Raw genomic sequence first — 144179 nt, 5'->3', positions numbered from 1 at the left:
CAGCTTAGATTGTAGGATGGCCGGGGTGTTAAGCATGTCCCAGTTTAGGTCACCTAGCAGCACGAGCTCAGAAGATAGATGGGGGGCAATCAAATCACATATGGTGTCGAGGGCACAGCTGGGGGCAGAGGGTGGTCTATAGCAAGCGGCAACGGTGAGAGACTTGTTTCTGGAAAGGTGAATTTTTAGAACTAGAAGCTCAAATTGTTTGGGTACAGACCTGGATAGTAAGACAGAACTCTGCAGGTTATCTTTGCAGTAAATTGCAACACCGCCCCCTTTGGCAGTTCTATCTTGTCGGAAAATGTAATAGGGAACTCTGCAGCTATTACCCCAACTCTAACAAGACATTTTATACGTTTTTCCTCTTATTAGCAGCAGGGTCAGAGGGAATTAGAACTGTGTGGTCTGTTTAAAAAACATGATTAGTCAATCCCTGGTCTGACTGCATGGCGCTCATGACAGTACATTTAAACAAACCGTTAGCCATTCTCTGGCTATGACCCGTCTCTAATTGCTCCATCATATGAGAGGCGCATCCTGGGAGCATAACAAGGTCTCGCTTAACGAGGCCTTGCCAAACGAGCCCTTAAATGTATTCCTGTCTTTGTGATAATTGTCTGAACTCTGGGTGGTTAGGGTGCTGTCACGGAGTATCGCATTAGTGTATACTCGCACTGCTCTCAGGGCAGGTCTGCTGGTTTTGAATTTTCGTAGCAGGTTTAGGAGAATTTACACAGCAGTTTAGAAGAATTAAAATGGCCGTTTAGGAGAATTAGTGTGGCAGGATAGAAGAATTCGGTTAAGGATAGAAAATGAGGTTATGGTTAGATAAAATGCAGAAATTATCCCGACATGACGCGAACACATCTAGCTACAACCAGGCCTGCCCTGAGAACAGTCTTGGTTTCCACTAATGTGATTCTGCTACCGTCACACTGATCCCCTGATCTCACCTCCCTGGTCTTAGTACGGCCCACTTTACATAGGATTCACAGCTATTACTCGGCTTAATTCACAACTGTATGTCGCCGTGAATGCCAATTGCCATCCAAGGCTATGTTTTCATGTTTCAATGTGCTACATAAATATGAATGCTCACTCTATCTTTCTCTCATACACAGACACACGCACATGAACCCAGAGATGAAAAGTCTCCTATTCCCTGGTTGGGTGTCTTTTATTCTAAGCTGCTACATACAGTGTGTATCATAGGTATTCACCCCTCTTGTAATTGTTCCACATTTTGTTGCGTTACAAAGTGGGATTGAAATAGATTGAATTTTTTTTTTGTTTTTGTCATTGATCTACCCCAAACACTCCATGATGTCAAAGTGAAAATAACATTTTTACAAATTAATACATTTTTTATAACAAAAATATAGTTTTTGCATAAGTATTCACCCCTTTGTTTAGGCAAGCCTAAATTAGTACAGGAGTAAAATTTGGCTCAACAAATCACATAAGTTACATGGACACACTCTGTGTGAAGTATTAGGGGTTCACATGATTTTTTAATGACTACCTCTTCCTCTGTCCCCCATACATACAGTGCAATCGGAACGTATCAGACCCCTTACATTTTTACACATTTTGTTACGTTACAGCCTTATTCTAAAATGGATTAAGTTGTTTTTTCCCCTCGTCAATCTACACACAATATCCCAAAATGACAAAGCAAAAAAAGTTTAGAAATGTTGTAAAATGTATTAAAAACAACAAAAACTGAAATATAACATTTACATAAGTATTCAGACCCTTTACTCAGTACTTTGTTGAAGCACCCTTTACTCCGTTCGTCTGGTGGTCTGATGGTGCCTGATTTGAAAGCAAGTTGAGAGCTTCAAGTTCATTGGTGTCCATATCACCAACAAACTATGATGGTCCAAGCACACCAAGACAGTCGTGAAGAGGGCATGACAACACCTATTCCCCCTCAGGAGACAGAAAAGATTTTGCATTGATCCTTAGATCCTGAAAAAGTTCTACAGCTGCACCATCGATAGCATCCTGACTGGTTGCATCCCCGCCTGGTGTAGCAACTGCTCGGCCTCCGACTGCAAGGCACTACAGAGGGAATTGTGTACGGCCCAGTACATCACTGGAGCCAAGCTTCCTGCCATCCAGGACCTATATACTGTTCTCTCTGCTACCGCATGGGAAGTGGTACCGGAGCACCAAGTCTAGGTCCAATAGGCTTCTTAACAGCTTCTACCTTCAAGCCATAAGACTCCTGAACAGCTAATCAAATGGCAACACAGACTATTTGCATTGTCCCCCCACCCCCATTTTTACGCTGCCGCTACTCTGTTTATCTACGCATAGTCACTTTACCCCTACCTACATGTACAATATGCATCAAATACCTTGACTAACCTGTGCCCCAGCACATTGACTCTGTACTGGTATATAGTCTCGCTACTGTTATTTTACTGTTGCTCTTAAATTATTTGTTATTTAGAATAAGGCTGTAACGTAACAAAATGCGGAAAAAGAGGTCAGAATACTTTCCGAATGCACGGTACATCTGTAAGGTCCCTCAGTCAAGTATTGAATTTCAAGGAGAGCAGTGGTTCCCAAACCTTTTATAGTTCCGTACCCCTTCAAACATTCAACCTCCAGCTGTGTACCCCCTCTAGCACCAGGGTCAGCGCACTCTCAAATGTTGTTTTTTGACATCATTGTAAGCCTGCCACACACTCACTATACGATACATTTATTAAACATAAGAATGAATGTGAGTTTTTGTCACAACCCGGTTCATGGGAAGTGACAAAGATCCCTTATAGGACCAGGTCACAAATAATAATACAATAATAAATTATTTTGCTCTTTATTTAACCGTCTTACATATAAAACCTTATTTGTTCATCAAACATGGTGAACAACTCACCACAGGTTAATGAGAAGGGTGTGCTTGAAAGGATGCACATAACTCTGCAATGTTGGGATGTATTGTAGAGAGTCTCCATCTTAAATCATTTTCCACACACAGTCTGTGCCTGTATTTAGTTTTCATGCTACTGAGGGACGAGAATCCACTTTCACATAGGTAGGTGGTTGCAAAGGGCATCAGTGTCTTAACAGCGAGATTTGCCAAGGCAAAAAACTCTGAGCGCAGCCCTATCCAGATATCTGGCAGTGGATTCGGATTAAATTCAATTTTCACAGAACCGCTTGTTGCAATTTTGATGAGGCTCTCTTGTTCAGATATCGGTAAATGGACTGGAGGCAAGGCATGGAAGGGAAACAAATCCAGTTGTTTGTGTTGTCTGTTTCAGGAAAGTACCTAAGTAATTGCGCACCCAGCTCACTCAGGTGCTTCGCTATATCCTCATCTGACATTGTCCATAAGCTTGAGTTCATTTGCACACAAAAAAATCATACAATGATGGAAATACCTGTGTGTTGTCCTTGTTATTGCAGACAGAGAAGAGCTCCAACTTTTTAATCATCGTCTCAATTTTGTCCCGCACATTGAATATACAGTGGTGCAAAAAAGTATTTAGTCAGCCACCAATTGTGCAAGTTCTCCCACTTAAAAAGATGAGGCCTGTAATTTTCATCATAGGTACACTTCAACAATGACAGAAAATTAGAAAAAAAAATCCAGAAAATCACATTGTAGGATTTTTAATGAATTTATTTGCAAATTATGGTGGAAAATAAGTATTTGGTCACCTACAAACAAGCAAGATTTCTGGCTCTCACAGAACTTCTTCTTTAAGAGGCTCCTCTGTCCTCCACTCGTTACCTGTATTAATGGCACCTGTTTGAACTTGTAATCAGTATAAAAGACACCTGTCCACAACCTCAAACAGTCACACTCCAAACTCCACTATGGCCAAGACCAAAGAGCTGTCAAAGGACACCAGAAACAAAATTGTAGACCTGCACCAGGCTGGGAAGACTGAATCTGCAATAAGTAAGCAGCTTGGTTTGAAGAAATCAACTGTGGGAGCAATTATTAGGAAATGGAAGACATACAAGACCACTGATAATCTCCCTCGATCTGGGGCTCCACGCAAGATCTCACCCTGTGGGGTCAAAATGATCACAAGAACGGTGAGCAAAAATCCCAGAACCACACGGGGGGACCTAGTGAATGACCTGCAGAGAGCTGGGACCAAAGTAACAAAGCCTACTATCAGTAACACACTACGCCGCCAGGAACTCAAATCCTGCAGTACCAGACGTGTCCCCCTGCTTAAGCCAGTACATGTCCAGGCCCGTCTGAAGTTTGCTAGAGAGCATTTGGATGATCTAGAAGATTGGGAGAATGTCATATGGTCAGATGAAACCAAAATATAACTTTTTGGTAAAAACTCAACTCAGCATTCTTTGTCCTCCAAACACGACGAGTTGCATCCAAAGAACACCATACCTACTGTGAAGCATGGGGGTGGAAACATCATGCTTTGGGGCTGTTTTTCTGCAAAGGGACCAGGACGACTGATCCGTGTAAAGGAAAGAATGAATGGGGCCATGTATCGTGAGATTTTGAGTGAAAACCTCCTTCCATCAGCAAGGGCATTGAAGATGAAACGTGGCTGGGTCTTTCAGCATGACAATGATCCCAAACACACCGCCCGGGCAACGAAGGAGTGGCTTCGTAAGAAGCATTTCAAGTGCCTGGAGTGGCCTAGCCAGTCTCCAGATCTCAACCCCATAGAAAATCTTTGGAGGGAGTTGAAAGTCCGTGTTGCCCAGCAACAGCCCCAAAACATCACTGCTCTAGAGGAGATCTGCATGGAGGAATGGGCCAAAATACCAGCAACAGTGTGTGAACCTTGTGAAGACTTACAGAAAACGTTTGACCTCTGTCATTGCCAACAAAGGGTATAAAACAAAGTATTGAGATAAACTTTTGTTGTTGACCAAATACTTATTTTCCACCATAATTTGCAAATAAATTAATTAAAAATCCTACAATGTGATTTTCTGGATTTTTTTTCTAATTTTGTCTATCATAGTTGAAGTGTACCTATGATGAAAATTACAGGCCTCTCATCTTAAGTGGGAGAACTTGCACAATTGGTGGCTGACTAAATACTTTTTTGCCCCACTGTAGTTGCGGAGAGTCCCTGTTATCCTAGATTCAGATCATTCATATAATTCACTGGATTGTATGCAAAGCAGTAATTGTTTCAAAACATCTCCTGCCATGTCACTGATGCATTGTGAAAGAGCAGTTTGATGAAGACATTTATAGCCCCTTCTGAAAGGTATATTGCTTTTATACATGTCTTACTACTCAAAAGTCGTCTTTGTTCTTTTCAAATGGTCATGTTTCATTTCTAAATGTCTGCGCAAGAGTGAAGATTTCTCGCAAGAGTAACAGTTGTGATTGGATGTTTGACTCAGCTACCTGTATTTAAAATTGTGTTATTTTTCTGAATACTAGATGGTAAAATTGTATTTTTGGCAGTGAAACGAGGCTACTCAGGTGAGAATAAAAACTCACCCTAATGTATAGTCCTGTTGGAAAATATAAAATGTACTGTTTGAAAAAATATTTTAAATGTGAAACACTTTTATTTGGCATACCCCTGATGGCATCGGTATGCGTACCCCAGTTTGGGAACACCTATACTAGAGAGACCAGGGCGCTTTTAGAAACCTTCCAGAAGGGCATTGACTGGTAAATGGGTAGCAATAACAAATTAGATATAGAATATTTAATTTGGTGAAGTTCATAATAGTGATGTATTCAAACCACCCAGACAAAGATAATCGTCCTTCTGGACAGGAGGGAAACTGCCAATGGCTGTGATAGAGTTCAATGGCTGTGATAGAAAAACACTGGAGGATGGAGCAACAACATTGTAGTGAAGCGACTATGACCGCCATGAAAATATTCCAAAACATGCATCCTGTCGGCAACAAGGCACACTGCAAAAAAAAACCACTTTGGTTAAACTGAGTAAATTATTTTTACTTTACCAGCGTCTCCTTATTTTCAAGCATGGTGGAGATTTCATCATGGCATCGGTAAAGACGGTGTAATTTATCACTGAGAGTCAAGAAGCAGCTGCCGGTGGAAGTTAAATATAGCAAATAACATGGAACGGTACAACGTAGGAGTAGCGTCTAGACATAAACAGAAACAATACATCCTTGGCAAGGAACCTAAGGGAGTCCCAGATAAAGGAGAGGTTATGGAGTCCAGATGTGCTTAATGATGAAGCGCAGATGCACGTGATGCTTCCCAGGACCGGTGGTTAGTAAACCGGCGACATCGAACACTGGAGGGGAGGAGCGGGAGTAGACGTGACAGTACCCGACTCACAGCTCCAGCCACAGGAACGACCCGAGGAGTGGGCCGGTCAGCATAGATGAAAATCACGGATGATGTTGGGATCCAGAATGTCCTCCACCGGAACACATGGCTCCTCTGGGCCATACCCCTGCCAGTCCACCAGGTACTGGAGCCAACCCCCATGACTTTGGGAGATCTGACGGCATAGGCGGGAGCTCCCTCGAGGTCCGGGGGGACAGCATCAGCCAAGGGACCAGACACCACTGGCCTGAGAAGGGAGACATGAAAAGGTGAGCTACGGTAGTCACTGGGAAGCTGTAACCTATGCGTCACCTCATTGACCCGCCGGAGAACCTTGAATGGCACCACAAACAGGGGGCTCAGGCTCTTGCAGGCAGAGTGGGAGGTTCCTGGTAGAGAGCCAAATGCAATCCCCAGGATGGAACACAGGAGTCTCACTGCGGTGTCAGTCTGCCTGACAGTGGACGGCGTGCTGAAGTCTCACGTGAGCCTCGCGCCACATTTCTGCGCACCTGAACCACTCAACAACCGCAGGAGCGTCTGTCTAGCCCAGGGTCCACGAAGCCAGAGCCGCATGAAAACACAGAACACACTGGTAGGCAGTCAGCCCGGTGGAGGAGTGATGTAACGTATCGGGCCCACTCTCCCTGCCGGTCCTGACAGTGACTCCTCAGGAACCTCCCCAGCTCCTGGTTCATCCTCTCCATCGGCCCGTTGGACTGAGGCCTATACCCGGAAGTGAGGCGGACCGTGACGCCGAGTTTCTCCATAAAGGCTCTCCATACCCGTGATGTGAATTGGGGCCCACGGTTGGAGATGTCCTCCGCCATAATTCCATAAGACCTGCTGGAATAGTGCCTCAGCGACCTGTAGAGCAGTAGGGAGACCAGAGAGGAATGAAACTGTCATAGGGGAGATCAGTGACAAAGTCACTGGATAAGATGAGACCAGGGATGCTGAGGCATGGGAAGGGGCATCGGTTTCCCTGCTGGCGCATACTGGGTGAGATCCAATACCTGATGGACTCCATGGTGAGGGTGAGTGGTTTTGTGATGCGTGTGATGGTCTCTGAACCTAATGACCGATTTATCCAGGGCGTCAACCGGGAGAAGAAAGCGGGTATGAGGACTATGTTGAAAGAGGCGGCAAGGGTCTGGTCAATAAAGTTCCCCGCAGCACCGGAATCCACTAATGCTGTAGAAACAGTAAATGGACAGTCAACTAGTGCGAGCGACACCAAAAAGGGTTTGGCAGAAAGTGATGAAGATACTGGTGATACTCACACCTGCCCCAGGAGGTGTAAGCTCACGTGACTGTCCCTCTGCTCTAGTGGATCCCGAGTTGGGACGTACCGGACATCACTGGAGTAGGCACTCACCCCCGGTGAATTTCTTAAATTCATCTAAACTTCAACTAGGTAAGTGAATTAAGAACAAATTCTTATTTACAATGACGGCCAACCGGAAAACAGTTGGTTTACTGCCTTGTTCAGGGGCAGAACGACAGATTTTTACCTTGTCAGCTTGGGGATTCGAGCCAGCAACCGGTTACTGGCCCAACGCTCTAGCCACTAGGCTACCTACCGCCCGTGGATGATCGAAGACACCTCTGAATCAAGCCATGAACCCCTCACCCGAATTCAGCTCCTTTCTCCCGGATGGCAGAGGCCCATACCAATGCCCGCCCAGTCAGCAGAGAAATAACCGTGGCAACCTTGGACCTCTGTTGTAGGAGTTCCCATCTGGTGCAAAAAGTAGAAGAGGGAGAACTGCAGTAGATGGGGTGCTTTTCCAGGAGGGACAGATGGGCGTCGCTGACCAGGACAGGTTGCTGAATGGGCTTGGTCGACTGGTGATAGAGTGTCCTCCGTTAGTTGAAGGCAGCACCGCTCAAGTATGTTTTAGATGTTGAATCTCTTCCATAGCCGTCCCCAGTTGTGCCAGCTGGTCGTGGTGTTAACAAAGTAGGTATTCTTGCTCATCAACTGATTTCCTGCTGCTTCCATTTTGGGAGGCAGTATTCTGTACCGGACACACTGGGAGTCGAGAAGCAGGTGGTATGTTTAATATAGCAAATACCATGGCATGCTACAACATAAGTGTAGCATCTAGACATGACCAACAGAAACAATACCGCCTAGGGAAGGAACCTAAGGGAGTGCCAGATATAGGGGAGGTAATGAGTGAGGTAATGGAGTCCAGGTGTAATTAATAATGAAGCGCAGGTGAACGTAATTATGAAAGCCAGGTGCGCATAATGATGGTTCCCAGGACCTGCGGTTAGTAAACCGGCAACATCAAACACTGGAGGGGAGGAGCGGGAGTAGACGTGACAGACGGGAGTTTTTCAGGATAAAAAGAAATGGGATGGAGCTAAGCACATGCAAAATCCTAGAGGAAAACCTATTTCAGTCTGCTTTCCACCAGACTCTGGGAGTGGAATTCACCTTTCAGCAGGACAATAACCTACATCACATGGCCAAATCTACATTGGAGTTGCTTACCAAGAAGACAGTGAATGGTCCTGTGTGGCCAAGTTACATTTTTGACTTAAATCTGCCTGAAAATCTATGGCATGACTTGAAAATGTAATAATGGGCAAATATTACACAAGAGAGGTGTACAGAGCTCTTGTGAAACTTACCCAATAAAACACACTTGTAATTGCTCCCAAAGGTGTTGCTAACATATTTTGACTCAGGAGTGAATGCTTATCTAAACAAGATATATTAGTGTTTATTTTTCATTAATCTTAAAAAAGACTTGTAACACATTAAAATGTGATGAAATACAAAAGGGGTGAAGACTTACGATAGGTATTGCACTCCCTAGAGTGCTTTCACAATACACAACCACTTACACACACCACCAACAACAGCTTTTACCCTCATAGAAGCACACGTGACACTATGTGTGTCCTGAGTCTTCCCCTCCCCCATTGGTCTGGGGTTGATATATTTCAGTCTGCAATTCTGTTTCATAATGCGTGTACAAAACATTAAGAACACCTGTTCTTTCCATGACATAGACTGACCAGGTTAATCTAGTTGAAAGCTATGATTCCTTATTGATGTCACTTGATAAAACCACTTAGATCAGTGTAGATGAAGAGGAAGAGACAGGTTAAAGAAGGTTTTTTAAGCCTTGACACAATTGAGACATGGATTGTGTATGTGTGCCATTCAGATGGTGAATGGGAAAGAAAACTATTTAAGTGCCTTTGAACGCGGTATGGTAATAGGTGCCACACTGCTTTGTGTCAAGAACTGCAACGCTGCTGGGTTTTTCAGGCTCAACAGTTTCCCATGTGTGTCAAGAATTGCCCACCACCCAAAGGATATCCAGCCAACTTAAATCAACAGCATTCTTTCAGCTCTCTTTCATTTCATGTGTGAGTAGAGAACTTCTCAAATACTATGGTACTGTATCATTCATTAGGAGTATGTCACGGGCCAAGAGGGCCATGGCACATGTCCAGACATGCCTCTCCTCTCTGTCTGCGTGGAGAGAGTGTCAAAGGTCAGTGAACACAGGTAGCAGGGAACATTCATTTGGCAGGAGACCCTCATCATCTCTCTCCCTCTCGCTGATTTATCTCCCTTCTCATCTCTCAAATCTCTCTCTCTCGCTAGCTCTAATGACTTTCTGTTCATGGCCAAAACCAAAGTATGACGATGCACAGGGCTCCACAAACAAAGAAGACTATGAATCACAGATGCACACACATGCGTCTGGACCACCTCCATCTGTACAAAGTATATTTTTTACCTATATATATATATATATATATATAAATATCTCTTCCTCCTCCTGTCCTTGGTGAATAATGAAGATGTCTAACACTGTTGAGGCAGAGAAATGATTCAAACCATAAATGCGTCACAGCAGGTTACTCACACATGGGGGCGATGAGGTCTGTGAAGGTTACAGATATATGTGAATGCGCACTGGGCACACCACATCATTTCAACATGGATAATTGGGTAATATTTGGTTGAGATGTTGATCAATGAGATTACAACCTACTGTATATTCACCCTCTCAAAATGAGTTAGTTGAATTTCCAATGTCTTATCATTATGCTTTCAACCATCTAAAAGCACAACCAAATTTCAATGGAAAAACAATGTCATATTTTTTGTTTAGTTGTCACCAAATGTCAATTACTTTCAACAATTAAAAGCACAGACATTTTGTTTATTTTTTTCTTTCATTTTTCTTTCACCTTTATTTAACCAGGTAGGCTAGTTGAGAACAAGTTCTCATTTATAACTGCGACCTGGCCAAGATAAAGCAAAGCAGTGAGACACAAACAACAACACAGTGTTACACATGGAATAAACAAACATACAGTCAAATTACAATAGAAAAAAGTCTATATACAGTGTGTGCAAATGAGGTAGGATAAGGGAGGTAAGGCAATAAATAGGCCATACTGGCGAAATAACTACAATAATTACAAAATCTATTCAACAGATGAATGTGTTATCACTGTGCGTCATCTAATAGCAGAACCAAATGGCCTGGATTGCAGTTTAGATTACATTAAAAAGACATGGTGCAAGTCAATAACCTAAAAATGTGGCCATGGGATTGTACAATCATTTTAAGGTTGAATGTTAGGGCCTTTATGCCTGTATACCCGGGCGCGAACCAGGGACCCTCTGCACACATCAACAACAGTCACCCACGAAGCATTGTTACCCATCGCTCCACAAAAGCCGTGGCCCTTGCAGAGCAAGGGGAACCACTACTTCAAGGTCTCAGAGCAAGTGACTTCACCGGTTGAAACGCTATTTAGCGCGCACCACCGCTAACTAGCTAGCCGTTTCACATCCGTTACATCAGGTAACACAACCAAATACCAACATTTAAAGGATCTTCTATAGTTCCATCTGAGCCACTGGCTGAAATCCCATTCTTTAACTTTTATTTTTGGTTGAGGTGGAGACATGAATCCAACATATTATTTGTTAACTTATCGATAATCGAATAGGCTAAATGTATTGAAAGAAAGAAACAAAGAAATAAACAATATAAGCCATTACTTTTTGGGGGTTTGAACCAGTTTAGAACTTTATTTTGCTGGTCGGAACAGTGAAACGGAACAACAAAAAAATAGTAGTTCTGTTGCAAAATAATTTATGTTCCAACCCCTGGTGTGTATGTCTCTTCACAGTCCGTGTTGTTCCATAAGGTGTCCAGACGGATTACCAGGACATGTACTCAAAGCATACGCGGACTTCACTGACATTTTCAACCTCTCCCTGACCGAGTCTGAAATACCTGCATGTTTCAACCAAACCACCATATTCTCTGTGTCCAAGAAAGCTAAGGTAACCTGCCAAAATTATTACCACACCGTAGCACTCACGTTGGTGTTTGAAAGGCTGATCATGGATCACATCAACACCATGATGCCTGAAAGCCTAGACCCATTACAATTTGTATATAGCCCCAACAGATCCACAGATAAAGCAATCTCAATCACACTCCACACTGCCCTTTCCCACCTGGACAAAAGGAACACCTATGTGAGAATGCTGTTCATTGACTATAGCTCAGCGTTCAACACCATAGTGCCCACAAAGCTCATCACTAAGCAAAGGATTCTGGGACTAAACACCTCCCTCTGCATCTGGATCCTGGACTTCCTGACGGGCTGCCCCCAGGTGGTAAGGGTAGGCAAAAACACATCTACCACGCTGATCCTTAACACTGGGGCCCCTCAGGGGTGCATGCTTTGTCCCCTCCTGTACTCCCTATTCACTCATGACTGCGTACCAAGCACGACTCCAACACCATCATTAGGTTTGCTGACAACACAACAGTGGTAGGCCTGATCACTGACAACGACGAGACAACAGGGAGGAGGTCGAAGACCTGGCAGTGTGGTGCCAGGACAACAACCTCTCCCTCAATGTGATCAAGACAAAGGAGCTGATCGTGGACTATAGGAAAAGGAGGGCTGAACAGGCTCCCATTAGCATTGACGGGGCTGAGGTGGAGCGGGTCAAGATTTTCAAGTTCCTTGGTGTCTACATCACCAGAGTGCTAAGTCTAGGACCAAAAGGCTCCTTAACAGCTTCTACCCCCAAGCCATGAGGCTGCTAATCAATTAATCAAATGGCAACCCGGACTATTTACATTGACCCCCCCAACCTCTGTTTTTACACTGCTGCTACTTGCTGTTTATTATCTATGCATAGTCACCTGTTGTATTCGGCGCATGTGACAAATACATTTTGATTTGATCTGTAGTTTTATCAGTTTTTAAAATTGGATTTGACTATTTACATGAGTTACTTGATGTGGAATAGTGTTCCATGTAGTCATTCATGGCTCTGTGTAGTACTCTGTGTTTCCCGGAGTCTGTTCTGGACTTGGGGACTGTGAAGGGACCCCTTGTGGTATGTCTTTTGGGGTATGCATGGGTGTCTGAGCTGTGTGCTAGTTGTTTGAACAGACAACTCTGTGCTTTCAACATGTCAATACCTCTCACAAAAACAAGTATTGATGCAGTCAATCTCTCCTCTACTTTAAGCCAAGAGAGATTGACATGCATGTCATTGATGCCCTCCGTGTACATTGACGGGCCAGCCATGCTGCTCTGTTCTGGGCCAACTGTAATTTGCCTATGTACCTCTTTGTGGCACTTGACCATGTGACTGGGCAGTAGTCCAGTTATGATAAAACTAGGGCCTGTAGGACTTATTTTGTTGATAGCAAAGTCAAGAAAGCAGAGCAGACCTCTTCTCATTTTAGTTACCGTTTCATCAATATGTTTTGACCAAGACGGGTTATAATCCAGGGTTACACCAAGCAGTTTAGGCTCCTAAACTTGCTCAATTTCCACATTTGTTTATAACAAGTGTTTAGTCTCAAACTGAACTCAAACTGCTATATATAGGTTAGTCTGCACACAACATGGTCAACATGGTCATGGTCTTGTTGTCGGGTAATCATTCAGAGTTTATCTCCTTCTTCATTCTGTCCTCGCCCCATGTTCCTCTGGTTCTTGGTTACCCCTGGCTGAAGGAACACAATCCCTCGTTTGATTGGGTGACGGGTAAGGTAACTAGTTGGAGCATTGATTGTCATGCTAACTGTCTTAGGACTGCCTGTTCTCCTGCCATTTCCAGTCAGGTCAGTGACTCTGCTCCTCCTGATTTGTCCCTGGTTCCAGAAACATATCACGAGTTGGGTGAAGTATTCAGTAAACAGAAGGCTCAGTCTCTTCCTCCCCACCGACCTTATGACTGTGCGATTAATCTGTTTCCTGGAGCCGCCTTTCCCAAAGGACGGTTATACAGTATCTCTCGACCTGAACTTGAGGCCTTGGAGACCTACATCAAGGAGTCTCTAGCTGCAAGTCTCATTCGGCCCTCGTCATCACCTCTGGGAGCAGGATTTTTTTTTGTGAGCAAGAAGGATGGCACTCTTCGACCGTGTATTGATTATCGGGGTTTGAATGATATTACGGTCAAGAACAAGTATCCCCTGCCCTTGATGAGCTCGGCTTTCGATTCTTTACAGGGTGCTACGGTTTTTACGAAGCTTGATTTACGTAATGCTTATCATTTGGTTCGGATCAAAGAGGGGGACGAGTGGTTGACTGGGTTCAATACTCCGATGGGACATTTCGAGTACCAGGTGATGCCGTTTGGACTGACCAACGCTCCTGCTGTGTTCCAAAGTATGGTGAATGACGTTCTGAGAGATATGATTGGTATTTTTGTGTTAAACTCCATCCCTGCGCCTTCTACTCTTGTCGTCTTTCTCCAGCTGAAAGAAACTACGATGTGGGTAACCGGGAGCTTCTCGCTGTGAAGCTTGCCTTGGAGGAGTGGCGTCACTGGTTGGAGGGAGCGGAGCAACCGTTTGTGGTCTGGACTGACCACAAGAATCTGGCTTACGTGCAATCGGCTAAACGTCTCAACTCTCGTCAGGCCCGGTGGGCTTTGTTTTTTGGACGCTTCAATGTTTCCCTGACGTTCCGACCTGGGTCGAAGAACGGGAAGGCGGACGCCCTGTCCCGGATGTTCTCCAAGACGGAGGAGAGTGAGGCCAAGACTGAGACGATTCTTCCCCAGAACGTTGTCGTGGGAGCCGTTACATGGAGGATTGAGGAGGAGGTGATGGCGGCTCTTCGGACACAGCCCGGGCCCGGTAACGGTCCACCCGGTCGGTTGTTCGTGCCTGAGTCGGTTCGTTCTGCTGTCCTTCAGTGGTCCCACGCCAGCAAGATAGCTTGTCACCCTGGTGTTGCTCGGACTATGGCGCTACTGCGCAGACGATTTTGGTGGCCTGCCATGGGAGAAGATACCCGGAGGTTTGTTGCCGCTTGTCCTGTTTGTGCGCAGAATAAGAGTACCAATCGGGCCAGCTCTGGGCTTCTTCACCCCCTACCTATTCACCGACGACCTTGGTCGCATCTGGCCTTGGATTTTGTCACGGGGTTGCCCTCTTCTGTTGGTAACACGGTTATTCTGACCATTGTGGATAGATTCAGCAAGTTTGCCCACTTTGTTCCCCTCTCCAAGCTGCCTTCTGCCACTGAGACGTCCGAGATCTTGGTTAGGGAGGTGTTCAGGGTCCACGGGTTGCCCTGTGACATTGTTTCTGACCGTGGTCCTCAGTTTACCTCTGCTGTCTGGAAATCCTTCTGTTTAGCCATTGGAGCTACAGTCAGTCTCACATCTGGATTTCACCCCCAATCTAATGGTCAGGCGGAGAGAGCCAACCAGAAGATGGAGTGCACGCTGCGTTGTCTTGTCTCCTCTGATCCCACCTCTTGGTCATCTCAATTACCCTGGATCGAGTATGCCCATAATACCCTTCCTTCATCTGCCACTGGGATGTCCCCCTTCCAATGCCTGTACGGATACCAACCTCCCTTGTTTCCTTCTCAGGAGAGGGATCTTTCGGTCCCTTCTGTCCAGGCCCACATTCGTCGTTGCCACCGGACCTGGCATCGGGCCAGGAAGGTTCTCCTTAGAGTTTCTGACCGGTATCAGATCCAGGCGAATCGTCGCCGTATTCCTGCTCCCACTTATACCATCGGAGATAAGGTGTGGTTGGCTACACGGGATCTTCCTCTACGGACTGAGTCGAGGAAACTGTCACCAAAGTTCATTGGTCCGTTCGTGGTGGAGAGAATCATTAACCCTGCTGTGGTCCGACTCAAATTGCCGGCAACGCTTCGAGTACACCCCACCTTTCATGTCTCCTGCCTCAAGCCGGTTCACCTCCTGCCTCAAGTCCTCTGTTGCCCCCTCCTCCTCCTCCTCCTCGGATGATCGGAGGTGGTCCTGTCTACACGGTGCGCCGCATCATGGACTCCAGACGGCGGGGTCGAGGGTTCCAATATCTCGTGGATTGGGAAGGATATGTTCCAGAGGAGAGGAGTTGGATTCCTCAGCGTCAGATCCTTGATGACGACCTGCTTCGTGACTTCTACCGCCTGCACCCTGGCGCTCCAGGTAGTCCGCCCGGTGGCGTTCGTCGGAGGGGGGGTACTGTCACGAATCCCGCTTCCTGAGTCTGTGTTTGCCTGTGTTTCTGTCCTGGAGTGTGTTTCCGGTGTCCTGGAACGCACCCTGTCTGGTTGCCGGGCGAATTAGCTTGTTGGGAGATCGATGTTCACCCGCACCTGTATCCCATCAGTAATCTGCACACCTGTCCTGATCATCACCTCTCCCCTTCAAAAGCTCTGACCTGACATCCATTCCCTGACGGATCGTTAGCCATGAACAGTATGTTGTGCCAGAGTATCAGCCTCAAGTTGGATAGAATTTGTTTTGTTGTTTGTTATGTATTGCTTGCCTTGAACTTACCTCTGTTTGTTCTGTCTTCAGTTACTCACCCGGATCATTTAACCCATTCCCGCCTGATCGTCAGAGGATTCCGCTTCCCCATTGGATCCACCTATTTACTCCCATCAACTCACCACCGCTACCCGCTACACCACCTGGATATATCTACCCATTCACATTCACTTGTAAATAAATACTCACCTTCTTCCTACTCTCCTTGTCCTGGTCTGCTTCTGGGATCGATTTTGAAGAATCGTGACAACAAATGTATGTGGACACCCCTTCAAATTAGTGGATTCGGCTATTTCAGCCACACCCGTTGCTGAGAGGTTTATAAAATTGAGCACACCGCCATGCAATCTCCATAGACAAACATTGGCAGTAAAATGGCCTTACGGAAAAGCTCAGTGACTTTCAATTTGGCACCGTCATAGGATTCCATCTTCCCATCAAGTCAGTTCGACAAATTTCTGCCCTGCTAGAGCTGCCCTGGTCAACAGTAAGTGCTGTTATTGTGAAGTGGAAACATCTAGAAGCAACAACGGCTCAGCCGCAAAGTGGTAGGCCACACAAACTTGGTTGCAACACTCACTACCGAGTTCCAAACTGCCTCTGGAAGCAACTTCAGCGCAATAATCGTTCGTCGGGAGCTTCATGAAATGGGTTTCCATGGCCGAGCAGCCGAGCAGCCGCACACAAGCCTAAGATCACCATACGCAATGCCAAGCGCCGGCTGGCGTGGTGTCCAGCTCGCCGCCATTGGACTCTGGAGCAGTCAAAACGCGTTCTCTGGAGTGATGAATCACACTTCACCATCTGGCAGTTCGATGGACGAATCTGGATTTGGTGGACACCAGGAGAACGCTATCTGCCCGAATGCATAGTGCCAACTGTTAAGTTTGCTGGAGGAGGAATAATGGTCCTGGCTGTTTTTCATGGTTCCGGCTAGGCCCCTTAGTTCCAGTGAAGGGAAGTCTTAGAGCTTCAGCGTACAATGACATTCTAGACGATTCTGTGCTTCCAACTTTGTGGCAACAGTTTGGGGAAGGCCCTTTCCTGTTTCAGCGTGACAATACCCCTGTGCACAAAGCGAGGTCCATACAGAAATGGGTTGTCGAGATCGGTGTGGAAGAACTTGACTGGAGTGCACAGAGTCCTGACCTCAACCCCAACAAAAACCTTGGGATGAATTGGACCGCCAACTGTGAGCCAGGCCTAATCCCCCAACATCAGTGCCCTAATGTTGTTGTGGCTGAATGGAAGCAAGTCCCCACAGTAATGTTCAAACATCTACTGGAAAGCCTTCCCAGAAGGGTGGAGGCTGTTATAGCAGCTAAGGGGGGACAAACTCCATATTAATACCCATGATTTTGGAATGAGATGTTCGACCTGCAGGTGTCCACATACTTTTGGTCATGTAGTGTATTTTAAGCCATCCATTTAAATACGGTGTACATTTTGTCGACAGACTCAACAGAATACACTGAGAGAACGTGGTCAGAACATAGGGATCAATGAAAGAAAGCCATCTATGCATATTTATCTCCGTTTCTGCACCAACTGGTACTCTTATGTTGGATTATTTAGGCACATTTTAGGGTTAGGAAAGTATGAATGAATAATAAAAAACACCTGCTTGGAGAGCCTTAACACACAAAATATGTTGAATAAAATATACAGGGGTTTGATTCATATACGTAACTGTATGACAATGGTCCAGTTGTCGTGAACCCTGCACCAGACTCCAGGTTTAACCTGCAACATGTGGTCTGAGCTCCGCAATGATTCAAATAGGCAACGTGTCCCAAATTATTGCACAACGTTAGCCTAATATGATCCACTAACGCTAACGGCCCTCAGGAACAACGTACAAGGATGTGTCAGGAGAAAAAGGTAAAAGGAGTGGAATTTAATGATGCAAAAATATATGCATGTGAGTATTAGTCATGTTTAACATGATACAAATTGTAAAATAAATCAGAGAAAAGCCCTGGCACATAATAAAAACATTCTAAAGCACATAGGCTACATCAACTTGCAGGTTTAGTCCTACAGAAGCCAACAGCTTGTCTCTCCAAATTTCATCCTCGCAACTTATACAGGCACACAATTAAAATTCTGAATAATGGCACAACTATTTACAGTCGATCCTATTTTACTGTGGAATATGATTTTCAATTTACCTCCATATGGCTGGTTTCACATTCGTCTCCAGGGGTCATAAGGAAAAATCATCTGAAACAATTGTGAATTTGCAATCCCCTTCTCCAAACAGATTGCTCGTTTACCTAGCTATTATTGATAGTTCTTATCAATTTATAGATTACAGTGCATAGAGAATACTGTTATTTCTATTGGAAAACAATTAAGTATATGCTTTTTCCACTTGGAACCAGCAGGTTCGCTCGACCTTATTCACCCATAAAGGTGGGGAATTATGGCAGAGGCACCTGTAGAGGCACCTCTGCCACACCTACATTTATTCAAACTCCACCTCAAATGAATAGTTGGTGAATAGCAAGCTATTTTCATGCTTAAATTCAAGGTCAGAATAAGCATAGTGAGAAAAGCAATTATATTCCCACTTGACTCGGGTCGGGAATCGGGGGCCTGTTCCAAGAGCATAGCAGGCCGGGCCTCAGGGTTGGAATATCCATTGCAGTGTGTAATGCAGCGTAGTTCTATTTACACCATCCCAGCAGCTATCTTAGAAATATGACTTTACTCTGTGCTTCTCAGAGCATGCACTTCGTAGCCTTTAGGGTATGAATCATTTGATTGAGACCACAATAAATAGCCTACAGGCACACTTGATATTGCGGGCCCAGTGGAGAATCAGAGATCAAATCAAATAAAATGTATTTATATAGCCCTTCGTACATCAGCTGATATCTCAAAGTGCTGTACAGAAACCCAGCCTAAAACCCCAAACAGCAAGCAATGCAGGTGTAGAAGCACGGTGGCTAGGAAAAACTCCCTAGAAAGGCCAAAACCTAGGAAGAAACCTAGAGAGAAACCAGGCTATGTGGGGTGGCCCGTCCTCTTCTGGCTGTGCCGGGTGGAGATTATAACAGAACATGGCCAAGATGTTCAAATGTTCATAAATGACCAGCATGGTCCAATAATAATAAGGCAGAACAGTTGAAACTGGAGCAGCAGCACGGCCAGGTGGACTGGGGACAGCAAGGAGTCATCATGTCAGGTAGTCCTGAGGCATGGTCCTAGGGCTCAGGTCCTCCGAGAGAGAGAAAGAAAGAGAGAAAGAGAGAATTAGAGAGAGCACACTTAAATTCACACAGGACACCGAATAGGACAGGAGAAGTACTCCAGATATAACAAACTGACCCTAGCCCCCCGACACATAAACTACTGCAGCATAAATACTGGAGGCTGAGACAGGAGGGGTCAGGAGACACTGTGGCCCCATCCGAGGACACCCCCGGACAGGGCCAAACAGGAAGGATATAACCCCACCCAATTTGCCAAAGCACAGCCCCCACACCACTAGAGGGATATCTTCAACCACCAACTTACCATCCTGAGACAAGGCTGAGTATTGCCCACAAAGATCTCCGCCACGGCAGAACCCAAGGGGGGGGGGGGGGGGGGAACCCAGACAGGATGATCACATCAATGACTCAACCCACTCAGGTGACGCACCCCTCCCAGGGACGGTATGAGAGAGCCCCAATAAGCCAGTGACTCAGCCTCTGTAATAGGGTTAGAGGCAGAGAATCCCAGTGGAAAGAGGGGAACCGGCCAGGCAGAGACAGCAAGGGCGGTTCGTTGCTCCAGAGCCTTTCCGTTCACCTTCCCACTCCTGGGCCAGACTACACTCAATCATATGACCCACTGAAGAGATGAGTCTTCAGTAAAGACTTAAAGGTTGAGACCGAGTTTGCGTTTCTGACATGGGTAGGCAGACCGTTCCATAAAAATGGAGCTCTATAGGAGAAAGCCCTGCCTCCAGCTGTTTGCTTAGAAATTCTAGGGACAATTAGGAGGCCTGCGTCTTGTGACCGTAGCGTACGTGTAGGTATGTACGGCAGGACCAAATCAGAGATGAGGGGCGGCATCCGGCACACGTCAATAAATAGCCTTATAAGCAACTCATTTTTTTTTAACAGAGAAATCTTTAAATTTCATCTATTATAAATGACATGACCTTCCCCTGGACTAGATAAAAAAAAAAAAGACTAAACCCTCCCCTGGAATGAAATTTCCTCCAGGTACCCATTATGTACATTTCGATCCATCCCTAATTGGAATAAGCAATTTCATAAATGCATCAAGTGCAGCGTCTGGTTGCTCCTCACTACACATCACAGACCAGCAAATATTCTTCACATCTTCAACATAGGAATTAGTACAAAACCTCTTGTACAATATGATATCTTATAAAATTAGCAATATTAGGCCCAGCCTTTGGAACTTTGGTTTTCCCAGAAATGGCTTCTATATTGTGATCACTACATGTGATGGATGTGGATACTGCTTTAGAGCAGATTTCTGCAGCATTAGATATGATCAAAACATGTGGATGATCATTCCTGTGGTGTTTGTAAATACATTTCCGGTCACAACTTGCAGACTTGTTTACGTGTTGCTGTGTGCTTTGTTGCCAACCTTACTTTGCTACCTGACAACTTTACGGTTTTTACTTTTTAATTACCGTTTATATTTTTAGTTTTTCCCTCACTCAACTTTTTTTTTTCATTCAACTTTTTCACTCCGGACGCTTTATCTGGACGTGGTTTGTCAGGACCTCCAACAGCCGAAGCTAAGTAGTAACATTAATATGATGCCTTCTAATTGCAGTCGCTGTACTCATAATATACAGGAGAACGATCGCCTTACGGCGAGGATAGCTGTGCTGCAAGGCCAGCTTCAGACGCAATCATTAGGCAAGGGCCATTTCAGTGTAGGAAAGGACGAAACAGTGTCTGTGCCACCAGTAAGTACAGATAGTAACGTTAGTACGAGTCCCCTCGCACGGTCCCCGCAGCCGGACAACTTTCTCATGGCTTCTGGAAGGAAATGCTGTAGGAATGCTCAACCGGTGTCGCTCATTCAGCCGAAAGAAACTTTCAACCGGTTTTCCCCATTAAGTAGCAAGTCGGAGTCTGAGGCCGAGCCTTCTCTGGTCTCTACTCCTCCTGTTACGGGGTCTGAGATGCCAAAGCCTCCCACCATTAGCTCAGAGAAATTGAAAACCCTAGTCATTGGCGACTCCATTACCCGCAGTATTAGACTTCAAACGAATCATCCAGCGATCATACACTGTTTACCAGGGGGCAGGGCTACCAACGTTAAGGCTAATCTGAAGATGGTGCTGGCTAAAGCTAAAACTGGCGAGTGTAGAGAGTATAGAGAGATATTGTTATCCACGTCGACACCAACGATGTTAGGATGAAACAGTCAGAGATCACCAAGCGCAACATAGCTTCAGCGTGTAAATCAGCTAGAAAGATGTGTCGACATCAGGTAATTGTCTCTGGCCCCCTCCCAGTTAGGGGGGAGTGATGAGCTCTACAGCAGTCTCACAACTCAATTGCTGGTTGAAAACTGTTTTCTGCCCCTCCCAAAAGATAGAATTTGTAGATAATTGGCCCTCTTTCTAGGACTCACCCACAAACAGGACCAAGCCTGGCCTGCTGAGGAGTGACGGACTCCATCATAGCTGGAGGGGTGCTCTCATCTTATCTACCAACATAGACAGGGCTCTAACTCCTCTAGCTTCACAATGAAATAGGGTGCAGGCCAGGCAGCAGGCTGTTAGCCAGCCTGCCAGTTTAGTGGAGTCTGCCACTAGCACAGTCAGTGCAGTCAGCTCAGCTATCCCCATTGAGACCGTGTCTGTGCCTCGACCTAGGTTGGGCAAAACTAAACATGGCGGTGTTCGCCTTAGCAATGTTACTAGAATAAAGACCTCCTCCATTCCTGCCATTATTGAAAGAGATTGTGATACTTCACATCTCAAAGTAGGGCTACTTAATGTTAGATCCCTCACTTCAAAGGCAGTTATAGTCAATGAACTAATCACTGATCATAATCTTGATGTGATTGGCCTGACTGAAACATGGCGTAAGCCTGATGAATTTACTGTGTTAAATGAGGCCTCACCTCCTGGTTACACTAGTGACCATATCCCCCGTGCATCCCGCAAAGGCGGAGGTGTTGCTAACATTTACGATAGAAAAAATCAATTTACAAAAAAAATAATGATGTTTTCATCCTTTGAGCTTCTAGTAATGAAATCTATGCAGCCTACTCAATCACTTTTTATAGCTACTGTTTACAGGTCTCCTGGGCCATATATAGCGTTCCTCACGGAGTTCCCTGAATTCCTATCGGACCTTGTAGTCATAGCAGATAATATTCTAATTTTTGGTGATTTTAATATAAACATGGAAAAGTCCACAGACCCACTCCAAAAGGCTTTCGGAGCCATCATCGACTCAGTGGGTTTTGTCCAACATGTCTCTGGACCTACTCACTGTCACAGTCATACTCTGAACCTACAGTAGTTGTGTCCCATGGAATAAATGTAGTGGATCTTAATGTTTTTCCTCATAATCCTGGACTATCGGACCACCATTTTATTACGTTTGCAATCGCAACACATAATCTGCTCAGACTCCAACCAAGGAGCATCAAAAATTGTGCTATAAACAATCCAAAGACTCCTTGTTGCTCTTCCAGACTCCCTCTGCCTACCCAAGGACATCAGAGGACAAAAATCAGTTACCCACCTAACTGAGGAACTCAATTTAACCTTTCGCAATACCCTAGATGCAGTTGCACCCCTAAAAACAAAAAACATTTGTCATAAGAAACTAGCTCCCCGGTATACAGAAAATACCGGAGCTCTGAAGCAGGCTTCCAGAAAATTGGGACGGAAATGGCGCCACACCAAACTGGAAGTCTTCCGACTAGCTTGGAAAGACATTACCGTGCAGTATCGAAGAGCCCTCACTGCTGCTCGATCATCTTTTTCCAACTTAATTGAGGAAAAAAAAAACAATCCGAAATGTCTTTTTGATACTGCCGCAAAGCTAACTAAAAAGCAGCATTCCCCAAGAGAAGATTCCTTTCACTTCAGCAGTAATAAGTTCATGAACTTCTTTGAGGAAAAGATCATGATCATTAGAAAGCAAATTACGGACTCCTCTTTAAATCTGCGTATTCCTCCAAAACTCAGTTGTCCTGAGTCTGCACAACTCTGCCAGGACCTAGGATCAAGAGAGACACTCAAGTGTTTTAGTACTATATCTCTTGAATCAATGATGAAAATAATCATGGCCTCTAAAACTTAAAGCTGCATACTGCACCCTATTCCAACTAAACTACTGAAAGAGCTGTTCCCTGTGCTTGGCCCTTCTATGTTGAATATACAGTAATAAACGTCTCTCTATCCACCGGATGTGTACCAAACTCACTAAAAGTGGCATTAATAAAGCCTCTCTTGAAAAAGCCAACCTTGACCCAGAAAATATTAAAAAATATTGGCCTATATCGAATCTTCCATTCCTCTCATAAATTTTAGAAAAAGCTGTTGCGCAGCAACTGACTGCCTTCCTGAAGACAAACAATGTATACGAAATGCTTCAGTCTGGTTTTAGACCCCATCATAGCACTGAGACTGCACATGTGAAGGTGGTAAATGGCGTCAGACCGAGGCTCTGCATCTGTTCTCGTGCTCCTAGACCTTAGTGCTGCTTTTGATACCATCGATCACCACATTCTTTTGGAGAGATTGGAAACCCAAATTGGTCTACACGGACAAGTTCTGGCCTGGTTTAGATCTTATCTGTCAGAAAGATATCAGTTTGTCTCTGTGGATGGTTTGTCCTCTGACAAATCAACTGTAAATGACGGTGTTCCTCAAGGTTCCGTTTTAGGACCACTATTGTTTTCACTATATATTTTACCTCTTGGGTAGTCATTCGAAAACATAATGTTAACTTTCACTGCTATGTGGATGACACACAGCTGTACATTTCAATGAAACATGGCGAAGCCCCCAAATTGCCCTCGCTAGAAGCCTGTGTTTCAGATATAAGGAAGTGGATGGCTGCAAACGTTCTACTTTTAAACTCGGACAAAACAGAGATGCTTGTTCTAGGTCCCAAGAAACAAAGAGATATTCTGTTGAATCTGACAATAAATATTGATGGTTGTACAGTCATCTCAAATAAAAATGTGAAGGACCTCGGCCACAGGGTTCAATTCTCGGGCCGACTCTTTTCTCTGTATATATCAATGATGTTGCGATTCCCTGATCCACCTCTACGCAGACGACACCATTCTGTATACTTCCGACCCTTCCTTGGACACTGTGCTATCTAACCTCCAAACGAGCTTCAATGCCATACTTCCGTGGCCTCCAACTGCTCTTAAATGCTAGTAAAACCAAATGCATGCTTTTCAACCGTTCGCTGCCTGACGCCCGACTAGCATCACCACCCTGGATGGTTCCGACCTAGAATATGTGGACATCTATAAGTACCTAGGTGTCTGGCTAGACTGTAAACTCTCCTTCCAGACTCATATCAAACATCTCCAATCTAAAATCAAATCTAGAGTCGGCTTTCTATTCCGCAACAAAGCCTCCTTCACTCACGTCGCCAAACTTACCCTAGTAAAACTGACTATCCTACCGATCCTCAACTTCGGCGATGTCATCTACAAAATAGCTTCCAATACTCTTCTCAGCAAACTGGATGCAGTTTATCACAGTGCCATCCGTTTTGTTACTAAAGCACCTTATACCACCCACCACTGCGACCTGTATGCTCTAGTCGGCTGGCCCTCGCTACATATTTGTCGCCAGACCCACTGGCTCCAGGTCATCTACAAGTCTCTGCTAGGTAAAGCTACGCCTTATCTCAGTTCACTGGTCACGATGACAACACCCACCCGTAGCACATGCTCCAGCAGGTGTATCTCACTGATCATCCCTAAAGCCAACACCTCATTTGGTCGCCTTTCGTTCCAGTTCTCTGCTGCCTGTGACTGGAATGAATTGCAAAAATTGCTGAAGTTGGAGACTTTTATCTCCCTCACCAACTTCAAACATCTGCTATCTGAGCAGCTAACCAATCGCTGCAGCTGTACATAGTCTATCGGTAAATAACCCACCCAATTTTACCTACCTCATCCCCATACTGTTTATATTTATTTACTTTTCTGCTATTTTGCACACCAATATCTCTACCTGTACATGACCATCTGATCATTTATCACTCCAGTGTTAATCTGCAAAATTGTAATTATTCGCCTACCTCCTCATGCCTTTTGCACACAATGTATATAGACTCTCTTTTTTTTCTACTGTGTTATTGACTTGTTAATTGTTTACTCCATGTGTAACTCTGTGTTGTCTGTTCACACTGCTATGCTTTATCTTGGCCAGGTCGCAGTTGCAAATGAGAACTTGTTCTCAACCAGCCTACCTGGTTAAATAAAGGTGAAATAAAAAATACAAATAAAATACTCTGGACCCTGATCTCTCTTCTGACGAACATATCAAGACTGTTTCAAGGACAGCTTTTTTCCCATCTATGTCACATTGCAAAAATCCGAAACTTTCTGTCCAAAAATGATGCAAAAAAAATGAATCCATTATTTTGTTACATCAAGGTTAGACTACTGCAATGCTCTACTTTCCGGCTACCCGGATGAAGCAATAAATAAACTTCAGTTAGTGCTAAATACGGCTGCTAGAATCATGACTAGAACCAAAAAATGTGATCATATTACTCCAGTGCTAGCCTCCCTACACTGGCTTCCTGTTAAGGCAAGGGCTGATTTCAAGGTTTTACTGCTAACAAAGCATTACATGGGCTTGCTCCTACCTATCTTTCTGATCTGGTCCTGCCGTACATATCTACACGTACGCTACGGTCACAAGGCGCAGGCCTCCTAATTGTCCCTAGAATTTCTAAGCAAACAGCTGGAGGCAGGGCTTTCTCCTATAGAGCTCCATTTTTATGGAATGGTCTGCCTATCCATGTGAGAGATGCAGACTCGGTCTCAACCTTTAAGTCTTTACTGAAGACTCATCTCTTCAGTAGGTCTTATGATTGAGTGTAGTCTGGCCCAGGAGTGTGAAGGTGAACGGAAAGGCTCTGGAGCAACGAACCGCCCTTGCTGTCTCTGCCTGGGCTCTAACCCTATTACAGGGGCTGAGTCACTGGCTTACTGGTGCTCTTCCATGCTGTCCCTAGGAGGGGTGCGTCACTTGAGTGGGTTGAGTCACTGACGTGATCTTCCTGTCTGGGTTGGCGCCACCCCTTGGGTTGTGCCGTGGTGGAGATCTTTGTGGGCTATACTCGGCCTTGTCTCAGGATGGTAAGTTGGTGGTTGAAGGTATCCCTCTAGTGGTGTGGGCGCTGTGCTTTGGCAAAGTGTGTGAGGTTATATCCTACCTGTTTGGTCCGGGGGTATCATCGGATGGTGCCACATTGTCTCCTGACACCTCCTGTCTCAGCCTCCGGTATTTATGCTGCAGTAGTTGCTGCAGTATTTATGCTGCAGGGGGCTAGGGTCAGCCTGTTATATCTGGAGTACTTCTCCTGTCTTATCCGGTGTCCTGTGTGAATTTAAGTATGCTCTCTCTAATTCTCTTTTTCTCTCTTTCTTTCTCTCTCTCAGAGGACCTGGGCCCTAGGGTCATGCCTCAGGACTACCTGTCATGATGACTCCTTGCTGTCCCCAGTCCACCTGGCCGTGCTGCTGCTCCAGTTTCAACTGTTCTGCCTGCGGCTATTGAACCCTGACCTGTTCACCGGACGTGCTACCTGTCCCAGACCTGCTGTTTTCAACTCTCTAGAGACAGCAGGAGCGGTAGAGATACTCTTAATGATCGGCTATGAAAAGCCAACTGACTATGATTATTGTTTGACCATGCTGGTCATTTATAAACATTTGAACATCTTGGCCATGCTCTGTTATAATCTCCACCCGGCACAGCCAGAAGAGGACGGGCCACCCCTCATAGCCTGGTTTCTCTCTAGGTTTCTTCTTAGGTTTTGGCCTTTCTAGGGAGTTTTTCCTAGCCACCATGCTTTCACACATGGATTGCTTGCTGTTTGGGGTTTTAGGCTGGGTTTCTGTTCAGCACTTTGAGATATCAGCTGATGTAAGAAGGGCTATATAAATGAATTTGATTTGATAACCTGAACCAGGTTGAAGGCAATGGTTATAATTTGATGCTTTTTCTTGAGAGGACAGCCTGCTGAAAGCAAGTCAATATTTCAGTCAAGAATATGATTATGATTATAAACAGCAACACCTCCCCAATGACATTCCTGTCTCTTCTGTAGATGTTATAACCATAGACAGTTGAAGTCGGAAGTTTATATACACTTAGGTTGGAGTCATTAAAACTCGTTTTTCAACCACTCCACAAATTTCTTGTTAACAAACTATAATTTTGGCAAGTCGGTTAGAACATCTACTTTGTGCATGACACAAGTCATTTTTTCAACAATTGTTTACAGACAGATTATTTCACTTGTAATTTCACTGTATGACAATTCCAGTGGGTCAGAAGTTTACATACCATAAGTTGACTGTGCCTTTAAACAGATTGGAAAATTCCAGAAAATGATGTCATGGCTTTAGAAGCTTCAGATAGGCTAATTGACATAATTTGAGACCATTGGCGGTATACCTGTGGATGTATTTCAAGGCCTACCTTCAATCTCAGTGCCTCTTCGCTTGACATCATGGGAAAATCAAAATAAATCAGCCAAGACCAGAAGGATAGCTAAATATTTACCAGGACAAATTCTTCAGCAAATAACACAAGCATTAATTGAGAGTCAGGTGAACTACTGTTCTGTGGTCTGGGGAAATGCATCATCAAGTGAAGTTAGGAGGCTGCAGAATGCACAGAACAAAGCAGCAAGGATTATTTTAAGGTGGAGATATGGTTCTTCTGTTGCAGTCATGCGCAATGTTCTTGGTTGGTCATCAATCGATAAGATAATTGAAAGGAACATGCTTATTTTATTTCATAATATACATAATTTAAAACGGCCAAGTTCTATTCACAACGGTATTCAGTTGGTAAGAGACAGACATTCCATAAATACTAGGAATAGATTGTCCACCATCTATGCGTTGTCCAGACAGAAAATATAAATAGGCAAAATAACATTTCGATTTAGAGCGATAAAGAAATGGAATAAATTAACTGAGCAAACCAGAAACCTTTCAATATATACATTTAAACATTATTTTAAACCGATTTAAATATCATACATAGACATGTTGTGGGACTATAGTAGATGAAGAATCAATATTTTTTAGATCGAGATTTTATTAGGTCATTATATTAGTATATTATGCATGTTTGTAATAGTGTGTTATATGTGGAAATGTGTTCGTATTATAAATGGTATTTTAATGTTTAAGGACTCTTGGAAGATTAGTCCAAATGGGGACTAAAAGAGATCCAAATAAAATCAAAATCAATCAAATCAAGACCTCAGAAAACAATTGTAGACCTCCACAAGTCTGGTTCATCCTTGGGTGCAATTTCCAAATGCCTGAAAGTACTACGTTCATCTGTACAAACAATAGTATGCAAGTATAAACACCATGGGACCCCTCAGCCGTCATACCACTCAGGAAGGAGACACCTTCTGTCTCCAAGAGATTAACGTACTTTAGTGAAAAAAGTGCAAATCAATCCCAGAACAACAGCAGAGGACCTTGTGAAGATGCTGGAGGAAACCGGTACATAAGCATCAATATCCACAGTAAAATGAGTCCTATATCGACGTAACCTGAAAGGCCTCTCAGCAAGGAAGAAGCCACTGCTCCAAGACCGCCACAAAAAAGCCAGACCACGGTTTGCAACTGCACATGGGGACAAAGATCAGACTTTTGGAGAAATGTCCTCTGGTCTGATGAAACAAATATAGAACTGTTTGGCCATAATGACCATTGTTATGTTTGGAGGGAAAAGGGAGAGGCTTGCAAGCCGAAGAACACCATCCCAACCATGAAGCACAGGGGTGGCAGCATCATGTTGTGGGGGTGCTTTGTTGCAGGAGGGACTGGTACACTTCACAAAATAGATGGCATCATGAGGTAGGACAATGATGTGGATATATTGAAGCAACATCTCAAGACATCAGTCAGGAAGTTAAAGCTTGGTCGCAAATGGATCTTCCAAATGGACAATGACCACAAGTGTCCTTCCAAAGTTGTGGCAAAATGGCTTTAAGGACAACACAGTCAAGGTATTGGAGTGGACATCACAAAGCCCTGACCTCAGTCCTATAGAAAATGTGTGGGCAGAACTGAAAAGCGTGTGTGAGCAAGGAGACCTACAAACCTGACTCAGTTACACCAGCTCTGTCAGGAGGAATGGGCGAAAATTCAACTCCAACTTATTGTGGGAAGCTTGTGGAAGGCTACCCGAAACATTTGATCCAAGTTAAACAATTTAAAGGCAATGCTACCAAATACTAATTATCTCTACTATTATTCAGACATTTCACATTCTTAAAATAAAATGGTGATCCTAACTGACCTAAGACAGGGAATTTTTACTAGGATTACATGTCAGGAATTGTGAAAAACTGAATTTAAATGTATTTGGCTCAGGTTTATGTAAACTTCCGACTTCAACTGTATTCTTACCACTGTATCATCAAATGAATGATCTAAGTGGTTTTCAGAGATAGTCAGTATATGAATGCTTTCTGTTTCTAGCAAGCTATCGATTTATTGAACCCTATTTCTTACGCTACATATGTTAATGTGGGCTATTTTTGCACTTTTCTTGTTTCCTTAATAGTTTTTATTGCTTTATTGGGAGGTTTATCAGAGGTAGACATGACAGTGATATTTATACTTGAGTTGATAATGCAGAGATGAACTGCTCAGTGGGATTCCTAGTAGGGCAAACCGTCTCAGTGCTAACAGTATAATTCATGTTCAGAGGAACATGACTACTGCTGACAGTAGCTGTCGGATTGACAGAGGAACATAAATTGGGTTACTTACATTGACTGACAACCCCCCTGGGAAAATATACATTTGCAGCAGCACTACAACAGCTCAGCGGCACAATGGTATGGATTATCTGAGCAGGGCTTGGGTCACAGATAAGTCATTGTCTCAATGCGGCCGTGAAATGCGAGGACAGGGTCCAGGCACCAAGATGATTTGGATGGACTATTATTCCTGTTGAGCATCTTCTGTTTCCAAAAGTTGTCAAAGTTAACTACAAAAGCTATGCCAACAGAGCTACAGTAGTCTTTTAGCCAGATGCTTGATGCCAGTAACTGGGGAAACTGAATGACCCCAGTTACTCTTCACTTCAGCTCTAAGATAGCTTAAGATATCTCACTCAGCGGGAGCACTGACTGGAGCACCAGAGCATCATCATTAAAAATAACAATTCGAGGAGAAGGCATATTGATTAATGTTAACGTTTCAACCCCCTCAGCCCCCACCCTTCTTTCCTCTTCACCTAACAGCAGAATCATGGTGTGATTTGAACTTATTAGAGCTTTCTTCAGTGACCCTTATGACTCCAAATGTGAATCAAATGATCTATCCATGGCTTTTTTTTTGTAACATTCCACTTCTCTCATGTCTCTCCATTTCTGCTCATCTTCCCTCCTCCAGCCAGTGGAGAGGAACATGCTGTCGTCTGGTCATTACTGATGATGTTCAGAGGTGTCATCAGAGATGTGGGTACTTTTACTTTCATCCAGAATGAATTGCAAGATGGCAGAGTTATATAATGAGTTGTTCAATGGCCTCCTTTACAACTTGACCTCAGAAATGGTTTTCTTTTACATCTTGACTTCTGCGCTGCCCACTCTCTGTCACATGGGAGATGGCTAGTATCCAAACATAGCAATGAGAGAATGAAGGATAGGTAACAGTGCAGTACTGAATTGAGTCAATGTGAAACACCTTCAATCAGACACAGGTTCATTATCAACCTTTTGATAAAACCTTTTGGAGATCTGCCTTTCCATTGGACTTTGATTCTCCCTCTATCACCCCAGATTCCCTGTGACTGAAAGCACAGTGGGAACATCCTTAGGAAATGATAGAGACACTGGCGCATTGAACACCGCCACAGCCCCTGCAAGGCAGGGTCCCACAAGCTCTGGGGGCCATTAGTCCATCATCAATGTCTATTTTAAAAAAATGTAATAAATCATGTTGACAGTAACCCACCAAAAAGTCATTCCTTCATGAACCTTTTAAATTTCCATAAGTACTCGGCAGCCTCGTGTTTGTTTCTTGGGTTTTATTGAATATGACTGAAAAAGTGCCCCAAGTCTTGAAAAATAACAAATTAAACTGATTGAAAGTATAAGGGGGATATCGGCAAACAAATGCCGTGGTCAAGGCTATGACGGCGCCAGTGCAATGAGTGGAGGTTACTCAGGTGTTCAAAAGGTTGTATCAGACCGAGAGCCTAATGCTTCATACGTAGTTCTTTATGAAAACGATGTCTCCACAGAAGCGACAGTTACAGGGATGGTAAAAACAACTTGATTGCCGTAGCAACATCAGGGAAACTGGGCAGAAGGGAGGAGTGCTTAAAATACAATAGTTCTAAAACATCAACAATTGAGCCTCATTCTCCTTAATTGCCAGCTTCAACATGTTAAGGAAAGCGATTAACTCAACAGGAAGTTCTGTGTAAAGGTCGTTTGGATACTGGACAGACAATATATTGGCAGATGAAATCAGATTTAGCAGTTCTTTAGGGCTTGAACAAAATGCTTATTTTTTAAATATTTTTTTATTTAAATGATGGCCTACACCGGCCAAATTTACAATGACGGCCTACACCAGCCAACCTATGGGACTCCCAATCACGGCCGGTTGTGATACAGCCTGGATTCGAACTAGGTTGTCTGTAGTGACACCTCAAGCACTGAGATGCAGTGCCTTAGACCGCTGCGCCACTCGGGAGCTCAAATAAACAAAAAAAACGGGTAGTGATTTTTTGTTCAAATCAAACTTTATTTGTCACATGCGCCAAATACAACAAGTGTAGACCTTACCATGTAATGCTTACTTACAGCCCTTAACCAACAGAGCAGTTCAAGAATAGTTAAGAAAATATTTACCAAGTAGACTAAAAATAAAAAGTAACACAATAAGAATAACAATAATGATGCTATATACAGGGGGCACCGGTACCGAGTCAGTGTGCGGGGGTACAGGCTAGTTGAAGTAATTTGTACATGTAGGTGAGGGCCAGCATGAGGGCCTACAAGTGAATGCGCATAGATAACAAACAGCGAGTAGCAGCAGTGTACAAAAGGTAGGGGGTTCAATGTAAATTATCCGGTGGTGATTTTATTAATTGTTCAGCAGTCTTATGGATTGGGGGTAGAAGCTATCAAGGAACCTACATGGTACAACCCTAAATCCGTAACCATGGGCACCCGCTTAAATATAATTTTCCCTTTAAATACACCTCTGCTGAGCAATCACTGCCTTATTGCCTGCGTGCGTATAGGGTCCGCGGTCAAACGACCACTCGTCATCACTGTCAAACGCTCCCTAAAACACTTCAGCGAGCAGGCCTTTCTAAACGACCTGGCCCGGGTATCCTGGAAGGTTATTGACCTCATCCTGTCAGTAGAGGATACCTGGTTGCTCTTCAAAAGTGCTTTCCTCTCCATCTTAAATAAGCATGCCCCGGCGATATGCACCTTTTCAGGGAAGTCAGAAACCAATTTACTCAGTCAGTTAGGAAAGCTAAGGCTTCCTGTAGGACTAATTACAAAATGTTTTGGGACACTGTAAAGTCCACGGAGAATAAGAGCACCTCCTCCCTGCTGCTCACCGCACTGAGGATAGGAAACACTGTCACCACCAATAAATCTACGATAATCGATAATCTCAATAAAAAATGTTCCACCTGGCCATGCTTTCCACCATGCTTTCCACCTGGCTACCCCATACCCTGGCCAAAATCTCAGTACCTCTACGCAGACGACAACATTCTGTATACATCTGGCCCTTCTTTGGACACTGTGCTAACAAACCTCCAAACGAGCTTCAACGCCATACAACACTCCTTCCGTGGCCTCCAACTGCTTTTAAATGCTAGTAAAACTAAGTGCATGTTCTTCAACCAATTGCTGCCCGCACCCTCCCGCCCGACTAGCATCTCCAATCCAAAATGAAATTTAGTATTGGCTTCCTATTTCGCAAACAAAGCCTCCTTCACTCATGCTGCTAAACATACCCTCGTAAAACTGACTATCCTTGACATTGGCGATGTCATTTACAAAATAGCCCCCAACACTCTACACAGCAAACTGGATGTAGTCTATCACAGTGCCATCCATTTTGTCACCAAAGCCCCCGATACTACCCACCAATCTATTCTTGACATAGCTAATTCTAATAGTTCTACTACAATTTTTTATTTATTTTTTAAATGTTATTTATTTTCTGGATTCTTGACATAGCTTACAGTGCATTTGGAAAGTATTCAGACCCCTTCCCTTTCTCCACATTTTGATACGTTGCAGCCTGCCTTATTCTAAAATGGATTAAATAATTTATTTTTTCATCAATCTACACACAATACCCCCTAATGACATTTTTTTTAATGTTTGCAAATGTATTAAACATAAACAGAAAGACCTTTACATAACTATTCAAACCTTTTGCTATGAGACTCAGGTGCATCCTGTTTCCATTGATCATCCTTGAGATGTTTCTACAACGTGATTGGAGTCCACCTGTGGTAAAACCAAATTGATTGGACATGATTTGGAAAGGCACACACCTGTCTATATAAGGTCCCACAGCTGACAGTGCATGTCAGAGCTAAAATCAAGCCATGAAGTCGAAGGAAGAGTCTGTAGAGCTCAGAGACAGGATTGTGTCGAGGGGAAGGGTACCAAAACATTTCTGCAGCATTGAAGGTCCCCAAGAACACAGTGGCCTTTATCATTCTTAAATTGAATAAGTTTGGAACCACCAATACTCTTGTTAGAGCTGGCTGCCCAGCCAAACTGAGCTTTCGGGGGAGAAGGGCCTTGGTCAGGGAGGTAACCAAGAACCCAATGGTCATTCTGACATAGCTCCAGAGTTCCTCTGTGGAGAAGGGAGAACCTTCCAGAAGGACAACTATCTCTGCAGCACTCCACCAATCAGACATATCAGGCCTTTATGGTAGAGTGGCCAGATGGAAGCCTCTCCTTAGTAAAAAGGCACATGACAACCCGCTTGGAGTTTGCCAAAAGGCATCAAAGGACCCTGCTCATGAGAAACACGATTCTCTGGTCTGATGAAACCAAGATTTAACTCTTTGGCCTGAATGCCAAGTGTCATGTCTGGAGGAAACCAGGCACCTTCCCTACTGTGAAACATGGTGGTGGTGGCAGCATCATGATGTGGGGATGTTTTTCAGCGGAAGGGACTGGGAGACTAGTCAGGATCGAGGGAAAGACGAACTAAGCAAAGCGCAGAGAGATCCTTGATGAAAACCTGCTCCAGAGCGCTCAGGACCTCAGACTGGGGCGAAGGTTCACATTCCAACAGGACGACTCTAAGCACACAGCCAAGACAACGCAGGAGTGGCTTCGGAACAAGTCTCAATGTCCTTGAGTGGCCCAGCCAGAGCCCGGACTTAAATCCGATCAAACATCTCTGGGGAGACCTGACAATAGATGTGCAGCAATGATCCCCATCCAAACAGAGCTTGAGAAGATCTGCAGAGAAGAATGGGAGAAACTCCCCAAATGCAGGTGTGCCAAGCTTGTAGCGTCATACCCAATAAGACTCAAGGCTATAATCGCTGCCAAAGGTGCTTCAACAAAGTACTGAGTAAATGGTCTGAATACTTATGTAAATGTGATATTTTAGTTTTTCATTTTTAATACATTTGCAAAACATTTCTAAAAACCTGTTTTGTTTTGTCATTATGGGGTATTGTGTGTAGATTGACGAGAGAAAAATATGAATACATTTTAGAATAAGGCTGTAACAAAATGTGTTAATTGTTTGCATTCTGACATTTTTGGTGGGGGGGGGGGGGGGGGGGGGGGGGTGAGTCATTTGTGTACTTGTTTGACATTTTACTGCATTGTTAGGAGCTAGTAACATAAGCATTTCGCTGTACCCGCTATAACACCTACTAAACTGTGTACACAACCAATCAACTTTGATTTGAGCCAGAAGCAGAGGTAGCTACATTCCTCACAAGTCATAACAACATTTCTCCACAATACTACATCACTGAAATGTACAACATATTTAGCTTGCAGAGTCTATCAAACACGCAAAAGCAGATATTGACTAAATCATTTCCCCTGGATTCCACTTCGACGTCTACATAACTTTGTCCCAAGGCTACCTCTTATAGACAGAGAGAGAGAGAGGTTAACGTCTACATAACTTTGTCCCAAGGCTACCTCTTATAGATAGAGAGAGAGAGAGGTTTGACAAAGAGAGGGGACGAGATTAACGTCTGCATCACTTTACATCCACAGAAAAATCCACAATGGGTCTGTCTAATATCTGTCCTCTATCACAAGTGCCCAGAAGGGGGCAGTATAGAATTTGAGTCACATACCAGTCCCTTTCTTTTCAATGTTTTGTGAAAAAACTGTTTTATTTTTATCCTGCCTGTCTTGACGTGGAGCTAGTCAGACAGCGAAGTGAGGTGAGGATGTGGGCCAGAGCTGGAGGGGAGGTGACCTGTAAGCAAAAGGCTGAAACACTGGCTGAGGGGCGCTGAGGTGTGGACTGTGGGGTGTTAAAAGGACTTTGCGAAATAAAAGTCAGTAACCCTACCACCAAACCACTCACTCAGGATGAGACAAGCCAAGGGGGAGGAGTAGTGGGTCACTTTCCTCCACTGATGCTGCATTTCGACTAAGGACACCAGTGGGTCACCAGTGTTTTATGTTAATGTTAGCTCTAGTGCAATTGTGTTTCCATCAGGAGTGTGAAACTAAAGACTTGGAGCGAGCAGAATTCACAACCTCTCCATCATCAAGAATGCTGCTTCTTGAGAAGATTTTAAAGTTCATAGCTATCCATTTGTTATGTAAAGGCTAGTTGAAAAATAACAGTGGCCTCCCAGATGTCAATTCAATGCCTATTCCACATAGGTTCAACTTATTTGGAAACAACATTGATTCAACCAGTGTGCCTCGTGGGCTGGCTTTGGTCCCAAGTCAGACTTCAATACAAAATCTAGGAGGCTCATTCATGGTTCTCACCCCCTTCTATAGACTTAAACAGTAATTATAATGACTTCCGGAGGACATCCTCCAACCTATCAGAGCTCTTGCAGCATGAATTGACATGTAGTCCATCCAATCAAAGGATCAGTCAATTCATCTAGTTGTCACACCCTGATCTGTTTCACCTGTCTTTGTGCTTGTCTCCACCCCCCTTCAGGTGTCACCCATCTTCCCCAGTATATTTATACCTGTGCTCTCTGTTTTTCTGTTGCCAGTTCGTTTTGTTTGTCAAGCCTACAGAACCAGCAATTTTCCCCTTGCTCCTGTTGGTTTCTAGTTCCTGGTTTCCCGGTTTTGACCATTCTGCCTGCCCTGAGCCTACCTGCCGTCTGTACCTATTGGACTCTGATCTGGATTACTGACCGCTGCCTGCCCTTGACCTGTCATTTTGCCTGCCCCATGTTCTAGTAATAAGCATTTGTTACTTTGACACCGTCTGCATCTGGGTCTTCCCTAAAACGTGATACTTGTATTGAAAGCATAAGCTACAGCTAACCAACACTGCAGTGCATAAGGTGTGGTGAGTAGTTGACTCAAAGAGAGATAAAAACAATAGTTGAACAGTTTAACAGAGAGCGAGAGAGAACTAGCTATATATTTTTTATTCTTCTTAGTTTACCCTTCACTTACTTTAGCTAGCTAGCTAATTTAGCCTACTCAACAACCTGACTCAACAGAGAGGAATTAGATTTATGTTAGCTAGCTGGCTAAGGCTATCCAACGCGGCAACTGGAAGGTTCGGTTTTATAAATGTATTACCACCAGGGCCCGCTGGTGTAACTGCTAAACTGTTTGCTGTGCACTCTACTGTGTGATTGTACACATGGATTGAATTGTGGGTTTACTAACACGATAATTCTAGAAGTTAGCTATGTTGACTAGCTATGATGTTAGCTAATATGGTGACGACGAACGATGTAGTGGTTAGCGGTTATGGTATGAAGGTTTGGCTTGGAGATTTTTTTTACGCCTGGTCACAGACAGCTGTTGTGTTATGAGGTGAGAGGAGGAGAGCACGTAGATGCAAGAAGGAATTATACAACGAGCAAAGTGACAATGCTGTATGCGGTTGCTGTGAAAGTAAACTCTGTGTGCAGGTAATAAGGGAGTTTTCATTCCACCAATTGTTGCAAAACGTTTCTTAAACAGAAGCAATCAGAACTAAATGGGAATGGACCTACCTGCATTTGTTTTAGTTGCAAAACTGAATATTTTGCACCAGATGGGACTAATGATTGTGCCCCAGATCAGCTACTGTAGATGCAGGCAAGAGTGTGCAAGGCGGTATTAAATGTATCACTGTCTGTCACCTTGATTACTCCAATTTGTCTCTCGACCTGTGCACCTACGTTATAAACGTTAATTTGTAGGCTAGGTTGTAGCTCTCTCATGATGGGTATAGGGAAAATTTGAGTATCATATAGTAGACTAAACCTCTCGGTGTTACATTGAGCTGGCTGACTGGAATATGAATAAAAGCAATCCAATATGCTGTAATAGAAATAAGGTCTTACAAATAAAAAAATAACATCCCCCCTAATCTTAAATGGCACCGACCGCCACTGACACACTCACAAAATCACGTTCCACAAACACACTAACATGCACCCACAGAGTCATAGACCGGTGTCCACAAAAACACATGTGCATGCATGCACAAAAGAATGTGCTTCATAATGAATACTGTCATTTATATCATAACCATGCTAACAAAAATAGAACAAGTAGTCCAAATACAGAAATTACCATGGCAATAGTCCAGCCTGGTCTCATAGACTAGACGTAACATAGTCAATGTAAATCTGGGATGCTGAAATTAGTATGATATGTTACTGATATGATGATATGGTATGGTTACATAAGACAGAACAAAAGTAGAGTGGTTGGTCAGGGTGGGCGTTTTGGTTTTTGCCCTAGCACTACAAAACTTATTCAAATAGTCAACTAATCATCAAACTTTGAAAATTTGAATCAGCTGTGTAGTGTTAGGGCAAAAACCAAAATGTAAAGCACTTGGGATCCTGAGGAAAGTTTGGGAAATGTTGCTTTAACCTAACTCCTAAACTTAACCCTAATCTTAACCCTTACCCGTAGCCTAGCTAATGTTAACCACCTAGCTAGAATTTGTAACATATCAAATTCGTAATATATTGTACATTTTTGCAAATTCTGAATATATTGTATGTTTTGAAAATTCGTAACACACATATATATATATCTATATATATATATTGTATTATCTTTATTTAACTAGCCAAGTCCGTTAAGAACAAATTCTTATTTTCAATGACGGCCTAGGAACAGGGGCAGAACGACAGATTTTTACCATGTCAGCTCGGGGATTCGATCTTGCAACCTTTCGGTTACATATCAAACAAATTGTAATTCGTAACATATAATACAAAAAGGGTGATCGACATCCACAAATGAATACGTACCAAATGAAATGTGGAATATCATACTAAATTGAGTTTCTCGGATTTACATACAGAATAATACTTAATGCTCTGAGACCAGGTTGAATAGTCATGACAGTGTGTTAAGAACTTTCAAAGCAGTGAGCACAGGTGTAAACATTCAGTCTAAGAGCTTGATTATAGACCAATTCAGAGATACAGAACTACTTGGTCTGATTGCTTAGAATCAGTCAACAATATGAAGCAATCACTCTAAAGAGTGTGTGTACTGTGATAAGTGGTCATTGCTTCACTCCATGGTATTGGGAACTGTCAAACAAGAGTTTTTACCCAGAAAAAATAACATAATAATACAGGCTCTGAGTGTGGCATTTGGCTTTAAAAGGTCAATAAGACAGAATTAGATTCACACAAGAGTGCCGCTCACCTAATAACACTGGTGATTCATGCTGCTAACAATTGACTTGCACAATCTATCCATCTGATGTGACAATGTTTAGCAAATAGCCCATCTTGTTGCTTATAGGATTGGCCATCAATACTGACTGTAGTCGATACTGACCCCAGGAATCGACAAGCTTTCTGAAAAATTATATGGATGCTGCTCTGGATGTTAATGTTCTTTTTCCATAATTTAGAGTAAACATTTGTCGTGGTGAAAATTTTCAATTTCAACATATTTCAAACTCACTGTGGGAAATGGATAAGTAGAGAGACAAATTCAATGAAAGATTTCAGTATGTCCACAACCTATGTTCTGTTGGTTATAAAAGAAGAATAGTAGAGCCTGAATGCATCGTTAGTACTAAATAGGCATAGCCTTGAGACTTTGGGGATAATACATTTCTTCAACAGGAAATATAATTAAATCATTCCGTGAGAAAAAGCATGTCGGCACTGTGGAGATGATTCATCGAGTCCTGAGGCTCACATATTCACAGAAATGCACACAATAATGTATATAAAAAGATAAATGATTTGTGTGACCTGAAATCTATTGTGGAAAGCATTATAAAAGCCAAGAGAGATAAAAGGAGAAGAGGTAAATTGTGGGTGGACCAGGTCAATGTGAAAGAAGATAGAAGTTTGAAACTGTTTAATGTCTCTCAGGACGTTTATTTCCCATGCATAGTTTGGACAAGTGTGTAGTGGAACTGACAAAAGAAAGAAGAGAAGTCTGACATTCATTATTACTTTCCATTATTGACATTTGTAATCATTCACAAAATGTTTTAATTCATGTTAGTTCACGTGAAAAGGTTGAAATTGATCAGCAAGTCCTTCAAGGGATTAGTTTAGAAGAGGAAAAGTGCTGTAAAAACATAAATACCTTACAAAAAAGCCTCTAAAACGAAAACATTCAGCACATTTGAACAACACAGTGCAATATAAATGGGATTCAAAATGGTTTTCAGCACTGATTTCCTCGATTTGTGACTTGTTGAAAATGCTCATCTCTTTGAGAAAAGAGGAAGCAATGCAATTGTAAACACTCTTGGGTAAGATATGACTGATACAGCACTGTTCAAAACCACAACAGAGCAAAAATACTCAACTTTCAATTTCACCACCATTTTGTTTTCCAGTTTTTAGAGCAGAGAAACATCTGCCTGTGTAACACAGGGAAGGAAAGGGGACATCACAAGTAACATACAGATCCATTCAAATCATCATTAGAGGTGAGGATAGTGGCGCACAGAACAAACTAACTCAGTCCTACGGTAAGGCTGTGCCAGTATAGCAAGTTCTGACAGAGGAAAGATTGCATTTCGCAGGTCTATTCAACACCACATTGTAAACCAAGGATGCATGTGTGTTTGTGTTTTACACATGACAGTTTTAGGAGCCATCTACTGTGTACGTCTCTCAACAATCTGTGAAATATGTCTGCTGTCCTTGTCTATCTCTCTCTTACACCTCCCGTTTTTAACTTTTTTTAAACTTCATTACTGGAAAAACAAACAGAATGAGCACACACTCCAAGACAGTGGTATTCAGACTTTTTCAACAAGGTCCCAAATCTTTCTGCCAGAATTCTTGCGACCCCACCCCAAATCTAATGACACAGCCTTAAAATCTGGAAAATGTTATCTTTACATCAACAAACAACAGCCTTCAATTCATTGCATTTTCATCTCTTCATCTCTCAAAATGAAAAGAAACCAATAAAATACATTTAATCAACAGTTTTATTTTCCTAATTGTCGTTCTCAAAAATATTTGTATATTGTCCCATACAATACTCTTAATTTTTGTCGTCCCCCCCCCCAAACAATGCCAATTCCCCCGACTTTGAATACCACTGCTCTAAGAGGTGTAAATAAATCCACATTGATTTAAACTGATCCCATGTCTAATTCAAGCATCACATAAGTCAGATGGTGGTAAAGCAGCAGCTGCAAAGTATGGATATAATGATACAGTAGGGGGTTGGTGGGTTAAGGGTCAGGTCTGATGGGAGGGGGGGGGGGGGGGGCATAGAGGAAGAGAAAGTGCTGTGTCTTCATCCTGGTACTCAGGTCCAATCACCTTCCTTCTACCCAATAATAATACCAGTTTAAAACTTACATCAAATCGTTTATCTGGCAAAATAGGCTGTACCTAATGACCAAATACTGGAGGAAAACAGAAAAGTTCAAACTTTTCCCGATGAATAAAGAGCAGAAGAAAGAAATGCTGACAATAAGGAACATAAGGTTCAATGTCATCCCAGTGATTACTGTGAAAGATATTACATATCTACACTTACAAAAACACCTTTACACGCCGAGATTGAAACAGTTCCTTTGAACAGTATGAAAAATATAAATATTTTCAGACGCTAGGTAGATTTCTGTTGACTTTAAATCAGTGAGGACTCAAAGATAAATAGTTCACATGTTTTCCTTCCATTAAGAGAATGTAATTGTGGTGTAGGAAAACCAAATCTATCCATTTGCAAATATTTCCTCTGTAATTGGTAGGCTAACCATGTGATACTCATTTCTGTAATTCAGCTAAAATGCTTTAGCTTTCTAGTTAGCAAAACAGCCAGTGTTCAAACAAAAGCATAAAGAATTATTTTAAAACATCATACACTATGCACAGGTAAGTAGAAATAAAAGAGTGGAGATAGTCAGCTCCACTAGAGGGCCCTGGGGGACAACAGTTGTCCCCACTCACTGACTGATCTAGAGCATCAACAGCTCAGGAAAAATGAGTTTCATCATCAGCAAGAAATGCTCCAAACAATCATAATCAAATAAAGATGACTGTAATACAAACAATTCAATTAAACTTGCTCAGGAGACTAAATGTTGACTCTAAAGTCACATTTTCAACATTCTGTGGACCCTGGAGGTGAGAAAGAGGGCTGGGTTTCAGTTATTGAGGTGGGTAGGAAGGGATACGTGGGCACAACTGTGTGTGCAGGTAGCGCATCTCAGCTCTTAGTGTAATAGAAACTTTGACCCATAAGGAGAAATAGTAACAATACCGGAAGCGGGAAGCGACCCAGTTCCTGGCGAGTAACAGTCACACTTTCAAACACATACAGTCCAGAGATGGTGCCATGCCTTGGTGGCACTGACAAGAATGGATAGCTGGGTTTGGGCCTTGGAGGGGACACAGACTGGGGCTCCATTCACTTGACGTGCTCAGCGCTGTGGGAGGAACAGTAGTACTTTTTGTGGGCTATGAACGTGGACAGGCTGCTGAACTTGATATTGCACAGCCGGCAGAAGCGGGTGTTACCGTTCTGCACAGGGGGGATCAGGAGGGTCTTGGGTGTGGGAGGGGCCGGAACAGGGAGTGGGAGACCCAGTGTGAGGGACGCCTTGTCTGGGAGCAGGGTGACAGCAACCTGGTGATTCAGAACCCCCACCTCTCTCAGCACCTCAGGCACAGGGGAAACAGTCAGGGGGAGGGACCTGGTGGGAGACACAGCTGGAGGGGCTGCCTTGGGGGAGCTGCCACCCCCGGCATGGTGTCCCAGGGGGCTACCGTTCACCAGGGGAGAGGATGGGGAGACAGTGTCCCTTCTGATCCGGCCATTGATGCTGTCCCTGCAGGCTCGGAGGACCAGCTTGGGCGGAGTGGCAGGGGTCCCATCCCTAGGGCTCAGGCTGGGGCTGATGACGGCTGGCTGGCCCTCCAGGCTCAGGACCAGGCCATGCATGGATCTGAAGTGCTCCACCAGGTCACAGGTCACCGCCCTATTGGGAGGGCAGTAGGGGCAGACCACAGAGGGAGAGCCTGGGCCTTTGGCTGCAGGGACACTGTAAGGTGATGTAGCCTCAGAGCCAGAGCCAGGTAAGGCAGAGAGGTGAGGGCTGAGCGAGGCCCCCCGAGGAGCCTTCTCTGTGAGCAGCCCTTTGGCCTCAGAGTGGACATCTGATCGCTCCAGGGCCCTGCTCTTGGGGGAGATGGATGCTGGTCTCTTCAGCCTATGGAGCGTCTCCAGAGTGTGGGGCTGCAGGGTGGTGGCTGGGCAGTAGTAGGTCTTGTGGGCCAGGTAGTTCTCAATGCTGTTGAAGCTAATGCTGCAGGCGGTACACTTGTGGTAGTCAGTGAGGGGCAGAGAAGGGATGCTGCTGCCCCGCGGGGCCTCCCTTAGACGGGGCCTCTTGCTCAGGTCAATGGGGCCGTCTCTGTCAGGGCTGGTACTACGGGAGGTGGCTGGACGCAGGCCCAGAGCTAGGGCTGGGACTGGGGACTCCAGGACCCGCTCCACTGAGGCAGCAGCCTCCTGCTTCACAGCCAGGCTCAGGCCAGGGGCAGAGAGAGAGGCAGCAGCAGCGTTGGCCAGGGCCTCAGTCCGAGCCATGTGGATCTCATACATCTTCTTCCTCTTGCGTGTTCGGATGGGCTGAGGCAGAAAGGTAGCTTTGCCGGCGGTTGACCGCTGGTTGGACGGATCGTGGCGCGATGCGCAGTAGAAGCGTTTGTGGACTGTGTAATTCTCATGGCGGCTAAAGTGGATGTTGCAGGCCTGACAGAAGGTTCTGGTGGGGTCGTCCTCCTGGTCCTCTGCTGAGCCGCTGGGACTCTGGCTGCACTCGCTGGCCCGGCCTCCTCCTCCTCCACCCTCCCCCTCAGAGGAAGAGGAGGACACAGCCTCCTTCACCCCAGGGTTCTCACTCTTCACCTCCACCAGCTTGCCCTGCGTGGCGGTGCTGCCTGGAACAGGATCTGAGTCACTGGGGGAGGCTGAGGCTGCCCGACTACCTGATCCAGCCTGAGGGGATGAACCGTGTCCAACTGAGGGGACTGTGGCCCCCGACGCCCCCTCCTTCACTGGGCCAGCCACGTCTCCGTGCTGGTGCCTGCTGGAGCAGTACAGCCTCTTGTGAACATAGAAGTTGTTGATGTTGTTGAAGTTGATATCACATTCGAAGCAGGTGGCCCCCTTCTGGACAGTGGTTGTAGTGCCAGCGGGGTAGAAGGCTGGCGCTGCCCCAGGGGGGACCTGGCCCTGCTTCAGCCGGCTGTGGACCATCTCAGACATCTTAGCCAGTATCTCTGAGGCCTGGGGTAGGATGGCTGGTTCCTGGCTGAACATGTACTGGGGTAGGAACACGTCTTCTCCAGGGAGCACTGAGCCAGCTCCTCCCAGATGGGCAGGGCTGGAGCCAGGGGTGGGGCTGGTTGGCTCTGCCTTCACAGCCACAGCAGAGGGACTCCTAGGGGAGGTGGAGGTCTGAGAGGAGCCTGTATCTCTGTGTCCACGGCTCTTCTCCACCCGCTCCTCCTCCATCTCCTCCTCCTGCCCCTCATTCTCAGAGTCCGAATGCGGCTCCTCTTTAATCCTGATGTCTGTGGGGAGCTGCTCAGGTGGGCTGCAGCCTCGCGGGGTGGCTGAGCTCCCATTGGCCCCAGGGCTGGAGGATTCAGGGTGGGGTACGCAGGCGGGGGGCTCCCTGTCAAGGTGCTCAGGGTGGTCGGCCGAGGAGGGGGTGGTCTGGCGGGGTGTGGGGCTCCTCTCGGCCGGGACCCTCACCTCCAGGTGTGTGCGAACGTGCTGCTGGAGCTGAGCAGGCGAGTCTGTGATGTGACCACATACCTGACATTTCAACACAACACCGGAGTCTCCAGGACTTAGACCTGCCACAGAGAGTGACAGAGACATATTATTAGAAATGTGTTTCCTACTATTAAACATGACATGAAATCACTGGTGGTTATGCACTATAGCCTATAGGACCAAATCTTCATATACATACACTCCCAAATGTATTTATTTGGACAGTGAAGCTACAACTTTTAATTTGGCTCTATACTCCAGCATTTTGAATTTGAGATCAAATCTTTTATAAGGTGACTGTACAGAAAGTCCCCTTTTATTTGAGGGTATTTTCATATCTGTTTTACTTTTAGAAATGAATGCACTTTATGTATCAAGTCCCCCATCTGAAGGTGTTATAAGTATTTGGACAAATTCACTTATAGCGTATTACATTTAGTTAAAAGTGTAGTATTTGGTCCCATATTCCTAGCACTCAATGACAACATCTAGCGTGTGAGTCTACAAATGTGTTGGATGTAATAGAATAATAATGATAGATGCCATTTAACAGACGCTTTTATCCAAAAAGACTTAGTAATGTGTGCATGCATTTTACAAATGGGTGCCCTCGGGAATCAAACCCACAACCCCGGGGGTGTAATCACCATGCTCTACCAAATGAGCCGTACAGGACCACAAGAATAAGAATACAGCTGTATATATATATATATATATATATATGAATACATTAATGTGGATCCCTACCATGAGTACAGAAAATCATGAATGAGAAAGTTACAGATACACAAATATCATAACCCCAAAACATGCTAACATCCCACCGTTACCAATAACAGGGGTGGTTAGCATTTTGTGGGGGGTATGAGCTTTGTGCATCTGTAACTTTCTCAATCATGATTATTCACAATTCATTTTTGATTATCTGCAATCAAAGTGGGCACCCACATGTTCAGAAACATATTCTATTTTTATTTACAATAAAAGTGACTCCAAACGGGCACAATACATTATTTACCATTCATTTCTATTGGGCACAAAATCATCTGAAACACAACCAAAACAACCTGCAAACGCATCCAACAAGCTTGTAGAGTCACAAGCTTGATGTAGTCATCTATGTAGTTGCTGTTCTGAAGTAAAGGCAGGGCTATTATCCTCTCACTGGGATAGTAAACAACATGATCCAGTCTGTCTGTGTGTTTACCTGTGGACAGAGGCAGTTTGGGCAGGCCGGGGCCGGGGGAGTACACTTCACTGCATGAGCCGGGCTGACACACCATGTGACTTGTGACCAGGTGGCTATAGAGAATGTCCCTCGTGGTGGAGACGAAGCCACAGCCGTGACAGACTCCATTCTGCGTGTCCGTGTGTACCTTCAGGTGACGCTCACAGTTGGCTTTAGTGGTGAAGGCTGACAGGCAGATCAGACACACGAAAGGACGCTCACCTACAGGCACAGGACATGTATATCTTTAATATTTTAACTAAATTGACTGTCTTCCCCTAATAACAGCTGAAGAAAGAGGTCTGTTACAAGCTATTATTAAAAGAGGAATATTCACGCATATTCTCACTCGATCCTTGGTCTGCTATGAGTAAGAGCTAAAGGAATGTATTGTGACAGGTCTCACCACTATGTGTCCGCATGTGGATCTCCAGGGAGCTGGCGCTCGGGCAGCTCTTGTTGCATTGTGGGAAGGGACAGACACGTTCGTTGGGGTAGGACTCCTTGGCTTTGTCCAGTGGGGGGGAGGAGGAGGCCTGCTGCTTCTGCCGGCTGGCACAGTAGTACATGAGGTGGGCCTGGAGGTTCCTCTCACTGCGGTACCAGATCCCACAGTCCTTACACGGGAAGATGTCCTCTGGACCAATCAAACACAAACACAACTGTAAACTCTATCCCTACAACAACCAATCATTTATCAAATCTGTCATACATAATTAAAAACAATGCAAGAAAGAGAGCAGCGTATGTTCATTCTTTAAAAAAATTGCATGTTTAACGTTTCACTGCTTACGCGTTAAAATGTTACATTCATTACATACACTTTCATGTACACATGATGTTCATCCATGTGTATACACACATCACCACACACACCTGTTTCACACCAGTCACATGATCGATTCAGTGGCGGAACGAGCAAGCACTCGATATTGCTCCGGGGTCTCCAAGGCAACGAGAGCACAGAGGTTGTGGGAGCGAGCGCCCACCCGTGCGGGGTAATCATACTGATCTGGTGTCAGGGCTGGTGTTACAGGCTATTTTTGATAACATCCATAATTACCAACAGTCCTCAGGAGAGTGCTCCTACAGCAGGAAGCGGGGATACGGATGATCATGTTTTACCCTTTAGCTTGATATGGTGATTAATCATGCACTCATCACAGAATGTCCATGCCTGCTCCTGCTGCCGACAACACTACACTGCCAATAAGGGACTTAATGAAGGAGCGTGAACGCAATTACCATGTAGTCTACCTCTGAGACAAGGCAGTGCAGAGGAGTTACACTGCCACCTTCTGGTGTACTGGATGAATGAGGAAATGTGGCATGGTGAACTGTTGGTCTTCATTGAGTCCCTCAGTGTCTGTTGTTTACATGGAAAGTGTTGTAACTGTACATGTGTAGGGTTTGTCTACGCATCTAATGACTAAACGGCACGAAGAACACTAATACATGCATGCACATTCGCATGCAGTGCGCACACACATACACACCCACATTATTCTTGGCAAGCTGACACTCACTGTTGACAACTGCCGTGGCCAAGATGGCTGCCATCCCAGCCTGCTGGGGGAGGAGCTGTATCTCAGAGTGGAGAGAAGCTGGGTAGACACCTGTAGGCTCCTCCTTCACCACCACATCCTGGGTCTGAGACGAGGACAGCTGCTTCACGGAGGAGAGAGACAGTGTGGCCAACAGACTGTCACCTGTGGAGATGTCCTGGGTCACCTTACAATACAGCTCCTCACCTGGAGAAAAGAGAGAGAGAGAGAGCCGCACAACACAAATTAAACCTGGGGCCTGTACAAGAACTACACACATCACACCTGGGGCGTGTACTCGAACTACACACATGGTATCGTACAGTATGATATCTATGGAATGTATACTAATCTATAGTAGGTGAAAAAGATCTCTGAATGGTGTCTTTATGGGGTCACTCTGATAAGAGATCTCTGATTGTAAGTTGCTTCGTTTAAGAGTGTCTGCTAAATGACTAGAATGTAACAGTGTAAATGGTGCATTATATGTGAGTGGGCTGTGTTGATGGTTTGGCATTTCTGGGATCAGGTCTGTTGGTTAACTACCTTGACTGTAGATGGTACAGTTGGCAGCTGTGGCATCGGAGGTTAGCGGGACTCTACTGAGCCAGCCGTTATCGTCTTCACACACCAGCGTCAGCCTGGAGATCTGCTGACATACAAATAAACATACAGAGGCTGTCAGACTTGTTCTGGAAACACAGGGTCAAATGACAATTATCATCTAACATTGCATATCTTCTGATTCTCACATTCACTGCCAAGTCTATTCAGACAAACCTTTTATATATAGAAATATACTCCTCTTTACATTTGATGGCAAAGACCTACTGTACTGAACAGTGAGGTTTAACAATGAATTAATCCTGACATGGTCCTCTGATTTTACTGTTTTAAAGCACATTGACCATAGCGTGCAATAAAAGGACTCATCTTTTTCAGTGGGAAGGGGAAGCCCCTTAACACGGGCAATCAGAAGCATAGAGGGACAGGAAGGGTCACAGGCTGAACAAAGACTCACAGAAAAGAGCTATAAATAGCAGCAGTGAGAAAGAGGGAAGGAACAGAGAGACCCCAGGAGAAAGGAGAAGAAAAGGTAAGGAAGGAGATCCGATGAGGTCGTAGTGCTCCTATTCACCCGGACGCCCTCTCAGGAACTTCTCTCAATACATGATGTGACAAAAGGATTGTGAATAGAGGGAGGTCATCATCTCGCGGTGTGTGTGTGTGTATGAGTGTGTGTGCTGAAGAATGTGTGTCAGTGGTTGCACATGTGTAAGTGAGGCTGTAGCCAGAATAGGGCAGACCAGAGAGAAACACACACCTGTGCCATCCTCTGCACAATCTTGTCTTTGTTCAGCTGAAGTTCACAGAGCATTCCACCTGACAATCACTCCCACAGACATCGTGTGTCTACATGAGACACTTACCCACACGCATCTACGTACTTCTGTGTGTTATGGCACAGATAAGCATTGTGCATTCATAACCAAATAACTTACAGCAGTCCCAGTAAAATGTAGTCTTTGTGAGGTTCAATAATACATTTATGAGAGTATGGAATAAAACACAGTAGCATTAGGTTGAGCTTCACAACTTCAGTATAGTTGCACAAGGCCTATCTATAGGTGCTACCACTGCCTGGAGGCCTGAGGACATACAGAACACTATGGCTCCACTAGGTGGAAGCAGTCATGCATCAGCAGCAGCCCTGACAGACTGCTTCAGGAGAACTACGGCCAGTTAGTCAGTCAGTCAATCTGCTTGCTACAGGGGTACACATATTCCAACATGGTACCACATTGACTGGAACATTTAGAGAGAATATGAGGGGAACGTTTTTGTGTAAAGGAAATGTTTTTGTGTAAAGGAGTGTATACTGTATGGGGCAAGTTGGGAGGCGAGGGAGGAAAGTGTAGATTATTTCTGAATCAGTCTGTTCTAGCCTAAAGACGCTGCGTATTGTATTTCATGGGGAACTTGCGCTGATGTAGAGATACGGCTTCTTTTGTTTTAATTTGGAACCCAATGCTGGAGCCGTCTGAGCTATAAGTGCTGCTAATTTGTTTCAGACTAATTTATCACAAATCTATTTATCATGATGCTTTGGTATTCACTGAAGAAAAGGCCAGTGTGGTCCGACTTTGAAGGAAAGTGTATGAGACAGAAAAATAGAGCCATACAACAGATTGAAGAGGGTCTTTGGACAGTATGAACAAATGCACAAAAATAATAATAATAATCTCTATCCAAGCATCTTTATCTACCTCTATCTCTCTCTGAGATATTCTCAGAGACGACCAGAGCGAAGATGAGGTGGAGATGATGATTTAGCTGACTCTGATCAGGCTTTGGGCCCTGGCTGCACTGGGACTTTAAATGCTGTCTGGAACCAACACAGATAATGAAAACTAAAAGGCATGCGGCAAGATTACAGTTTGATTAGGATGTGTAATTAACAAAGCCAACAGAGGCCATGGCCGCTAAAGATGGTTGAGTTAAGAGGAGCAGAGAAGCCTCTAGTATCACATTTCTCTGGCCTGGAGGACATTTTCAACAAGCACAGTATCATATTAAACATCATCAAATGGCAAGTTCTTACCTCTGAACACAACACATCCACCTACTAGGCAGCCCACTCCACCACTACTGCCGTAAACTATCCCACAATTCATAGTGGCCAGCCCCACTGATTGAAACACATTTCCCAAGGAGCAGGGAGAGAGCGAGGGAGGGGTATTAGGAGGAGAACTAAAAGACTACGAGGAGAAGTTAATGTTGCTTAGCACTGCCTGTGTTCACCCTGGCGGTCTCCCTAGGACCCAGGCACTTTGAGAGCACTTTAAGCCCCTCAGTGAGGGAGTCTTTGAGGCGCAGTCTAAGCCCCCTCGTCCGGACCCTCGTCCCTCATGAATATTAATCAGCCCAGCCGGGCTTTAATCTGCCTGATCCCCGCACTGCTGCCGCCGAGACGATAGCGAATCTAATTATTTGGTCTGATATTAACCCACCCCCACACACACCCTCCAGCCTCCCCATATCCACCTTCAACACACACACACACAAAGCCTACGTGCACATGCACCTCACCCCCCACCCCCAACGCAGTCTGCGACGCCCTCTCCTTATCACTCCCAAAAACGCCCTCCTCTCACGCCGATAAAACTTGAATGCAAATGATGCTCGACTGATTTCATTTCTCTATTCGTTCATTCCGTAGCCTGGTCATTGCTGAGTATAAAATGAAAATATAATTTTCTCTCTCCCCAAACGCTCTCCTCTGGAGGTGGAAATGAAGGGAGAAACCTTTCCATGCACTAACCCCAAGTCTAACCCCGACTCAGATCAATTCAGCTTTATATATGGTTCAATTAAAGCAGAGGAAATAATAAAATGCCTACCCATCCTCCAGTAGATTTAGCCTTCATCCCACTATCAAACAGTGTGTGTACTACGTAGATTTTTACAGTTTACATACATACATACATACATACATACATACAGTGGGGCTAAAAAGTATTTAGTCAGCCACCAATTGTGCAAGTTCTACCACTTAAAAAGATGAGAGAGGCCTGTAATTTTCATCATAGGTACACTTCAACTATGACAGACAAAATTAGAAAAAATAAAAATAAAAAAAAATCCAGAAAATCACATTGTAGGATTTTTAATGAATTTATTTGCAAATTATGGTGGAAAATAAGTATTTGGTCACCTACAAACAAGCAAGACTTCTGGCTCTCACAGACCTGTAACTTCTTGTTTAAGAGGCTCCTCTGTCCTCCACTCGTTACCTGTATTAATGGCACCTGTTTGAACTTGTTATCAGTATAAAAGACACCTGTCCACAACCTCAAACAGTCACACTCCAAACTCCACTATGGCCAAGACCAAAGAGCTGTCAAAGGACACCAGAAACAAAATTGTAGACCAGCACCAGGCTGGGAAGACTGAATCTGCAATAGGTAAGCAGCTTGGTTTGAAGAAATCAACTGTGGGAGCAATTATTAGGAAATGGAAGACATACAAGACCACTGATAATCTCCCTCGATCTGGGGCTCCACGCAAGATCTCACCCCGTGGGGTCAAAATGATCACAAGAACGGTGAGCAAACATCCTAGAACCTAGTGAATGACCTGCAGAGAGCTGGGACCAAAGTAACAAAGCCTACCATCAGTAACACACTACGCCGCCAGGGACTCAAATCCTGCAGTGCCAGACGTGTCCCCTTGCTTAAGCCAGTACATGTCCAGGCCCGTCTGAAGTTTGCTAGAGAGCATTTGGATGATCCAGAAGAAGATTGGGAGAATGTCATATGGTCAGATGAAACCAAAATATAACTTTTTGGTAAAAACTCAACTCGTCGTGTTTGGAGGACAAAAAATGCTGAGTTGCATCCAAAGAACACCATACCTACTGTGAAGCATGGGGGTGGAAACATCATGCTTTGGGGCTGTTTTTCTGTAAAGGGACCAGGACGACTGATCCGTGTAAAGGAAAGAATGAATGGGGCCATGTATCATGAGATTTTGAGTGAAAACCTCCTTCCATCAGCAAGGGCATTGAAGATGAAACGTGGCTGGGTCTTTCAGCATGACAATGATCCCAAACACACCGCCCGGGCAACGAAGGAGTGGCTTCGTAAGAAGCATTTCAAGGTCCTGGAGTGGCCTAGCCAGTCTCCAGATCTCAACCCCATAGAAAATCTTTGGAGGGAGTTGAAAGTCTGTGTTGCCCAGCAACAGCCCCAAAACATCACTGCTCTAGAGGAGATCTGCATGGAGGAATGGGCCAAAATACCAGCAACAGTGAGCGAAAACCTTGTGAAGACTTACAGAAAACGTTTGACCTCTGTCATTGCCAACAAAGGGTATGTAACAAAGTATTGAGATAAACTTTTGTTATTGACCAAATACTTATTTTCCACCATAATTTGCTAATAAATTCATTAAAAATCCTACAATGTGATTTTCTGGATTTTTTTCTTCTCATTTTGTCTGTCATAGTTGAAGTATACCTATGATGAAAATTACAGGCCTCTCTCTTCTTTTTAAGTGGGAGAACTTGCACAATTGGTGGCTGACTAAATACTTTTTTGCCCCACTGTACATACATACATACATACATACATACATACATCATTGCTACCATAATTTGATTAATATTCCCTGTTGATTAAAGCAACTTTAGAATACTGTTCTCTGAGGACCCATGAGAAACTGAGAAAACCAATGGATTGATTGGTCAATCTTCAATTTCAATATGTGCATCCTGGATAATGATGTCATCCAAGGGTTTTTGAATGTACTGTATGAAGCAGAAACAGCTGGACAGACTGAGAAGAAAAGAACAGGAAGGTAGAATAGTGTATCTTCTTTCCTGGCCTGTTCAATTGACTTCCACTGAGTTCCATCATAGGCCTTTTGACCATTGCGGTTGGCTTGGTCTTCATTCATACTCTTTCTTCCTCTTGCTCTCTTTCACCCCCTCCTCCCATTTACCTCTTAATCTTCCCATCCTTCCCTCTCTACAGTACTGTATGGCTAATCAAGCTCTCTCTCATCCCTCTCTCTTTCTCATTCCTACCCCTCTGTCTGCCCTTCTCTGTCAATCTCTCCCTTACAGGAAATGTTTTCTTTCCCAAACGGGGGGAATGGAGGGGGTACTCACTGTCCCAAACAAAGAGGTCACTGTGAATCCTCCAAAAATACAGAGAAGAAAAGGAAGAAAGATAAACATCAGAAACCTACTCTCATCCGCCTCTCACACACACTCTCTCTCAACACACACACGCACACTAATTAACACACACACGGGTACGAACACACACGCACCACACACACACACACTAGATTTCTCTACACAAATACACGTGTGTATTAATACATGAGCTTAGTGTACTAAAAACATGTATCATATACAACAAGCTAACATAGAAAAACACACCGCTCACACAGCCACACATATCTGCAGACACCTCTAAGAAAAGGTTGATGAGCAGCATGCAAATGACATGTAAAAATATAAAACTTGCGATACTTAAAACGGGCGAGATAAGAGATTTGAAAATGAGGCACTCTTGGAAAGCGGGCTCCTGAACTGCCGGAGATAAGCCTCAGAGATAGAGGAAGGTTTTCCCTCTCTCCTCTCTCCTCTACTCTCCACCCCGCAGAAGCCAACGCAGATGACAGCGAGATGCAGATACCATCCCAGTCACAGGGACTGAGTGATGAGAATGAGCACCCCTCCTCATCACCTCCATCTCTCCATTCCCACCTCTTTCCATTCCCTCTCTCTTCCACTCTGGCACTGCCTTCTTTCTTTTGCTGGCTTTTTCCAATGCTCATTCCTATCATTTCTCTTTCTCCCCTTTGCCTCTCCATTTGCCTCTACTCAGTCCACTTCTTTGGTCACCTGGTCCCTACCTCTCACTATTGCACAACTTCTCAGAGAATGTCAGAGGCAGGAAGACATAGGAACAGACATTTAGATTGGTGAGGAAGTGTCTGATGATGGGTTTAGTATCAAGTTTCCCTGGTCCTCCTGTGAGCTCTATGTGAACTCTCAGGCCTGTAGCACAACCTTAGGGCCTTGTTGCCAATTAAATCAAACATGGAAATGCTCTCAACAAGTCTGCCATCAAGAATCAAGATAGTTCAGTGCACTTTATTATCAGAGACATTCAGGGGCGATCAACAGGGCGACAAGTGCTAAATTACAGATTTTGGGTCTTCTGGAGCGATCGTTTCATTCAGATCTAATTTGAGGGGGTGGAGTGCAGTAGGGTGCTGTAGACGGTCCTCTGTTGATCATTTCAGATCAACTGGAGAGATTTACCAAGAGGTAAACAAACACTGTTAGAGAGAGAGAAAGAGAGAGATTGAGAGGGTGGTCACCTTCACTTGTCCTTCCTATGGAACGACAGAGCAGTGAGGGGGAGATAGAGACTCCCCAAAAGTGTGTTTGAAAGCTGTGGGTGGGTGGCGCGCCTTATCGCTGGAGTTCTCCTGGAGAGATTATTGGGGGATTAGTGCGAACGCTTGTTTCTAAAACATGATGAAAAGACGTTCCACGCGTGATAACGCTTTGAACTCTACACTCCTTCTAGGATCCTGCCTCTAGGCTTCATTTCCGCGAAAGACAGGAGGGGGAAGAGAGGGGAACGAAAGCAATATGTAAGTTAAGTTGCTCTTGCGGTAGCTGGTTTGGGCATTGTTTAAGCATTGTTATTCTGAAGTTATTGTAACTTGTTTGCTACCAACAAATCATCACTACATAACGGGGGGGTTTGTTATGCGTATCATGATGTATCTTTTGCCTTCAGTCAGAATAAAAAAACTTCCTAATCTGATCGATTTGTGATCCAATCATAAGAAACTTATTATTATCAGATCTGTGTGTGATCCAATCAGGAGGGAGGTGACACATTTGACCTCAGTTGCCATGAGATCAGGACATGTTCACTGAACTAAAAACTCCCAGGAATCTAAAGCAACCTGATTAGATTCAGATCAACTTTATTATCCCATCAGGGGGAAATTAATTTGGTCATGTGCTTAAAAAAGGAAAACACAGAAACTACACAAAATAATTCAAAGTGCTATAGCTACACATTTAAAGTGAAAGTGCAATATACTGTATACTCGTGGGATCAACAGACTATCTTTTATACAGTCTAATGGCTGTTGGAATAAAAGAGTCCCCATATCAATCTATTTGAATTTTATTTTGAAGAGATCTCTTTCCCCTTGTCTGGGTGCTGCTGTAACTGAATTTTGAGTGAAGTGGGTGAGTACTGTCCTCTAAAATGCTTTCAAGTTTTAGGAGGATGAGTTTTGTGTACAAGTTGGTGGCTGATTCTTGGTTTATACGAATTTTCCTTCCCGCCGTCTTGATAAAGTGCAGATGATTGACTTGCTCCTGCACTCGCATGTTTCCAAAGGACAGCACACTCTAATGGACAGATTTATAGAACATTTGTAAGATATGGCGTTCAACATTAAAATGGTTCAGCTTGCCTAAAAAAACATTCTCTGTTGCAATTTCTTTATCTTTGCAAAGGCACAGTCATTGAATATCCGTTTATTGTCTATTTCGATTCCCAGGTACTTTTATGTGGTCACTCTATCGACTGATTCCCCATTGATCTTCGTAGGGTATAGTGGAGTTTTGTTCCTTCTGAAATCAATTTCCATCTCTTTTGTTTTCTTAACATTTATTTCAAGAAAATTATCTGCACACCACTGGATACATTCTGCAGTTTCTCTGTCAAAACCTTGAAGAGAGACTTGGTCTGGGTGGAGGAAACCCACAACAGCAGTGTCATCTGCATATTTAAAGAATTTGTGGGCTGAGTCAGAGGCTAGACAATCGTTTGTGTACAGTGTGTACAGTATCGGTGAAAGTACGCAACCTTGAGGGGCTACCGTATTCACCATTCTAGATGTAGAGATGGCGGAGTTAAACTTCACTTGTTGAGTACGGTTCACAAGGAAACTATTTATTCACCTGATCAGTAGAGAGTTGACACCCATATTCACCAGCTTATCCAACAGTAGGATCAGTAGAGAGTTGACAGCCAAATTCACCAGCTTATCTAACAGTAGGTGGGTTTGGATTGTGTTAAACGCGCTACTGAAGTCAATGAATACAATTTCCATTAGACTATTTTCTAAATGTTCGTCATCAACACCCCTGGAGGCACGGTAGGTGAACTGGTTTGAGTCTAATTGGGATGAGAGACCAGAGAGAATTTGTTTTTGAATAATTTTTTATAAGCATTTCATAGGTACAGATGTCATGGCTACAGGGCGTAAATCGTCAGTAAACATTATTATGCACCGTACAAAAGTCAAACATCCATATCAGGCATGTTTTATGCCTCTTTCTCAAGAGATGAAAAAAAAAGACTACATCAAGCATGAAATCTATATCGGATCAAAAAATAAAAGGCCTAATATTAGCTAGGATCTATGTTTGTTGTGTGAGAGTGCGCTAGTGTTTTGCTCTGTGTGTTGGTGTTCAAAGTGAACACTTGTCTCCATGTGTTAAAGGGTATGCCCCGTATTAAACTGATAGCTTATCTGGCCAGACCAAATAAGAAGCAAATTTACTCAGAGAAGGCAGAGCAGAGCAGGCAGGTTTGGCATGGATCTGAAGGCCTGCAAGGACAGGCGAGGCCAAGCGGGTGGTGCCAAATCACCCTGTGATGTGATGAGAGGCAGAGCCCCAGGGCTCCAGAGACACCACGGCCACCACCATGGCCGCCGCCGGCTGCATGACACCACCACTGGGACAGGTCTGAGGTGGGAGGGGACAGGGAGGAGGTGACACTTTGAAATTGGTAACCCTTTGTTTAATTCCTTACACACAATGTTTCATACTATGGCTAACCAAGCAGATTGGTTGGTAACACATCTATTTCAATGACAGCAAAGGAAACCAAACGTTAGCTGTGTAAATTGGGTATTTAGAATTTTGTTCAGGTTGTCAATGTTGAATCTTCACACAGTAGATGGCAACAATCAGGCACAGACATATTAATTGTGCCTCTACTACACATATAGGGAGAGAAGAGAACTTAGCAGAAAACAATCGTGGACAAGCAGATATAGAGATGAAAGGCTGCGTGGCGGTGGATCTACTGTACTGAGGGTAACCCTCACCCCTACTGAATCCTGAGTTGGCGGCCTGTCGGGGAACTGTGGGAGGAGGAGAGTGAAGTGACAGTGGGAGACACAGGAGGAATGTGAGATTAAACCCACTATCTCCTCCTGATACTGAGGGTCTGTCTCCTCACTCCTTAAACTCACAGATAGCAGGGGTGAGGGAGGTGAGACAGAGGGTGAGAACTCAAAAGAGATGGTCAAAGCCGAGAATCATCGAAAAACTCCATTGAGATGTAGTCTTCTTGAACACAATAGAATAGAGAAAATGAGAAAGAGATGAGCAGGGCAAGGGAGGAAGTGACAGATATATGTGATGGGTGTGTTTGGACTCAGCAATTCAGATAATAAACTAAATCTTAGAAATGAGAGCCTATCAACCAGAAATCAATCATTGGCGTTTGTTGTCCAGGAGGATGGCGCCATGCAGAGATAAAAGACAAGCGGACGTCTAGGGAGAAGAAAGGACAGGGGCGGGCTGGCTGGGCTGCAGCTGGGAGAGGAAAGGAGAAGCTGCAGGACCAATGCGTCAGTCAGGCTCATGGATACATGAGGATGAGACAAGGCAGGAGAGGAGCAGTCCCTCAGAGAATCATGAATGGTAATTCAGGTATAACAAAATAGCAATAGTGATAGTAATGTCTTCCTATATTTATTATCCCTTTGAGGAGTACATACATGGATAGGATAGGTCTCCAACCGCCGGTCCGTTTGTATGATAGTCACAAGCGATATCTCAGACAGCACTGGCCCGATTTTGACGAAACTTGAGTGAATGATTGAATGCCATAGAGATCCGTCATTTACAAAATTACAATGATTGGTCCAAGGCGGGAGCTATAGTAATTAACTGAAACGTGTGTGTCACATCAGAGACGAAGAGGCAAATAAGAGGGATAACTGTCTTCTACAGCAGGTGGCGGTTTTTTCCCCTCACCAAGAGAGGAGATTTTATATGGAGGTCAATGAGAGTGTCGAATTTGGTTAACAAAACATTGAATGGCTTATTTGCTACGTGTGGCTTATTTGATCAATTATCATTTTCATAGCGCGTTGGTTGTTACGAGTGTACTGATATGTAGGACACGTGATATCCTGCCAACTTTGAGAAAAAAACACTTTATATCGGAGTTGTGCCTATTGTTCACACACAATACTGCCCTTGGGTTTGTGCCCATAAGCGATGTTATTGCCGGTGATGTCTGGTGAAGAATGTGGATCTCAGTTCATCTTTCAATCACCCACGTGGGCATATACTCCTAAAAACCAATGAGGAGATGGAATAGGCGGGACTTGCAGCACGTCAGGCATAAAAAAATGAAACACCGTTTTATTTTGTCATTGACGCGCGCAAGCAGTTTGGATGAAATTACTGAATAACAGTGTCTTCGGAAAGACCCCTTGACTTTTCCCACATTTTGTTACGTTACAGCCTTATTCTAAAATGGATACAAAGAAATACTCAGGAATCTACACACGATACCCCATAACGACAAAACAAAAACGTTTTTTTTAATACATTTTTGCTCATTTAAAAACAGAAATACCGTATTTACAAACTATTCAGACCCTTTGCTATGTGACTCGAAATTGATCTCAGGTACATCCTGTTTCTATTGATCATCCTTGAGATGTTTCTACAACTTGATTGAAGTCCACCTGTGGTAAATTCAATTGATTGGACATGATTTAGAAAGGCACAAACCTGTCTATATAAGTTCTCACAGCTGACAGTGCATGTCAGAGTAAAAACCAAGGCATGAGTTTGAAGGAATTGTCCGTAGAGCTCCGAGACAGCATTGTGTTGAGGCACAGATCTGGAGAAAGGTACCAGCATTTCTGCAGCATTGAAGGTCCCAAAGAACACAGCGCCTCCATCATACTTAAATGGAAGAAGTTTGGAACCACCAAGACTCTTCCTATAGAGCTGGTCGCCCAGCCAAACTGAGCAATCGGTGGAGAAGGGCCTTGGTCAGGGAGATGACCAAGAACTCGATAGTCACTCTGACAGAGCTCCAGAGTTCCTCTGTGGAGATGGGAGAACATTTCAGAAGGACAACCATCCCTGCAGCACTCCACAAATCAGGCCTTTATGGTAGAGTGGACATAGGGAAGCCACTTCTTCGTAAACGCACGACAGCCCGTTTGGAGTCTGCCAAAAGGCACCTAAAGACTCTCAGACCATAAGAAACAAGATTCTCTGGTCTGATGAAACCAATATTGGCCTGAATGCCAAGCGTCACATCTGGAGGAAACCTGGCACCATTCCTACGGTGAAGCATGGTGGTGGCAGCATCATGATGTGGGGATGTTTTTCAGCAGCAGGGACTGGGAGACAGGATCGAGGCAGGATCGAGGCAAAGATCAGAACAGAGCAAAGTACAGAGAGATCATTAATGAAAACCTGCTCCAGAGCACTCAGGACCTCAGACTGGGGCAAAGATTCACCTTCCAACAGGACAACAACCCTAGGCACACACTGCCAAGACAATGCAGGAGTGGCTTTGGGACGAGTCTCTGAATGTCCTTGAGTGGCCCAGCCAGATCCCAAACTTGAACTTGATCGAACATCTCTGGAGAGACCTGAAAATAGCTTTGCAGCAACGTTCCCCATCCAACCTGACAGAGCTTGAGAAGATCTGCAGAGAAGAATGGGAGAAACTCCCCAAATACAGGTGTGCCAAGCTCGTAGCGTCATACCCAATAAGACTCGAGGCTGTAATCGCTGCCAAAGGTGCTTCATCAAAGTACTGTAAAGGGTCTGAATACTTATGTAAAATATTTCAGTTTTTCATTTTTAATAAATTAGCAAAAATGTCTAAAAACCTGTTTTTGCTTTGTCATTATGGGGTATTGTGTGTAGATTGACGAGAGAAAAATATGAATACATTTTAGAATAAGGCTGTAAAAAAATTTGGAAAAAGTCAAGGTGTCTGAATACTTTCTGAATGCACTGTACATGTTAAATAAATAAATAAAACATATACTGCTGTACATATCATATATCTTGTGAACTGTAAATTATTCCGGTGTATATAAGTATAGATGGCATTTGGATGACTGTTACAGTGCTATTTGAGTTGTTAATTGTTTTCATTCTGACATTTCAGTGGGTCATTTGTGTACTTGTCTGACATTTTACTGCATTGTTAGGAGCTAGTAACATAAGCATTCCACGCATTTTCATTTTTAATAAATTAGCAAAAATGTCTAAAAACCTGTTTGCTTTGTCATTATGTGGTATTGTGTGTAGATTAATGAGGACATTTTTTTTAAAAGTTCATTTTAGAATAAGGCTGTAACCTAACAAAATGTGGAAAAAGTCAAGGGGTCTGAATACTTTCCAACGGTACTGTACGTGTACATTTATTTTGTAATGTTCACACACACAACGCGGTCTGTGTGGTCAGCATTGAAGATTTTGTGGTTGGAATTGCAGTATGTATTTAGTTTCAGAATTTAGACATGAGCTAGCAACTTTTGACAGACCGGTTACATCTGGACAAACAAACTGTTGCTTAACAACTAATGTGTTCTGTGGAGACCAAGAGTTCTAATATTTGCATAATCGCTGTGATTGGTAGTGTCTCACGTTAGATGACGTCACTTCTCTGCGATGCTCTTAAGTATTAACACCCCATGGCTTTTCCACATTTTGTTGTATTACAGCCTGAATTTAAAATTGATTAAATATAGATTTTTTGGTCCATGGCCTACACACAATACCCAATAATGTCAAAGTGGAATTAATACAAAATTAAAAGCTGAAATGTCTTGAGTCAATAAGTATTCAACCCCTTTGTTATGGCAATCCTAAATAACAAAATGTGCTTAACAAGTCACATAATAAGTGGCATGGACAATAATAGTGTTTAACATGATTTTTTGAATGACTACCTCATCTCTTTACCCAACACATACAATTATCTGTAAGGTCACTCAGTCACGCAGTGAATTTCAAACACAGAATCAACCAGAAAGACTAGGGAGGTTTTCTAATGCCTCGCGAAGAAGGGCACCCATTGGTAGATTGGTATACATAAAAAAAGCAGACACTGAACATCCCTTTGAGGATGGTGAAGTTATTAATTACACTTTGGATGGTGTATCAATATACCCCGCCACTACAAAGATGCAGGCGTCCATCCTAACTCAGTGAGCAGAGAGGCAGGTGAAAACTGGGGATGGATCAACAACATTGTAGTTACTCCACAATACTAACCTAATTGAAAGAGTGAAAAGAAGGAAGCCTGTATAGAATACAAATATTCCAAAAAATGTATTCTGTTTGCAACAAGGCACTGAAGTAATACTGCAAAAGAAATGTGGCAAAGCAATTAACATTTTGTTCTGAATACAACATGTTTTGTTTGAGGCAAATCCAATACAAGCCATTACTGAGTACCATTCTCCATTTTCAAGAATAGTGGTGGCTGCATCATGTTATGGGTATGCTTGTAATTGTTACGGACTGGGGAGTTTTTCAGGAAAAATAAGAAACGGAATGGAGCTAAGCGCATGCAAAATCTTAGGAAAACATGGTTCAGTCTGCTTTCCACCAGACACTGGGAGATCAATTCACCTTTCAGCAGGACAATAACCTAAAACACAAGGCTACACTGGAGTTGTTTACCAAGTAGACAGTGAATGTTCCTTTGTGGCCGAGTTACAGTTTTGACTTAAATCTACTTGAAAATCTATGTCAAGACTTGAAAATGTCTGTCTAGCAATGATCAACAACCAACTTCAATAATGTGCAAATTGTACAATCCAGGTGTGCAAAGCTCTTCAAGAAATATTCAGAAAAACTCACAGCTATAATCGCTGCTAAAGGTGATTCTTACATGTATTTGAGATATTTCTGTATTTCATTTTCAATAAGTTTGCTACAAAATCAAAAAAATGTTTTCACTTTGTCATTATGGGGTATTGTGTGTAGATGGGTGAGAAAAATATATATTTAATACATTTTGAATTCAGGCTGTAACACAACAAAATGTGGAATAAGTCAAGGGTTATAAATACTTTCTGAAGGCAGCTAGTTTCATGCCCTGATCTGTTTCACCTGTCCTTGTGATCGTCTCCACCCCCTCCAGGTGTCACTTATTAACCCTGTGTTTCCTATCTCTCTGTGCCAGTTCATCTTGTATGTTCAAGTCAACCAGCGTGGTTTTCAACCAGCGTGGTTTTCCTGTGCCTCTACTTTTCTATTCTTGTTTACTAGTCCTCCCAGTTTTTACCTCCACCTGTTTTTCTGGACTCCATTCCCGCCTGCCTGACCATTCTGCCTGCGTTGACCTCAAGCCTACCTGCCATTCTGTACCTCTGAACTGGTTTTAACCTTTTGCCTGTCCACGACCATTCTCTTGCCACCCCCTTTTGGATTGTTAATAAACATCTTGAACTCTAACCATCTGTCTCTAGTGTCTGCATCTGGGTCTCGCCTTGTGGCCTTATAGTACGAACTGGCCTTGACAGACCCAGCAGATCTGGACCAGCTCCGCCACTCTGTCTCCCTGCAGGGAGCCACCATTCGGAGGCATGAGGGGCTACGTCAGGACCTTCTGGAAGGGCTTCGTTCCCTGACGGAACGCCACGACCAGGGGTTCAAGGCTGTTATGGAGCAAATCAGGGAGTTAGCTCATAGGCAGCCTACCACCTCTGAGAACCCCCAACCACTCAGAAACTTTTTCCCTGAGAGTGGTGAGGTTGTACAGCCTTCCCCCGAGAACCCTGCTTACCTCCTCCGGAGCGATACTCTAGGGATCCTGGTATCTGCTGGGGTTTTCTTTCTCAATGCTCCCTTATTTTTGAGCTACAGCCATCTTCGTTTCCTTCGGACCGATCTAAGATAGCATATATTATTACGCTAATGTCGAGAAGGGAGCTCTCCTGGGCGACGGCTGTTTGGGAGCAACAATCTGCCAATTGTCATCATCTGGAAGATTTTATGGTAGAGGCGAGAAAGGCTTTTGATTCTCCAGTATCTGGGAGCGAGGCGGCCCATAAACTGCTGGATTTACGTAAAAATTCTCAAAGTGTGGCAGACTACGCTGTTGACTTTCGCACGCTGGCCGCCGAGAGTACCTGGAATCCGGAGTCCCTTTTTGATACTTTCCTTTATGGACTATCTGAGGAGATAAAGGATGAGCTAGCTGCTCGGGAATTGCCGGTGGATCTCAAATCCCTCATCGCCCTCACCATTAAAATTGATGGGCAGCTAAGGGAACGCAGGAGTGAGAGGAGGTCTGACCTGGGTCACACTTGTTCATCCGCAGTGGCTCGCTCATCTTCGAAGTAATCCGGAAGTCCTCGAAGGCAATTTTTCAGAGAGGATCCGAAGCCACCTGAGCTCCCTCGAGAATCATCAGCGACGGGTGAGTTAGATACTCCAGAACCTATGCAACTGGGCAGAGCTAGATTATCGCCTAAGAAACGTTCACATAGGCTGAGTTCCAACAGTTGTCTGTACTGTGGGGCTGCACAACATTATATAGCCACCTGCCCAGTTAAGCTTTATTTTGATGTATGACATTTGTATTTTCATGAATGTTAAATATTTATATTTCTGTCATTTGAATTTCGCACTCTGCAATTTCACCGGATGTTGTCGAGGTGGGTCGCTAGCGAAACGCCTGCGCCAGAAAGGTTAAGAGACCCATCTCTATAGTAGGCACAAGTACTCTGGTGAGCCAGACTGGGAATCTTCTTAATCCCATTAACCGGACTCCCTCCTTTGTTATACTGCTGTGGGGAGACCAGTCTAAATCTCTACGGGTGCTCATTGACTCTTGGGCAGATGAGAGTTTTATGGATGCTACTCTAGTTTCTGAATTAGGTATTCCTACTCAACTTTTCTCCGTGTTCCATGGATGCTAGAGCACTGGACGGACGCTCTATTGGTAGAGTTACCCACTGCACTGTTCCTGTTAATCTTCTTATTTCAGGAAATCACAGTGAGGCTATACAGCTGCTTCTCATTGAGTCTCCCCTTGTTCCAGTTGTTTTGGGATTTTCTTGGCTTAAAAAAACACAACCCCGTTATTGATTGGACCTCATGTTCAATCTTGGGTTGGAGTCTGTTTTGCCATTCCCATTGCCTCAAAGCAGCACAGCCTTCCCCGAGACAGGCTCCTCAGGGCTTATGTCAAGTCTCGGATTTCTCTGCCGGCCCACAGATTACCACAACCTCCTGGAAGTTTTCAGCAAGGCATGGGCTACTTCTCTTCCCCCACATCGTCCTCATGATTGTGCCATTGATCTCCCCCCAGGCACCACACCACCTCGGGGTAGGCTATATTCTCTATCTGGGCCGGAGACCAAGGCCATGGGGGAGTACATAGAGGAGTCTCTCCTGCCGGCGCAGGGCTTTTGACTACTGGGGTCTTAATGATATTACGATTAAGAATTGTTACTCCCTACCACTCCTCTCCTCGGCTTTTGAACCTCTCCAGGAAGCCACCATTTGTTTTACAAGCTGGATCTTTGGAATGCCTACCACCTGGTTCGGATACGCGAAGGAGATGTGGAAGACAGCATTCAGCACAGCCAAGCGCATTAATTCCAGGCAGGCCCGGTGGGCTCTGTTATTTACTAGGTTCAAATTCACCATCTCCTACCGCCCAGTGTCCAAAAAGCTGAAGCAGGATGCTCTCTCCCGTCTATACAGTTCCACTGCCACTCCCTCTGAATCTGAGACCATCCTCCCTGCCTCTTGCTTTGCGGCTTCTGTTGTTTGGGGAATTGAGGCTCTGGTCCGCAAGGTTCAGCGTTCCCAATCGGCTAACCGTCTACTTGTGCCTGATGAGGTCTGGGCTCACTCCTCCAGGCTTACCTGTCATCCTGGTACTCATCGGACCCTGGCTTTCCTCCGTCAACGCTTCTGCTGGCCTACCATGGTCCCTGAAGTATCGACCTTCGTCGCCGCATGCATGGTATGCGCGCAAAGCAAGACTCCGTGGCAAGCTCCGTCTGGCCTCCTACAGCCATTTCCTGTCCCTCATCACCCCTGGTCCCATATTCCTCTGGAATTCGTCACTGGGCTTCCTCCGTCAGACGGCAACACCACCATTCTGACGGTGGTGGACAGAATCTCCAAGGCCTCCCATTTCATCCCTCTTCCTAAGTTACCTTCAGCCAAGGAGACGGCCCAGCTTATGGTGCAGCATGTCTTCCATATCCATGGACTCCCGGTTGACGTTGTCTCAGACCGGGGTCCTCGGTTCTCATCCCAATTCTGGAAGGCACTCTTATTGGGTGCAAAACGTCAGCCAGTCTGTCCTCTGGGTTTCATCCCCACTGTAACGGCCAGTCGCAACGAGCCAATCAAGATATGGAGACGGCACTCCAGTGTCTGGTTGCCAGTAACCCCACCACCTGGAGACAGCAATTGGTCTGGGTGGAATATGCCAGGAACACTCTCCCTTGCTCGGCTACTACTATCCCCTTTTGAATGCTCCATGGGGTATCAGCCCCCGCTCTTCCCAGAGCAAGAAGTTGAGGTCAACGTACCTTCAGCCAAGATGTTCATCCACTGCTGTCGGCGTACCTGGAAAAGAGCTAGGGCGGCTCTTCTCAAGACCACCGCTTGTCGACAATACCTGGAGGACCGCCACCGGACTCTGGCTCCTCGCTGTCGGGCAGAGCGTATGGCTGTCCATTTGGGACCTACCCCTCCGGGTAGACTCCCGTAAACTTTCCCCTCCGTTTCATTGGTCCTTTCCCCATTTTTAGAGGCATTAGTCCCACTGCTGTCCGTCTGCTGTTGCCCCATACCCTCCGTGTTCCCCCTACTTTTCATGTTTCCAGGATTAAACCCTTGTCTCACTGCCCTCTGTCTTCTGCTTCTAGGCCCCTCCCTCCCCCGTGTCAATGATGGCCAGGCAGCGTAAAGGTGAGACGCCTCCTGAGGGTTCGACCACGGGGTGGGGTTTCCAGTACCTGTTTGACTGAGAGGGTTATGGCCCGAAGGAGAGGTGCTGGGTTCCGGCTAAAGTCATCCTGGACCCGACCCTCATTGCTGATTTTCACCGCCGACACCTCGGTCAGCCAGGTATGCACTCAGGTAGGACGCCAGGTGGCGTCCCTAGAGAGGGGGGGGGTACTGTCACGCCCTGATCTGTTTCACCTGTCCTTGTGATTGTCTTCACCCCCTCCAGGTGTTGCTTATTTTCCCTGGTGTATTTATCCCGCTGTTTCCTGTCTCTCTGTGCCAGTTCGTCTTGTATGGTCAAGTCAACCAGCGCCTACTTTTCTATTCTCTTTTACTAGTCCTCCCAGTTTTGACCTTTGCCTGTTTTTCTGGACTCCATTCCTATCTGCACTGACCTCGAGCCTGCCTGCCATTCTGTACCTCTGGAACTGGTTTTGACCTTTTGCCTGTCCACAACCATTTTTGTATTTTTAATAAACATCTTGGACTCTAACCATCTGCATCTGGGTCTCGCTTAAAGCCCTTATAGCTAGCCCTTCCTTCACTGACATAAAAAGCTTGCTTAGCCTGTTTAAATTACACTGAAGCTGTAGACATGCAGCCCCACAATTAAGAGGAACTGGCTGTTTTTAGAAATCACACCGTAGATCAGCATGTTTCTCCAAGATCGTAATTGTTGGATCAGCTGAACACAGCAGCTGACTCAGGCTACTGCAATGACTCGTGGCTGTCACGCCCTGACCATAGAGAGCCCTCAGGGTTCCGAGCGTGACTAGGTTTTTTTTCTGGTTATTTTAATTCTATGTTGGTGTGTGAGTATGGTTCCCAATGGAGGCAGCTGAATATCGTTGCCTCTAATTGGGGATCATACTTAGTGTGTCCCTTTTCCCACCTGCGTGGTGGGATATTGGTTTGTTTAGTGCCTATGTGCGCTACGTACTGGACGTTTGTTAATTCTTTGTTGTTTTTTAAGTTTCACTGTAATAAATATGTGGAACTCTACACACTGCGACTTGGTCCGATTATTTATATAACGATCGTGACAGTGGCAGAAGAACAGTTGCTTCATGAAAACTCATAATAAGTTAAGCATTAGTACTACAAGCTACAGTAGCTTGCTAGCTTTTGTTGAAAGATTAAACATTATGTGTGCAGCACTAAGTAGGTAGCTGGTTAGTTAACAACATTGTTACAGTCAAAGATGACTTCAGTGACTGACTCAGCTGTTGAACAACTTTATGCTAGCTTTTCATACCCATAGTCAAACTCCAGATATACTGCTCATTGAAGCACACAAATCTACATAGTGATTGTTAATGTGGTAATAGAATCATGCACACACACACACACACACTGACCGATCTATGGTTGATAAGGCATTTTATTAATTTACTGATCCATTGACCAACGTCCTTCCCGACCCTTGACCTTTAATCTCTACCTCCATGCACTTTGAACCCTCACCTCTGGCACCTGGTCATCTCCAGCCTCTCCTGATTGGACGATCCCAGTGTATGGTCCCCATAGTGTGTCAGTGGTGAGGTCTCTGCGGGCCAGAACCTTGGGGCCAGCAGTATCATCACTTAGCTCCAGGTCATCTACAGAGAGAATGAGAGAAGAAAGAGCGACTAAGTCTCCCAGGTCCCACAAGCAAACAAGATACAAAGCCATACAAAACCAACTCAGTTGTGTCTCAATTTACTGTTGAGAGTTATAATAGTAGAATAGACAAGGTGCATCAGCAGTTTTCTATTGTTATATCAGTTACTGACAGTTGTTCAATTAGCCATGTGCAGCTAACCATTTTTTAATTGGTAAGTTGTCTAGCCAGCTATCTAAACTTAAGTAATCACAGCCAAATACTGACCAAGTATGCAAGGCAAGTGCCCAGGGACCCTGACCTCCAGGGAGCCCCCATTCATTTTGTTAGTCACTTTCAGATATCATATGTGACTTGTTTCAGAAATCTAGGCGTATGTCACGCGTCACTACTTCACAGGGAAGCCATTTGAATGTAAACTTTTATTTTTTTTATCAAAATGCATTTTTTGGGGCAGAAATGCCTTCTGGAAAATGTGAACTTTCATGTGCCTTAATAACAAACATGTATGTTATCTGTAAATATAAATACAAATATTAAATTATGAGCCTAGTTGGTTTAGCCACGTAAAAGACAGCACAAGCCATGATTGGCTGAGATAATGAGTGGGCTGGACATGCCGAGAGATGAGTTCGGATTGGTCTGCCATGTTGCACGCAATCTGTCTATAATATGAGCTGGTCAGTATGTGTAGGCAACCCTTTCTAATGAGGCTTTTTTGAAAGATATCACGTAGTAGAACTGCATAAGTGTTACTCTCCACTTTCTGGAGGACCGAGTTTTGAAATCAGTGGAATGCACGGCGGAATTAGAGTATGACAGCTAAGGAGATGGAGCAAACTTTGGCATTTGATTGCAAATATGCAGACATAGTCAAAAAGAGAACACACAGAAGGCTGTGTTGTATAAAACACCTGTCTCCGGATTACATCTTCAAACTAAGGGCAACCATGGCCTCCGTGACAGAGAGGGTGAAGTGTCCATCCATGTATATGGGCAAGAGAGTCTAGCTAGCTACATTTTCAGATATTACAAGTTTCTAATTTTGTCAAGTTAAAGTGTACTGTTAGCTAGCTAGCTAACATTAGCTGGCTGGCTTGCTAGCTAACGTTACATGTATGATCTGTGTAGTAATATTATTCATATCTCAGAGCCATTTGCATTGCTAGTTATAGCCTAATGTTAGCTAGCGAACATTGGACCTGGTTGGTTAGCTACCTGCAGATTTACGCAGGCTAGTAATGTTATGAGTTTGGATTTAGGTTCATTGTTTAGCTAGCTAGCTACATGTCTAAACAAAAGACACCCCTATGCAAGTAGCCATTTCAATAGAATGTTCATGATGTCACTGCGACAACTGTCGATAGACGTAGCTGGTAGAGCGCAGACACATTTACAAATGCTCAACACCCATTGAATATGGCCAGTGTCAGTAAACGTTGGCAAAAAAGCGTAATTAAATTGTGGCCAGCAGCACAGCAGTCACCAATGTTTTGGATAACATAAAAACAGCCTAACCAGCTCTGCTGGGCAAGTAAAATGGTCAGAGTTAACTGTTCTCTCATTTGTGTCTGGAAGTAGCTAGCAAGCTAGCCAATGTTAGCCAACTAGCTTGGGTGCTTGACTGCTGTTAGAACAGAACGCTCGAATCAATCCTACTCCTCGGCCAGAGCGCGCCCAGTGTGCGCTCTGAACGCTCTGAGAGTGAAACGCTCTCAATTTACGAACGGACAACGTGACAACGCTCTTGAGTTTACGAACGCCCAGAAAATCTCTCTACGCCTTATAGCAAAATGTGTACAATTACAGGAAATGAACTTTACATTTTAAAAATATATATCTGCCGTCAAGACCGGGGCCAGTATAATGTTTTGCCTGCGAGGTGGGGGGAGTCCAAAACAAATCTCGCTTAGGGCCCCCAAAAGGTTACTGCCGGCCCTGACTACTGGTATAATGCTTGTAGTTAAAGGTCCAATGCAGACGTTTCTGAGTGTTCTGAGTGGGGAGGAGAAAACTGAAAACTAGCTGTTATTGGCTGAGAGGTTTGGAATTCTTTCTTATTTGTCTATTAACTAAGTTCAATCCCACCAAAAAAGGCAGACATTTCAGGAGATCTTTTCAAACAGCTCTTACACTAAAAGGGCATTATCCGCATTTCCACAATTATCAGCATTCCCCCGCCCCCCCCCCCCCCCCTCCCTTTACCCTCAGAACAGCCTCAATTCCCAAAGTTGTGTCAAGTTGGCTGCATGTCCTTTGGATGGTGGACCATTCTTTATACACACGGGAAACTGTTGAGCGTGTAAAACCTTTAAGTGGGTAAAGTAGTTTAACTGCAAAAAAATAGATTGATTGCACAAATCAGTTGACTGCATGTGTGGGGATGGATGTGGGTACACAGACCTGCGAGGTACTGCGGCCCCCTCATAATGAGTACAGATTTTTTGGTGTCCCATCAAAGTTGCCCATCCCTAATCTATGTCATGTCATGGCCAGAGCTCTGATGATTCCAACACTAGGGGGAGTGTGGTGTTGCCTTGAGCACAGAGTGGACTGAGCAGGAGCAGCAAACTTTTGTACTTCCTCTTAGGAGATAACTGAGAAAAAGACATGGGAGTCAAGGCATTAGTGTGAGACTTGGACAGAGGGAGCCTCAGGCCACTGAGGAGGAGAGTCCTTCACTATCACACTCATATCCCTTACAATCCCACAGTGCAGAATCTCAAAAGTAGGATCACAAAGGTAGGATCTCAAAAGCTTAAACAAAAACACATCTCTCAAAAAGGAATGATTAGGAAAGGAATCTTGAAATTCACTTAGTCCAGTACCTACAGTAAGCTGTCCTATGACATAGCCATGGTGCTCTACAGTGCAGTACCATTGGAACCTGCTGTTTACCACCACGTTCAGCTGTCCCTCTCCCTCCATGTTGATTCTGTTGCTCTGTGTGTGTCCCCCCCCCCCCCCTCCTCCTCCTCCATGGTTCAGCTTCTCTTTCGGGGGTCGGGCTAAAGTGCCAGGCTGATAAGAGTGTTTGTCTAACACTCTCTATGTCAAAACACTCATCTATCTTCTCTGTATCTATCCCCACCAGAGAACAACAGACAGATGCTGATAAAAATGGCTTTCCCACAGCCAAGAGTGGGAGAAAGAGAAGGGGAGGAAAGGAGAGGGGGGGAAGGGAGAGAGGGAGGGGTGGACGAGAGAGAGGGGGAGATAGAGACAGAGGGAGGAGTAGAGGAGGGGAAAAAATGAAGGAGCAGTAGTGAGAAGGAGATTGGAACAAATCAAGCTTATGAGTGTGTTACTAAGTGGAGGCTGGTGGAAGGAGCTATAGGAGGACGGACTCATTGTAATGTGGGGAATGGAATTCATGGAACGGAGTCAAACATGTGGTTCCCATACGTTTGATGTGCTTGTGTAAGTCTCCTGTCCACATCAGCGAGGCTGAAGTCCAGTGTCCAGGCCTATCTCCCAGCACCCCTGGCCAGATCACACTCTGACCAACTAATCTCAACACTCCATCAATGTCCAGTCTGCTGCCCTGATATTGGCTGGCCTCGGTCACATGATGCCTTATCAGCATGAACACCACCATTAACCTAATTGTGAAATTGTCTGCTGGGATTTTACCTTTGTGAAAAAATACAGAGACCACACTGAGTGTCGGTGTTTAGAACCTAAAAATATTCCATCATCCTTCCATGATCAGCCACGCCCCATTTCCCGCTCTCTGCCAACTGTACCACAGGGAGGTAACCTGGATGGGAGGTCCCAGCTCTATGTTGCCGACGCACGGTCAGCCGCGTCGGCACACCATCCAACAGGTGGCTTAAAAATCTAGATCAGTTTCATCCTCCCACTGAGGAGTGATCATGAGGCCCATTTTAATCACTGCACATGGGTAATCCCTACAGGTTAGCACGGTGCTACGCTACGCAGGGCCTCCTATCGTTCTAATCCCTGCTAATTACCACTACCGCACACCACAAACCCCCATAATGACCTGGGGTTCTTATCAATACTGCTCAATGCCCTGTGCTCGCCTCTCAGCCTGATACTGGCCCCTCTGTAGAGGCTCTACACCATCTCTAAAGCCCCACAGCCCTGTTCATTGCCCTGCCGCTTGGCCACTCCGCTTGATATGCTGGCCCCTCTCCTTGCCTCTAAACCATCTCTATGCCCCCACACAGCAGACCTCAAGAATATCCACGGCCCTGACCACAGACAGTGCCCACAAAACACAGGCAGGACCAGGCTTAATCAATAGGGATCCTGCACCACAGTCCACACAGACCTATCAGCCAGCCTTATCAATAGAGCTCCACTCTGGCAGTGTCCACACAAAGCCTTATCAATATGGCTGCTTCACCAGCCACTGGGGCGTCCTGTCCGTTTTACAACAGCAGACAATAAAACAATCACCCTATCGTTAATGAAATGACTAATGCAATTACCCGATGAGTAGACAGAGGGGGATAGAGGGAGTTTAGGAGGAAGAGGGAGTACTGGAGGGAGAATACTGCAAAAGTGAGGCCATACATTTGTATAAAAAATCTGTTTGTTTCACATGTTTAGATGTGTTATTGTGACCTCATGGCACATGGGCCATTTAACAGATTCACGCAAATCCACTTCCTCTCTGAATCCTTCAAGAGGAACAAAGAAACCTTCAGGTAACGCTGCGTTCGTAACCAAGCAAGAGGTGGGAATGAAGTCGTAAATACAAGTTGTATGCATTCACGTGCTTTGACCTCGTTGAGAAATGCCAATTGGCTAAGGGCCAGGAAGCTGCATAAACCATAAAGTAAAGGTACAGCTATCGTGATTGTAAACAGATTATTGTGTTCAAAACCCATATTAATAGATTGCTTTTTCATAAATAATGTTTTGTTGTTGCATTTAACTGCCGAAAAGGGTTGTTAGTTATACCATGTTAACATAATACCTACAACTGTAGTTTACAGTACAGTCCTGTAGGGGCACTGGGGCTCAGCCTTGATAACCCAAACAATGTTATGAGAAAGAGATACAGTAGCACTTCCTGATCATATACATAGCTTACACTTATCTATTCATTCTCAACATATCATGAGACTACTGGACACACCTGTCTTTGTGCAGTAGTTCATTGTCTATGAAATTGTTCAGGTGGACAAGAACTTTGTGGTATTGGGAAATGAATGACATCACCAACCTTACATCAACGTTACAACAGGCCAACCTAACCTAGCGTTGTGCTGGTCGTCACGTTTGCAAAACAACACGCATGATCATCTGCACCATCCTATGGGAGTCGAGCATGCTCAAAAGGACTCAGTCATCTGATTGGATCTCAATGCGTAAAAAATAGTTACACAACCCTCTGTAGCAGGATCTCCCCTATTCCCCAACATCATCGTCTCCTCTATCAGGGCTAATTGATTTTTTAAAAGGCTATTGTTGATATCAAATTAGCACATCGCTGCGTAGCCATTGATTTTTTGACACAGTACAACAGGAAGTCTTTATCAGGGCCGCACTCCGACCCCTCACTAATAGCTGGGGTTTAACCTCTGCTGAATGACAAATCCCTGAGCTTTCTCCCCTACTCACTCAGCATGGAGGCTCCCCCTCTCTGCTCTGCACCTCACAACTGAGGAAAAGAGATGGGCCGCTACCGGTACACAGGAGCCCTACGGTGCAGGCTTGGAGAGACCATCAGAGCTAACAGTCACAATATGAGTGTCTGTGAGAAAGTGAGAGAGAGATAGAGAGAAAGAAAGCGAACCCACTACTCCAGTCAGGATATAGAAACGTAATGGTCTAACACAGTCCCTTGGGTCCTGCATCGGTTCAGTTGAAAAAATACAAATTTCTCATGCTCAGGACGCAATAATTTCCATTTTACACTCTGTTGCACAGCAAAGATAAGACACCTGCGACGCCAAGCTAATCAGATGAGCTTCAACAGAACTTTATCATTGACATTTACAACTGTTTACCCAACTAATTTCTCTTAACTGCACTGCTGAACTTTTATCTGCAAAATACATACACTAGGAAAGAGCAGATGCCGAACATGCAAAATCCAAATATGTTAAATAAGATCAAGTAATTTAAAACAAAATGGGGAAAAATATGTGTAAGCCCAAAGTTGGCAAGGCAGTGTTGACAAAATGTAACCCTGGGAATACAGACAGAAATGTGAAGAATGCTGACATTCACATGCAAAACTTCATTTTGAGTTCAGAAGCCCAGTGGTTGAATAAGTTTATTTGTGATAAGAGCCTGTGATAGAGATACACGACTAGTACTGTAGCGTTCTCTTATGCAGTGCTTATGCTTTAAGTATAGGCTACTTTATCACTCTAAAAACACAGCCAGCAGGGAGCCCAAGGTAATGTAAAGAATACCATGTCATCATAAATAGTGGCTCGGTGAAAGTTACTACTCTTAGAAAAAAAGGTGCTATCTAGATCCAAACAAATGGTCATTCAGCTGTCCCCATAGGATTTTTGCAGAACCCTTTTTGGTTCCAGGTAGAACACTTTCCACAGAGGGTTCTACTTGGAAGCCAAAAGGGTTCTACCTGGAACCAAAAATGGTTCCCCCTGGAACCAAAAAGGGTTCTCCTATGGGGACAGGCAAATAAGTATTTTAAAACCCTTTATTTCTAAGTGTACCCATGCCTCTCTGTCTCCAGGAGGCTGTACTGTACCAACAGAGAGAGCTGTGAAACAGAGCAACATTGTTAGGGCCGAGGGCAGCAGTATGACTGGAGGGTCACAGACAGGGGAGAAGGGTTAGATCTGATCAAGACTCCACTGCTACCCCTGAGCTGCACCAAAACTCCCCTTTAAAGAGAGAGAGAGAAAGAGAGAATGTGTGTGCAAGTGAGTGAGTGTGCGTGTGTGTGTGTTTGCCTCCATCTCTTCCAGCCTCCCCTAACTCCACTGCTACCCTTTCATAAATTGAAAGTGGAGACCTTCAAGAAACTCTCCTGATAATCACACATAAATTAATTAGAAAATGTTTCTCGACATTCTCTCCGCATAGATGGAGGAAAAAAAGACTCGGGCAAAGCCACAAAATTAATTGTACGGTATGTGACTTCGATAATTAATTCAATCATTAACTCTACTTCAACAACTCCTTCTGGCTTCATGAAGGACATTTCAATCATAGCTGTGTCAGGATGTAGACTTGGAAAGAAACCTGAAAAGTTGATATTAGAGAATGAAGCTTTACAGTCAGGTCCATGTTCAGATTCACTAGCTAAAGTTAGAAGGCCTAAGGTGCTATATAATGATGGTGCAGGTTTGTGTCTGTCTAAAAACAGACAACAATGTTTAAACATAATAGTGGCTTCCTGTAATATACAGTAATCATGGGTAAGCAAAAGGATGTACCAGTAACGGAGGAGAGACAATTGAGTCCTCTCCTGTTCCACTTCCTAAAATGGCTACTTTGCTCCTACAGTATTAACAGCCATGTGAGAGAAACCTACTGTATGAGGAAATTGAGCTTTTGTGAGAGGAGAACATGAAAAAAGTGTCAGAAATGCCCATTTCCTGGTGCTAATTCATCGACTCACAGTGGAGGAGGTTCTGTATGGACATTCAGTCATTCCAGAGATACTTCCATTTGGGCACACCAAGCCAACAATCCATATCAGAACATACTGAGATGAGAAATAGCTACACCACAATCCAAGATGGCCAGTCAGTCACCCTCTCCAAGCTCACCACAGTACATGTGACAGGGTCACCACATATATCAGATCTAAAAACCTACACTACATAATGGAGCAGTGAGCTGGAGTGGGAAGCTGGTGTGAGTCTGGCAGGGGAGAGATAGAGGACAGGAGGGGGAAAGAACAAACTGAAACGCGTGGTACGAAGGACAGGATGTGGGCTAGCACTGCAGAGAAGCCAGGCGTCTGATAGGGTCGTAATCACCATGGCACTGTCTCGGGCAGCAGGCACTAACACATCGGCGATGGGAGCAGCTGGGCTGATAGGGCCGGGACAGCAGTGAGAAATGTTCCTTTAGATTATACCCCTCGCCTATCAATCATCACGAGGGGAACAGAGTGACACAGAGACAAGGCAGAGAGAGAGAGAGAGAGAGAGAGAGAGAGAGAGAGAAGAGGGAACATAGATAGAGGGGGGAGTTGAGGATTAGCTAGCTCCTTCATTATAGATAAATAAACTAAAGCAGGTCCATCATTAAATAGTGAGCTCATTATACCACAGTGAGACATGTAATGGCTACCATATTTATTCACAGGAACAGATTAAAGAGGGAGCTCATTTGCCTTTGATGGCAGAGTGACAGTCAGCCTCACACAAACACAAGCAGCCTAGAATGGTTTATGTGACACACATTGGGTTGCCGTTGCAGTTTCTTTTCAACCACAGCAGTCCCACGGTCCACCGCACCAACCAAGGTTACAGTAGAGACAGAGCAGGTGTGGAACCTCTATAATATGTACACAGGCCTACAGGAGGCCAGGCAACCAACACAGTTACTGTACACTTCTACAGCATCAACAGGTCCAATTGGCATAGAGAAAGGGGACACAATCCTATGAGAATGTGAGTGAGATAATGAGTGAGAAAATCATCTACTACAATAGAAATGTTACAAGAAACAATAACCAAAATACAAGGAGTGATTAGCTTTCTGTACATCATTCTACTGTGGATGCTTGAGAACATATCAAGAGATCAATATTCTCCTCATATCTACATTCCTGAACTTACCCCATAGGGTGAAACACACTCCCTCACCCCATCCCCTCAAGCCTAGTCCAAAGCCCTACCCCTGGAGATCCAGTACAGACAAGCAGTAGAGACGGGAGTTAACCGTCTAATGCTGGGCACCTCTGCTCCCCCCCAGATAACAGGCTGTCTGTACACAACCGCAGTCGCTGCCAACCAGATCAGAGGGAAAATAAAAAAGGCAATTTTCTTTCTTCAAAAAGTAAATATCACAGCCACACACTGAGTTAAAATGTACAGGATACGAACATTCCATTCCAGCTAAACAATGGATATATAAAGTTTTGCAAAAAAAAAAATATATATATATATATTTCATACACATCTAAGGCGAAGTCGAGGGCCAGCAAACCGTGCCAATATATCCTCCAAACACCTGCTTCGAGGACAATTTCACTTTTATACAATGGGTTAAACATATTCAAATAATGATTGACAAAAAAAAACATTTTTTATCTATTCGTTTGTTTTAAATATTCCATTGCAATACTGGCTGGCAATGTTCTTATCCTTTGCGGCTAACTTACAGTCACGTCAAACAGTGCAGCCAGAATAACAGCAAGTAGCTGCTTTTGCTTTTGTTTAAGCGGTTTTCTAGTGAGATTTATTTGGATACATCCATTTCGCCTGGCATATGTGCTCTCTAGTCAGGACACTGTTGTTCCAAGGAGCTGGCCAACAACACAGCTGCCACAATCACTTCAAACTGAAGCTGGAAAGACTGCAAACTAGCTGCCTTTCGTTTAATTTTAACTGTTTTTATTGACATTTCTTTGTACATATCCTTAAAAATGATGCTGATTTATGATTTCGACTGGCTGAAAAAAGCTGCCTGCCTGTCTGTCTCATCCCGACTGCTAACCCCACACATTCATTATTATGAGGCAGCTGGAGATATAATTTCAATACTGAAACAATGTTGTAAATGTCAGAGCGAAAGACCGCAAGGTTTATACAATTCTCCGCTATTGAAAAACAATTGCTAGTTTAAAAGAAATGGGAGATAATGTAGATAATGTAGGTAATGCTTTTTGTAGTGGAAATCTAGTTTATAAATTGTCTGGCTGGGCTGATGAGACAGTGGATTACGCAGTGAGTTGGAACAGAGTAAATAGGCATTTCAACATCATAGCTTTTGCTGGTGGTAACTTGTGGAATAGACACCGGCTGGAATGCAGTTTTAATTGTCCAGGATTAGACCCACCCGTTGTACAAGAAGTAACAATCTGAGAACAGTAATATTTCACACACACACGAAGGTACCCATAAACAATAATTTCTGATGAAAAAACACAAATTAAAAAAATTGGTGAATATACAGTTTTGGAAATAAACTCTTCATATACACCCACACCTTTGCAGAAATGTGCAGAAATTCAAACTGTAGCACCACAATCAGTACTCTTCTTCCATGAAATAATCACTTTGGTGGGTCCCGAAACAAACATGTGTTCTTGTTCTGAGAATCAGCCTCTAGATCAAAGACACAAAGTATTATTGTCCTAAAAAATAATCGATATTGTGATTGGTATTTTTGTTGATGTCCATGAAGCAGACTGTCACGTTCTGACCTTAGTTCTTTTGTTATGTCTTTGTTTTAGTATGGTCAGGGCGTGAGTTGGGTGGGTTGTCTATGTTATTTTTTCTATGATTTGCTATTTCTGTGTTTGGCCTGGTATGGTTCTCAATGAGAGGCAGCTGTCAATCGTTGTCCCTGATTGAGAACCATATTTAGGGAGCCTGTTTTCTATTGTGTTTCGTGGGTGATTTTTTTCTGTATTCTGTCTACACCAGACAGGACTGTTTTGTTTCTCGTGATAATAAATTATCAATATGGACACTTACCACGCTGCGCATTGGTCCTCCTCTTCTCCTTCATACGACACAGACCATAAGGTTAAATGCTATTAGTTTTATTCTTTTGAAAAACAATATGCAAATGTCTTATCACAACACTTGATACCTTCACTGCCTTCTGCAAGCAACAGTAAAACTGTTATTTACTGCAGCCTGTTACAAGACTAATTTGAATAAGATCCACTTTGATGAATATCTTTCCACAGGAAAAAAAAAGTCGCGCAATGCAAATTTTCCAAATAACGTTACTGACTTTAATATTCTGAATGGTGGTGGAAAAAGCTCTCTGTCACAGGAAAATATTGTCTCCAAAACTCTTACCTCCAAAACATAAGGCATGTTACAAACCTTCCTGTTAGGTACATGAATTTGCTTTATGATTCACATATTCACATTCACATCCAGATTAAAAAACAAGACTTCATAATAATAATTGTCATCATTTTTAATGAAGTAACGATTAAAATGAGTCAACTATATTCAATACTTTGGTTTTGATATTCCTCTCAGGAGCCATCTGAGTTCAACCTCTGCCTTTTCCACGACAGTTCAGCTCATCCCTCTTCTGTCTAATTCCCTCTGCAGAGATCTCCTATAGAGGGACATGCAGATTCAGCCCCTCTGCTGACAGAGAACCTAACCTACTATACACACCTTCCTATCAGAGCCCCACCTCCACCACCTGCTCCCCCAAATAAATTCTCATCATTTTTATGCCATTGATGATATGCATATTCTATGCCTCTCCATGTTCCCCTATAATAAAAAATCCACCCTGTCTGATAATTATTAATAATCATAATGTTTTATTGGTGATCATTTGAATAACTCTGGAGGATAAGGATAGTGTAAAATGCTAGCATGGCAGGAATGCTTTTGCCAGTCTGCTAGGTTCTCCGGGTCTGATTCTGCAGCTCAGTGACACTCGGTCTGTTCTGTTCTGTATGTAGAGGATAGACAGGAGTGATGGTCCGGGAGCCACAAGGGATTACTGTGACGGCGATTTGCATATCAAGAATTTGAAGCAGAGAGGAAAATATCAAACCCTCCAGCCAGCAAGGTCATTGAAAATATATATATTTTTTTATCTTCATAATTTATTTTGCATATCATGCAGCGGGACACATTCTAGATGAAAAAGCAGCTTTACCGTATCACACTATTCCTGCCTGACACTGGGTCCCAGCCACTGTCTTTTATTCTGCACCACCACACCCTCATCAAACTCCTTATGTTGCACACACCAACTCCATTACACGAAAATAGCACCACACACACACACGCACACCTCATCTTCACGATTCCTTTCAGAATAAAGACAATGGTCTGCAAAATATAGCAATAATATCATTCATTAAAGAGATATTTGAGCTACACTCAGTTCCAAAAGGGTTCTGTCCTCATAGAATAACCCTTTTTGGTTCCAGAAAGAACCCTTTTGGGTTCCATGTAGAACCCCTTGGAACCCAAAATGGTACTAACTGCAACCAAGTTCTTCAAATGTTTCTCCTATGAGGACAGCTGAAGAACCCCAAGGTTCTAGAAAGCACCTTTAAAAAAAAATATTGCTTATAATCAAAGCATCTTTTTGATTTTCATGATTTTCACTATAAATAAATGCCACAAAGGCAATGTTTTGATAGACAGTGAACGTAAATAATAAATTCAAAACACTTCTTGATAACTATTGTCTATACTCATATCAATCAGTTGGGTGAAAGTGTAGATTACAACCATACGATAACCACTTATCGTATGGTCGTACCAGGATAAATACTCTAATCACACTATATTTTACCAGGTAAGCTGACTGAGAACACATTCTCGTTTACAGCAATGACCTGGAGAATAGTTACAGGGGAGAGGTGAGGGGATGAATGAGCCAATTGGAAGCTGGGGAATATTAGGTGGCCATGATGGAATGGGGCCAGGCTGGGAATTTAGCCAGGACACCGGGGTTAACACCCCTACTCTTAAGATAAGTGCCATGGGATCTTTAATGACCACAGAGAGTCAGGAAACCCGTTCAACGTCCCATCCGAAAGACGGCACCCTACACAGGGCAATGTCCCATCCGAAAGACGGCACCCTACACAGGGCAATGTCCCATCCGAAAGACGGCACCCTACACAGGGCAATGTCCCATCCGAAAGACGGCACCCTACACAGGGCAATGTCCCTATATATAAAGCAGCTAAATAGGTTTAAGAAAATAGAAATACAATTTCTATAAAGAATTGCTGAAATAATAATGTGTAAACAGATACATTCTAATTCACACTCTAATTCTAATTCACACTAATTCTAATTCACATTCTAATTTTGGCCAGGATTGGAAATTACATGGAAAATATTTCTACACTGTAAATGTATGAAAAATATGAATGATTGTGTTCATCACTGACTCATTATGACAGAGAGAGAGAGAGATGAGAGGGTCTGAAGACAGAATATATCAAATTTCCCACATGAGGCGTGGCTGCCATGACATAAACATCTAGAAAGCAGATAAATTGAGGGCAAGCACCAATCTCTGGCAGACATGAGCATGACAGTCTGCATTTGTGAGGAGGAAAATTGTTAAGTTGGACAGCTTAGGGGAGCAAGAGAGAGAGAGAGAGAGAGAGAGAAGCAGAGAGGGAGGAAGAAAGAGCGAGGAAGAAGGAGATGAAGATGGGTGTGATGAAGCTTGGGATGTCTGTGGTGAGGATCTGACCAGACCCTGCTCTCTAGTCTAAACCACCTGAAACCCCTGTACCCAGATGGACAGACAGGTGGACAGACAGGTGGACAGACAGATGGACAGACAGATGGACAGCCAGGGGACAAAAACAGATATCAGTCTGAACCAAAAACAGGGCTAAACTAAGTGACAGTAAGGAATGAGCGGAATGCTAAGACTCATAAAGAAGACGGAGATAAAAGCCTTTTCCATACAAGAAAATGTTCCTCTCCCAGAGGCTTGTGGGAAATAGCTGATAGAGCCTAAACGAATGTATGAACAAGACCACGTTCACCATGACTCCACTCCTAACATTCAGAAAAAAAGAGAGGGAGAGAAAAAAACAAGAGGGAATGAGTGCATGTCTGTGTTGGGGGGGTTGTTAGTGGTGATGGAGAGACCAGTGGTGGGGGTGGATGGAAGAGAGAGGTTGGGGGGGGGGGGGGGGGGTTCTTAACGATAAGAGAAAAATTCAGACTGGTCAAAGTTTCCCTTTTGCCAATCGTGCTCCTGATAAAGACAGCGCCTGCTTCAGTACTGATAGAAGGGCTATCTCTCACTCGCTCCCCCTCTCTCGCTCTCCCGGCAGTTAGTTTGTGAGGAAAAAGCCTATCACACTAACATCACTGTGCTGCCATCAACCAGCAACCACACAGCAATTAATATCGCTTCAATTACTGTTAAAGGGACAGGCTGGGACATGACGATAATGAAAACATCCTCAACTAGAAGAATTAAAACACGGACACATGCACACTGATGGGCACACACAAGCACACATGCACAGCTTGAAAAGAAATATGAAAGATAGATCCTGTGGATCCTTACATTATTGAACCCATTGTAGACAACACAAGAGAAGAAAAATAAATAACAAAACAGCTATGATAAGAGAGAGGAAAAAAATAAAATTATGGCAATTGCTTGTTATCTTCTCTGGTCCATGTTTGTGCTCTAAGACATGTTTTTGTAACAAGTTGAATCAAATCCCATTGTCACGTTAATGGCTGCTTCTCCCAAACAACAGCCTGGACACAACACACCATCTACACAATAACACAGCAGCTTAAACACACTCACACTTACTTTACAAAATAGTAAAGTGTTGGGGGGTGTAACGGTACACGCATTCGTACTGAACCGTTCGGTACGGGGACCTCGCGTTTTGTCTGCACTGTGAACCTGAATGAATATATCAAAAATAAACAAGTAAAAAGCACTAGGCATATAGGCTATGCCTTCGCTGCGTTGCATGCCTCTTGAGTAAATCTGAGCAGACATTTTTTTCAGGCTCTTCCATTAAAACAACTAGAGCCTGTGCGCACGCTGTAATCAAAATTCTCATCTTAATTGCCGCATTTCAAACTGTCCTTTTGTAAGGCGCAGCCGGGAACTAGCTCTGTACGATGGAGAGTGGTGGGGTCGATAAACCTGGAGGAAGATTCTCCATCATCGTTTAAATCTTCAGTTTGGGAACATTTTGTCTTCCCAGTAGATTACAAAGGGGATGGACAGAGAGAGTATGTCGCCACTGCTCAACGAGAATAGCCTATACAGCTGCCAACACCTCAAACATGCTGACGAATTTACGCCGACATCACCCCAGTATTCCTACCTGCGGACCAAGACAGAAACTCAAAGAAACAACACAACTTCGTCTCCCCTCTGCATTCAAGCAGCCCTTCGCAGCTGACTGGGCCAGAGAAATGACTAGAGCGATAGGTATGTTTATAGCCATGGATATGCACCAATTCTCGGTGGTTGAGAAGAATAGGGAGTTTCAGCACCTCATGAAAGTGCTCGACCCACATTACAAACTTTCTCCTTACACCCATTTCAGCAAACAGCTAGTACCCGCTCTATATAAGCAAAGCTGAAGTTTTCAAAGAATTGGTTAACGCACCCTGTGTTGTGCTTACTACAGATGGATGAACCTCCAGGGCTACAGGGCTACTTCACAGTGACAGCCCATCACATTACCCTGGAGTGGGAAATGACAAGTACCATGCTACAGACACGCCCCCTTTATGAGTCACAGGTGCTCATATTTTTCTCTTTGTAAGAAAACGTAGCATAGGCCTATACAATGTCTGAGCCATGTTTACATATTGATTTCACACGCATATTGCACTTTATTGAGTAATGATGAGTAATCGTGTGTTTTCATTTAAGGCATTTCATCAGGCATTATGACTCATGATCATATATGGAATCAGGAATACCAATATTTTTCTCTATAAATGAAAATTAACTACAGTAACTGCTGGCATTTCATTTTCCCGCTGTATAGAAACCCAACCCAACCGTAACCCCAAAACAGCCATATGTACCGAACCATGGGTTGGTGAACCGTTACACCTCTAACCCTTAGTTAAGACGATATTATGACACAAAAACACATAGCACATGCTCTAAACAACAAACAAGACAAAATAGTGAGCAAAACTAGACATGGATTCACAGTCTCAGACCAGTCGGACAGACAGACAAACTGACTCACCTGGACCTCTCCAATGTGGCCCGTCTTCCTCCTCTTCCATCTCCTCCCCCTCTTCTTCAGTGTGAGTTGGACCTTTCTGTTCCTCATCCTCATCATCAGGTGCACCAAGGCAGTCATGTGTCCTTGGCTCTGTTTAAAGAAGAGGTCATTAGAATAATGAGACATCCACACAAACAACAGGGTTGGTGTATATTATCATACTAGAGACATTATAAAAATGAAGACAATTCATAAGAGGCTAGATGTCCATCCAGAGGCTACAGTATTTATACATTTTCCTCTTCATTTATTTAATCTCTGTGTGTGTGTGTGTGTGTGTGTGTGTGTGTGTGTGTGTGTATATGGAATGTCACTTCATCACAAGTGAGTGTGTGCGTGTGTACATTGCATCTACCCCATACAGACTTTCCTCGTCAGTAGCGGTTCCTGTCTGTTGATCAAAGCCCTCAGAATAAAGCCTCCATAGCTGTGTAACACAACACCTCAGTATGGAGATGGACCACAGAGAGAAAACCTCATTAGAGACCATGTCTAGTGATCTCTCCCTCTCTTTCTCTGTTTCTCTCTGTCTCATAAAGGCAAATCACCTTCAACAAAGACACAGACAGACACAATATACACTCTAATCACTGCCATCAATATCCCTGTCTGTCTTTGATGAAGGTGACTACTGAATCGCTCCCTCTGATCGAAGTGATCACTGTATGGGGAGAACTCAACCTCCTCTTTGACTTTGGTATCATACACTTTACTTCCAGAGTGTTCCTACCTGGCCGAATGGGTTGATTATTAGCCAATAGCTTAATCAGAGGGACTCTCCCTCCCTCCCGCCCCTGCCCCCTCCCCATCACCCCACCCCGATAACACCTCAGTCGTGTGCACAAAGGGCATGTTTACCATTGCATTCCCGCTCAGATAAACAGCGATAGCTCTCGATCGATACCAGCCATAAACGTCAGCCCACGTGACGCCGAGGTGCTGTTATTAATGTAACAGTTGGAGATTAGATCTGCATCGTCAAATAAATCAACCATCAACACCCACCACACACACTCAGCCTTTCCCAGCACATCAGACCCCCCCCCCCCCCCCCCCCCCCCCCCACACACACACACACACACTACCAATCCTCCCTCCCTGCCTAAACAGTCCCGTTATTTTCAGCTATAAATCACATTGAATGGCACATTGATTTTATCCTGCAGCGCTCAGCTGGGGGAGTGGAGCTGGAACCACAGTTATTGCGTTTAATATTATCAATATTATCTCCCATATCATCTGAGTCGAGGAGGAGTCAACAGAGACTTTTCTGCCGCCCCCTCTCTCCCTCACTCTCTACCACTACCCCCCTCCCTTCTCTGCCCCCCACCCCCCCTCCTCTCCTCCACCCCCACCCAACCGAGACAGCCTCCATCAATCTGATAAGCAGAACTTCCCGTCACACCTGCAGGGCAAAGTCACCCAACAACCTGAACTTCTACACACAGACTCCTCTTTGTCCTCCCCAACTTCTTATTCATTCTGCATCTCCCTCCCTACTGCGTTGTTGTCCGCTCTGAACTCCACCAGTTCCCTTAGAGACAAAAACAGGGATGCTACTTGAGCGCAAAGGCCCTAAGAAAAGAGAGAGATATTTGGAGCAGTAGTGTTGGCCTCTCTCACTCACCACTTTTTGACTACCATATTTTGATAAGCCTAATGTCTCTGACAAGGGTTCTTGTTTCACTTAGTTTCTGCATTCACCTGTAGACCATAGACCACATCAGACGCAGAGATTAAAGGAACATTGAAAGGAAGCAAAGTCACACCATGACAGAGAGAGATGGATTGAGCAGATGAGTGGTGTGTGTGTGTGTGTGTGTTCAATTTACTGTGTGAATTAATATATTTGTTTTCTGGCTAGAAGATGAACACAGAACGGGTCCTGTTACTGGTAGAATGTGTTTTTCTCTCAAAGTTATCAGGCGGTTATCGCCTCTGTTTCTCTCTCCCAGATGGTAGATAAGGGACCTTGCCTTTATTAGCCAGTGCTGGCCTGATAAAGACCTGGTATTGATCCCAGGTTGAAAGAGCAGGTTCGTCAAACACGGTTGATTTACAGAGAGATGATAATGGCAGCACTGGGCAACTGAGGAACCCCAGGGAGAGAGAGTTAAATCAACAAGGTGACGTGTCGCTTTTCTCCATTCAGTTGCGGGGAAGAAGACAAAGACGAGAAAAAAACAGAAACACACAAAATTACACACTATTTGCCTCTGAAATATAATCAACATTTTATTCTTAGCCCACACACACAATCACATTTAATTCTCTCATCCTCACCTGCAGTATACAAGCTGAAGGCGACACACACACACACACACACACGCGCGCGCGCGCGCACACACACACACGCACACACACACACACACACACACACACACACACACACACACACACACACACACACACACACACACACACACACACACACACACACACACACACACACACACACACACACACACACAAATGGGTAATCTCTAATGTAGTCTTGATTAACACCTGACAGAATGTACATGGGTTTATCAAACCAAGCCAACGAACAGACGCTTATCACTCCAGCCCCAAATTTCACAAGAGCAGGAATTTTTATGATTGAAATAAGAAATACAGAAATCTTGAATAACTCAAAATAATATTTCTCCAAACTCCACTATCACAGGATAAGTGGAAAATCTGAGGAAAAGATGTGGGGCCAAGCAGTGATGGCAAGATCTGATCAAAAGGAAACCTTGGTCGATGCTTTAGACATAAGGAAAATGTGAAATAATATTTTTTAACATTCATTTATGGTGTGTACCTATTCTGTACAGTTTAAGTTAACAATTAACAAGTAGTGAGATATTGAGATATGATGAATTTATGAGTTTAGTGGTTACATAGGACTGGCAGTTGATTTGAGAGAGTTTATAACTTATAACCCAGGAACCACAGAATGTATATTTTACCGTACAACTAATCAAGAAATTATAAATAGGGTGAATCATTGAAATCATCAATCCAAATCTAAAATAATCCTTGAGTCAACATAACAATTAGGCCTCAGTCTTACCTACAGTAGTGAAGAAAGACAAGTATAAAATGAATTACTAGTACAAAATGACTGACAACGAGACTGAGACGATGCTATCAATCTCCAAGATCATGGTGCCATAACAGAAGTCTAACTGTTGTATTAACCAACTGACATGACGAGCTCACCACAGAAAGCTCCACAGAATGAAACAGGGCACTTTCCAAAAAACGTTGATGCCCTGGAGGAGAATGGAAAGCGGTATTTAAGAGGGGAACCAGGGAGCTGGCACTGGCACTAGAATTTGAGGGGCATATGTTTGGGAACACTGGCACAGAGCCATGACGTTCACAGCATCTGAGCTTACCAGCTCAGAGATATGAGCTAAGACGACACCAGGCACTCCCTGAGTTATGTTGCATGGTTAGGCCATCATTGTAAATAAGAATGTGTTCTTAACTGACAAGCCTAGTTAAATAAAGTTAAATAAATGTAAAAAATTCAAATGAATTAGGGTATGGATTCCTTCACCTGATGTTATTGGGCTGTGGGTTAGTGGTTGATGCCTTCACATAAATGAGTAAAGATTTTCAAGAGAACAACTGTATGTTTCTCAGTGCTACCCCAGGCTGAGAGAGCGCATATTCATTGTACAGGGGGGTAAACATAGATGGGAGAGCTCACCTTCATTGAACAGGGGGGTGAACAGAGGTGTGAGAGCTCACCTTCAATGTACAGGGGGGTATATGGTGGTGGACTGGAGCTGTCACATTCTGCTGAGTCCTCTGGGTCCGAGGCTCCACCCTCATCGCCTGATAGGCTGACGTCATCAGGTGTGTTGTCCTCATCACCTTCCAGGTCCCCAGTAGAACCTTCCAGAAGAATCAAGAGGGAGCATTTAATTAAATTGAACATTTTTACTCATTTATGTGAAGGCATCAACCACTAACCCACAGCATAATAACATCAGGTGAAGAAATCCATACCCTAATTCATTTTTTAATTTTTAATTTAACCTCTATTTAACTAGGCTAGTCAGTTAATTTTTAATTTAACCTCTATTTAACTAGGCTAGTCAGTTAATTTTTAATTTAACCTCTATTTAACTAGGCTAGTCAGTTAATTTTTAATTTAACCTCTATTTAACTAGGCTAGTCAGTTAAGAACAAATTCTTATTTACAATGATGGCCTACCCCAGCCAATGCTGGGCCAATTGTGCGCTGCCCTATGGGACCCCCAATCACGGCCGGATGTGATACAGCCTGGATTCAAACCAGGGACTGTAGTGACGCCTCCTGCACTGAGATGCAGTGCCTTAGACCGCTGTGCCACTCAGGAGCCCGAAATTCATGACGATATATTTATCAATTTGAATTGAATAAAATTACAATAGAATATTGTGCTGTCACTATCCAGTAGAGATTACTGAACAGAAAGCTCTGAAGTTATTTCATTTTACATTTCATGTCCCTTGTAAAATTGGTATCGTAGAATTAGGTGTGGCCCCAGAAAAATTAAGGATATCAAATTCTGCGCAATAGATTGAATGTGTGGGGAAAATGTTGCCATTCCCTGAACACAACACTGATAATACATTTTATATTTGGTACATTAAAGGGGTTTTAATACTGTCATAAAATGATTAACTCACATCACACCTGACATTGCATTTCTATAATCCCTGCTGACTACTCACGATTACACTGCTGGGCTATTTTAGACCGGTGAGGATAGCCTAAATTAACGCATGATAATAGAGATTTTGAATATTATGTTTTAAAATAATAAAAATGAATTCATATGCATTATATTAATTGTCATTCAGACTAAATAAAACAAAGGATGAAAATACAAAACCTCAGACCCTGTCCCCTTCATCACTTTGCTGTTCTTCATTGTCTCGTTCTATTGGTACGGGTCGGGAAAATACATAGAAAGACATTCTCATTCTTATTTCTAATGGGTGCAGCTCTCTCCTCAGTGTTTGAGAAACACACAGAAAAGGTTCTACATGAGACCCCTCTAATATAAAAAAAGCCCACCAGTATTTCAAATCACATTGGATGACACAACTCTCTGTAGACAGAACTTCACAGCCTATTCCCATGAGAACACTGAGAGACAGATTATAAATTAATCCACGGACCTATTCCATAAAGAGGATTAGGAACTGTCAAGTCAGTGTAAATGGTTAACATTCTACTGATTACCATGGGAGAAGAAACCAAACAAATGCATACACAAGGCATTACAATTAAGTATTGGGGCACAACGCATCATTTTAAACAAGTATATTTTAGTCAAATTAATGCTGCATATTAAAATGGGATTTTACCCCATAGTTTGTAAATTAATTTCCATGAGGTTGTGATGAGCGAAGTGGGATTGTTCCAAGCTAAAGCCGTGACCGGGGGCGTATATATTTACACTCATAGAACAAAGAGCCCTATAATCTATACAAAGCACACAACAATACCCGTGAATAAAGAGTCTTGTAGAAAAAGGAAAAAGCTATTTTTCTAATTCTGTTAATTTCACTTCCAAGCAATTAAAACGAGGCGGAGATAATGCTTGGAAACAATTGCTGCCTGACAAAAGTGTTTCTGTCTTTGTAAATGAAACATCTTTAGGCTAATTTCACTGTAATGGTTCACTGTAATTTCAGATAAAATTAACACAGTTAGATTTGAACCTTAACAAATAAAATAGAGGAAAGAAAAAAGATCGATCCCGAACACAATATTTTTTGAATTATGTGGCTCGAGCTTTGGTTGATATAATTTTCAGTATCTGTGAGAACATTTTCATACAATTAATTTTCCTTTAATCATAATTGTACAAAGAGACTTCTCTGTATAAAATTCCAATTATATTTCGTGTTTAAAATGTAAGTTTGAATTATGATTTCTTTCCTCATTAGTGTTCTGGTTTAATGAATCAATCGCCGCATCACTGCTTTCAGACATCAAATGGTGTGGAAAAAGTTTTAACTTTTGCCTCTTTTATCTACTAAGAAATATTATATTTTTCTCTCTTCAGGATAGTTGGAAGAAAGGATAGTACAGGCTACTTGATAAGCATTGTACCATCCAACTTTATTTGCACTTTTCAAAGTTATAACCACTAATTATAACTTTAAAACTCGTTAAATAAATGGATATCAGAATTTGACTGAACAAATCAAAGAATGGGATAAATAAATGACTTTGCTAACCAATCTAATTAGGTACATTACCTATCTGAAAAACAACCCAGGAATGTATCACACAGAGTTGTTCACAGAGTTGTATGTTAGTGTGATTTGAGGAGCAAGTGTCCGGAATATCAATCCAAAAAGTATTGAACCATTGAATACCTGCATGTGAGAGACAGGTAGTATGACCTGCACTGATGCCATAAGCCAGATTCTGAAATAAGTCTCAAGCCAGTCATATGTGTTCTTTCTCACAGAGACACACACAAATACTAGCCTGCATGCATCTGTGACACAGAAGTTGGTAATCTTAAGGACATGAGTGAAAAAGAGAGAGAGAAGGGGAAAGAACTCAGAGCAGCCTCTAACTCTATCTGACACTCTAAGGCAGCACAGAACAAAGTGTTGAGCTGATGAAGGCAGAGGAGATACTGCTTTATTAACTCGCCGTCCACATCAAACCAGTGTGCTCAGCAGCGGTGATTAAACACAGAGACAACACATCAAACCTGCATGCTCAACAAGCCTGATTAAACAGCCGCCACCCCTCGCCAGCTCTTACATTAATAACCATCTTACAAAACAGTAAAACTAGAAGAGAAGCGCTACTTGTATCAGACAATCAGAGATTTGTGAGAAAGAAGAACGTCTTAAAGGAGGATATTTAGAGTAAGAGAGGCCCCTTTGGTATGTACTCTTGAGGAGGGAACTGGGCTACCTGACTGAGTCACATGCTGAAGAGGAGCCTCTTATTGATCAGATTAAAGGGAATAACGAACCAAACATTATGTGAACTTCTGTTCTATAATGTCTTCCCAGCTGAACCCGTTCAAAGCCCATTTCAATGATCAGAATTCAGCTTTTGTTATACTGTGCAAAGAATTCAGTCCATGCGATCAGATTGATTTCTCTAATTTGATGTCTAGCAACAACAACAAAAAATTGTCTATGATCCGAGGCAATGATGACTTCATTGATTACTCAGAAAATGTTCAAAAATCTAGCAAAACATATCAATTTTTCAACACCTGTGAAATCCTGGTGACGTTATTGATCCCTCTGCAGATCTCCAAATCTCCTGCAATGATGGTTAAGTACTCCACTGACCGACAGATGACAGACCAGGGTGCAGTGAAGTGACGGGTGCCAGAGGTGCCACGTGACTGATGTCACCACAGTCCCTGACATAGCCGATAAGCCTGAGGACTCTCACTGCCCTGCCAGCTGATGAGTGGCAGGGACTCACTGTGGTCTGGCTGCAGACAGACAGGTGTAGAGAGTTAGAGCAATGGATAGGGGCCGGCACACCACTCTAACTGGGTTCAGAATGATCATACCACTCCTTGGCTCCCTCGACAGCCATCAGTGAAGACCCAGGCCCACATAGAGGCTGGAGAGAATCCACAGGCCAGTGGGCAGTCACACACTCTACAATGCTTGTACATGGGCATAAATGGGAAATAAGTATGGTTGGTACACTACCTACCTTTCTTTCATAAACACACATTTTATGTAGAATGTTGGGGTTGTGGAACAGAAAATAAGTCATCCACATTTTAGTGGCTGAATCTCATGTCATAGAAGACATAGCTGCTAGACTAATAAAGTAAATATGAAAAGAACAGAAAGGCCCGCACACTGAATATGCTAGTGGGCATAGTGGGTGTGAATACAATACAAAACATGGCTATAGAAAAGCACTTTAAGGCATATTCAATCATCAGAGGTACATGTAGGTATCAAGGATTAAATATACAAATCGGGCCGAGTTGTAACCTAGACAACAGTAAGATAACATTACATTGAAAACTGTTAGAATATCCGCCCACAAGACCATCACGCGCAGGACGTGTGGTGTCGTAGATACAATTACACATGACCTACTTCAAAACAACTTGTGTACCTCTGATATTCTGGTATCCATGATTAGGGCACATAGCCATTATAGAAAATATATAAAAAGTGTACTGATATACAATATGACCAGACCTGGATGGCAAGACATATCACAACACAATATATTTATGTAAGAATTGGTCTGATGTCAAACTCTTGGTTAAGACATTTTGGTGGCATAGTGGAGGAACTGTGAATCAAATACAACTCTGTTTTCAATAATAAATTATCAGTCTTAACATGTTCAATACCAATGTATCTCAGAGAGCTAATGTTGTGACGAGCCTCATTTTATTCCCTCACTTTATAAATCAGTAGCATATCTGTGAGCAGTACTCTGTCACACAACTGTTAAATACAACCAGACTAAAAACAGCCAGACAGTCATAAAATATATGCAGACAGATATGAGAGTTATAGCCTGCAACTAAATAGAAAAATATATCTGCATAAAACGTCTCAACACCATCAGTGAAATCATATGAATGAGCGATTACAATATTTATGATAATGAGTGTGATTATAATATGATGATAATGTGTGGTAATGATATTTATATGCACAGGGCATTGGAGCACTTCAAACAGGGCCCGCCTGATCCCGAATTTGGACGTGACAGCAGGACGTCAAACATCAAACAGTCAAATCCCCGGACAGAGCAATGAGGTACAGAAGCTTTGACAAACCCTCCCCCATTTTCCTTTACACCGCCCTAAACTAAATCTCTCGCCCACTTTCTCTCTATTCCTCACTCTCTTTTCCCTTTACTACATCCCTCTCTTCGTCCTATAATCATCATCCCTCTATTTATCCCATTTTCACCCTGCCATCTCCCTTTTATAGTCTTGCTCTCCCTCTTTCTTCCTCTCCCTTCCTCCCTCTCTACCCCCCCCCCCCCCCTTCCCTCTCGCTCTGAAAAAAACACTGTGACTGGGAGCGTCACTCTGTGCGGATAGCTGGGAGCCGTTCTCGGTTATCGGCTCCTGCAGACTCTCTCTGCTGGTCTGATCTGTCTCCTCTTCATTAAGCAAATACGCCGACGTGGAAATGAAAACATAATAGCTATTTGATTTCCAGCGAGATATTTTGCATATTGGTTCGGAGCTGATAGTGGAATTTCATCAAGTCTGGTTTTTTTCATGCTTTAAAAACTGAATTACTGAGCTGGGCGGCTTCAGCAGGATTTCTTTACATTGCTGGGAAGAGCAAAAAAAAAAGAGTCCCCAGGAAGACTACTTAAACGATTAAATATCCCCCATTCCCCTTTTGATAACACAGAAGAAATTTTAAGAATTCACAGTGCTTTAGGTTCACTATACAAATCAGAGATAGGACAGAGAAAATTAACTCCTTAATGAGCAGGAGCTGTCTCCCTGATAATGGTCCAGGGGAGATGACAGGGTGGGACACGATGGGAAGAATGAACCCACAGAAAGAGAAGGGGAAGAGGGAAGGAAAATAGGAAGTAGTCAATAACATGGAGGAGGGGGGATCAGCTTCCCCCTGCCTGGATATTGCTCTGTGGGCCATGAGAGGGCAGGTGTGATGGTAGATAGCGATAGCACCATAGTTACCCACTGCCCAGCATCGCCATAGTGATGGATGGTCCAGTGCAGGTGTATCCTTCATAGCCCCATGAGAGAAAAACTACCCTTGCAAGGGGAGATCAGCAAAACCTCTTCACACCAATCTATCAGATAACCCCACCTCTCAAGAGGATATTTCTGCTGGACAAAAATATATCTTCCTCTTGTTTTCCATGTTGGAACATGGTGTTTTTAGCCCTGATAGAGTCAAACTGTCTATGAACTTAACACAGACACTGATACACACTATACAGCATTACATTCACAATGGCATTCTGACTTTTTCATCGAGCTACACTACACACTAACACAGAATTTTCGGCAAGATTCTTTGAGTCGATATTGTGTGACACTTTATGGGCAGCAGGGGGGGAAGCAAGTTGTTTAAGACACTCATTATACCAACTACCCCTTAAACCTTGAGATATATTCCCCCACATCAATGGCATCAAACTGGCATTATGTGCACCAAGGCACAATGACAAAATATCCTGTGATGGCAAGGAAATTACATAAGATTTGATCACCTATGTTTGGGTGTAGAATACAGATCATTATCAGAGGATTTGCATTTGTCAATCAACTTCACACGGCTTCAATTCAACAGGTTCCTGGAATGTAACATATTCAAGAGCATAGCAACATCTAGTTTTGTGACCTAGCAATGAGCTGGTGACCTCAACTAGAGGTCGATCGGAATGGCCGATTAATTAGGACCGATTTCAAGTTTTCATAACAATCGGAAATCGATGTTTTTGGGCGCCGTTTAAAAAAAAACACCTTTATTTCATCTTTATTTAACTAGGCAAGTCAGTTAAGAACACATTCTTATTTTCAATGACAGCCTAGGAACAGTGGGTTAACTGCCTTGTTCAGGGGCAGAACGACAGATTTTCACCTTGTCAGCTCGGGGGACCCAATCATGCTAGTCCAACGCAATAACGACCTGTCTCTCTCTCATTGCACTCCACAAGTTACGTAAATGCAGTAAACCAAGATAAGTTGCTAGCTAGCTAGCATTAAACTTATCTTATAAAAAACAATCAATCATAATCACTAGTTAACTACACATGGTTGATGATATTACTAGATATTATCTAGCGTGTCCTGCGTTGCATATAATCTGACTGAGCATACAAGTATCTGACTGAGCGGTGGTAGGCAGAAGCAGGCACGTAAACATTCATTCAAACAGCACTTCCGTGCGTTTTGCCAGCAGCTCTTCGTTGTGCGTCAAGCATTGCGCTGTTTATGACTTCAAGCCTATCAACTCCCGAGATGAGGCTCGTGTAACCGATGTGAAATGGCTAGATAGTTAGCGCGCGCTAATTGCTGTTGTGTTGCTGGTTCGAGCCCAGCTAGGAGCGAGGAGAGGGACGGAAGCTACACTGTTACACTGGCAATACTAAAGTGCCTATAAGAACATCCAATAGTCAAAGGTTAATGAAATACAAATGGTATAGAGGGAAATAGTCCTATAATTCCTATAATAACTACAACCTAAAACTTCTTACTTGGGAATATTGAAGACTCATGTTAAAAGGAACCACCAGCTTTCATATGTTGTCATGTTCTGAGCAAGGAGCTGAAACATTAGCTTTCTTACATGGCACATATTTTACATGGAACATTTTGCATTTTTACTTTCTTCTCCAACACTTTGTTTTTGCATTATTTAAACCAAATGGAACATGTTTCATTATTTACTTGAGGCTAAATTGATTTCATTTATGTATTATATTAAGTTAAAATAAGTGTTCATTCAGTATTGTTGTAATTGTCATTATTACAAATAAATAAATAAATACAAATTTATGGTCCTCCAATAATATGGTCCTCCAATAATCGGTATCGGTATTGAAAAATCATAATCGGTCGACCTCTAAACTCAACCATACAGGGTTTTCATTTCTTTGACTGTCCTTGTTCATCTACTTATAATAACAATAACTGTTGAAACTATAACAGTCATCTAAACAGCAACATTTAACAGTAATGTTCAACAGGTTTAAATGTGGATTAGAAATGACATTGTATTATCATAATGAGGTTTTTATATTGCCAGTACAGCATATGCTCCCTCTCTAGGACATGTTGAATAATGTCCCTTCCCTCCCTAGACACACATCACAACGGTTCCTACTTGGCACCTCATCAAACACTCTCCTGGTGAAATATGGTCATTATTATCAAGACCATGATCAAATCAAATTAAATGTATTTGTCACATGCGCCGAATACAACAGGTGTCGACTTTACCGTGAAATGCTTACATACGAGCCCTTTCCCAACAATGTTGGTACTCTCTGAGGTCATTAAAGATTCCATGGCACTTATCGTAAGAGTAGGGGTGTTAACCCCAGTGTCCTGGCTAAATTCCCAATCTGGACCTCAAACCATCACGGTCACCTAATAATCCCCAGTTTACAATTGGCTTATTCATCCCCCTCCTCTCCCCTGTAACTATTCCCCAGGTCGTTGCTGCAAATGAGAACGTGTTCTCAGTCAACTTACCTGGTAAAATAAAGGATAAATAAATGTAGAGTTAAAAAGTCATAAAAAATTTGCTAATTAAAAAGGAAATAGTAACACAATCAAATAACAATAACGAGGCTATATACATGGAGTATAAGTACCAAGTCAATGTGCAGGGGTACAAAATAGTTGAGGCAATATGTACATGGAGGTAGGGGTAAAAGTGACTGGGCAATCAGTATAGATAATAAACAGAGTAGCAGCAGTGTATGTGAAGAGTGTGAGAATGTGTGTGTGTGTGTGTGTGTGTGTGTGTGTGTGTGTGTGTGTGTGTGTGTGTGTGTGTGTGTGTGTGTGTGTGTGTGTGTGTGTGTGTGTGTGTGTGTGTGTGTGTGTGTGTGTGTGTGTGTGTGTGTGTGTGTGTGATACTATCCCATAGAGGTTATATGCGCAGGACCCTATAGGTCTGAGCCTATTGTTCACTCATTATCAGATGTACATTGTGTCAGAATGTGTGTGTTGTCAAAAGGAGACATCCTCAATGTACAATATGTGCGCCTATTTTCTTGTGTTTAAAATGTAATTGCATTTTAAGAGACGGTTTTGCGTCATTTTTTCTGTATGTGGGAGGGCTATTTTGGATACCTATCTCTCCCAATAATACATAGACACACACACACACACACAACACAATACACACGGAGACATAAACACAACCACCACTAACAACATTGACAATAATTTCACCTAACGAGGAAAAAAGGCAGCTGCAACTGTGTCTATCTCCTCTTCATAGTCGTATTTGCTCTTGGGCGGAAAGTACAGCCGGAGCAGAGCACATGAGGGGAGAACCAGGGGGAGTTGAGTTGCCAGGCGGCTAGAGCCGAGACCCTGGACTATTGAAGCCAGGCAGGCAGACAAGAGCCAGGCGATAGGCACCCTGATAAAAGATAGAAAATAGCAACAAATCTTAACTTTCCAACCATCCCAAGATCCATGGGGAGGTGGGTTGAATCAACTACATATTGCATCGCTCCCTATCCATCTCTTCCCCCCTGACGAACTCACACACACATCCCTCCAATTCACTTTTTCACAATTGAGTGTGTGTGTACAGAAACTGGATAGTGGGACCTTATGCAATAACATTCTCTGTATGCAAATCAAATCAAATACAATGTTATTGGTCGCATTACACATGTTTAGCAGATGTTATTGCGTGTATAGCGAAATGCTTGTGTTCCTAGCTCCAACAGTGCAGTGGTATTTAACAATACACAACAATACACACAAATCTACTTAGGAAGCAACACTGATAAATTTCACATGCTGTTGTGCAAATGGAATAGACAACAGGTGGAAATTATAGGCAATTAGCAAGACACCAACAATAAAGGAGTGGTTCTGCAGGTGGTGACCACAGACCACTTCTCAGTTCCTATACTTCCTGGCTGATGTTTTGGTCACTTTTGAATGCTGGCGGTGCTTTCACTCTAGTGGTAGCATGAGACGGAGTCTACAACCCACACAAGTGGCTCAGGTAGTGCAGCTCATCCAGGATGGAACATCAATGTGAGCTGTGGAAAGAAGGTTTGCTGTGTCTGTCAGCGTAGTGTCCAGAGCATGGAGGCGTTACCAAGAGACAGGCCAGTAAGGAGACGTGGAGGAGGCCGTAGGAGGGCAACAACCCAGCAGCAGGACCGCTACCTCCGCCTTTGTGCAGGGAGGAGCAGGAGGAGCACTGCCAGAGCCCTGCAAAATGACCTCCAGCAGGCCACATATGTGCATGTGTCTGCTCAAACGTCCACAGGTGGGGGTTGTGCTTACAGCCCAACACCGTGCAGGACGTTTGGCATTTGCCAGAGAACACCAAGATTGGCAAATTCGCCACTGGCGCCCTGTGCTCTTCACAGATGGAAGCAAGTTCACACTGAGCACATGTGACAGACGTGACAGAGTCTGGAGACGCCGTGGAGAATGTTCTGCTGCCTGAAACATCCTCCAGCATGACCGGTTTGGCGGTGGGTCAGTCATGGTGTGGGGTGGCATTTCTTTGGGGGGCAGCACAGCCCTCCATGTGCTCGCCAGAGGTAGCCTGACTGCCAATAGGTACCGAGATGAGATCCTCAGACCCCTTGTGAGACCATATGCTGGTGCGGTTGGCCCTGGGTTCCTCCTAATGCAAGACAATGCTAGACCTCATGTGGCTGGAGTGTGTCAGCAGTTCCTGCAAGAGGAAGGCATTGATGCTATGGACTGGCCCGCCCGTTCCCCAGACCTGAATCCAATTGAGCACATCTGGGACATCATGTCTCGCTCCATCCACCAACGCCACGTTACACCACAGACTGTCCAGGAGTTGGCGGATGCTTTAGTCCAGGTCTGGGAAGAGATCCCTCAGGACACCATCCGCCACCTCATCAGGAGCATGCCCAGGCGTTGTAGGGAGGTCATACAGGCACGTGGAGGCCACACACACTACTGAGCCTCATTTTGACTTGTTTTAAGGACATTACATCAAAGTTGGATCAGCCTGTAGTGTGGTTTTCCACTTTAATTTTGAGTGTGACTCCAAATCCAGACCTCCATGGGTTGATAAATTTTATTTCCATTGATAATTTTTGTGTGATTTTGTTGTCAGCACATTCAACAATGTAAAGAAAAAAGTATTTCATAAGAATATTTAATTTATTCAGATCTAGGATGTGTTATTTTAGTGTTCCCTTTATTTTTTTGAGCAGTGTATATACACAGTACCAGTCAAAAGTTTTAGAACACCTACTCATTCAAGGGTTTTGCTTTATTTTTTACTATTTTCTACATTGTAGAATAATAGTGAAGCAATAACACATATGGAATCATGTAGTAACCAAAAAAGTGTTAAACAAATCAAAATATATTTGAGATTCTTTAACCAGCTTCATGAGGTTGTCACCTGTAATGCATTTCAATTAACAGGTGTGCCTTGTTAAAAAGTTAATTTGTGGAATTTCTTTCCTTCTTAATGCATTTGAGCCAATCAGTTGTGTTGTGACAAGGTAGGGGAGGTATACGAAAGATATCCCTATTTAATAAATCCATATTATGGCAAGAACAGCTCAAATAAGCAAAGAGAAACGATAGTCCATCACTAATTTAAGACATGAAGGTCAGTCAACGCGGAACGTTTCAAGAACTTTGAAAGTTTCTTCAAGTGCAGTCGCAAAAACCAACAAGCACTATGATGAAACTGACTCTCATGAGGACCGCCACAGGAAAGGAAGACCCAGAGTTACCTCTGATGCAGAGGATAAGTTCATTAAAGTTACCAGCCTTAGAAATTGCAGCCCAAATAAATGCAACAGACACATCTCAACATCAACTGTTCAGACAAAACTGCGTGAATCAGGAATTGCTGCAAAGAAACCACTACTAAAGGACACCAATAATAATAAGAGACTTGCTAGAGCCATAAAACACAAGCAATAGACATTAGACCGGTGGAAATCTGTCCTTTGAGATTTTTGGTCAAAATCACCGTGTCTTTGTGAGACGCAGAGTAGGTGAACAGATGATCTCCGCATGTTTGGTTCCCACAGTGAAGCATGGAGGAGGAGGTGTGATGGTGCTTTGCTGGTGACACTGTCTGTGATTTGTTTAGAATTCAAGGCAAACTTAACCAGCATGGCTACTACAACATTCTGCAGTGATACACCATCTCATCTTGTTTGCGCTTCATGGGACTATCATTTGTTTTTCAACAGGACAATGTCCCAACACACCTCCAGGCTGTGTAAGGGCTATTTGACCAAGAAGGAGAGTGATGACGTGCTGCATCAGATGTCCTGGCCTCCACAATCACCCGACCTCAACCCAATTGAGATGGTTTTGGATGAGTTGGACCGCAGACTGTAGGAAAAGCAGCCAACAAGTGCTCAGCATATGTGGGAACTCCTTCAAGACTGTTGGAAAAGCATTCCAGGTGAAGCTTGTTGAGAAACTGCGAATGCAAAGGGTGGCTACTTTGAAGAATCTCAAATATAAAATATATTTAGATTTGTTTAACACATATAGAATTACTACATGACTCCATATGTGTTATTTCATAGTTTCGATGTCTTCAGTATTCTACAATGTAGAAAACAGTCAAAATAAAGAAAAACCCTTGAATGAGTAGGTGTGTCCAATAGATATGTGATGGGATATATAGACATTATGGACATAAATCTAATGTGAGCTTCCAACATACACACCTACAGTACAATAGGTTTGAGAAAATGGTTCAACTTGTTAGTGAGGTAGGTAGTGATTCTGGGGTCTATAGCGTCCAGCTGAGGGTCTGTATGTTGAAGCCAAGATAACAGCTTGCTGAGCCGTGCGCAAAGAGCAAAGAGATGTGTATATTAGAATCAGAATGGGCATTATTATTGGCATCACTTGGGGGTCCCTATCCTCTCACTCACACACACAAGGTCAGTTGATCTCAAGTTTGACTGTTATTTTCCAAAACCAAAACCACATTACAACAATCTTACACTAGGCTGGAAGGATAAATATCATGACATTGTTGCATATTCTTTATCAGACTCTCACGTGATATATATAGGAAGTGTCCTTGAGCACTGATGAGAATTTTCACACACATTTTCATAGAATTTTGTGTCAAGTGGTTGTAAAGGGAATTTATTCACAAAGGGATGTACGATCTTAGGACCAAATTCCTAACTTGGATCCTAAAATGGCCTTTTACACTAATTACGCACATGCTTAAGTGAATCTACACAGGTCTGAGTGGTTCATATCCTAACTTTTAGCTTGGTGCCAGTCTTTCTCTGTGAGATTTACAGTGCAACACCACTACAAGCATGGAACTTTTGACCGATTAGATTTTTTTTCTTCTTTTGTTTATTTAGTAAATATTTTATTAACTCTATTTCTTGAACTGAATTGTTGGTTAAGGGCTTGTAAGTAAGCATTTCACGGTAAGGTCTACTACACCTGTTGCATTCAGCGCATATGACAAATACAATTTAATTTGATTTGATTAGGAGGTGCAAACAATGAAATACATCAGAGTGAGTCAAGTAGGGTTGAGAATGTCACTATAATATTTTAAATAAACACAAATGGCACAGTCTGGAATGATTTAGTCATTAATGGTACAAAATTATTCTATTGGATATTGTGATATTTGGAGTAGCATATCGTAGAAGAAGTCTCCCCAAATATGGCCCAATCCTAGAGTCAAGTTAGAATCATCCCCTAAGCATGTGAGAGATTTGATAAAAGGAGGATGATTACAATCCCTTCACTGCTCTCCTCCTTGATCTTAAGCCTGAATGAAGATGGGAGGAGGAGTGATTATGATGGTATGCAGAGAGGAAAAGAGAGGAGAGAAGCCTCAACCCCTCCCCCCTTTTCTCTTCCAACACCAAGGCTCTCAGAACGCTGACAGAAACCAGCAGGAGATCCAGGCACCTACTCCTCCTCCTGAGTCTCTCTCTCCTCCTCTCTCTTTGTCTGAAGTGCTGCGGCCTTCGGTCAGGCCGTCTTATCCGAGCGTTGACCCTGAGGCCTCGGCTTAACTCTCCAACCAGAGGGCCCTACAACCACCGCCACTGCTCCGATAGACAAACACTTCCACAGATGTTTCTGCTAGCGCAAGAGACTAAACACATCCCCGATTCAGAGAAAACAGACAACACAGCCCAGATCTGGATCACCAAAACAAGTAAAAATGCAGTGGCTGCTATGAAGCTAGAGAGAAAGTGACCCCCAGTGAACGTGATGGGGGATAGGGTTTAGACTAGACTGATACAGCCCTGATAGGAGATGATTAGAGGCCTCGACTCATGGCCTAGCTGCTTATACCCACTAAACACTACCCAAGCCATTGGATCACTGTGATCTATCTATACTTGGATATCCAAATGGTTTGGGCTTGTATCTACAGTGTTTGTGTAGTTAACACCATTTTAAATGTAGTATACTCAATGTACTTGCTTAAAAACCACCATAGTACCACAGCATAGTGTTGCTGAGAAATCCCCCTACTTTATAACCCACTCCATATGTAGAAGTCATAACTCTGTATTTCTGAGATGTCTATCTTTTATTTTATTTTTTTTATATTTTTTAAATATTTTTTTAACCTTTATTTAACTAGGCAAGTCAGTTAAGAACAATTTCTCATTTACAATGATGGCCTACCCAGGCCAAATCCCAACCCTCCCAATCACAGCCTGGAATCGAATCGTCTGTAGTGACGCCTCTAGCACTGAGATGCAGTGCCTTAGACCGCTGCGCCACTTAGGAGCCCCGAGTGTTAATCCACAACACTCATTTATGGCTCTCCTGTAATTGTTATGACTTAATTGTGCATCCTAAAAGGACATAAAGCAGTGGACACAGTGGCAACTACTGCTAGCTACACAACTGAAGAAAACCCTGGAAATAGAGGTGCTGCATATAACCAGGATATACAGTAACACTAGTATTCACACCCCTAAATCCAACTGTAACTTGATCCTAGGACCATGTCGGTATATATCTGACTAACAACAATTTCCGATTTAGAGATCAACAATAAAGAAATTGAAAGGGCAACAAAAAGAAGGTAAGAGAGAGAGGGGGAAATGGAAAGAGAGAGTAAAAGAATGGGAGCAGAGGGGCAGATGGCAGTTGAAACGTTATCTATCAATTCTGTCACATGGCTTAAAATAAAATCAAAATCAACTGAGATCCTGTAAGTGTGAGTGTGATAACTCTGTGGAGCATGTAGAGGAGATGTAGAGGAGATAGCATGGGGTTAGCTTGTTAAATACAACCCACTGCACGGCTGGCAGCAGCAAAGAAAGGGGGTATTTTCAAGAGGCAGGGCATCACTGTAGCCCTCACTGCTCTGATAACATCCATGTTAAGAGAGGGAAGGGGGAGAGGGAATACAGCCCAGAGAAGATGGACTCACATCTATGCATCTTCCCTGGTTGTGAAAGGAAGTATCAGCACCCCTCAAACGCAAAAAGTCACAACGGGATTTCTGATGGAGAAAATGTGTTCTTCTCAGATGATGGGAAGATAGGGGGGAGTACAGCCAAATGTCAAAGATGATAAATGGAAGAGTGCAGAGAAACACAAGCATACATACAGAGTACACACACACACGCAACCAGAAACACATGACATTTGAATATATTTTATATGATTTACTAAATAACCTCAATGGATAACTAGCTGTAGAAACTAGCTGAATAATAGGCTCACACCTGGTGGTTCCAACACATGTTAATTACACAAATGTTTCTTACATACAGATGTGGCTATTAGTACAAAATACAATAAAGCTAAATACTATACATTTAAAAATAACAAGGCGGGTTATTATTAGCTTACAGCTGAAACAAAAATACTATTAGAGTGTTTTATTTTCTCTAGCTATATAAATTCCTCTCTAATATAGCAATATGATTGGTGACCTTTCAGAAAGCTAGGTTTCATCATTAATTATGGGCACTATGACTCCTCTATTGTTGCAATTAGTCATAAATATACTTATACATTTTAATAGGATAGACATCACCCTTAGCTGAGAGCATAACCTAGAAAAAGGCATGTTTCATCAGTCACGGGCTGAGCTGAGTACCTCAGCTCATTAAACAGGGCTTTTTCATTAGTTTGGAGTATTAGTTAGCGCTGATAAAGTCTGGTTCTGTCTTGTCTGGTCTGCCGTGGTGTGCAGTGCCAGGGCGAGGTGTGTCTGTCTGGATGACTGTAGATCATTTTAATATCAGGCCGGTGTGGATTGCTGATAGTGTTTTAAGGCAGGGCCCAGTGGACTGAATACTGGTAGTACCTATCTGTAATTAGTAACCATTCTCTATCACTGATAAGATAAACTCACCCTGACCTTTTCCATTTGGTCGCCATGACAACGGGCCCTCTAACCCCCCATATTATTTTAGTGATTAAACAGCAAATAAATGGGAGATGTGAGAAACTGATACAGATGATTAATAATACTGTGTGTGTGTGTGTGTGTGTGTGTGTGTGTGTGTGTGTGTGTAGAGGAGGGGCTGTCAGTGTCACAGAGTCATATGAATAGACTTGGCTTGTCTTTTTGTGGTGAATAATGGAAATTTAAGATGAACTGAACGGGAAATAAAAGCACAGGGATGAGAGCGATAGATGTCTCCTTTTTTTTGAGAAGCGCTCTCAGAGGAAAGGGAATATTAACGTTCCCTCCCCCTTCCTTCTCCCAGCCAAGCCCATTTCTCACCACTCTCCAGGTTCATCACTGTAAGTGTTATCTTTTGATTAATAATAAATGCTGGATTCCAGTATTACACTCACTTAAACAGTGTGGTTTTAGAGTGGGGAAAAACACCTTAACCTGAGGAGCTGCGGGAAATTCAGAATATGAAACTTTACCCTGGTGAAGCTCGCTTATAAATGTATACATTTATACTACTATCATACTGCTATAACCAAGTTACAGCCCCAAGATTTTTGACATGTAGAGTCAGCACATACCTAAACCTATACCTTCCTGTATGTGCAATATTGTAGAGAATAGTTTAATCTAATGGGACTGAGGGGTAAAAGTAACCCAAAGATGTCAAGACCTTACTGTACAAACCATGACCCCTGCCCATCCACGTTCTAGCCAGCACAGTCAACTCAAACTATCAACCAGTCCCATCCACTAATATCGGCAAGCAGACCAACACCCCATAAACTGCACCTGGGCCCCAAAATCTCCCTTTATTTATACCAGTGAGGCCATAAGTCCCACTCCCTGGAACCCATCTGTCCCCATTTGCATGAAAAGGAAATAGCGGGAATACATGCAAAGTCTGACCAGTTGACTGAAAGGTCACTGTGGCTTTGTACAGCACGAGGGCAAACAAGCCCAGGCCCTGACAGTGTTTATCGGTTAGATCGCTGCATTGATACAGGGAGAGACTCCTTCCCTAAACTAAGGGGAGATCTCCATGTATCTCTACAACTGCCGTCTCCATTTTGCCGCTATTGGGCAGGAGGGTCAGTGAAATGAGGTATCATGAAGGATTTGGCCAATCAGATAAACGTCAATCATTCTGAGATATTTGTGAGATAAACCATTCCACAATATCTCTAGAAACATGCCAAGCCTTTCAGTTGACTAGATAATGGATCACATATGGTGGTGAGTGACGTGATCACAGGGAGGATCAGACACAAACACACCTACTGAACAGTCTACATACACTATTTTGGAAGCCATTTTTGGGATAACACAGTGCTGGGATAAGAGCTTACAGTAACACTTAGAAGACCAAGGGGCTGTGGGACACACACACACACACTGAGAGAAAGTCAGGGCATGTCCACACGATTGCTTGAGTAAGCAAATTAACCAGAGTGATGGCTGAGAAGGCAATTAGACGACAGAAAATCTTTCACCCTGCCAAATTATTTCTTAAAGTCTGTATCACTTCCCTGACAGTTGATGTTCCACTTTCTTTTTCATTATTTATCTATTTTTGCTTTGTGTAAATTCAGCTAAAATACTTCTGAAGTGCTTAATGGTGTTATCGAGAGCCCAGATCTGCTGCCACATGCTGCCTGGTGGTTTCATTTGAGATATTCACGGGCCGGCCCCAAAGAACCGGCGCATTATCAAACGTCTAACGAGACTGACACGGCCAATTATTGACAAATTATTCCTTTAGAGCGCACCCGGCTCCCTTGATGAGCACAGAGTTCCTTGATGAGCACTAGTCCCCCCTTCGTCCTCTGGGCCCGAGGACTCGTGTCTATCAGATTCTATTAAACGCTCAACACTTTGGCGAACAAAGCTGCCCGCGCCTTGCATCGCATTAACTGCTATTATATGCTCATGAACTTTGTTACAATCATTATGGTTCCCCCTTTTATGCTCTTAACAACTCCAACCATTTTTTTGCCACTTGTTATAGGCAGATGAAGGTAAAAAGATGGCTTCGAACCCTCAGAGAACAATATATGTTAAGAAGACAGTTTTCTGAATATGTCAGAAGACTGAAGGGACACCAACTGTGCTGGTTTTACACATATCCTTATCAAATATCACAGCTCTAGGAATTATAAGTTAAAGAATGGGACCCATTTCAATACCCAGAAGCTAATATCTGTAAAGGAACTCATGCTTTATCGGCAATTTGTACTGTGCACTTTTGAGTCTCCAGCCTCCTTATCAATTGCATTGTAATCGGGGGACGTTGAGACATGACACGATGGCTCAGGTGATAGATAGAAGCTGCTGATGAGCTCAGGTGGACAGAGAGGACAAAGGGATCAGGGGATTGAGGGCAAAAGCATGTCTGAGACACATGAGATGAGAACTTTGATACAGATGCAACTGAATAAGAAAATTAGGGAATAGGCCATAAGGGAAAAGGATAGATTTAAAGAGTGAGAGGGGGTAAGAGAGAGAGGGGGGATAGGAACGTGAGCCCTGTGTAGAAAAAACTGTAAATGAGGACAGGAGTGAGGAAAGGGTCAGGACAGAGTGTGTTTCTGGAAAAACAAGGGCTTGACCCACAACCCATGGCTAGTGTCGAGGCTTTTTGTTTTCCAGCCCAGGTTCCTTACTCCCTCTACCAAGTCCACATCCTCTCTAACTAGGGTGTAGTTTCTTAACATTCATCATCGCTGAACTCTGAAACTTTATCAGCTCGGGAGCACGGCGCCACGGACCCGGCCCCGGCTTTCTCAGCTCTCAGATAGGCCTGATAAACACACTGATAGATTACAGTAGATTGTTTTACTTCAGGGGACACTGCTGCTGCTGCTAATACTTAGACAAGACTCACTGGGGAGGGGACCTATGGTGTGTGTGTGTGGGGGGGGGGGGGGGGGGCAAGAGGACAAAGAGGAAAGGGCAAAGAAACAAGACGAGTTGGAGAAAGGGAAAGTGTGTGTGACTTTATTTTGTTTTACCATTTAAAATACCACACAATGCAACAAATACATGTACCAAAATTGTTGAGGATTATATACACAAAATGTCAAAAGACATGTTTCCATTGTGGTCCTGTGTGTGTGTGTGTGTGTGTGTGTGTGTGTGTGTGTGTGTGTGTGTGTGTGTGTGTGTGTGTGTGTGTGTGTGTGTGTGTGTGTGTGTGTGTGTGTGTGTGTGTGTGTGTGTGTGTGTGCATGTGCGTGCGTGTGTGTTTCTGCGTGTCAGGATTTCCATAAGGAAAAGTGGACATTTGACCGCCAGTATTTCAATTTACTGGACATTTGAGACATTTACCAGACCCATATGCACTGGGTGTGTAACCTGATTAAGGAATCCACCCACGGAGCTCAGAATAACAGAAATCACATTTAGATTTTGGTAATTCATCTTAACGGAACATGCAACGAGAATACAACAGTACGCGTCCTTCTTACCGAATTCCGATGCGGATGTTGAAGATGTTGAATAACTCTCCACATGTACTTTTTCTCAGCCAACAAGACGAGTAACAAACAGCTAATTCACTAGCCTATGTCAATCTATTCTTCCCCATAGTACAAAAGTTGACCTATTCTATTGGTCAGTTTGTCGTTCTGTGCGAGAAAGAAATAGCCTATTCCAAAGCATTGAGGCTGATGCAACAGATCAGGACGTTTAGCTTAAAATTTTAAATAAACTATTATTGATTCACATTATAAGCGCAGCAATGCGCACACGACAATAAGGCTACACATGGCAATAAGGCTACACACGGCAATAAGGCTACGCACGGCAATAAGGCTACGCACGACAATAAGGCTACGCACGGCAATAAGGCTACGCACGGCAATAAGGCTACGCACGGCAATAAGGCTATTTACGGCAATAAGGCTACGCACGGCAATAAGGCTACGCTCGGCAATAAGCGCACTGCACATGCTAGAAGTTCCATGTGACAGAGATGAAAATATCAGTTTGAAATGTAAAAAGATGGGAGATCTAAAGATGCAACAACTAGCATGGGTTGCTAACATGACTAGGATTGTGCCTTTCACTAGTGGACAATTAAATAAAGTTGATTGGCCCTGTCCGGGGGTGTCCTCGGAGTGGGCCACAGTGTCTCCTGACCCCTCCTGTCTCAGCCTCCAGTATTTATGCTGCAGTAGTTTATGTGTCGGGGGGCTAGGGTCAGTTTGTTATATCTGGAGTACTTCTCCTGTCCTATTTGGTGTCCTGTGTGAATCTAAGTGTGCGTTCTCTAATTCTCTCCTTCTCTCTTTCTCTCTCTCGGAGGACCTGAGCCCTAGGACCATGCCCCAGGACTACCTGACATGATGACTCCTTGCTGTCCTCAGTCCACCTGGCTGTGCTGCTGCTCCAGTTTCAACTGTTCTGCCTTATTATTATTCGACCATGCTGGTCATTTATGAACATTTGAACATCTTGGCCATGTTCTGTTATAATCTCCACCCGGCACAGCCAGAAGAGGACTGGCCATCCCACATATGCTCTCTCTAATTCTCTCTTTCTTTCTTTCTCTCGGAGGACCTGAGCCCTAGGACTATGCCCCAGGACTACCTGACATGATGACTCCTTGCTGTCCCCAGTCCACCTGACTGTGCTGCTGCTCCAGTTTCAACTATTCTGCCTTATTATTATTCGACCATGCTGGTCATTTATGAACATTTGAACATCTTGACCATGTTTTGTTATAATCTCCACCCGGCACAGCCAGAAGAGGACTGGCCACCCCACATAGCCTGGTTCCTCTCTAGGTTTCTTCCTAGGTTTTGGCCTTTCTAGGGAGTTTTTCCTAGCCACCGTGCTTCTACACCTGCATTGCTTGCTGTTTGGGGTTTTAGGCTGGGTTTCTGTACAGCACTTTGAGATATCAGCTGATGTACGAAGGGCTATATAAATAAATTTGATTTGATTTGATTTTAAAACCAATAGAACATGAGAGAATTAGAGTTTAATTAATTAATTTAACCTTTATTTAAGGCTAGGGAGTAACGGATTACAAAATAAATCTGTTACGTTACCAGAAAAATATTGTAATCAGATTACAGACACTTTTGAAAAGCTAGATTACTTCGTGGATTACTTTTAAATTTAGAAAGGATGTTTGCGAGAAAAAACATATTTCACATTTCTCTGTTTTCTCAATGACATTCAGCATTGAAAAAAGGAGTAAAGTTAAGTTTGTTCCACCTGAGTGAGTCTGACTACAAGTCAGAGACAACTATGATGACACACCAAATGTGTTTGATGGATCGTGGGAAAAGAGCAGGAATAGGTTATTGTGGGCTACAGTCCACGCTATGTCTTCCAATGGTGCGACTGCTGTTGGCATCCAAAGATTATCCAACTTGAATAAACACTTGGAGGTAAGGATGACAGCAGTGGTGTAGTTTACAGCGATACAGATATCACTTACTATTGATATCTTCAAATGCACTGATGTGAATCACACTGCTGCTCTCTCAACTAGCTATTTGCGCCTTACGGATTGGCTGTTCACAAATCTAAATGTGTATTTGAACCCAATAATGGTTGAATTCAAGAAGTTTAAGCTGCCTATCATTAATTGTTTTTGAAACCAGTGAACAGCTAGTGAAAAATGTGCTCTAGCAACAGCTGCACAGTGCGGATCCCAGCCTATGGAGAAAAAAGTTGGGCTTTTATTGCTCAATCTAATTCATGCTAAAAAAATACATAAATCCATAGGTCTAATGGACACATGCCCAAACTCGCACACTTTTGATATACTTAAAGGGGCAATCTGTAGTTGCTACATGTATTTTTGGATTTATAAATTATATATATCCATTAATTCTTGCAGAATATAACTTATAAATGAGCTTAGTTTAATCAACTGTCACACTCTATGAGAACCCAAAACATATACTTGTTTTTCTCTAATGTTTGTAAAAATTGTAAATGTAAACAAACACTGTATAGACTCATAATATGGTTAAAACAATAATGTTGATATCATGGAAGGCTAGTCCTTGCATCCATAGCTCTGTTTATTAATCTGAGAGTGGTTACATTTCTCCAGGCCCATCCCTCAGCTTTTTACCAAGAGAGGTGGGGCGACCATTTTGTTATTGTTATTGTTTCATCTGTGGATTTGCCCTTTAAACAGCTGCATATTATCAAGATATAAAAGTGTCACCAAAAAAAGGTAAACAATAGACCTATAGCAAATGCAGAGACCTATAGCAAATGCAGCATATGGCATTCATTTTCACATGTAAATAGCACTTTTCAGTAGTGCTCAAAGCATGCCATTCCATGAGCAGAGCATTTGTTTCTCAATTCGAATCAATGAGCCCCATCAGTCCTCCATGACAACAAAATCATAAACAACAGAATAGGGCTGGCTAATAGGTCCTTAGTTTTTGGGGTTATACTCAGGTAAAACAATTTAGCTAATCTGTACTTCCATATTTCCTAGTCCTATTCTTGAAGATCAAGGGGTATAACATTTATTGGAATGACTGGAATTCTGACAGACTTTGATATTTAATGTAAAGATATAATTGAATAGTTTTATTATATGTAGTAAAAAGCGATGGGTTAGAAGAAGCCTATATAACCAACCCATAAAGTACAATTTAACATCCATATATGGCCAGCTATGTAAACTTTAAAAATGAATTATCCTGCAATAGATGTCGTTCAATTGGTAACATACATTTTTGTCTTCTTCTAATGTCTCTTAAGGAGAAGGTAATCTAAAAGTAATTGAATGTAATCAGATTCCATTACTAAGTATGGGTAATCCAGAAGGTATGTTACGGATTACAATTTTGGACAGGTAACTAGTAACTGTAATGGATTACATTTAGAAAGTAACCTACCCAACCATGGAAAAAAAATAGAGGAGCTCTTTTTAATTGCAGCCATCAAAAATGTTTTTTAACATGCAATTTAATTTAAAATTGTTGCGCAATGATTGGGTTTATAAAAGCACATTTCACTCCAGCAGCAACTGGAGCTATAGCAGCAGTTGTTGCACTTTCCAACAGATTTTCCACATAAACTAGACTCTGTATGCTATGCGCGTGTGATAAATAAGAATCATATGGCTAACAAAAATACACACCAAACAATTTAATTACACTAAATTATGGAAATTAACCCCATAGACCGATAAGAATGACCGGTCAAATGTATTTGTATCAACTGGTATTTTCATCAATGGGATTTTTTTCTTCTCCGGGACAATTGACCGGCACCAATTTTGTTTATCGGCCGAAAGCCGGCTGTTACCGGCTAATGGAAACACTGGTGTGTCCGTGTGAGTGTGGGGATAACGTTCTCTGGGCTTAGTATTGATGACGGAGAAACAAACCAAAGGCAAAGAATAAGGAGGTATATCTTACTCAGAAATATCGTATTCCATGAACTAGTACAGGGATGGGCAACTGGCGGCCCGCCGGCCACCCTCCTTTTGTAGGTACCAGAGCGCCAAGCCTGATACCAAAAGGCTCCTTAACAGCTTCTACCCCCAAGCCATAACACTGCTGAATAGTTAATCAAATGGATACCCTACTTTTTGCATTGACTCCCTTATTTTATTATTATTTATTATAATTTTTTGCTCTGACTCTCTTGCACAGGCTTGATGTACACTCACTGGACTCTAACCACAAATCCACACATACTACACTGACACTCCAAAACACACACACACACACACACGCACACGCACACACACATTCACATTCCTTCACACACGCTGCTGCTACTCTCTGTTTACTATCTATGCATAGTCACTTTACCAGTACCAACATGTACAGTTGAAGTCGGAAGATAAAATATACTTTAGCCAAATACATTTAATCTCAGTTTATCCACAATTCCTGACAGTTAATCCTAGTAAAAAAAATCCCTGTTTTAGGTCAGTTAGGACCACCACTTTATTTTAAGACTGTGAAATGTCAGAATAATAGCAGAGAGAATGATTTATTTCAGCTTTTATTTATTTCCTCACATTCCCAGTGGGTCAGACATTTACATACACTCAATTAGTATTTGGTAGCATTGCCTTTACATTCTTTAACTTGGGTCAAACGTTTCAGGTAGCCTTCCACAAGCTTCCCACAATAAATTGGATGAATTTTGGCCCATTCCTCCTGACAGAGCTGGTGTAGGCCTCAGGTTTATAGGCCTCCTTGCTCGCACACACTTCGTCAGTTCTGCCCACAAATTTTCTATAGGATTGAGGTCAGGGCTTTGTGATGGTCACTACAATACCTTGACTTTTATGTCCTTAAGCCATTTTGCGACCAAGCTTTAACTTCCTGACTGATGTCTAGAGATGTTGCTTCAATATATCCACATAATTTTCCATCCACATGCCATCTTTTTTTGTGAAGTGCACCAGCCCCTCTTGCAGCAAAGCACCCCCACAACATGATGCTGCCACCCCCATGCTTCATGGTTGGGATGGTGTTCTTCGGTTGCAAGCCTCCCCGTTTTTCCTCCAAACATACCGATGGCCATTATGGCCAAACAGTTCTATTTTTGTTTCATCAGACCAGAGGACATTTCTCCAACAAGTACGATCTTTGTCCCCATGTGCAGTAGCAAACCGTAGTCTGGCTTTTTATGGCAGTGGCATCTTCCTTGCTGAGCGGCCTTTCAGGTTATGTCGATATAGGACTCATTTTAATGTGGATATAGATATAGATTCCTCCAGCATCTTCACAAGGTCCTTTGCTGTTGTTCTGGGATTGTTTTGCACTTTTCACACCAAAGTACGTTCATCTAGGAGACAGAACGCGTCTCCTTCCTGAGAGGTATGACGGCTGCGTGGTCCCATGGTGTTTATACTTGCGTACTATTGTTTCTACAGATGAACGTGGTACCTTCCGGCGTTTGGAAATTGCTCCCAAGGCTGAACCAGACTTGTGGAGGTCCACAATTTGTTTTCTGAGGTCTTGCTGAGGTCAATTAGCCTATCAGAAGCTTCTAAAGCCATGACATAATTTTCTGGAATGTTACAAGCTATTTAAAGGCACAGTCAACTTAGTGTATGTAAACCTCTGACCCACTGGAATTGAGATACAGTGAATTATAAGTGAAATAATCTGTCTGTAAACAATTGTTGGTAAAATGTATTGTGTCATGCACTGACTTGCCAAAACTATAGTTTGTTAACAAGAAATTTGTGGAAAGGTTGAAAAACAAGTTTTAATGACTCCAACCCAATTTCCGACTTCAACTGTACATATTACCTCAATAACCTAGACTACCGCGTAGCCCTGCACATTGACTTGGTACCCGGTACCCCCTGTATATATCCTCATTAATTGTTATTTTTATTGTGTTGCTATATTTCCTTTAGTTTATTTAGCACATTTTTTTACTCTGCGTTGTTGGTTAAGGGCTCGTGAGTAAGTATTTCATGGTAAGGTCTACTACACCTGTTGTATTCTGTGCTTGTGACAAATACAATTTGATTTCATTTGAGAAACACCTCCACCCCACCTCCTGCCTCCCCAACTGGCCTGAAACAGAGCCTGTCTGCCCCAGGACTCGGCCACCATCACCTGCCTGCAAAGACACACACACTGATGCACAGACACACACACAGACCAGAAGCACAAAGAGCAGAGGAAACCTGACCCTGCCACAGGGGTGGGGGATGGAGCACCAAGTGACCTACGGTTTAAAACAGGGTCAAGTGTGAAACACAAGGACTCCACACAAAGACTTGTCTACCTACTGTAGCAATCTACACCAAGACAGAGATCAAGACAGAGCTAAACCAAGACAGAGACTGCTCTCTTCCATTTGCTTATCTGTTGAAATTCATTTTAAATTCATCTATTTGTTTCTTTGCTCTTCTGGATGTCACATCACCTGGTTATTCAGGTTGATATCATACTAGAGTGAACGATTACACGGAGGCCATTTAGAGACCGTAAGAGAAACCAGAGAAGACTAGTTAAATACCAGGAAAACACTACTGAGAATAAGAACCAGGGAAACAGTACTGAGAATTAGAGCTATTGTATTACAACATGGGTGGCAGGTAGCCTAGTTGTTAAGAGCGTTGGGCCAGTAACCGAAAGAATGCTGGTTCGAACCCCCGAGCTGATTAGGTGAAAAATCTGCCATTGTGCCCTTGAGCAAGGCACTTAACCCTAATTGCTCCTGTAAGTAGCTCTGGATAAGAGTGTCTGGTAAATGACTAAAATGTCAAATGTGCAATTAGTGATTAGGGTGTAAAGCAGTGTCGGGGGATGGCCTCCCCCTCTTTGTTGTGAGGGGAGAGGAGGAGTAGCTCCTCAGCAGAAACCTAACAATAACCAGACCTGCTGTCGTCTACGGCAACGCCAACCTGTCGTCTACGGCAACACAGGCCTGTCCACTGTGTTCCTGCCTCTCTATTAGTGTCAGCCTTATCTAAGCCAAGCAGCTCTCTATGTCTCTGTGGATCATAAGGAGGCGGGGCTTTGGTCTGAGCAGAAAGACATAGAGGGGGAAAGGGTTAAACAAGGTCCTATCTCCTAACACAACAACTACCACACCAACTAAGCTCTCACACAATGCTAATCCTTTAATATATATAAAAAAAATTAAACAATCACTGAGGGGAAGAAAAACAAATAGCTCCCTATATTCTTCTTAATTTTTGCGTCAACATTTTATCACCCTCCCCATTAATAATCTGTGCGGTAATTTATTTATTTCTCCTTTTTGTTTCTGCCATTTTGGTGGAGCGAGATAAAGGGGTAAAAAACCAACAGAAGGGCTAGGAGAGTGAAAAATAGAGATAGATAACATTGATATCAACTCCTACACAACACAGTCATTCCCTTATCTAGGCTTTTTATCGCAGTTTCAGGCTTTTTTCGCATCCACTCCCCGTTCTTTGTGGCCTAACTGAAAAAGGACTACTGCCCTTAAAAATTAAGTCAGGTTTTGGTATAAACTTAACCTTATGCACACTTTTTTACAGGCCTGTTAATGTGAATAACTCAGCAGCAGGGTTAACTATTGTGAAATGGTCACAGGGGAGTGTGGGAAAAATTCAAAGACAGTTCCTTTGAACCAGTGGGAGAGTAGTACACACTTGGCAGCAGATACAGTCTCACCCTATCCTACCACAAAGTCATGTTTCAAAGAAAAGGAAAAAAACTATTTCACATGAACTTATCATTTCTTTCTCTCAGACACACACAGAAAAAAAAACTCTGTAATCTATCAAGGTCAGTTACTGTGTCTTGAACAAACAGCACGTTGTTCCAGGCCGGTGTTCTCCCAATGGCTACAGGTAAGCCTATGTCTGTCTGTCAGGAAGGAGCCTTTTTCTCCCCCTCGGGTCCGGGTCGGGTCCAGTTTGATTGTCATCGGTTCTCAGTTCTACGACACTACAGCTGATAGACCCGAGTGGACCCAAATGGACCCGACAACAGCTCTGCATAGCCTATAGCATATTTATTTTATGCTAATAAGGTTCATTTATTGACTTATAGCCAACATATAAAATACCTATTCGTTAACTAGAAGAGCAACTTGCCTGATTAACATTTTTTCATTTATTATCAGGTCCAATCGGGTCGGGTATAGGTCTGGTTGTTGTCGGGTCCATTTGGGTTCGGGAGTGATTGTTCTCGGGTCCCACTTTTTTTTAATGACTAGGTCCGTCCAGGTCAGATTGTCCTCGGTTCCATTCAACTTTTTGGACCCGAGAAGACCTCTTCTCTTCACCCCTAAAGGAGACAACCACTCACTTCCTGTTCTGAGGCTCTAACTAGGCCCAAACATGTGGGTTCAAGTTCCACTGTGACTGTGAGAGAGGGGTGGGACTTTTTACTAGAGGGATAGGCCAGTGAGTTGTTGCCATGTGCAGTCTATGAACTCTTGTCTAGCTCTTGTCTATGTGAGTTACAGGCTACGTGAACATGTTGTCTGACTCAAAGCTACCACACAAATACAACAGAGAGACAGTAAACAGGAAGAGGGACATCATCATATTACAATACAGGAAGAGGAAGCATGGGGAGAATTTCACTCCTAATGGAACACAAATAATGAGGGAAGGAGAGCAGAGAAGAGGGTGGAGGAGAGAGGACAGGAGTAATGATAGACAGACAAAGTAAGGGGAGAGAGAAAGACATCAGGAGGGACAGGGAATGTGGACAAAAAGCAAATGGGGTTAAAGGATTTGGATGCTGGAAGTCAATCCATCAGTGATCATCAGTGATCATCCTGTTATCATACTGGAGCAGTGATAGAAACTCAACCTGGAAAAGCCTGTAAATTTGATGGGAGTTCATTGGGTCGTAGATAGGGCTGCTGCCCACGCTCTGCACTGCTTCCTCTGGCCTCGCTGGTAATAGAGGGCTCGGACATCTAACACAGCATGACCCTATTATGTGTACATATGCAACCTAGATGTATAATGGGCCTCCACACTACATTACATTCAAACTTTCCCAATTATACTACCATCATTCTCTATATCCCATTCCTATCTCTATCCCTCCCTATTATTCCTCTGCTTCCTACCCTGCTCTCTCTCAAAAAGGCCAGCATAGAAAGAGAAATTAAAAGAGGAGAGGTTTTTCTCCCTTTCAAGATAGAGGGAGAAAGAGAGAGGGAGAGAGCGAGAGAGAGATAGAAAGAGGGAGAAAAAAAAACAATTTATCTGTGTATTATCAAGAAAGGCAGACACTTTAATCAGTCAGCTATGAAGTCAGTATTTCCATTCTTATCTGTCGCAGGAGTGGAAATGGAGAGCAGATAGCGCTCTGGGAGCCCATCGGTGGGCAGGAATGATAATGGGGGAGAGAGGGCTGGCTATTGGACCGCTGTGTCAGCGCTATCTGCACCCATTATCAACAGCCTTATCAACACTACCATCAGCCAAGCTGTAATGGGGCCAGTTCAACTTTCCACATTATCATACCGCCAAGACCTGGTTCAGTGAGGCTAGAGGTCTGACTGGAGACAGAGAGAGAGACAGAGACAGGGAGAAAGAGAAGGAGGGAGAGATAGAATGAGAAAGGGGGTGATAGCAAGGGGGGCTGCTGCAAGAGAATGAGGGATAAAGATAGAGTGAATAAAAAAGAACAACTGGTGGATCGAGAAGAAAAGAGAGCAATGAGGAGAATAAAGGGTAGGGACATTTTGAAAAACAGAGACCAAGAACCAATGTATATAAACCCTGGACTGCTGATGCTATGCATTGGCCATTGAAAGGCTTTGAAGCCACCGGTCGGCCATACTGGCAATCGCCAAAAGGAGAAATCCTCGATAGCAGGGTTTCCGGCCCAGTTCTAAATTGGTTTAAGAGCTATTTAACCTCTTAGAGCTCTAGGGGCGCTATTTCATTTTTGGATAAAAAACGTTCCCGTTTTAAGCGCGATATTTTGTCACGAAAAGATGCTCGACTATGCATATTCTTGACAGTTTTGGAAAGAAAACACTCTGAAGTTTCAGAATCTGCAAAGATTTTGTCTGTAAGTGCCCCAGAACTCATTCTACAGGCGAAACCAAGATGATGCATCACCCAGGAATTAGCAGAATTTCTGAAGCTCTGTTTTCCATTCTCTCCTTATATGGCTGTGATTGCGCAAGGAATGAGCCTACACTTTCTGTCGTTCGCCCAAGGTCTTAGCAGCATTGTGACGTATTTGTAGGCATATCATTGGAAGATTGGCCATAAGAGACTACATTTTCCAGAGGTCCGCCCGGTGTCCTTTGTCTAAATTTGTGCGTAATCTTCAGGTGCGGGCATTTTCTCCTGGGATTCAGGAGAGAAAGCATGTGTCCAAGAACGATGTATCAATGAAGAGATATGTGAAAAACACCTTGAGGATTGATTCTAAACAACGTTTGCCATGTTTTCAGTCGATATTATGGAGTTAATTTGGAAAAAAGTTTGCGTTTTGAGGACTGAATTTATGGATTTTTTTTGGTAGCCAAATGTGATGTATAAAACGGAGCTATTTCTAATACACAAGGAATCTTTTTGGAAAAACTGAGCATCTGCTATCTAACTGAGAGTATCCTCATTGAAAACATCAGAAGTTCTTCAAAGGTAAATTATTTTATTTGAAGGCTTTTATGTTTTTGTTAATGTTGCGTGCTGGATGCTAACGCTAATGCTAACGCTAAATGCTAACGCGAAATGCTAACTCTAGCTAGCTACTTTTACACAAATGATTGTTTTCCTATGGTTGAGAAGCATATTTTGAAAATCTGAGATGACAGTGTTGTTTACAAAAGGCTAAGCTTGAGAGATGGCATATTTATTTCATTTCATTTGCGATTTTCATAAATAGTTAACGTTGTGTTATGCTAATGAGCTTGCTGATAGATTTACACAATCCTGGATACAGGGGTTTTTTCATAGCTAAACGTGACGCAGAAAACGGAGCGATTTGTCCTAAACAAATAATCTTTCAGGAAAAACTGAACATTTGCTATCTGAGAGTCTCCTCATTGAAAACATCTGAAGTTCTTCAAAGGTAAATGATTTTTTTGAATGCTTTTCTGTTTTTTTGTGTAAATGTTGCCAGCTGAATGCTAATGCTAAATGCTACGTTAGCCATCAATACTGTTACACAAATGCTTGTTTTGCAATGGTTGAGAAGCATATTTTGAAAATCTGAGATGACAGTGTTGTTAACAAAAGGCTAAGCTTGAGAGCTAGCATATTTATTTCATTTCATTTGCGATTTTCATGAATAGTTAACGTTGCGTTATGGTAATGAGCTTGAGTCTGTATTCACGAACCCGGATCCGGGATGGGGAGATCAGAAAGGTTAACCGATCAATAGTTTTTTTTGTCACCGTTGGTGAACATACAGTTGAAGTAAGAAGTTTACATACACTTAGGTTGCAGTCATTAAAACTTGCTTTTCAACCACTCCACAAATTTCTTGTTAACAAACTACAGTTTTGGCAAGTTGGTTAGGACATCTACTCTCTGCATGACACAAGTCATTTTTCCAACAATTGTTTACAGACAGATTATTTCACTGTATCACAATTCCGGTGGGTCAGAGGTTTACGTACACTAAGTTGACTGTGCCTTTAAACAGCTTGGAAAATTCCCGAAAATTACGTCATGGCTTTAGAAGCTTCTGATAGGCTAATTGACCTCAGAAAGACTGTCACTTCCTGACCTTAGAGAGCCTTTTTATGTTTCTATTTTGTTTGGTCAGGGTGTGATTTGGGTGAGCATTCTGTTCTGATTTCAATGTTTTGTGTTTCTATGTTTTGGCCGGGTATGGTTCTCAATCAGGGACAGCTGTCTATCGTTGTCTCTGATTGGGAATCATACTTAGGCAGCCTTTTTCCCTTTTGTTATTGTGGGAAGTTATCTTTGTTAGTGGCACTATAGCCCTTGTAAGCTTCACGGTCATTTCTTTTTTTCTTGTTTTGTTGGCGTCATTGATATAAATAAAGTAATGTACGCTCACCACGCTGCGCTTTGGTCCACTTCTTCTTCAGACGATCGTGACAGAACATCCAACCACAAACGGACCAAGCAGCGTGGTAAGGAGGACTGGACATGGGAGGACATCCTGGACGGCAAAGGATCCTGGACGTGGGAGATCCTGGCCGAAAGGGATCGCGGGCAGCGTGGTACTGGTAATGCACTGTGTTATGCGGTGGAGCGCACGGTGTCTCCAGTGCGCGTTCACAGCCCGGTGCGCTATATCCCAGCTCCCAGCATCGGCCGGGCTAGAGTGGGCATCCAGCCAGGACGGATGGTACCAGCTCAGCACTCCTGGCCTCCAGTGCGTCTCTACGGCCCGGGATATCCTGCGCCGGCTCTGCGCACTGTGTCTCCGGTGCGTCTCCATAGCCCAGTACATCCTGTGCCAGCACCCCGCAGGTGCCGGGCTAGGGTGAGCATCCAGCCAGGACGGGTTGTGCCAACTCTGCGCTCCAGACCTCCGGTGCGGCTCCACGACCCAGTATATCCTGCGCCTGCTCCACGCACCAGGCATCTAGTGTGTCTCTCCAGCCCGGTGAGTCCTGTGCCTGCTCCACGGACCAGGCCTCCGGTGTGTCTCCCCAGCCTGGTGAGTCCTGTGCCTGCTCCATGGATCGATCGAAGCCTCCAGTGATGATCCATGGCACGAAGCCTCCAGTGATGATCCATGGCACGGAGCCTCCAGCGATGATCCATGGCACAGAGCCTCCAATGATGATCCAGGGCCCGGAGGCTTCAGTGATGATCCATGGCACGAAGCCTCCAGTGATGATCCATGGCACGAAGCCTCCAGTGATGATCCATGGCACGGAGCCTCCAGTGATGATCCAGGGCCCGGAGGCTTCAGTGAGGATCCATGGCAGGAAGCCTCCAGCGACGGCCTCCAGTCTGGAGCCTCCAGCTTTGGTCCCCAGTCCGGAGCCTCCAGCGACGGCTTCCAGTCCGGAGCCACCAGCGACGGTCCCCAGTCCGGGACCCGCAGCGGGGGTTCCCAGTCCGGGGCCCGCAGCGAGGGTCCCCAGTCCGGGGCCCGCAACGAGGGTCCCCAGTCCGGGGCCCGCAACGAGTGTCCCCAGTCCGGGGCCCGCAACGAGGGTCCCCAGTCCGGGGCCCGCAACGAGGGTCCCCAGTCCCGGCCAAAACATGGAAACACAAAACATAGAAATCAGAACATAGAATGCCCATGTCCGTACAGTGAGACGCCTAAGACAGCGCTAAAGGTAGACAGGACGGACAGCTGATTGTCCTCGCAGTGGCAGACCATGTGTAACAGCACCTGCACAGGATCAGTACATCCAAACATCACACCTGTGGGACAGGTACAGGATGGCAACAACAACTGCCCGAGTTACACCAGGAACGCATAATCCCTTCATCGGTGCACAGAATGTCCGCAATAGGCTGAGAGAGGCTGGACTGAGGGCTTGTAGGCCAGTTATAAGGCAGTTCCTCACCAGACATCACCGGCAACAACGTTACCTATGGGCACAAACCCACCGTAGCTGGACCAGGCAGGACTGGCAAAAAGTGCTCTTCTCTGACGAGTCGCGGTTTTGTCTCACCAGGGGTGATGGTCGATTTGCATTTATCGTTGAAAGAATGAGCGTTACACCGAGGTTTGTATTCTTGAGCGAGATCGATTTGGAGGTGGATGGTCCGTCATGGTCTGGGGCGGTGTGTCACAGTATCATTGGACTGAGCTTGTTGTTGCACTCTCAACGCTGTGCGTTACAGGGAAGACATCCTCCCCTCCCTCATGTGGTACCCTTCCTGTACGCTCATCCTGACATGACCCTCCAGCATGACAATGCCTCCAACAATACTGCTCGTTCTGTGCGTGATTTCAGCAAGAGGAATGGCAGTGTTCTGCCATGGCCAGCGAAGAGCCCAGATCTTCGGGGGGTGAGGGCTAGGGCCATTCCCCCCAGAAATGTCCGGGAACTTGCAGGTGCCTTGGTGGAAGAGTGCGGTAACATCTCACAGCAAGAATTGGCAAATCTGGTGCAGTCCATGAGAAGGAGATGCACTGTAGTACTTAATGCAGCTGGTGGCCACACCAGATACTGACTGTTACTTTTGATTTTGACACCCCTTTGTTCAGGGACACATTATCATGTTAAATTTGCTGAAAATAAACGCAGTTGACAGTGAGAGAACGTTTCGTTTTTGCTGAGTTTATTTGTGACACGTGACCGGCTGCAAGTCCCACCTCTCCATCTCCTCATTGGTTTTTAGGAGCATATACCCACGTAGGTGATTGAAAGATGAACTGAGTGAACCACACTCCAGTCCAGTTGGTGGGTCGCCGGCCGCACCTTAAAGTTGGTTGCCAACCACCATATAAAGTCCAAAGAAGAAGAAGACTGAAGGAGGAGAGATTACACGAAACTAACTAGGTTGACCCTTTTATCTGTGGATTATTTGTCGGATTAGAGGACTTTGTGTATTTCAGGTAAAATAACAACCCAATGTTTATATCCCAGGACAAATTATCTAGCTAAATTACCATGAATGTTTCATGCGTTTCGACCTGTCACCAAATATAGTTGGTTCAGAGTTTGTTTTGATATTTCAACCTGCGTGTCCTGATCAACATGCACGCTATGGCGCACGAGGACGCGCGCGGTCTAGTCAGCATGTAAAGGTGCTTTTGAGTTGTTCTGTTTTTTTATCCTCTTATGTTTGTTGTGTTGTAAGCAACAACATAAAATGAAATATTTGTTTCTTCTTTTTTTTCTGTGAAGCACATTGCATATCTGAAATTTACTGTATAAATAAAGCTTGATTTGATTTGATTTCTCAAACTCGATCCTGCCAATGCACCCTTGTCCCAACCAAGCAAAATCAAATAAAATCAAATTGTATTTGTCACATGCGCCGAATACAACAGGTGTAGACTTTACAGTGAAATGCTTACTTACAAGCCCAAACAATGCAGTTTTAAGAAAAAAAAATGTTAAAGTATTTCCTAAAATAAACTGAAGTAAAAAATAACACATAATTAAGGAGCAGCAATAAAATAACAGTAGCAAGGCTATATACAGGGGGTACCGGTCCAGAGTCGATGTGCGGGGGCACAGGTTAGTCGAGCACCCAAGCTAACTGGCTAAAGTTGGCTAGCTTTCTAGCTAGCTACTTCTAGACACAAATGAGAGAACACCTCACTCTGACCATTTTACTCACCATAGCATAGCTGGTTAGGCTGTTTACATGTTATCTAGAGCGTTCTTGACTAGCTATTACTTTTTTTGTCTATGTTTGCTGACATTAGTCATATTCAGCGGGTGTTGCACTTTTGTAAATTAATTTGTTATTCTGCGCTCTGGCACACTCAGACGAGAGTGCTCTGAAATCGGAGTAGATAGCATATCTCTTGAGTTCGCAAATTCACTCTGGCTAACTGGATAACAGTCGTTCAAGTTCTTGCTAGCTAACCAAATGACACCTGCATCTCTAGCTGTGTATAGCCACAGAAAAACGATATGAGAGGAAAAAGTCAGTCACTCACCCACTCCTCCAATAGCATGACATGACTTAGGCTCTAAGGCCTATTAGCCATGTTATGACTGACTTGTGGTCATTGCCCTTGCTAGTTTGATTGTATTGACATTCCCAGACTTAGTTGCATTTGTCCATTTACTTCCAAAATATTGAGTCATTGAAACTGAAACACTGAATCCCGAATGGAGGCAGCAAACAAAAGCTATGATTTACAACCTGATAGCAATATTTGTTGGACTACCAAGCATTGAACTGCATCCATCTATTCTGCCAATAATGCCTTAGTTGTACGTCATGGAATATTGAGTCAAATATAATCTATTTTTAAAGCCTTATATATAGTTGGTATTGTAGCATAAACTGGGAATGTTATACTTTTGTCTGTTTGTTTCATATCTGCAGAAAAGTGAAAACGCTGTCCGTTCCACTTTAAGGTGTCTGCAATAGAATAAATGTGGCAAAAATTAATATATGCATTTCTATAGCATTAAAATATTTTTTACAATGGTGGGGGAGTGCCAAGATGGAAGCACGGTGGCTTCATAGTCTACAGAGGTTGAACTGGCTGCGAACAGACACTGTAGGTTAGTCCATGTCCTAAAAGGATGGCAATGATGTTAGACATCTGATTGCCAACGGATGTCATTAAACCACCCGATTGCTCTTCCCTCTCTTCCTCTTCCCCATTTGTACTCTCTTGTCGTTCATTGAATGTCAAGAAGGAAACTTCTTCATCTACACACTATTTAAAGGAAAGGAGTTTCAGTTGTGGTCATACTGTCTGACTCAATCTGCCATGTTGTTCCCTCATCTCATCTGGGCACAATTATGTATTTCATTATGTGCACGTACAGTATCAATAAGATACTAAGAGAGGGAAGATATAAGATAGTTTGTCATGGCTGCCTATTGGAAGATAACAAAGGTAGTGGTGTGTAACATGATGTCTGAACTACATCATCTCTCTCCTCACAACAGAATGATTTCCCAATGAGAAGGGGTGACAAGAAGTGATGAGACACTGGACTTGAAGAAGCCTAGTAATGAGTGGGGTGGACAAAGACACCATCTAACCCATCATCACTATTTCTCATTTTTAAGTTTTTACTTATTTCTCTTTTCTTTGCTCACTCAACCGTTCCCATTTCTTACTGTACATTAGAAACCTGAACACCGAAAAGTACATTTCTATGATGTGTTAGTCCTGTGTGGTTCAGCTGGTAGAGCATGGCACTTGCAACACTGTGTTCGATTCCCACAGGGGACTAGTAGAAAAAAATATGAAAATGTATGCATTCACTACTGTAAGTCACTCTGGATAAGAGCGTCTGCTAAATATGTTAAATGTGTTATGTCCCATCTGTGGCCCCTACCACAAGTATCTAAATTAGAGGTCGACCGATTAATCGGAATGGCCGATTAATTAGGGCCGATTTCAAGTTCTCATAACAATCGGAAATCGGTATTTCTGGACACTAATTTGGCCGATTTTTAAATAATTTTTTCACCTTTATTTAATCTTTATTTAACTAGGCAAGTCAGTTAAGAACACATTCTTATTTTCAATGACGGCCTAGGAACGGTGGGTTAACTGACTTGTTCAGGGGCAGAACGACAGATTTTTACCTTGTCAGCTCGGGGATTCAATCTTGCAACCTTACAGTGAAGTAGTCCAACGCTCTAACCACCTGATTACATTGCATTCTATGGGGAGCCTGCCTGTTACGCAAATGCAGTAAGCCAAGGTAAGTTGCAAACTAGCATTAAACTTATCTTATAAAAAACAATCAATCAATCAATCATAATCACTAGTTAACTACACCTGGTTGATGACAATACTAGTTTATCTAGCGTGTCCTGCGTTGCATATAATCGATGCGGTGCGTATTCGTGAAAAAGGACTGTCGTTGTTCCAATCTTCCAATGGGAAGAAGGATGTAGCCAAATACAGGACCATTCTGAAAGAAAACCTGATGGAGTCTGCAAAAGACCTGAGACTGGGACGGAGATTTGTCTTCCAACAAGACAATGATCCAAAACATAAAGCAAAATCTACAATGGAATGGTTCAAAAATAAACATATCCAGGTGTTAGAATGGCCAAGTCAAAGTCCAGACCTGAATCCAATCGAGAATCTGTGGAAAGAACTGAAAACTGCTGTTCACAAATGCTCTCCATCCAACCTCACTGAGCTCGAGCTGTTTTGCAAGGAGGAATGGGAAAAAAATTCAGTCACTCGATGTGCAAAACTGATAGAGACATACCCCAAGCGACTTACAGCTGTAATCGCAGCAAAAGGTGGCGCTACAAAGTATTAACTTAAGGGGGCTGAATAATTTTGCACGCCCAATGTTTCAGTTTTTGATTTGTTAAAAAAGTTTGAAATATCCAATAAATGTCGTTCCACTTCATGATTGTGTCCCACTTGTTGTTGATTCTTCACAAAAAAATACAGTTTTATATCTTTATGTTTGAAGCCTGAAATGTGGCAAAAGGTCGCAAAGTTCAAGAGGGCCGAATACTTTCGCAAGGCACTGTATATGCAACAGTTTGGGCTGCCTAATTTGCCATAATTTTACGTCATTATGACATAACATTGAAGGTTGTGCAATGTAACAGGAATATTTAGACTTATGGATGCCACCCGGAACGGTTCCGTATTTCACTGAAAGAATAAACGTCTTGTTTTCGAGATGATAGTTTCCGGATTCTACCATATTAATGACATTAGGCTCGTATTTCTGTGTGTCATTATGTTATAACTAAGTCTATGATTTGATAGAGCAGTCTGACTGAGCGGTGGTAGGCACCAGCAGGCTCGTTAGCATTCATTCAAACAGCACTTTCGTGCATTTTGCCAGCAGCTCTTCGTTGTGCTTCAAGCATTGCGCTGTTTATGACTTCAAGCCTATCAACTCCCGAGATTAGGCTGGTGTAACCGATGTGAAATGGCTAGCTAGTTAGCTAATAGCGTTTCAAACGTCACTCGCTTTGAGACTCGGGAGTGGTTGTTCCCCTTGCTCTGCATGGGTAACGCTGCTTCGAGGGTGGCTGTTGTCGATGTGTTCCTGGTTCGAGCCCAGGTAGGAGCGAGGAGAGGGACAGAAGCTATACTGTTACACTGGCAATACTAAAGTGCCTATAAGAACATCCAATAGTCAAAGGTTAATGAAATACAAATGGTATTGAGAGAAATAGTCCTATAATTCCTTTAATAACTACAACCTAAAACTTCTTACCTGGGAATATTGAAGACTCATGTTAAAAGGAACCACCAGCTTTCATATGTTCTCATGGTCTGAGCAAGGAACTGAAACGTTACGATTCTTACATGGCACATATTGCACTTTTGTTTTTGCATTATTTAAACCATTGGTCCTCCAATAATCGGTATCGGTATCGGCGTTGAAAAATCATGATCGGTCGACCTCTAATCTAAATCCCTCTGCCTACACAACTGTCTTTGACTGACAGGTCCCTTTTCAGCCACAGGGCAAGAACACACATGGTTTACACAAGCATAATGCAAACCAGAGAAAGATCATTCACAATGGCACTCCATTCCCTACATAGTGCAGTACTATCAGAAAAAACAGAACATCTAGAACATTAAAGGGTTCTTCAGCTGGCCCTATAAGAGAACCCTTTGAAATCATTTTTTTGGTTCCAGGCATAACCTTTTTGGGAACCCAAAAGGGTTCTACCTGGAACCAAAAAGGGTTATCCTATTGGGACAGTAGGGTTGCACATTTTGGGGAATATTCAGAGGTGGAAACTTCCGTGGGAATTAATGGGAATATATGGGAATTAACAGGAATAAATGGAAATATATGCAAATGAATATTAATGCCATTTAAATGTAGATGTTTTTTGCATTGGACATATTTACCATATCATACGGAGACAGAAACAGAAACCTTTTACCTTATCATAAGTAGACAATTGCAAATGATGAAATCCTTCCAATAGAAATAAACAAAACTATTTAGTTACGAATTGAACTTTAATTAAATGAGTTGACTCTTCACATGGGATGATTTCACTGAACAACAAAAGAAAGGGAATATTGAATGATCCCCAATGATCCGTCGTATCTCCCAAAAACGTTTTCAACATACATCTGTAAAATGAAAGAAACTAAAGTCTAGAAACTAAAGATTTGGTTGTCTTCTTCACAGGCTTCCATGTCATCTCCCTGGACCTCCTCAATGTCCACCTCTTGAACATCAGACTCTGAGGCCTCATCTTCACTGTCACTTTCCAACCTTGTTGAGGATGGCTCGTTGTCAGGCTCAAAAAGCCTCAAATTTGCCCGGATGGCCACCAATTTTTCAACCCTTGATGATTGCAATACAGTCTGCTTTCTCTATGATTTGCTTGATCTTCACTTGAACTCTGTTGAACTCTGCATCCATCAAATGATCAAATGACTAGATAAAGCATGTCTGGTTGGAGGGGTGTATGCTGGTCGAAGAACATACAGAAATCTCTTCCAATACACATTGCCTGAGAGCATCAGTGGTGAACCAGTTGCATACACAGCAACTGCGTACAGCTCAAGCAAGATATTCATCAGCATTTCTCTGACTGCGTTCCTCCATTTAGTCAAAGAAATGGATTCCAGGAGGACCATGAGCTGTTGCTATCAATAAGGTGTCTGATTCCTCATTTTCACCTCAAATAGAAGGGACTTTTGTCAGAGGTTGCTTGTTGTGAGCGCAGAGGGAACTTTATGCACTTGGCCAGATGATTTTGCATCTTTGTTGCATTCTTCACAGTATTTGAAAATGTACACAGCTTTTCATTCTACATTAGCTGCAGTGAAATGTATCACACATCAGATGGTGCCCGTGGCATTTTCCTGTAAAGATTAGATTTTTTAAATAAAAAAACCCTAATACAATTCCATGTACAGATAAATAGTTAAGCAGTTAGATTAAACAACTCCTGTGTAAGATAAATGTTTTAAAATGAAACATGTATGGAAACAGGTGAATTAACACTCCTCAGTTAGCAGGCTCACGCAAGCTAAAACTCACATGGTAGCAAAAACTAATTTGCAAAAATTGTTAACAAGTTAAAAATTATTTAAACTCACTTTGCTGTAGGCTACTATTTACTAGTTAACAAAAAATCATGTATGTCATATAAAATATATTCACCCCACTCAGTATTGTAATCAAAACTTACCAGAGAGCATGTAGTCCTTGGCTCAAACAATGATGGAAGAATGCACTGTGCATGCAGAGGGTTGCAATTCCATTGAATTGGGGATAGTTTAACCACAATATGCCACAAGACCTAGAATTGCCTTATGTGTATCCCACAAAAAAAGGTTCACTGTTATAAGCTAACTTTTTTGATGAATTTAAGCAAAATTCAAGGGCTTAACTTCCCATGGAAAATTTCCTGAAAAATTACGGAAATTTACTGGAAAGTTTCCGACCCTTTGCAACCCTAGGGGACAGCACAAAACAACTTTTGGAATCTTTTTTTCTAAGATTCTATCATTTTCATCATAGGTACACTTTAACTATGACAGACAAATGAGGAAAGAAAATCCAGAAAATCACATTGTAGGATTTTTAATTAATTTATTTGCAAATTATGGTGGAAAATAAGTATTTGGTCAATAACAAAAGTTTATCTCAATACTTTGTTATATACCCTTTGTTGGCAATGACAGAGGCCAATGTTTTCTGTAAATCTTCACAAGGTTTTCACACACTGTTGCTGGTATTTTGGCCCATTCCTCCATGCAGATCTCCTCTAGAGCAGTGATGTTTTGGGGCTGTTGCTGGGCAACACAGACTTTCAACTCCCTCCAAAGATTTTCTATGGGGTTGAGATCTGGAGACTGGCTAGGCCACTCCAGGACCTTGAAATGCTTCTTACGAAGCCACTCCTTCGTTGCCCGGGCGGTGTGTTTGGGATCATTGTCATGCTGAAAGGCCCAGCCACGTTTCATCTTCAATGCCCTTGCTGATGGAAGGAGGTTTTCATTCCATTCATTCTTTCCTTTTCACGGATCAGTCGTCCTGGTCCCTTTGCAGAAAAACAGCCCCAAAGCATGATGTTTCCACCCCCATGCTTCACAGTAGGTATGGTGTTCTTTGGATGCAACTCAGCATTCTTTGTCCTCCAAACACGACAAGTTGAGTTTTTACCAAAAAGTTCTATTTTGGTTTCATCTGACCATATGACATTCTCCCGATCTTCTTCTGGATCATCCAAATGCTCTCTACCAAACTTCAGACCGGCCTGGACATGTACTGGCTTAAGCAGGGGGACACGTCTGGCACTGCAGGATTTGAGTTAAAACAGATGCCATTAATACAGGTAACAAGTGGAGGACAGAGGAGCCTATTAAAGAAGAAGTTACAGGTCTGTGAGAGCCAGAAATCTTGCTTGTTTGTAGGTGACCAAATATTTATTTCCACCATAATTTGCAAATAAATTCATAAAAAATCCTACAATGTGATTTTCTGGATTTCTTTTCTAATTTTGTCTGTCATAGTTGAAGTGTACCTATGATGAAAATTACAGGCCTCTCATCTTTTTAAGTGGGAGAACTTGCACAATTGGTGGCTGACTAAATACTTTTTTGCCCCACTGTATCCTAACTGGCCAGAGTGTAGTGTATGAGAGCAGACAGTGGAGGGGCCGCTGGTCTCGACAACCTCTGTTAAGGTGGCTCCCCAGGGCCAGTCTAACATCTCCTCTTTCTGGGCTTTTGTCCCTGATGCCCAGTAGTTCTTATCACCACTTTTGCTCCTCATACACCCTGCCCATTGCTCACTAAGAAAATGTATTCACTCACTAGTGTAAGTCGCTCTGGATAAGAGGTGGAGGTGCAGAGTCATAATTTTGTGTGACATACAGATATCATATTCTACAGGTCAAGAATACATGCTTCCATGTCCAATATCACAGTAACGGTTGTGGGCAGAGTCATTCCCGTGATGCTCCGCTCCCTCCGCCTGCCAGCTTTAAAACCAGGTCAGTCTGGATTGTTTACCAAGGCATTTTTACACCCCGGAACAGTACAGAGCGCTGAACACAGTAGGAGCAAATGGCCTCTCTTATCGGCAGCGCTGGGGGGGGCTTGTCATAACACACTGTCCCCCGGCCAGCGGCCTGGCTGCCGACTGCCTGACCACTGCCACGTGGCCCATGGCTATCCAGGACACACATCGATACACCAGCTCTATACAAACCTCTACATCTAGACCCCAATGTAAATACTACAACAACACCCATAACCTCAGCCCATCAATCAAATTATACAGTCTATAAATATCCATCATCAACTGCACAGTGGACACTAAAGAATCATTGGTCCCATTGTGCAATGTGTCCCTATTAATACCTATATATTTATATGGCTGCTACATAGGCAGGTACAGAGTAATTACAGTGTAGGTGCACATTGTCACACATAGTCCCTACATCACAAAGCAGCACCAGCAGTATTAGAATGGAAGGTGGGACACGGCTGTTATGTACTTGAGGAAAAGGCTCTTTGCTTTACGTTGCTGGGGTAAAAGTCCACCTACAGTACAGGATTGTATGTGCAAACCCCACACCAAAGACAAAACACAGCAGGGCATTTCCATGTAAAAGAACCAATGAGCACCAACTTGAAGTTCATAGAACCATTTGGGTGTCAAATGAAAGCTAAGAGTCTATGTTTTGTGGAAATGAAGGAAACCATTTTCCATCTTAAAAACTGGGCATAAGTAAAGGCTTTGATTTCTTGATAAGCAGATGAAAAACTTTGAAATCAAGGGTTTTTGTTTGGAATATATTTTTTTAAGTGAAAAAAATGAGTCAAAGCATAATTATGTTACCGTGGAATTGCCCAGTATCAATTACTGCAAAAGTAAATAGTTTGACAAATATTAGGCTATTGTAAGTAGGTGGCAAGTATTCCCTCTTTAACAAGGTCCTTGCTTTAGAGGTCAGAGGTGAAACCATTTACAACTGCTCCAGGGGACCAAGGAGCAGAGCATCATAATTCACACTACAGTCCCCAGAGTAAATAGCAGGAAGGTGTAATAACTCATCCACACACCAAACAGGCAGTGTTTCCTCTGTAACCCTGCCAACTTCCCCACACAGGCAGCCCATTCACCCACTAACACTGTTCAACATCATATCTATAGGCTATAACCTAACGACAAAATAAACCAATACACACAGGAATCCACCAACAAAATGAGCAAATACCCCAAAATATGATCTAATATTGGGCTGTATTGTACTGCACAGTACTCCACTGTGCTCTGCTATATATCCATAATTATGCATCTCTGTGTAGTACAGATCAGGGACTCATGATGTCATTCTGGAGATTGGGCCCCAGAGCTTAACAAAAGTTCACATCGAGCTAAAAGTAGAACAAAGAAGGAAAAACACACAAGAGAAAGCCACCAAGGCGCTGTGTGTGTATATATGGGCGTATGGGTTTATGAGTGTGTGTCAGTCTGAGACTCTGAGACATGTATTTTCATTATTATTACTGACTTGGGAAGATTGGATTCATCTTTCAATTGTAAAAATAAAAAAAAAACAGTCATATGGCCTATAGAGGTAAATGTAGTCATTAAATGTTCGCAAACTGAACAGACTATTTAAAAGCATCACAATTCTGGCGTAATCCGTCATCATCTAATATCTCGTAGTAAAATCAACAACTTTTAGCGTTATGCTGATGCTGGATTTTATTCCTTTTAGCGGCATAGACGTGCTCTTCATTTTTTGCCAAAAAAGCACTCAAGATAATCATCAACGAACACAACATTTCAATGATATCTTACATGGAATCTACACTGAGTAATACGTGGTATTAGTTTTAATTTAATTAATCAACTACAATGCTTGTTAGGGGAAAAAAACAGGGGGCGGGGAAAAGGGTGAGGTTGAAGAAGAGGGAGAGAAATGCATTCACACCTATCATCTAATTATACAACATTAATCACATTAACGGTGGAACTGATTGCCAGGGTCCAGGCCTTGCTGCTCCTCCGTGTGGCTTTGTTATTGCAGTGGAGTCTTAGCCTGCCTGCTCTGTGCTGATAACAACTCTAATCGCACTTGGCAATCTCTATCTGCACTGGAGATCGGGCCCCAGGGCTTATCAAAAGTTCACATCGAGCTAAAAGCAGAACAAAGAAGGAAAAACACACAAGAGAAAGCCACTAAGGCGCTGTGTGTGTATAAATGGGCGTATGGGTTTACGAGTGTGTGTATGAGACTGTGTGTGTGTGATCCATGTATTATTATAATGTTTTACTGGCCTGGGAAGATTGGATTCATCTTTCAATAGTACAACAAAATGTAATATGACCTATAGAGGTAAAAGTGTATGTAAGACCTCCATTCAAAATAGAACAGGGTTACATCCAAACTGTTTAATTTATTTTATATAAAATCTCAATTCAAAAACACCCTAGATGAATATATACACTTTCAGAGCAACTGCCATTGTCTAAAGAGATGAGGTCAATGTTAATTCAGAGATGTCTGAACCTACAGACGTGACTTTGTGGTTTCTATAGGCGGCCATGCATTATTCATGGTGACCTCTGAGCTTTATCAGTGATGTCATGAGGGCAGAGCTGCAGAGAATGCTGCTGTATCTGTGGATCTGACTGAACTTATCTATCAGTGATCAGCAGGCAGCCTTATCAGCCCTGCACATCTCAGAGAGGGCGAGCTGTCTGCTTTCAAACCTACAATCTATCATTTCTGTATTCCTGGATTTTTTCCACTATGCCTTATCAGGCCTGCTATCCTTATTTCTGGTCTTATCTGCTTCTCCCGTTTTTTTTATTTTTTATCAAAAGATACACCCAGCTAGTCCCAAACAACAACACAAACACGACAAAGATGAGAATGCAGCAGCCAAATGTAATTATAATGCAAGCTCAATCCCAATCGCCTCCATCTGTCTCACACTATCGGGGGAGCGATCACCGCCCTGCTTATCCTGTCTCCATCTCAACTGCCAAAATATAAGCCCTGAGATCCGGACCCAGTGCCCCATTCATATCTTTCCATCGAGGAGGAATGGATAATCAGTTTGAGAGATCTTCACCATCGGGAGAATTACGCACAAAAGACGTAGACAAATATCTACCCTGAGTTGAGGCTTCCATAATGCTGGACACATCTGTTTTTGGTCCAGCATTCCAAATGCCACCACCGCCCAGTAAGTGTGCTATAACCACAACACAGTAATGAATTAAAATATGGGCTAGTACAGAGAAGCAAGCTTGTGATGCTTATGGAACAATATGGTAGACGTCATCAAACTCCAAGTCCTTATCACTTCTCCTCCTACATTAAAATGTCTGCCAAGGCACAAGAGAATCATGGGACTTCTGTGTCACATCAAGAAGCCAGGAAGCATGATGGTGTAAGCACTGATAAAGACAAAGGCCATGACACCCCTGATATGCTTACAGCTTAGATTTATCCTCTCCAGTGTCTGGACTATATCCACAGTCAATGTGAGACTGATGGGTGATCAATTGGAAGACCACTATGGGAAAATATTAAGTAAAGGAAATAACTTTTTTATATTATTATTATTTACATTACTGCTAGCCAACAGAACAATCATCCTCTTCATTAATAACATAACATGTGAAGAGGATTTTTATTTTTCATAATAATAACATAATAACACTAGCCTACAAAAATGCTTCCATACTTAGTCAAATACTTTTTAAAACCTATATCTCTCATGTAGCCTTTTCAAGTGGCTGCTTTGAAGATGGCATGTTGCAGAGAGTCCATTTGGGAAGTTGGAGAGTCCATTTGGGTAGATAGCATGACCGCCCAATGGTGTGCCTTTTACTAGAAGCATCTTTATGGGCACTTTATGCATAACCTTATCATGTGATTTCTCTTTCGTTTTAAGAGTTACTTTCTGCTTTATTTTTTAGCAACCCTTTCAAACTCAACCTCCAAGATATTGCTACTGTGCTTATCGGACCAAGGCATCTCTTCTGCATGAATAACTGAAAGAGGGCCTGGCACCAGAGCAAAACGCAGTAGGCAGCCAGGGAGTGAGTGTATGTTTGAGAGAGACCTTTTAAATGAACGCCTATGCATTAAAGAGTTAAAAGGATAGATGAAAAAAGATCCAATTGTAACCCACTATCAGAATGCGAGATCAGCAAGCGCGCTATCTGACGCCCCATCTCTGGAAAGAGAACTGAAAAGCCGGGGGAAATGCAACGCCAGCCTCAGTGCAGCTTCAGACAGAAAACAAATAAAAAAAGATCCAATTTTAATCTTTATCTCGCTTGCGATCGGATCGCAGTTTATCTGCGTTCACATCGCCTTTTTCAGAGAACAGTGACGTTTCCACAACATAATTAAACAGGAAACCACTGTTACAGTTCAGTTGCCAATGGACAAAACGTTTTTAAAAGAGCAAGCAAATTCAACGTTTTATTAAGCCTAGGGGCCTATATTGCAACTAAATAAAGTCGGGTAGAGACTGCAAGTTAGGCTACATGGCCCTAACTAAGTAACCCAATGTTAAAACCCACTGTGACAAACTGCATAAACCATTTATTTTTGCCTAACCTACATATAAAACAATTATAGCTTTCACATGATGTTCACATTGCTACTTCAAAACAACATTTGATTGCACACTCACTGTGGACAGTGGAGCAGGATATCGCCGAAAACATTGCTTACACTGAGATGTACTTTACATCATATTTAAAATGATAGATTATTTTGAATACATGTGCTCTAGTAGGCCTACTAAGCATTTATAACAGTAGTATTTAAAACAGTAGCATTTATAACATGTGCTCGATATTAGGCTAGTTGACTAGCCTATATTTTAAATGTATTTGAGTCAGTATGCTATACATTGAAACTGTTGGCTACCCTACATCAAAGGCTAAAAAGAATGCACATTTCCATAACATTATTATAAACATAGTCGCATAGCCTAATCGCATTTTTATAATAGTTTGGCATGTCATTTGTAGAAATATTATTTTGGTCACTGCTAAATGTCACAAACCTATTCCACCTGTCAAAGTATATACAGTATGTTCGCAATGAACCACCTTTAATAAAGATCAATGTGAACTTATTATTTTCCTTACGTTTGATCTGCCGGGGTTTGCTCTGCTTTCTTCGGGACATGTCTTTCTCCTGCTCTTGGTCCGCTGAAGGTAAGTGATCTTCCTAGGAAGAACTAGCACTGAAACACTGATCGATCTCCAGCCGGAGATATCCGCATGACCTGCACTTTGATATTCTTTGACGCACGAGGACTACCTGTGGCCAAGTAAGCTTTAGTTACTTTTCAATATCTTCCCAGATGTGCGGTCTTCTCTTTTCCCTTCCTCCTCTTCCTTGTGAGGTCTTAACTGTCACCTACGGGATGCCAGTGACTGCAGTTGTATCGCTATAAGTATTCTATAAAATGTTGCCGCTATAGAGGTCAATGTAGCCTATAACTGTTTTCGTTTTCCCTTTGTTTTTCCCTAGTCCGCCCAACACTCGAGTACTGGCGGGCACTTTTCAATGGAGCGCGAGCGTTACATTAAACATTACAGCTGATATGCAGAGCCGACACGCCCCTCTAACGCCCCCTGCGTCTGACGTAGGGCTAACGTGTCCGTTATGGGTGGGTTTTTTCTGTGAATTGTAGGCCCCAAAATTCTTCAACCAACCTACTTTAATTGTATTAATTGATAACGTTTGTTTTGACTCGAAACTTTTCTAAAATGGTCGAAATTCAGCATAATACAGTATTGGTATGCTGTATTAGATCTGTATAATGTGCAAACTATAAGGTAGCCTGATAGTTCATCTTTTGGAATTAACCCACACTTACTTGACTCCTGAAAACGTCACGTTTAAAGATGACAGGCAGCTATGATATAATTAGAAAGACAAATTGATGAGAAAATTAAGACATGGAAATCTTGCATAAGGAAATCTTTGGTGCACGTAAATGCAATATCATAGGTAATGTGCAACATTTTTCATTTTATGCAATTCAATTCAAAGTCAATTCAAAGTTTTACCTGGAAAACCTAGAACATTGTTCAAGCTTCCTGCCATCGAGGACCTCTATTCCAGGTGGTGTCAGAGGACGGCCCTAAAAATGGTCAGACTCCAGCCCCCCTAGTCATAGACTGTTCTCTCGGCTACCGCACAGCAAGCGGTACCGGAGCGCCAAGTCTAGGTCCAAAAGACTTCTTAACAGCTTCTACCCCCAAGCCATAAGACTCCTGAACAGCTAATCCAATGGCTACCCAGACTATTTGCATTGACCCCCCCCCCCCCCCCCCAACTCTTTTACGCCTTTAACTCTACCTACATGTACATATTACCTCAATTACCTCGACTAACCGGTACCCCCACACATTAACTCTGTACCGGTACCCCCTGTATATAGCCTCACTACTGTTATTTTACTGCTGCTCTCTGATTTTTTACTTATCTATTCTTTACTTAACACTTCTTTTTATTAAAACTGCATTGTTGGTTAAGGGCTTGTAAGTAAGCATTTCACTGTAAGGTCTACAACTACACCTGTTGTATTCAGCGCATGTGACAAATACAATTTAATTTGTTTAGATTTATGTTGTCATTAGAAAATATAGCTTCAAATAATGTATGTTGCTCTATCCTGGTATATCATTAATTGAGAACATATGTATCCGACTGTATACATCAAGTAGCCTACTATTTGTATAGGAAAATGTTATGGGATGCATTTGCTCCATTGTTTACATTTTTGTTGTTAGCTCACTCTTTTAGGGTATGCACAAACTGAGGAGTGTGGCTTTAAAATAGTCACATCACTATTTATACTACCAAAATGAAACCAAGTGATAGATTGTTGGTGTGCAATGTATATTCTCAATACTTAAAAAATAGTTTAAGCGTTTTTATTCAGTTTAACATTTTTTACAAATATTCCAGGAATTTGTAACAATATCAATCTTAAGTAGGCATCAACTGAGTACAAATCACAAGCAACCAAAACAATAGCACACAAGACAAATGTTTAAGTCAAATTCACTGCTGCCATCTAGTGACAGTGAAAATCTTGTGCAGTAGAAAAAGGCTGGTGTGTAACTGCACGGTAGCTGTTATGTTGTGTCCACATATGAGTTTGTCTTGATGATGTACAGAAATTGAGACTATACTGTCACATGTGATAATGTGATACACACAGATCATGCTCGTCTTTGAAGATCTTAGAACATCATTTGATACTTACTTCATAGATACACACAAGATCCCACGTTGACATTTGAATTTAAGACAGTCATGGGAAATTATACTTGCAAGACCGAGCAGTAACACTACACAATACATAGCTCTACTTGTGTAGTAATGCTGTTATTGTAACAACATTATCTGGTCATATCATGTGGTAATTACTATGTATTACTACATGTATTACTACATGTTACTACTTTAGAATGACATGAAAAAGCTGTTTGAGAGTGAGTGAATTATACTATGATACCTGTGTGTGTGCGTGTGTGTGTGTGCCTACCTATTTGTTTAGTACTTGTATGCATGTGCTTACATAGTGTGTTTAATACTTATAAGGATTCAAAGCTTTAAGAGGTATTCATTGTCCTTAGCAGGGTAAGGATTCAAAGATTTAAGAGGTGTTCATTGTCCTTAGCAGGGTAAGGATTCAAAGCTTTAAGAGGTGTTCATTGTCCTTAGCAGGGTAAGGATTCAAAGCTTTAAGAGGTATTCATTGTCCTTAGCAGGGTAAGGATTCAAAGCTTTAAGAGGTATTCATTGTCCTTAGCAGGGTAAGGATTCAAAGCTTTAAGAGGTATTCATTGTCCTTAGCAGGGTAAGGATTCAAAGATTTAAGAGGTGTTCATTGTCCTTAGCAGGGGGTGCCAGGTCTCTGTAAGTCCTCCCAGACTCGCAGCAGGTCACTCACATGGTCCATTTCAGTAGTGATGACACTAGAGTAGTAACAGCGATTATGAGTGTAGGGCATGGAAAGCTTGAAGAGGGAAGAGTTAGGTGGGTAACTGGCTGCAATCCCTAAATGGCTCAGACACATACCCAGGTAGGCATCCTCTAAAAATATGGCACGGACTTGTTTGGATGCTTCCACTATCTTCTCAGGAAGATCTATGGAAAAGACATAACCATTTCCCAAAAGGTAGGGAGGGAATTTGGTACCGGGGTAAACCTTATTGGGAATGTACCACTTTGAGGTGCGGTCTCTCACCACTTGTGTGTTTTGGCTGAACTTCCCAGTGATGTAGTTGTGCTTTGGTGTAGTTGGGTCTATCAGCATGTTGACCAGGTTGTGCACATTGAGGAACATGTCAGAGTCGATCTTCATGGCGAAGGAGGCGCCGGGGCAGCGAGAGGCCAGCCACTCCAGCATCACCATGGTCTTGATGGTCAGGTTGAAGTAGCTGTCCTGGAAGTCACTCTGCAGTATGTCATGGTACTGCTGGTTCTCAAGCAGCACCTCCTCCTGCATCCTCTCTGCCTCCACTCCACTGGGCAGGCCCAACAGGAAGAACAGACGCACAGCCCGTCCCAGAACCAGGCTCTCCTTACCCCAAGTCTTCCGGATATCCTCCCGGGCTACCAGATTACCAGGAGCTACTGGCACCATTAGAAGCAGGAAGGGGCTGCGGTCCTGGCACTCATGAGGCTCATCCAGGACAAACTTATATTTCTGTGGGTATGCTACATTGTATGGTGGAAAAAACTCCCCCTCATTTCCATTGATATAAGAGAGAGGAGTTAGATCCTGGCCTCCTAGCAGCCAGAGTGGGGTCTGGCTTATATGAAGAGTGAAGAGGGTGGTTACGTAGAAGATCACCAGGATCCCCACAGCCAGGAGAAGCACAAAACACCTCCGATGGAGAAACCTCATGCATTGACATGTTCCACTGTCTTCTGTTTTTTTACTGAAAGTAATGGGGAGATTTTAAAAGAGAGGAACAGGTCAAGGTGCTAAATTATTTTACTTTTATTGTTTAATTTATTTGAACAACATGATATAAAAAATAATCATATTAATAGAAGACCATGTTCAATATATCACTAAGTCCACTATAAATACATTACTTGTAAGACAGTCTTGTGAAGACTTTTAAGAACACAAAGCCAATGATATAAGTCAGAATGCATTTACCTGTTACCACTTGTTCCACTGATATTCAAGTGTTGAAGTTCCATGGATAACAGCTTTCTTTGAACTGGTCAGCCAGACACGGCCTGCCCTTCAAACTTGTTGTGATTTATACTGGTCATACAGTATGTTGCAGCAGTCTCTGACAAAATCCTAATCCAGACAGCATTACGTGTGATGTTATATATATAGTGGCACGGCAGCATGCATGAAGTGGCGCTGGGTATAGTTAAGAGCCTTATACTTAAATCATGGTGCCAATAAACTATACAACTAAAAATAGCACTATCTGGTCTCGTAACATTTCCAACAGAGAACACTAGAAAAAGACAGTCAAAGTCATTCAGGATTAGTACACTACCCCAAAGGATATTGAGCATTGCTATGAACACCAGCTGGTCAAAAAACTGACATAAGGTTATAAGGACAAAGCTGGCTTATACTGCAAATCTGCAGTGAGACACAGGTCAGTGCTTCACTAAAGGACAAAACCCAAGTAAAGAGGTGTATTATTGTCAAAAGAGTCAAAGAGAATTCGATACAATCTACTGTACTGTAACTTATTTGTCCCTTCATGTATCACTGGACATTATCACCTTGAAATACAGTTGCCAACTCTGACCAAGCTCACTCCAGCAAACATATGTTCTTATTTGTTTTTACATCCTTCTTTTAAAGCCCTTTTAAAGCCCTTGACAACTTAGGTATCCCTGAATAGCCTTACTAAGCGTGTTGTTCAAAGACCGTTGTTTTGTGAGTTGGGCTGTAGGCTGTTAGTGTCACGTTCGTTGGAATAATTATCGGACCAAGCTGCAGCGCGATATGATTTCCACATATTATTTATTAGAAACACACAATACATCAAAGAAAGAACGAAACAAACAACGAACCGTAACTAAGAGGTGTAACATACACTAACTCAAAACAATAACCCGTAAAACACAGGTCAAAAAAATGCTACTTAGATATGATCCCCAATTGGGAATCATACCAAACACAAACATAGACAAACTAAACTAGAACCCCACATAGAAAATAATAACTAGAAAACTCCAGGGTCACGCCCTGACCTACTCTAACATAGAAAATAAGGTCTCTCTATGGTCAGGATGTGACAGTACCCCCCAAAAGGGAGGGTTAGGGGGGTGTCTAGTGTCAGTGGCGGCTCTGGTGCGGGGCGAAGTACCCGCTCATCCTGCAGATCCGCCAGCATCGGGGGCGGCTCTGGTGCGGGCCGAAGAACCCGCTCATCCCGTGGATCCAGCCATGGACCCAGGCTGAACACTGTGCCTGGACTGGACCTTGGTATCAAGGAAGGCTCCTGCCATGGAACGGGAATGGACACCAGATCTGGAATGGACAACAGTGCAGAGGAAGGCTCCTGCCATGGAGCAGGACTGGACGCCGTATCTGGACTGAGCACCGGCGCAGGAGAAGGCTCCGGCCATGGAGCTGGACCGGTCACCGTGGCTGGACTGGGCATCGGCGCAGGGGAAGGCTCCCGCCTTGGAGCTGGACTGGGCGCCGTGCTTAGACTGGGCAACGGCGCAGGGGAAGGCTCCGGCCATGGAGCTGGAGATTCCGGACCGTTGACCGTCGCCGGAAGCCCTGGACTGGGGAGGCGCACTGGAGGCCTGATGCGTGGGGCCGGCACAGGTGGCACCGGACTGGTGACACGCACCTCAGGGAGAGTGCGAGGAGCAGGCACAGGACGCACCGGACTGGGAAGGCGCACTGGAGGCATAGTGCGTGGAGCCGGCACAGGTGGTGCCAGACTGGGGACACGCACTTCAGGGAGAGTGCAAGGAGCAGGCACAGGACGTACCTGACTGGGAAGGCACACTTGAGGGAGGGTGCGAGGAGTGGGCACAGGACGTACTGGGCTGTGCCGGAATCAATTGTATCGGAACTTTAACACACTTCGCATGGCAAGAGCGAGGAGCAGGCATAGGACGTACCGGACTGGGGACACGCACTCTCCGTGCGAGGAGGAGACACATGACGTACCGGACTGGAGAGGTGCACTTGAGGCCAGAAGCGTGGAACCGGCACAGGTTGCACCAGACTGCTAACCGGATCCTCTGGTCGGATGTTGAACAGAACACACTTGTACAACATCTCTTTCATCTCTCACTCTCCCAACTTTGCCATTGCCTCCCTGACAGTCTCTGGCTCTTCCCTCTGCTCAGCCACCAGCTCCATGTGCCCCCCAAAAAACTTGGGGTTGTCCTTGGGCTTTCTGTAGCCGCGAACCCTGTCGTCGTCGCTGTCCTCCACAATCTCCTTCCGTCTGTTGCCAAGGAAGGGTTTCGCATCTACCCATCACTTCTTCCCATGTCCAGAAATCCTTCCCTCTTTGGGCACGCTGCTTGGTCCTGGTTTGATGGGATATTCTGTCACGTTCGTTGGAATAATTATCGGACCAAGCTGCAGCGCGATATGGTTTCCACATATTATTTATTAGAAACTCACAAAACAAAGAAAGAATGAAACAAACAACAAACCGTAACTAAGACGTGTAACATACACTAACTCAAACAACATCCCATAAAACACAGGTTGAAAAAAATGCTACTTAAATATGATCCCCAATTAGAGACAACGATAGCCAGCTGCCTCTAATTGGGAATCATACCAAACACCAACATAGGAAAACTAAACTAGAACCCCACATAGAAAATAATAGGTCACACCCTGACCTACTCTAACATAGAAATTAAGGGCTCTCTATGATCAGGACGTGACATTTAGGGCGAGGTCTGGTGAAACAGAAGTTAAATCAATGTGTGTGTGTACCCATTCAGGGGCAGGTACTTGGTGTAGGGAGTGGTATTTGCTTGAATGAAAACTGAGTGTCTGTCTGTCTTGCCAAAGACACAGCCATGTAAACAACACTTAGAGTGTACCATACTATAGTATTTTTAGGTGCTTAGCTGGGCACAATGGGTAAGAAATCCTTATTTCATTATTTTGTACTAAAGAAAAAAAATACAAAAAACTGGTACATTACATAACATGCATATTTTGATTACTTTAGCTACCAAGATTATTTATTTAATTTAACTAGACAATAATAATGGGGAAAGTACTACAGGAACATCATACGTTGCAGCATACATCCTGTACCGATGTTTTACTCCAACAGTTAGTTGGCTCCTTTAAATAGAGAAACTATGAAGAACGACATCATTATGTGCTCAGACTTTAATCAGGTTACATGATTAAGGCCCCTTGTGGTTAGTGTGCTTCCAGCAGCGACTGGACCAGTGGTCTCTCTGAAGAATAGGAAAGTTCAGGGCAAGTATATGATTGTGAAAGGCATAGAGCAGAGGGTGTAGCAGTATTTGAAGATACCCTATCCACCTGTGGGTCCTCTGCGACTGGCTGCCCAACAGCCTGCAGAGCCATGGGAACAGCACACACCAACCTTACATCTCAGATGGTTTAACCTTTGTACTTTAACCTTTGAAAATAAAGGACATTTGGTGAAACCAAATACATGGGTTAATGCCAACAGCTATACATGTATTTGATTATTAATAAACCTATATTTCAACTAGCAAACTATTTCTTTCAACAATCAATATTCTTTTCCTCTTTGGTTGAGATTCAGTGCTGAGACTAAACATACCTGGAATGACATGCACCTCCACCTCTTCTGATTGGCTGCCGCGACCACATTGCTCCCACCGCTATGCAATGCAAATGTGCATGAGCTGTTGAAAGCAATTTAGAAGCTGTCATTCAATTTTTTTTTAATCACACTGATCTGTCAAATTTGTTATTTGATTTCAAACAAATTGAATAGGTTGAACGAACCAAAGTGTAATTTTGGATCATTCCAATCAGAAAAAACACTTCAGATGAACAACAGTGCCGTACCACTTTTTACAGTGGATGTCAATGGATATTGTCACGGCTTTCTTCCTGGGAAGGTGAGGCGGCCCAAAACGCAGCGTGGTTGAAGTTCATGGTTCTTTAATAAGAGACACTTAACATGAACAACCGTGAAAACCGAAACAGTCCTAACTGGTGCATAAAACACAAAGACAGGAAACAATCACCCACAAAATACCCAAAGAATATGGCTGCCTAAATATGGTTCCCAATCAGAGACAACGATAAACACCTGCCTCTGATTGAGAACCAATCCAGGCAACCATAGACTTACCTAGACACCTAAAAGAACACAACCCCAGAAATCTACAAAAACCCCTAGACAAGACAAAACACATAAATCACCCATGTCACACCCTGGCCTAACCAAAATAATAAAGAAAACAAGGATAACTAAGGCCAGGGCGTGACAGATATGGAGTGCTAACCAATATGGCATTGACCAAAACACCTCTCGGTCTCTCTCACTCTCTTTTTTTCGTTTTAGGTGTATTCCGGATCCAGTTATTTCTCAACACATAGTAAATGTAATGGCCATTGAATACGATCTGACAGACGTGTCAGAGGAGTCTTTATCTTAATGTATACACACCTAAAGAGGCAGCAACAGGTGAAAAACTACCTGTAAGTTAGACATGAAAAGTTGTATTAACATGTTACTTACAGTACCAGTCAAAAGTTTGGACACACCTACTCATTCAAGGGTTTTTCTTTATTTTTACTATTTTCTACATTGTAGAATAATGTTGAAAACATCAAAACTATGAAAGAACACATATGGAATCATGTAGTAACCAAAAAAGTGTTAAGAAAATATATTTTATATTTGGGATTCTTCAAAGTAGCCACCCTTTGCCTTGATGACAGCTTTGTACATGCATGGCATTCTCTTAACCAGCTTCATGGGGTAGTCACCTGGAAAGCATCTGAATTAACAGGTGTGCCTTGTTAAAAGTTCATTTGTGGAATTTCTTTCCTTCTTAATGCGTTTGAGCCTTTTGGTTGTGTTGTGACAAGGTAGGGGTGGTATATGGAAGATAGCCCTATTTGGTATTATGACAAGAACAGCTTAAATAAGCAAAGAGAAATGACAGTTTATCATTACTTTAAGTCATGAAGGTCAGTCAATGCAGAAAATGTCAAGAACTTTGAAATTTTCTTCAACTGCAGTTTCACTTGAGCGAGCCCGTGCCAAGCCAGAGCCCGGACTTGAACCAATCAAACATCTCTGGAGAGACCTGAAAATAACTGTGCAGTGACGCTCCCCATCAAATCTGAGAGTTTGAGAGGATCTGCAAAGAATGGGAGAAACTCCCCAAATACTGGTGTGCCAAGCTTGTAGCTTCATACCCAAGAAGACTCGATTCTGTAATCGCTGCCAAAGATGC

General features: G+C 43.2%; 2 protein-coding genes and 2 long non-coding RNA genes across 10 annotated transcripts; 1 reads left to right on the top strand and 3 right to left on the bottom strand.

Moving 5' to 3' along the window:
* Positions 1 to 39873: 39873 nt before the first annotated feature.
* Positions 39874 to 135351, bottom strand: LOC110519941 (zinc finger protein ZFPM1). Of its 6 annotated transcripts, none has more exons than XM_021596842.3 (9): positions 134852 to 135351; positions 87374 to 87520; positions 83594 to 83722; positions 67614 to 67747; positions 48098 to 48200; positions 47534 to 47758; positions 46414 to 46644; positions 45987 to 46229; positions 39874 to 44859 (listed from the first exon to the last, which is right to left on the bottom strand). In XM_021596842.3, the coding sequence occupies exons 1-9, from the start codon at positions 134889 to 134891 to the stop codon at positions 42401 to 42403; spliced, it is 3711 nt and encodes a 1236-aa protein (XP_021452517.1). In that variant the 5' UTR covers positions 134892 to 135351; the 3' UTR covers positions 39874 to 42400. The 6 variants fall into 6 exon arrangements, with proteins under 6 accessions (XP_021452517.1, XP_021452507.1, XP_090073372.1 ...); XM_021596832.3 differs by having other exon boundaries at positions 48098 to 48203; positions 134852 to 135335; XM_090217246.1 differs by lacking the exon at positions 134852 to 135351 and adding an exon at positions 119191 to 119323 and having other exon boundaries at positions 48098 to 48203.
* Positions 98524 to 119177, bottom strand: LOC149985455 (uncharacterized). The gene is made up of 2 exons (XR_016491148.1): positions 118536 to 119177; positions 98524 to 117065 (listed from the first exon to the last, which is right to left on the bottom strand). It is a non-coding gene; the product is annotated as an uncharacterized LOC149985455 (long non-coding RNA).
* LOC149985454 (uncharacterized) lies at positions 117048 to 134838 on the top strand. 2 transcript variants are annotated; one of them, XR_016491133.1, is made up of 3 exons: positions 117048 to 117803; positions 118172 to 118233; positions 126890 to 134838. It is a non-coding gene; the product is annotated as an uncharacterized LOC149985454 (long non-coding RNA). The 2 variants fall into 2 exon arrangements; XR_016491134.1 differs by lacking the exon at positions 126890 to 134838 and adding an exon at positions 119222 to 119359.
* Positions 135352 to 136637: 1286 nt separating the features above from the next.
* On the bottom strand, positions 136638 to 139035 carry LOC110520087 (beta-1,3-galactosyltransferase 2-like). Its single transcript, XM_021597165.3, has 2 exons — positions 138898 to 139035; positions 136638 to 138670 (listed from the first exon to the last, which is right to left on the bottom strand). Exons 1-2 carry the CDS (start codon positions 138939 to 138941, stop codon positions 137620 to 137622), a joined length of 1095 nt encoding a protein of 364 aa, XP_021452840.3. The 5' UTR covers positions 138942 to 139035; the 3' UTR covers positions 136638 to 137619.
* Positions 139036 to 144179: the final 5144 nt, after the last annotated feature.

This window comes from Oncorhynchus mykiss, chromosome 1 (assembly GCF_057628025.1).
Source record: "Oncorhynchus mykiss isolate SJ-2025 chromosome 1, ASM5762802v1, whole genome shotgun sequence".
NCBI lineage: Eukaryota > Metazoa > Chordata > Actinopteri > Salmoniformes > Salmonidae > Oncorhynchus > Oncorhynchus mykiss.
Note: the sequence above shows the minus strand (reverse complement) of the source record. Positions and strands in the feature narration are given on the sequence as shown.

Excerpts from the sequence above, each read along its gene's own strand:
- LOC110519941 (XM_090217246.1), bottom strand. The coding sequence starts at position 119,284 with ATGTCCAGTCCTCCTTACCACGCTGCTTGGTCCGTTTGTGGTTGGATG. Across the intron at positions 67,748-83,593 it reads GCCACATTGGAGAGGTCCAG|ATGACCTGGAGCTAAGTGAT; the intron begins GTGAGTCAGTTT and ends TTCTCTCTGTAG. Across the intron at positions 48,204-67,613 it reads GAGATGACCAGGTGCCAGAG|CAGATCTCCAGGCTGACGCT; the intron begins GTGAGGGTTCAA and ends TTTGTATGTCAG.
- LOC110520087 (XM_021597165.3), bottom strand. The coding sequence starts at position 138,941 with ATGGAACTTCAACACTTGAATATCAGTGGAACAAGTGGTAACAG. Across the intron at positions 138,671-138,897 it reads AGTGGAACAAGTGGTAACAG|TAAAAAAACAGAAGACAGTG; the intron begins GTAAATGCATTC and ends CATTACTTTCAG.